This window comes from Macaca mulatta, chromosome 7, assembly GCF_049350105.2.
Source record: "Macaca mulatta isolate MMU2019108-1 chromosome 7, T2T-MMU8v2.0, whole genome shotgun sequence".
NCBI classification, from domain to species: domain Eukaryota; kingdom Metazoa; phylum Chordata; class Mammalia; order Primates; family Cercopithecidae; genus Macaca; species Macaca mulatta.
The window spans coordinates 129,682,741-129,826,919 of NC_133412.1; the positions used below are offsets into that span (position 1 = coordinate 129,682,741).

The window sequence follows — 144,179 nt, forward strand, 5'->3', positions numbered from 1 at the left end:
ATCATATCTAAAATGTAGACAATTAATGAGTTTGATATTATTCTCACCTTTGCAAGAACTAGGACAGAATACATGCTGAGAAAGGTAGTGTACTAAGGGAATGACAGAAAACTTAATATTCTTGTCACTTGTATAGATATATTGGTTGCAGTCTCTACTTTGCCTTCTGGAGAAATGTGCAAATAGGAATATTTCCATATAATTAGCTTCTGGCCCCATTTCATTTCAATATTCCCTGATCTGTGCAACAGTATACATTTCCAAATTTGTTAATGTTTTAAATTTCTACAGCCTGAATTTCACAGTGAATCTATCCATCATTTACTTACTTTTTGTTTGAGAAAGTCCAACCGTTTTGAAGGTGTGCTTTAGGGTCTTCATAAAATTTGATTATTTGTCAATCATCATTTATTGGAAACAGATTTCCATGCTTCTTCTATTACCCATTCCCTAGCACTGGGAAATGCTTTATGTTTTTATGGCAACTTTTCTGCCTTTATCTAGATCAGCAGTGTTCACTCTTGATGTTGCTTTAGAATCATCTATGGAATTTTAAAAAATTGCCAGTGCCTAGGCCTCACTCCAGAATTTAGAAGGGTGAGACCCAGGCATGGGTATGTTTTTAAGACTCTTCAGGTGATTCTAGTATACATCGCCAGCTGATAACCACTGATTGAGAAATTTCATCTGTCTCATCCCATTAACCCTTAGAGGAAGATAGTATTATCACAGATTTCCAGATGGAGAGCTCTCCGTGGTCAGGACAGAGTCTGAGGCTTGAGAGCTGGACCTAATCCTCAGACAATCTTCCACTGCCTCTCTCTCTTAAGAGCCAATTTATCTAAATATTTCGCCACTATGCTCCAGAATAAATCAAGTTGGTAAGTCCTAGTTTATAAACTAGAGAAGCAAAGAAGCAAAAGAAATAAACATGGTTTATTTAGCAGTCTTAGGCATCGTCCTATTAAGCTTCCGATAAGAAAAAGATGTGTTTCTCTCTGTCCCAGGATCGTGATATGTGTGCAGTTGCTTCATTAAGTGTCAATGGGTAGTAATGATTGAGTAGAATCGATGGGGGGAAGTAGCATTTGCCAGTTCTGCCAGATATGTGTAATAAGTGAGCTTCTCAAGGTTGTACATTGTCAAAGGCAGGAGGAATTAGGTCTTCTCTGATTTCCATGTCCATACGCATTGAGCCTCTATGCTATAGGCTCCAGCTCAGAGTTAACACGAGACAATGGAAACTTGATCCAATTCTATGAGTAGATTCTTGGATGTATTCACATGTGAGTTAAAACGTGAATTGGGTTTTGAAAAATAAAATTTTTCTATGCAGAAAAAGGAAGAAAATGTCCTACAAACCAAAGGTACTTCTGCAGGTCCAAAACATGTATGTCTGGAAAACTTACATGGTCTTGGCATGACTAGAGCATGCACTGTGGAGGGAAGACATTTTATTAAAGCCAATAGACCAAAACTGCCAATCATCCACTTCTAGGCTGAAAAGGTAAAAGTATTTAGCTTGTTGTAGCAAGAGAGAATGAATGGCAGAAAGTTTGTGGAGCAGCCCAGTAATACGGAGTTGGGAAGGGCTTATTATAGGGCTTGTGCTTTTGCTGAGTGGTTCTAAGGTTTAAAAAAGTGCAGGCCCATTCTGGATTGAGTGCCATGAAGAACAGAGGCAATTCAGTAATTGGGTATTGAATAATTTGATTGAGGAGATAGAATAATTAAAGTGGGGCTAGCATCATCAATAGTAAAGTCTTTTGTGTTAGCTGGGAGACGGGGAGGGTTGTAGTCACTTCCGTGGTTGCAGAGTATCCTTGTCTGTGTTTGCTTCAGACACGGTCATGGAGGGAACTTGTCTGATCCTTGCGCTGTGAGCCTAGTTTATGTTCAGCTGGGGCATCCGTGCAGTTGCTTCTCACTTTATTAAGGGACCAAGCCCTTGATTGCCATTTTAAGGAGCTAGGACTTAAATGTTGAAAAGTTTTGAGAAGTGAAAAACAAAATTTCTGTTTTGGAAAGACCCCTCAGGTGGCTACATGCAGGGTGGCTTTTAATACAAGACGAGATACAGATGGCCCCATAGGAACAGAAGAAAGAAAATGCTCCGGGCAGTGAGGCTGGAGAGCAAAGGACTGAGAAAAGATGCTTTCCGGGCAGAAAAGAGAAAACTTGTGCTGCTTAACAATTCAAAGAGAAGCAACAATACCACGTTCCTTGGACAAATCATAGGAAGCCTCTTTATCTTCATGATTTAATGGGGGAAAATAGCATTTTTAAAAGTTTCCTTTTTCGTCGGGCGCAGTGGCTCACGCCTGTAATCCCAGCACTTTGGGAGGCCAAGGCGGGCGGATCACTAGGTCAGCAGGTGGAGACCATCTTGGCTAACACGGTGAAACCCCGTCTCTACTAAAATTACAAAAAATTAGCCGGGCATGGTGGCGGCGCCTGTAGTCCCAGTTACTCCGGAGGCTGAGGCAGGAGAACGGCGTGAACCCGGGAGGCGGAGCTTGCAGTGAGCCGAGATCGCGCCACTGCACTCCAGCCTGGGCGACAGAGGAGACCGCGTCTCGAGGAAGGAGAGGGGGAGTTTCCTTTTTCTTGAAAAGTAAAACCCAGTGTTTACTAAGTTCCTGCTTGGATAAATAGTTTCTGGGGTCACCTAAAACTTGTGGCCTTTTGGCTTCAGCTCTGGTAATGCCCCTACAGTAGCCTTTTCCCAGTTAGGATGGAAAGAGTTTGCAATATGTTCATCCTGGCACAGTTCAGAGGAAATACACCAAAGCAAAGAGACAGCTGGTTCCGGATTTTCTTTGGGAGATAAACTCTGTCTGTTTGTCCAGGACTGTGAGTCATGAATCACCTGCCAAGAGTCTGAGCAGCAGAGAGAGGGACAGGTGAGGAAATGGGTGAGGTCACTCTGCTCAGGCCTGGTTCTCCAGCTCTCGCTTCATCTGATTTTGCCCCAAAGGAAGAGTAAATGGGCCATTCTGGAGAAACAAGAAATTAGTAGAATACAACAAAATACTGGAAATGAGGAGAAAAAAAGGGAGAAAACTTTGGTGTCAGGCAGGAGGTTGGCAGGATCTGGGCAGAGAGGAGAGGGAACGGTCTTACTTTTAAAAACGGGGTCCTAATTATATTGTTTTCCTGATTTTTTTTAATCCACAAGATTGTCATTTACTGATGTAAAAACAGACAGAGAAGACTCACATGATAGAAGGAAAAATTAACTGAACGATGAAATCAGTAACAACAAATCACATAGTATTATAACTACTAATGACCACAAGGAATTGTAGTTATTGGCGGGGGAGGAAGGATATGAAGAGATCCAAAAGTCTTTTCTTTTAGTCTTTTTGGGTGGGGGGGAAATTGCCTCAAGTTGCTTAACTATAATCTGTGACAGCACATTTATGTAAATAGCTTTGAGCAGAGTGCTTCTCAACATTTACTTCTATCCCATTTAACATGAATGTTTTGAGGAGCAGATATTGGTTTGAGAGCAACATTTTATAAAATTCAGATGACTTATTTACCCAGTACTTTTACAAGCCTATTCTGCAGATTAATTTTTCTAAAACTGTTTTTTTTTAAAGCCAAATGAAACCCTCAGAAAGTGAGGATTCCATTAGTTAATGACCTTATGTTTTAGTGGCAAAAAAGTGGCTTTGCAACCCATAAAATGTGTTAATGTAGGGATAGAAATCTTTATCCTTCCACTTATACTAGGTCCAATCAACAGAATGGATTGGGCCTAAATAATCTGACATTAGTATTAAAACAAATATTTAAAAACACATGTATCCATTACTGGTACATTATGTATGGAGTTTAGTTCTTGGTATTAAGATACATCTTGACCCCAAAAACGTTCAGTAGAAACCATCACTATATGTGAAGTTAGGTAGGGAATACAGATTATGATTTATATCAGTTTTTCAATTAGTAGCTGAGAAAAGATTTGATGGCCATTTACAAATTGATTAGCAAGACAGCAGATTAAAAAGACGGTAAAAAAGACGGTACCTTGTGGCATTCTTTGCTTTATTGTCTTTGCCTATGACCGGCTGCAGTGCTGAAGGACATTTGCCATGAGCAAACCGTGCACCGATTTTCAGATTTCACAAGTAAGCAATGCTGGCACTAGCACAAAAGGCATGCCAAAGCCTCCAAAAACCATAAGCCGGTTCAGTGATCAACAAGGTGGAAGTGGCATTACCTATGGCTATATGGTTAATTTTAATTGTTTTCCAAAAATACAGTTTTACTTATTTCAAAATATATCTCACTTTCCATTCAATTGCCCAGGTTTTCCAGCACCTAATATATTAATTACCCAATAACTCAGCAGTCTCCAGCCTTTTCGGCACCAGGGACCAGTTTAGTGGAAGACAATATTTTCATAGGCTGAGGGGTCGGGGTGATGGTTTTGGGATGAAACTGGTCAGCATCAGATCATAGGCATTAGTTAGATTCTCCTAAGGATCACATAGCCTAGATCCCTCGCATGAGCAGTTCACAACAGGATTCATGCTCTTATGAGAATCTAATGCCACTGTTGATCTGACCCCAAGGTGGAGCTCAGGCAGTAATGCTCCCTCACCCGCTGCTCACGTCCCTCTGTGCGGCCCAGTTCCTAACAGGCCAAGGACCAGTACAGGTCCATGGTCAGGGAGTTGAGGACCCCTGCAATAACTCATTTCTTTAGCACATATCATTTTGAGCACCTGCCATTTGTTTTCATTCTGTCAAACCCCATGGGAGTCTATACATAGATGCATAATACATGGCCCCTGCCCTCATGGAGCTTACACTTTACATGAAGAATCATTAAACATGAAATGGTGGTCTGTTAAGAAGATAACACTAAGTCATTAACCAAAGCCACAGTAAATTGCTTAAGTGTCAAATAAGTGGAATAGCTGGCATAAGTGCTCTCAGCTCATGTCAAGCAGGAAATCACTGTTGGGTTGGAGTTGTCAGTTGAAGCTTTATGAGAAAATAGGTAGCAAGCTGATTCATGAAAGATGAATTGGGGAAGAGGTATGCTGGTAAAAATCAGCTCCTGGGATGGGGAGCCTGATTTGTAGCATTTGTCAATGTCCACAAATACTCCCACCATGGCTGACTTAGAACTGCCAATCAAATATTAATGAATTAGAAGTGGGATGCCCACACTTGGCACACACGAGCCACACTGGTGCAAGCCAACTCCCGCACCACTGAATGGAAGATTGACAAGCGATCAAGATTCATTCAGCTCAACAAGTATTTTGAAAAAGGAAAGAATGGTATGGTTTTAAGTTCTCTCAGTAAGTACAATAGCATTTTACCTTACTTCCTTCTCCTCCCCAATTCCCTCTGCACAGTCCTAATTATAAACTGAATACCTTCGAAAACTGCATGAAGCACCTTTCCTATTAAAGGTGACAATGCTGACATAGCACCATCACTGCCTTTAAGGTGCTTTTCTCTGGAGTACTGGCCTCACCCTAATCCATTTACTTCATCTTTCTCAGCATCTCTTATGAACAGGACACACATTTCCAAGACAATGGGTCCAGAGCAGAAGTGCAGGCTGGGCCCCCAGAACACATCAAAGTTGCATACAAGCACAGCATTAGACCACATTTAACACTTGGTAGAACTTGGCTGATTTCCTCCCTCTTAGCTATCCATTTGAAGTGTGCAGTGAGGACCCCAAGTCCTGATCTCATCATTCAAGAGATGTTAAAATGCCTGTGGTGAATCTGACTTTAATTTGCCACAACTGCTAACACAGAGGCTTTGGAAACTAAAGCAGTAGCAAGTCTCCTGTGTGAGGCCAGAGCTCTTGAGGGGGCATTTAGCAGCAGCAGATTTTACATGTATGAATCCAAAAAAATTAGTGTGCCTTAAATATTTCTAGCAACCTTCTAGGTTCCCAGTTCATGGCTCAACAGGGGAAAGGCAAGGGGCTCATTCATTCATTCATTCACTGTAAAAGGATTAAAATAGATCTCGTTTTTTCTGGCTTCAACCCTTGTCTCCTTTTTCCTTTTTCTTTTCTCACCCCTGCCCCACCCCCTACTTTTTTTTTGCTACCTCCCCTTCCGTGAACCCTGACTAACAGACAACCCACATGCTTATAAAAACAGCTCTTGAAAGAACAGTTCTGACAGTTACTGGGATGAGACTGCCCCAGTGCTCCCAAGCAGGAGGCATAAAAAACCCAGAGCAATCTCCAGCTGTTCCAAAGGCAGATTGGACAGCAGTTAGAGATACAGAAAATTGCAACCTCCACCAGACCACAAGGACAGGCCCCCACTCTTCTCAATCTTTGAAACTCCCAATACTGCTTCATCTTGGGGAGTTTCTGGGTCTTCAGATCTAGATTCCCATCAGTTGAATAAAGCCTTTAACCTGTATTTGAATCACTTGAACTATTGATTTTTTCCCTGACACAACAAATGTATATTGACCATCTCCTCTTGCCAAGTACATTCAGGTGCTTTGGGTATGTTGAGGCTCAGAAAACAATATGCCAAAGTAAAAAACTTAGAAGCAGCCTCAGAAGCAAACATTTTTCTCTGACCTTCTCCTGCTCTCTTATTCCGTAGTTCCATTCTCCCTCAAGGCAGGTCATAGAAACCAGAACCACCTTTCCTCAACGCCAGGTATAAAACCTAAAAAAGCCTTACTCTAACTTTCTCTCTGCCTTTCTATGTAAAAACTGGCCATAAAGAAATGATCTGACTTACCTTGTTTAGGTCATTAGACCGCCATTCCAGAGAAGGAGGAAATGCATGCTCAGAGAGGCCAAGAAGAATCTAAATAGGCTTTGCTGGGCTTCCCAGCTCAGTCTATAGCTAGCATTAGATGTTACCCTTTCTACCCAATCATATTTCTACACAATTGTCTAGACTTTGTTGAACCTAAGCATAAAAATGGACAGTTCCTCTATTATCCTTGATTGTTCATTCTGAAGGCTCCTGTGTATACACATTAAAGAAATTTGCATGGGTTTTCTCTAATTAATCTGCCTTTTGTGAGTTGATTTTTCCACAAACTTTCAGAGGGCCAAAGGGAAAGCTCTCTCTTGGCCCCCACAGCTGTATCAGCTAACAGAGTAAAGAAAAGACTTCCTGCTCTCATGAGAGTCTACAGCCTGGCCATCCACAAAACCATGGGCTGCCTGCTTTTGGTTGGGACAGCGGTTTCATATAGGGGGGCCATAAAAATAATGACTGAAGTAGAATTCTAAGATTCCAGACCCACTGCCCATTCCCCAAATATTGTTTATGACCATAATCCTCTCTCTGACTTCCTGTTTTCATTTTAAATTGGAATAAATGACCTGGTCTTTACCAAACACTGTATGTTTCAGAAAGGACTTCCAAAAGGGCTTTCCAGAAAGTACCAGATTCTTAGCAATGGCTTGAGGTAGGAAATTAAAAATACATTCTTAATTTATTTGATAGGAGCAATGGGGAGGTCAAATAGCTTACTGATTTCTCTAATTGTATATCTAAATCACCCAACTCATTGTGTTTGCTAAGAATTACTAAAACAATAAATGATTACTACCAGAATGGTCTTTTATTGTCTAGAATTTCTGGTGTATGGTGATAATAAAAAGTGAACTGACTTTTAGTTGGTTTTGTTTTTAAATTCTCTCCAGACAATGTACTCTATTTTGCCTGCACCCTGATCTGACATTCCCACCCTTTCCCCTCCCTTGGGACACCACAGCTCTTATTTCAAATGTTTTCTTAGATCTGTCTCATCTGGAAAGTTTCTTCTGACCGATCCGTGCCAAGCTGACTCCCAATATCTGTTTCTTCTGCGATTTCTGTAGCTGTTATACTCTATCTCTTTATAGCCTTTATGTAAATGCAATGCTAAATGTGTTTAATTATTTCTTCCTGTAAATCATGTTTCTCCTCAAACAGAATTTAATGAGGGCATAACTGGATCTGGCACCCATCACCTTCCAAATGACAGAAATTGCTCATCAATTGGTAGTGGATGAAGGTGTGGGTGGCAAGTGCAAACCAGTACCTCTCAAAGGCCCTGCTCCTTCGCTGTAGGAAAGTGTATCAATGCCCCAGCCTGGGCCCAAGTTGTGCTCCTTGCAGAGACTCAGCTACATCCAGCAATGTCTAATGACCTAGTGCAGCAGCCCACCAAGTATCTCCTAGGAGGGAGTGGGGAGTCAGGCCAGTGAGCATAATCTGGCAGCAACATTTCAGGAATAATGGGCAGAATGATTCCGAGTACAGGGTGGGCACTCAGCCTAGGGTGAGACGGTAAAAAGGAAGAATGTAAAAGCTCCTTGAAACTTCAGGGCCCCAGTCGTACTGCTGGGGGCCTCTGTAACAAGTCTTAGAAAAGGTTGGGACTCTGCCCGCCTTTGCCACAAATTCTTGTGCAGATTCCACAGCATGGTCTCCGGACAATGACAGGAGCCCTGTGCAGAAGCAATATGATGAGAAGAAATAGCATCAGGAAGGGGTCGTAGTGTCTGACAAAGGCAGTGCCTGTCAGCAATGGTCAAGCCCAGCAGGTGCCACCTATTAATTGTAAAACCCTAATATTTATTAAAAACATAACCTTGCTCCCAGCACTAAGCTAGTGTACTTTATGCATGTTATTTTATTAATTGTTCACCATCTTATGAGGTAGTTTGATCTCATGGATACAGTGTTATAGAATCAGCATGGCAGCTGGCTGGATTTGTTCAAGAACACACAAGGCACACCCCAGGAAACAGACACACTTGTGGGGTGAGCTCTCCAGGAGCTGAATATCGGATGAATGTTTCCAGTGGCTGTTTTATTCATGTGACCCCATTCTATTTCACAGGTTGGTGAACCCCTGGAAAATGTGGGTGGTAATAATAAAGAAATCATTCTGGGTTAATGAGAAGGTAGATAAACACAAATCATGAATAACGCAAAATAATCTATGCTCAAATATCCGGAGGGATGGCACTGTCCTGACAACCCCAGGATAGCTCTGTAACTAGGAGCAAACTGATTAGCACTGATTGCTAGCAGATTGCTGTCCCCTGCAGGGCGAGAAGAGTGAAGACACGCCTTGGGAGTGTGCATGAGGGTGGGAAGCTTCTCACCATCCTCCCTCTCCCCCTGCCACCCCTAGGGGAGGCTAATTAGCTGGTGCCTGTTCCTAGGCCCCAAAGAAGTGACTGCTCCTTAACTACACTTAGGTCAGTGGTCTCAACTTCAGCTACTGGCTGTTAGAACCACCTGGGGGCTTTAAGAGTGTCCCCATTCACCCTCTGAGAGATTTATAATGTAATTGGTGTAGGGTATGGCCTGGGGGCATCAGGAATTTTTAAGGGTCCCCCAGCTGTTTCTGATGTGCAGTTGCCAAGGTTGAAAACACCTGGGTTACAGCAAGCCCTGACAAAGGAGAATTGATTGCACCTACATTTATTGAGCAACTATTATCCCCAGCCGTTGTGTTGGGTGCTTTATACAGATCCTTTATAATCCTTAAAATCAACTTACAAGTGGCTATGATCATCTTAAGACTGAGTCAAGGTCACAGACAGTCCATTCCATTTGCCAGTCCCCAAACCCAATCTTTTTCTGCTAATCTGTTTCCTCTTCTGGAAGGACAACACCATCATTCCAAACACTGAAAGAGAGATAAAAAGAGACCACAGACTATCTTCTCAAACGCTCTTTGTTAAAGATATCTGTGAAGAATTGTAAAGAGAGGCTCTATGACACCTTTTCCACCAAGATTGCATAATTGCTGTTGAACCTGCCTCCTTCCTCACAGTTTTGCTGCCCAAACCTCCAGAAAGGGTCTGTCTCTGTTACTTGGTACTTCCTTTTTCTCATCCTTATAATGGTGCTATGCTAGGTGCTAAGGGATATAGCAGAGATAGAGTACACAGTGCTGGTCTTCAGGAAAATCCTGACTTCAGTGATTGACTGAAGTGACAAGTATTAAATGAAACTACTTTGGAATAGTAAGTAATATAGGGCAGGGGGCTAATTACACGAAAGGCAGTGAATTGCTCTAACCCCTTATTTAAAATGTGACCCTTAGACCAGCTGCACCAACATCACGTTAGAACTTATTAGAAATGCGGACGCTCAGGCCCCGCCCAGACCTGCTGATTCAGAATCTGCATCTTCAGCCATCTCCGCGTGATGCATTTGTACATTAGCGTTTGAGAAGTCATGGTCATGAGCCGTAGCAGCATTACTTTGGTCCCATTTCGTTGCCGTAGGAACATCTGTTTTATCCCTTTTTTTTTTGAGAACTAGAACTCACCGCCCCTCCCCCAACACACACAGTTTTTTTAAGGGCATAGTTACAATTCTCCCTGCCCTTCTTAAAGTACAGAAAACCAAGATGAGCAGAGAACTGGGATCTTGTTCATAACTAAGTCTTTTGTAAGGCTTCCTTATATGGCCCCAGGTGCCCTGGCACAGCTGCTGATATTTAGTTACGTTCTGCACCAGCAATTCTAGCATTTGGGAATGAAATTCATTTTTCTCTCTCTGGATTATGAAGGCCTGGGGCAAAGGAGGTGAAGAAAGCGGCACTCGGAGGAAATCTGTATTGGAAGTATCAGGTGTGGCAGCGAGGTCAGAAGCATTTTCATTTTAGGTTCTGGCGTTTTATTTAGGCCTTGGCAATCTATCCCTTTAAATGGAGATGGGAGAATTTCTTTAATAAGGCCACAAAGAAAGATTTGTAGTTCTAAAGGGCTCAACATTTGACTCACAAGCCCTCATATTGAGTTACACCCTAAATAGGGTTTGTGTTGTCTCTGTTTGCAATAATTACTCTCGGAAACGTTCAGTGAAGTCTTCTCGATCATGATCTTCAAACACTTGTAATATTAATTGTTCCGTTTAATAAGGAAATCGCAGCCCCATTTAACCTTACGTCAGTATATGATTTTCATTTAGTCAAGTAATGGAGGGAATAGGTTCTTCAGATCCTGGATCTCTTTAACGAAACTGTTCTGCAACTTGTTTTATCATTAAGAATAAAGACCCACCTTTGCTATTGAACATAACCAGAAACAAAACCTGCTCAAAGGGAGGAAAGAATGTGCACAGACTGGGAAACTCTGGAGTTCAAAGGATGTGGGTGACTTTAAAACAAACTGTGTTGATTCTTGCGAAGTTGCAGAATTATGCAATATAATGTTTGCATTTAGGAAAATTAATTACGATCCTGAGTCATGGGTTAGAAATATAATTAAACTGATTAGTGTCATAGGATAAAAATAAAACACGAGGCTGTGACAGCTTCCCGCGTCCCCTTACCCTCCCCCAGAAAGACTCTTAAAGGAACTTTTAAAACATAAGCCTTTGTTCCCTCAATCTATGGTGCCCAGGTCAGGTGGACCCTGCGGCGTGGCTGAAATATTTCAAACAGTCACTCACAAATGCGTCATTTGACCTGCTGTTCTTCCAAAGAGGTGTGAAAAATATGTTTCTTGCTGAGATAACTTGAAATCAAATAAACATAATCTTTTTAATTCTTTCTAAATAGTTCCATATTTTAAGTCTAAACACAATAGAACACAAAGCTTCTGGCTTTAAAAAAAGTTTTTTAAAATTTTTTATGTGTGTGGTGGTGGTGGATTTTTCTTCCTTTTAGTTCATATTAGTTTGAATGTAAGAGTATAATTTACATTTAAAACCGTGGGAATATATTTCCCTTGGTTTGGAGACACACACAGCATATGGCAATGAGGTTACTTGGTTAAATGTGTAAGTTTGCTTTTATGAGTGCTATCTTTAACAAGGACAGATGTTCTTATTTATATTAACCATCACTTGATAGACCAGGGGAGCCTTCACCATGGCTTGCAACAAATTGAACAATATTTTCTTATGTAAAATTGGTTCTGGTCCATTGTTTTTATTTATCTGAAATAATGACATTCACTCAAGTTTGTAATAACACTGTCATGGCTGAAGGGAGTTTGCTTTAGGTATTATATCTATTATCTGCTCCCTCTCCTTTCTTTAAACAGAATCTCTAAGGGGAAAGTCTAAATGTGGCTCGGATTTAAGAAGAAGAAGGGGAAAAAAAACAACCCCAAAAGCTTCCCTAAAACCTCACGGTGTAGGATGTTATTTTAGATTGTTTTAAGATTTTTAATAATTCTTGTTTGCTTGCCCTTGGCTTTGAGCATTGGATAAAATAGAACTTGCCTTATTCTTAAGGGAGAATTATATGGCGTGGAGCTGTCACACAATGCTCCATCCATTTTCTTTGCTGTTTTATGAGGCAAGCCTACCTAACCTTTTGCCCAAACAAGAAGTGTTTACCTAGGACTCCCCAGCAGTGGATACAGTTAGCAGTTTGGAAGTGTTTGCTTTTCTTCACCACCACTAGAGTATGCTCTAGTGCCATGAGATTTGCATGTTTTTTTCTTTAGATCGTTGGCAAGGTGGATGATGAAATGCCTAGAAAAAAACGAAACAACCCCCCCCCCAAAAAAAGACACCTCTCTATCTAATTACAGAAGTGTCCCTTTAATTATCTTAGTAAGACTGGATTATGTTCGCCAGTTTGATTAAGGTGGAACTGAAGACAACTTCAACATTCACACATGGCAATATTTTGAGTGAGTTTATATTTTGTATTTGAAGTTGTTCTACTCAGTTCCAGTGCAGTGGTGAGAAATACTATGTCCCTTCCACCCATGAGCTACATTTTCAGGCAATAACTCTTTCACTTTACTTATAAGCATCACTGTGGGCCCAGCACATGAATGTGTGGTGAGGTTACTTGGGCAGAATTAACTCCTTCGAAGACAGAAAGGTGTCTGCAAGCCAGGATGGATGTGTCTCCCATTTTTGTTCATCCCCACCATCTTTAAAAAACAAAAACAAACAAACAAACCTAATCACTATCTGAGTGGCAGACCTTCATCAATATCAATACGTTCTCTAGAATTAGAAGGCTTAGCTTGAGGATCTGCTGCCCTCGTCTCAAACCCCTGGCAGAAGCACCCGCACTTGATCTTGAGTGCCCGGGGTGGTGGTAAGAGCACAGTGCAGGATCCCCGTGGTGGCTGCCTATGCTGGAGAACTGCTCTGTGTTCATCACTGTGATTCTAGCACATTTGAGCAGCACCTCCTCCTTCATCCCTCTATTAGAACATCTTCATTCCTATCTTCCATCTTCCTTCTTCCCTAGGAGCGGGCAGGTCATGGAGATTTTCTCTTGGCACTGTGGGCCTTCAGTTCCTTTTATGCCTCTGGTGACCTAACGTCCTTTTGCTCCTCGACCTTTAAACAGCTTCAAATCCCAAACAACTTCCTCCTCCAGTACATTAATCAGAATTTCTCCGAAAAGGCTACAACAAGGTCCTTAGAGCTGGGACTGTCTGTCTCCCTGGATGTCTAAGACTCCTGCTCAGGGTTCAGTGACTACCACCTCTGGGTCTCACATTCTCCTTCTGACCAGGGAAGGTTGCCCAAGACTGCTTTCCCAAAAGTATGCGACTGGGTCTGCCTGGACAGACAGAGGCCCAGCTCAGGGGGAAGCTTTGTGGGCCAACTTGAACAGATTGGCTCTGGAGGGACCACAGCCCAGAGAGCCACCTGAGATGGCCCAGGATGCCAAGCTTCCTTTGCCTCTAGATGGGTTATAGGGACCCCCATAGATGTCAAGTACCACCTGTGTGGTATTTGATGATCCTCTATTCCTGTGAACATCAAGTTAGATTCAGAGTTGACAGTGTTCCAGCTTCCTTTTCAGGTGGTGAGCAATGCTCTTCAGTTGAAGTTGTCTCTTGCACAACTGGGACACAAAGAGGTATCTTGGGAGATACCACTGCACTCCAGCCTGAAAGATAGAACGAGACTCTATCTCAAAAAAAAAAAAAAAGAAAGAAAAGAAAAGAAAGAAAGAAAAGAAATACTACGTTAGAAAACTGGCTACAGTTGGTCTTTCATTGGCATGGCTCTCTTCTCACTCTATTTAAAGAAATACCTAAAGAAGAATCTCTCAAATTCAACTCATCTCTACCATCACCCTCCTTGCTCCATCCTGACTGATTTCAGGACACGCTGCTTTGCACCTGCAGCCTTGACCACACACCTCTGCTCCTCCTGTGTCCTTGGGCCCTCCTCCACTGGGAGTCCTGTGCTGTCTGACTGCTTGGGTTCTGCCCAGGTAGCTCACTAATTCCTATATCTGAAGCCAGTTATGGGGATAAATCCAGTTCCTCCTACCCCAATCCCACCCCCACCACCCCTCTTATGCACACACTCAGGCTCTGGAGCCAATCCTAGCCCGAGACAAGGACACTTAAAAAACTAACTCCAGGACTCATATCAAATCAAGTGGTATAGATGAGATAGCATCCTATCATAATTGGTACGTGGGCCCTGAGATGAAATTGCTGGGTTTGGATTCCTGCTTTGCTGCTCATTGGCTATGTGACTTGGCTATGTCAGCTAACCTGTCTATGGTTCCCTTTTCTCATCTGTAAATGGGAATACAGTTTTTTTTTTTTTTTTTTTTTTTTTTGAGACGAAGTTTTCTCTTGTTGCCCAGGCTGGAGTGCAGTAGCGTGATCTCGGCTCACCACAACCTCTGCCTCCCAGGTTCAAGTGATTCTCCTGCCTCAGTCTCTCAAGTAGCTGGGATTACAGGTACTCGCCACCACACCTGGATAGTTTTGTATTTTTAGTAGAGATGGAGTTTCATGGTGTTGGCCAGGCTGGTCTCAAACTCCTGACCTCAGGTGATCCACCTGCCTCGGCCTCCCAAAGTGCTGGGATTACAGGCGTGAGCCACTGTACCCAGTCAATATTTTTCTATCTTACAGGGTTACTGGGAATATAAAATGAGATCATGTGTAACAGCTAAGATTTTTGAGTGCTAACTTTGCGGCAGGCATTTTTCTAAGCATTGTGGGTCTATTAACTCATTTCACTGGTGGAGATAGGTCTCAGAGCCAGGCAGGCTCAGAATTCATGGTCTCATCCACTATACTATAATTTATATAATGTGTTTGATAAAGTACTTAGCATTAGTAGGAGTGCAATAAATATTAATCTACAGAAAGTCTGCCATGCGTTCATCCTGATTCTGATCCATTTTTTATTTAGGACCGAACCTGGATTATTGCTTTATATGCTGTGACTATTCTTTTATCCTACGGTCCAATTATTGGTGGATTCTCCAGTGTTCTCTGAGACGTACTACGTTCTCCAGTCACCCATTTCCCTCAGGACTTGGGTTCTTTCTGTTTCAGCCATCTTCTAAGAGATCCTAGGGGATGGGCTCACTAGCTCATGCCTGTAATCCCAGCACTTTGGGAGACTGAGGCGGGCAGATCACAAGTTCAGGAGTTTCAGACCAGCCTGGCCAATATGGTGAAACCCTGTCTCTACTAAAAATGCAAATCCGGAGGCTGAGGCAGGAGAATGGCGTGAACCCGGGAGGCGGAGCTTGCAGTGAGCTGAGAACCGGCCACTGCACTCCAGCCTGGGTGACAGAGCGAGACTCCGTCTCAAAAAAAAAAAAAAAAAAAAAATGCAAAAACTAGGCGGGCATGGTGGCACGTGCCTGTAGTCCCAGCTACTTGGGAGGCGGAGGCAGGAATAACGCTTGAAAATCGCTTGAACCGGGGAGGCGGAGGTTGCAGTGAGCCAAGATGGCACCACTGGACTCCAGCCTGGGTGACAGAGCAAGACTCTGTCTCAAAGAAAAAAAAAAAAAAGAAACAGCAAAAAAAAAAAAAAACACACAAAAAAACCAGAGATCCCTCATGTCCCTCATGTGAGGCCTTGCTGACCCCTGTGTCTTTAACCCTAGCAATCTTTGTGTTCTGGCTTCTGTCATCACCATGAGAAGGACATGGTTGTGCTAATTTAATGGAAGATGAGAGATACATAGAAGAGAATTCAGTCACCCCAGTCCTCCCAGCCAAGGTCATCCTATCCCAGCTGGGAGCTAGCCAACTGACCCTCAGACAGGCAAGCAAGTTTAGCCAAGATCAGCAAAGTCACCTTGCCAATTTCCCCAGATGCATGAGCAGCAATAAACCCTTATTGTTGTATGTCGTTGAGGTTTTGTGGTGTTTTCTTACAGAACATTATTGAAGCAATAGATCCATAAATGTTAAGTGATAGCACATGGACGCAATCAACGAAAACCAGAATGTGGGAAATTATCCAGGATAAACAATGTAGTTTCTTCTCTTGTCCTGTATATTCTCTCATCCTTGTATTCTGGAGGAAGAAATGTTATAGATTAAAGAAGACTTACGAGACATATGAGCCAAAGGCAATGTCTGCATCTTTTTTTTTTTCCCAACAGGATCTCGCTCTGTCACGAAGGCTGGAATACAGTGGTGTGATCATGACTCACTGCAGCCTCAACCTACCAGACTCAAGCAATCCTCCCATCTCAGCTTCCCAAGTAGCTGGGACCATGGGTTTGTGCCACCATGCCTGGCTAATTTTTAAAATTTTTTTTGTAGAGACAGGGTCTCCTTATGGTGCCCAGGTTGGTCTTGAACTCCTGGACTCAAGTGATCCTCCTACCTTGACCTCTCGAAGTTCTGGGATTACAGGTGTGAGGCACCACACCCTGCCAATGGCAGCTTATGTGAACTTTAATGCAAGCAAAACTGCTACAAAAATATTTATGAAATAATCAGGGACATTTAACACCAACAGCTTAGTAATATTAAAAAATTACTAATTTGGCTAGGCGTGGTGGCTCATGCCTGTAATCCCAGCACTTTGGGAGGTGGGCAGATCACGAGGTCAGGAGTTCAAGACCAGCCTGCCCAACATAGTAAAACCCCGTCTCCACTAAAAATACAAAAAATTAACGGGGCATTGTGGTGGGCACCTGTAATCCCAGCTACTCAGGAGGCTGAGGCAGGGGAATTGCTTGAACCTGGGAGGCAGAGGTTGCAGTGAGCCGAGATCACACCACTGCACTCCAGCCTGGGTGACAAGAGTGAAACTCCGTCTCAAAAAAAAAAAAAAAATTACTAATTTTTGCATGTCATAATAGCATTATGGTTATGTGTTTTTAAAGAAGACAATACTTCTGAGACATAGATACTGAAACATTCATGGATAAAATGATACGATGTCTGGGATTTTCTTTAAAATAATCCAGCGAGGTAGAAAGTAGGAGAGAGGTATAAATGAAACAAGATTAGGCATATACTGATAAGTGTTAAAGCTGGGTAATAGGCACCAGAGGCTTATTATACTATTCACACTAGTTCTATGTATGTTTGAACATTTTTATAATAAAAAGTAAGAAAGGACAAAAAGGAAGGAGAGAAGGAAGGGAAGGATGGAGGGAGGAAATGAAACTTCCAGGGACAGAGGATGAGTCACAAAATGAGGTCAGGACTTGGGACCTGCCATGCAATATTACTTATGATGAGAACCCCAGGCTGAGCTGTTAAGACCTACTTGTGCATCCTTTAGTGTTGAAGTAGGAGCAACCATTATATAGCCTCAGAGTAAATGTGGGAAAAAATACAGTAGAAAATATGCACGCAAGCAATAATCTTAAGGCCAAAGAAGGTCTAATGGCATAAAATAGAATCAACAGATCTAACTAATGGGAAAATTCACACCTGAGGAAGTAAATACAATAGAGCAATCCTTAAGACATTAAGAAGAAAATAGCAATAATACAACAAAAATTGGAAGTTATAAGAAAGAATGTTCAATTTCATATGCACAACGTATAATTCAATTATGAAGTAAGAATTAGAAAAGTGAAGAATAAGAAGAAACTGGAAATCATGAAAGTGAAAAATACAGTTGATTATTATACCACTAAAGATTCATTAGATAGGCTAGCTGGTTTATAACTGAAGAGAATATAAGCATACTGAAAGAAAGAGCTAAGTCTCTCAAAACGTAGCTCAGAGAGATAAGAAATAGGGAATACACAACAGATGTAGAAACAAGGAAATGCCCAGAGTTCCAGAAGAGAAGGAAAGATGGTATGATAGAGAAACAATCTTTGAAAAGCTAATGGCTGACAATTTTCTAAAACTAAAAGAAGATTCGAATCTTCAAGTTGAAAAGAACAAATGAGTACCAAACAGAATAAATTAAAAAAGATCTATGCTCAGATACATTACAGAAAAATTTTAAAACAATAAAGACAAAGTGAAAAAAAATCCTAAAAGCTGACACAGTGACACGGCAAAATAGCTAAGGGAATGACAATTTGATTGATAACAGATTTCTCATCAATAGATTCCATGGGGAAAAGAAAATGGAATGAAGAAAAAGCACTAAGGGGCTGGGCACGGTGGCTTACGCCTGTAATCCCAACACTTTGGGAGGCTGAGGCGGGTGGATCACCTGAGGTCAGGAGTTCGAGACCACCCTGGCCAACATGGTGAAACCCTGCCCCTACTAAAAACACAAAAATTAGCTGGGTGTGGTAGTGGGCACCTGTAATCTCAGCTACTCGGGAGGCTAAGGCAGGAGAATCACTTGAACCCAGAAGGCAGAAGTTGCAGTGAGCCAAGATGGTACCACTATACTCCAGTCTGGGTGACAGAACAAGACTCTGTCTAAAAAAAAGAAGAAGAAAAGAGAAAAGTACTGAGGGGAAAAATAATGAATCTAAAATTCTATACCCAGCTAAATCATTCAAAATCAAAATCAATATAAAGAAGAAACAAGTTCAGATATACAGAGATTCAGAAACTACTAAAAGATATATTTCAGAAAAAAAGAAAAATGAGCCCAGAAGGAAGTGGCAGATTAAAAAATGTTAGTAAATCAGAAAATTGCCTGGAAAAGCAAGGATCTGTATTTAAATATGAATATTATACTGTTTTTAATTTTGTTTTTCTTCATTTCCATTAACGTTACCCTGGATAGGACCAAAGTCAACTCTTACCTAGATTGCTGGGATGGTTATTTCTAATCACTTTCCCTGCCTCTACTGTTACCCACCTCTTCCTCTCCACTCTGTAGCCACTGTGAACTTTCTGAAATGCAAATCATAGACCCTTTAAATGTTCCCTAATGTGTTTCTGGATAAAGGTTCTAGAATAACATGTGACAAGATGAGTTTTGTTTTGAGTGTCATTTTTGCTGCTCTAGATATTTTTCCTCCCCCCATCTCAAGAAAGTAGTCAGATTTTTGTGTTTTCTTGGAGTCTGTGTTAGAGAACTGAAAGGAGAGGTTACCAGGAAGAAGATAACGCCTGTCCCAGATTTTATTTGTGACCTTTGGGCTCATGGATGTTAGCTTGTCCCAGAGAAGGAGAGGAAGGGGTCAAGAGCTGGGTGTTTAAGAGTGACAGAAGTAGACAAACTAGAGGGCTGAGAGAGATTTCCAGAGTTAAGAGATGAGTTTCTGAAAGGTTTTCAATCAGATAGAGGCCCTGAGTCACTTGTTAGTAACACTTCAGACTAAGGACCGATGGAAGATGGTGAAGTGGATTAACGGGAACTAGGACGGTGCTATTCACAGAGAGCCATGTCTTTGGTATCCAGAGGGGGAAAACCTCTGCAGGCTCAAACGTGGCACTGGTGTTGCTTGCACCTGCTTTCAAGAGACCATGTGGATGTGGACAATGAGCACATCAGCATAGGCCACTGTGCAGATTAAGCCCGGAGTGCTGTGGCTGTGTAAGCTCCCAAGACTCACATATGAACCTGGTGGGGTGGGGCTGGAGAAGAAAGGAGCCCCAGTAATGACTGAGTGAATATTCTGACAACAAAGTGGGACATGGATTCAAAACAGATTAAATTTGGCTTATTAAAGTAAAGCCAATGTGCCCTTGTGGTGTGAATTAAAATTCCTTGTCTCCTCCACCTGAGTTACCATCTCTGCATAACGTGTCCTCTCACAACCCATGCCCTCAGCATCACCCTTGACTGCCTACCCTATCCTCGGCACATAAGGCCCACAGACCTACTGGCTTCAGTGCACCATTCCTCTTTAACTCTAGGTCTTCATGTGCGCTACCCTTTCTTTCTTCCCCCAGCAGCCCTCACCTGGTGAACTCCTGTTCTACTTCAAGTCTCAGCTTCTTTGAAGCCACCGTGATCCCATAACACCCTGCATTTTCCCAATCATACCCCTTTTTAATACAATGTTGTCATTGCCAGATTGCGTATTGTATCTCCCGCTGGTCTGTGAGCTCTGGGAGGAGAGAAATAATGCATGCCATACTTGTAACTGTTTACCAGTGCCCAGAGCCTGGAACATAGTACACTCAATAGATAACTTCTAAAGTAAATAATAACAATAACCCACATTTGTTCAGTGCTTACTCTGTGCCAGGCTGGGTGCTAAACTCTGACTCTAGATTATTTTTATTTAATTCTCATGATATCTCCACTTAATAGATGGGGGAAAATAAGGTAAGTGAAGTAACTTGCCCAACCAGTGAGTGATGGAGATGGGATTTGAACTCGAAGTCTTAACTCTAAAGACCATAAACATAACTATCACCCTACAGTCGTGAAAGGAGCATAGCTCCTGGTAGGGCAGGCACTCCATGCTGGTGGGCTCTAGCAAGAGTGGCTTTCTGATGAGAGAACCATCTTCTTGCTCATGACAGTTTCCTGCAGCCCACGCGTGCTGCCTGTTCCTTCCCTGTTGCCACTCCTGCTGCTCTTGCGACCTTCCCCCACTTCTATAAACACGTGTGCTCTATGTACTTCTCTTGTGTCTAAGGCATTGCTTTTCAAGATAAAGTCTCTAAAACCTATTAAACCTGTCTTTATTCAAGTACACAGGGAAGAAAATTCTCATGTGTCCCTTGGGTAGCATATTTGAATCTTAGTAACATTTGCAAAATGGTCCCCTGGACTACCTCCACTGATTTATAATCTGCTTATTCCAGATGTGCTGAGCCCAACCACATGGTTCAACAGAATAACATACTCAACAGGAGGCAATACCACAGAGAAACAAAGCCCTTTTATTGGGTTTGTGGAAAAATAAAACACTAGGAATGGCATTACCTGCCCAGTTTGCCATTCCCCTTCCAATGCCTGATAGAAGCCTTGCATGTTCAGACAGTCTTCATTTCAGCATATGGTTTACTGTGGACTTGCCCATGATATCCTCCCAAGATGAGGACTCAACTGTCGGCATCTCACTTTTCCCACGTGGGGAGATGCAAACAGTAGGGATGGATCTATGGCATCATCTAATATACATGGTGCCAGTCCCAGAAGTCTTGGTGTATGTGGGTCCCGGACCTACTGAAGTATTTTCCTCTCCCTACTCCATTTGCATTCCCATTCTTATTGGCACTCCCACTTTTCAGAGAAAAGGCAGTTTCCCACTGGGGTCTGTTATGTGAGAAGTAAAGGGCTTCTCCCTCACTTATTCACTCCTAAGACCCAGGCAAATGAAAAATGATCTGTCTTACCTTAGGAAGATAAATTTAACTTTGACACTCTTCCAATTGGTTGTGAAAACACTAACTTGTCTTTTGACTCCTGAAACATTTTTGAGCCAATATTTGCCTTCTTCTAAATCCCAACACTTAGTGTGGCTCTTTTCTAAAGGGGTAGGAAAGTATTAGTCTCAGAAAATCCTTAAAATACAGTCTGACACCTATTATGCTTTTTTTTTTTTCCAACTTCCAAGATTAGATAATCACAAGCAAACTGACACTGCTGGAGACATTTCCAACTTTAGTGTTTAGTGTGGCTGAATGACTCGAATCATAAGAATTTCACGTCAGGGAGAAGGAGAGAGCATTAGCATACAGCAACATTGGCCATTGGGGTCTTGGATTATTGATGTTCAAAGTGCACCATCCAGGAACTCCATTGCTATATGCACAGAGACCATTCACTGCTAGCCCATAGCAGGCAAACTTTAATTATATGTGGAATTGCCATTTGTGTGCATATGCATGAAACTATTCATTTTATCAACTACTTTAAACTCATCAAGATGTTATACACCTGTCTATCCCTTGGTTATTTTTCTTCAAATCTTGACAACATCAATGCAGGAAACATGAGATAGAAGAACATGTACTAGAGCAGGAGCCATGTACTGGATCATTAACTACGTCTGTGATCCCGAGCACATAAATCCTGTTACATGGAAGGTCCTTTAGTCTACTAATTAAATACCTTGATGATGTTAGGTCATCAAAGGTAGTTTAGAGATAGCTTACCCTAAGGTAAGCTAACATGATGTGCAGAAGAGAGGAGAAGAAAGAGTTTGCAAGGGCAAGTTTGGGAGAAGGAGAAATCAGGGGGAGAGTGAGCAGGAACCTGGGGAGATGGTTGTTGGTTGAACACTCTTCTCTCCATTCTCTTAGAAATCAGCTTGTTTGGAACCAGTGGGGTTTTTTTTTTTTTTTTTTTTTTTTTTTTTTTTTTTTTGAGATAGAGTCTCCCTGTTTCACCCAGGCTGGAGTGCAGTGGCGCGGTCTCAGCTCACTGCAAGCTCCGCCTCCCAGGTTCACGCCATTCTCCTGCCTCAGCCTCCCGAGTAGCTGGGACTACAGGCGCCCGCCACCGCGCCCGGCTAATTTTTTGTATTTTTAGTAGAGACAGGGTTTCACCGTGTTAGCCAGGATGGTCTCGATCTCCTAACCTGGTGATCCACCCGCCTTGGCCTCCCAAAGTGCTGGGGTTACAGGCGTAAGCCACTACGCCCGGCCGGAACCAGTGGGTTTCTCTGGAGACTGAAGAAAGGACTAAGTTTGAGCTGATGCAGAATAGTTGAAGAGCTAGAGATGAGTAGAACAAGGCAGCAAGATTTCCTGGAAATATTGGGATGGGGTTTGGACTTGCACAAACCACGGAATTGAAGTTTTTAATCCAAGGCTAAGTCTCTAGGGAGCACAAAGCTTCCCAGATCACGTCCTGGTTGCGAATGGATAGTTTGTCTGTCTCATATATTTTCAGTTCTAGCTAATTACCTTTGAAATGGAAGTAGAAAAGTATCAGTTTTACTTGCCCTATTTTCAAATAATATCCTATAGAATTTCTTCTAAATGTTAGATAACGGTTAATATTTATTGTGACTCCCAATGGGCCAAGTTCTGTTTTTTTTTTTGTTGTTGTTATTTTACTTAATCTTCACATAAAACTTAAGAGGATGGCACTGTCATCATTCTCATTTTTCAGATGAGTCATATGGGGGCCAGGTAATTTAAGAACTTTCAAGATCACAATGATAATTAGTAGAGCCAGGATTTGAATACAGGCTGCTCCCTGAATGATTATGAAAATGCTTAATATTTTATAAGTTCCATAATTACCTTCTAAATTACCGTTTATAATTATATACCTCTTACATTTCCTTTGTCATTTGGTTTGTATCTTAGGTCTGGGTTAGGAGAGACTTCCCTTAGGGTTGGGGGTTTAGATGTAATCTTTTCTGAAAGCAGTTAGCAAGGTGAGAGATCCTCTCTGTCCCTTCTACAGTCAATCTTCAAATCATTCCCGGTACTTACTATGTTCTAGGTACTGTGCTAGGTACTTGAATACATTCACAGTCCTAGTATTCATAATTTGTTTTCCATCTGATAGATTTGACTATCATTTTCCTACTAAATGTAAAAACTTAATTCTTTGAACTTGAAATAGAACAAAAAGATTTTGAAAATAACACAAACCTTTTAAAACTCTAATTAAATAATTCAAATATTAGCTGCATCAGATTTTGAAAAAGTATTAACTTAATATTTGTTAGAAGACTCTTTAGTGTTGAGGCCAAACAATATTTATTTTCCAAACTGCATATTGAGTTAACTATTTGAATTTTCCCACAATCCTGATTCACATATGGTTTTTTCCCCCTTCAGGCAGAAAAAAAAATATTTGCCCCATATATATTTTTTTATTTTTGTATCACACGTCTTGTTGGGGGATGTATAGATTAAAGATAGCTGCAAATTCTTTACGTTTGAGAGGTAAAGTCGAATTCCCCTCCCCTTGAATCTGGGCTGGCTATACTGACTTGCCTGATCTAGAGAATACAGCAGAAGCAATATTCTGTGTCTTCTAAGCCTAAGACATAAAAACCTTGCAGCTTCTGCCTAGGCTTCTTATAACTCTGGAAACTTAGTTCAACTACTCTGAGACTGCAATGTTGGAGAAGCCACATGGGACCATTCAGATCAAAAGTCTCAGCTGAGCCCAGCATTCCAGCCATCCCAACCAAGGCATCAGGCATGTAATAAAGGCATTTTGGACTTCCCAGACTGGCCTATCTGCCAGCTGAATACCATCCAGTGACCCCAGTCAATGCTACACAAAACAGAAGACTCTCCTAGCTGAGCCCTGTATACATTTTGGACCCATAAAATTATCAGATATATTAAATGGTTGTTATATGCCACCAGGGGGATAGTTTTAACATAATAACAGGTAACGGCAACAAATATTTTTGAAATACTTTATGAACATTTAATTTCTCTAATGTAGAAAAAATTATATTTAGAACATAAAATACAATGATTAAGGGGATTTTTAAATGTAATTTAAACATATGGAGATACATATAGAGAGATATATGATATAGTATACACTTTTTCAATGTATACCTATTGTTTAGATATACATTGTGCATATATCGCATATATAATATTATATATACACAATGTATATCTAAATAATATAGTTTAGTTTCACTATGGCTCACGCCTGTAATCCCAGCACTTTGGGAGGCCGAGGCACGTGGATCACCTGAGGTCAGGAGTTTGAGACCAACCTGGCCAACATGGTGAAACCCTATCTCTACTAAAAATACAAAATTAGCCACGTGTTGTGGCATACATCTGTAATCCCAGCTACTTGGGAGGCTGAGGCAGAAGAATCATTTAAACCCAGGAGATGGAGGTTGCAGTGAGCCGAGACCATGCCATTGCACTCCAGCCTGGGGAACAAGAGTGAAACTCCATGTCATAAATAAGTAAGTAAATAAATAAATAAATAAATAAATATCATTCCCCACGTGTTCTATCATAACTTGTTCCTTTTGCCCAATATTTTGTTTGTGAGAACCACCCAGATTGTTCCATGGTAGCTAGCTATAGTTTGTTCATTCTCTTTGTTGTATACTATTTTATTGTATGAATATGAGAGAATTTATTGCTCTAGTCTGCCGTCGATAGATGTTTGAGGCTGTTCCTGTATGGGGGCTATTATGAACAACACTGCTATGGACATGTTGTATGTGTCTCCTGGCTTCTCTAGGTATAAACCTGGAGTGGAATTACTGAGTGGTAGACTCCAAACACCTTTGACTCCACTAGACATGTCTGTTTTCCAAGTGGTTGGAAGTGGTTTCTAACTCCTGGTAACATTTCTGTTTTTCCACACACTTGCCAACATCATATATAGCTAGACTTTAACTTCTGCAAACCTAGTAGGTGTGTAGTATCTCATTGTGGTTTTCATTTGTATTTCTCTGATTACTAGTAAAGTTAAAGATGTATACAAATATTTACTTACAATTAATTCTAGGTCAAATTATATTAATATCTTTACAAATTTTTGATACACATAGATAACTTGACCTCTAAAATACTATACCAAATTCCTTTATCACCAATCCCCCATATTTATTAAATACCTTTGACAGTTGGAAAGGTAGAAATGGCGTTCCTTTATTTTTATTTCAAATTCCTTTGGTTACTAATACATTTATATGTTTAAAATTACTTTTCTGAGGCATTTGACAGGGGTATTTGTATCTCTTGTATTTTCCTATTGTAGGTGGATTACTGGATAGCATTCTAGGTATCTAATTTCTAGTCTAAAATTTCTAACCTTAAATTTCACTGATATTAGAAATATTAAGACATTGATTGTATCAAGTGGGGTGTGGGGGAATTAGACATCTAAGTTGTAATTTTTAGGTGAATTTCAGCGCATTAATGTCTGTGAAGCTACTCTGAATGCTCAGAAAGGATAAAACAAAGAGGAGTGACTTTTGCTTTCAGAAAGATGAAATAGGTATTTTTTTGCAAGACAGATGCATTTAGAAAACAATCACTCTACTGTAGCCAAAACCAAAGAATAAACCATGAGGAAGGCTGAGTGGGCAGCCGAGACTTCTACCCTCTCCAGGTGCCTCCACATACCACCAGGGTCTTGTCAAAGAAGGCAAAGGGAGAAGCCAGAACTTTCATTCTGGTTGGGTGGTAATGAGATCCCTCTTCTCCATGGCAGCAGTGGAGACCACATGGGAATCTTAGACTCCCACCCCTGCCCAGAAATAATGAGGTCCCCCTCTCCCTCCCTTCTGGGGTAGTATCAGACGGAGCCTAGTGAGAGTCAGGACTTTCACCACTGTCCAAGGAAAAGGAGGCCATCTCCCTACCCCCGTAACTATGTGGGTAGGGAGATGTGGTGCTAGTGGAAACCATAAGTGGAACAGTGATGAGGCATTCCTTCACCTCGCAGCAGGGAGGCAGCAGTAGAGGCCCGGTGGGTAGGGGGAATGTCCCCCTCTGCTCAGCAATAAGGAGGAGCCACCTCCTTGGTTTCGATAGAAGCTAGATGCTGGCCATAAATCCCAGGAAGACTCCCAGAGCCAAATTTAGGGTACCATAGGGCCACGGATCTATGCATTTACTTTCCATCAATCTGATGTACTATATCTAATTCAGTGTTCCCTGGCCTCTGTGATGTTCTTTGAATGTGTCAGCTTGGCTTGGCTACATTCCTGTTTTTCAATCAAACACAAATCTTGGTGTTGCTGTGATGGTATTTTGTAGATATGACTAAAGTTCATAATCAGTTGACTTTTTTTTTTTTTTCTGCAAGCAGAGTCTTGCTTTGTCACCCAGGCTGGAGTGATCTCTGTCTGGGTGACATCCTTTCTTTTTCTTCCTCAAGAACAGATGTAATGTCTGGAGCATTAGCAGCCACCTTGGATCAGTAGATGACCTTGAGAATGTAAGCTGAGTGGGATGGTGCAGAAAGATATGAGGACTTCAGCTTTGTCCCTAGTGGAAGCAGGGAGTTGCCAAGCCAGTGTTAGACTGACTTCCTCCAGACTTCTGACTTCTTTTACATAAGAGAATGATTGTTTTAATGTTTAAGACACTGTAGCAGGATCTGTCACTAGTAGCTAAATGCAATCCCTAATGGATACACCAATGATCTCTGATTGTTCATGTATTCATTTATTACATAAATATTTGTTTAGCACCCATTTTGTGCCAGGTATCATTTTAAATATGATGGAAATTAGACAAAGTCTATCAGGTTTGACAGGCTATTTAGATATAGAAATGGAGAGGTCGGGGGCAGTCGGGGGCAGTCGGGTGTTTTAAAATAATCAGTCACTTAAAAAAGAGAAGCAGAGGAGGTATACTTTTGAGATATATTGCCCCATAGTTGCCCTTTAAAGCTTTAATATGATCATCTCAGGAAAGAAGACAGAAAGAGAGAAAAGCCTAGAACAGCCCAGGAATACTCTAGCATTTAGAGGACTGATAGAAGCAGAGCCAGGGCAGGGAGGCCATTGATAAGAGGAAAACCAAAGAGTGTGCTATCAATGAAGGCCAGAAAAGAAAATACTTCTGGAGAGGAAGGAATAGTCAGATGCTTACTAAGAGGTAGAGTCAGACACAAACAGAGAACTGGAAGTTCTTAATCTTCAAAGGAAAACAACTGTGAAGCGAATGAAGCTTGGGCTTCACAGTTCCTCTCTAATCCAGGTGTCTTCCAATATCTGGTGCTTAATTCTGTATCTGAAGTTTTATTTACATCAGTTTGCTTACAGATAATTCTCCAAGTTTTATACACTTGCGCTTCACAAAATCTAGACACGCCCTTTCTTCATTGTCCTTTACTTCTCTGTAACATCCTGACCACATGTACTTCATTGACTTTCCTTCTTTAACCTCTGATGATGCCTCATTCCCTTCCACTGTTCTCTTCCCTTCTCCAACCATTCCCTAAATGAGAATATGGGCTGACATTAGACCTCAGCCTTGTTCTTTCTACACTATCTCCTTATCGAGTTAGTCATTTATATCATCCTTACACGAGAAACTCCTAAATTTGTACTTCCAGCTCTGATCTCTACCTCCCAGACATGGACAAAGAATTATTCCCCTTCAAAATAAAAAATTGTAAAATAAAACTCATAAGCAAAAGTGAAATCCACAAAAAGGGAAAGAAGTATATGCTTGACTCAGTCAATGTTACTCATTGGTATGTTCTTTCAGCAAAGAAATAGAAGACAGCCTATCTTAGTTATCTATTGCTGATAACTGACGTTACCCTGTATTTATCGACTTAAAACAACATTTATTATCTCGCAGTTTCTGTAGGACAGCAGTCTGGATGAGGCTTAGTTAGGTCCTCTGCTTCAGGGTCATCCACAGGCTGCAATCCAGTCTTGACAGGATTTATAGTTATCTCAAGGCTTATGTGGGGGAAGGACCCACCTTCTAGCTCCCTCACATGGTGTTTCCTAGATTCAGTTCCTCTAAAGTTGTTGGACTGAGGGTCTCAGTTTCTTGCCAGCTGTTGACTAGAGGCGACTCTCAGTTTCTTCCCATGTGGAACTTTCCACAGGGCAGCTTACACCATATGGGGTAGGTGGTTTCATCAGAGAGAACAAATGAGAGGACAAGAGGGAGGACCAGCAAGATGAAAGTTAGTCTCTTATAACCTAATCTTGAAACTGACATCCATCACTTTGCCTTATTGTATTGATAGAAACCAATCCTTAGGTTAAGCTCACACATAAAGGGAGCAGATTATACAGAAAGTGAGTGAGGAGGCAGGGCTATCTGGGAAGCCATTTTAGAAGCACTCTACCACACAGCCCCTCTCCTCCAGGAACTCACAGTACAGCTGAGAAAGTACCTGGAAAAGGTTGGAAATTGTATAAGTGCCTGGAAAAGACTAAGGTGTGCTGGTCCCATGACCGTCAAGGTATATGTTACTCTATAGTTTAGTCACTGTGTCCCTATCAAACTGCATGTAACACATTTGAGATTGTCACTGGTTTTCAGTGTGTCTGCAAGATACATTCTATGGGGGTTGCCCTCCTCCCCTCCCACTCCAGGATAATTGCTTTAATAACATAAAATATAAGCTTAAAAAGCTTAATTGCACTGTTATGTGGTTGTCCTATTAACAAACCCGATTCTTTTTTTTGCGTTACAGCTCATTGTAAAATACTGTGATTCAATTTCATTTCCCACTTTGTTGTGTCGAAAGCTCCAGCAAAACACTCCTCTTCCTTAAACTAGGAGACACCTTTATCATGGTATGAGTTATTTGCACGAATACAGGAACTCAAATTTCCCGACTCATCTACAGAGTTTTCATCATGCTATGGAATGGAAAAAAAAAAAGACTAGCATATTCTAATCTCTCAAAAAATTACTCAGTGATTTAATAAGTAGCACAAAGACTTATTGTAATTAATCATAGCAACGTAATAAATCGTAATAAATACATAATTGCGATTAATGTATTTATTGACTTACTTCGCACATACAGTAAATACACCACCCTTTGTTTTAGCACAGGTAGGGGATCCTGGCTGATCATGGCCCTTTTGTGCAGTTCCACTCCGCACCGTAGGGGGCAGGAGCAGCCCTTCCTCGCTCGCGGTTTTCGATGCTGCTTTGGTCTCTGTCAGACCCAACCAAGTCAGTATAAAAGGGGGCAACAGCATGGAGACGGTAGGGCCGTGGCCAGGCTTGCTTTTTAAAGGGAAGGCTCTGCCGGTGATTAGGAACCTTAAATCACATTATAAGTAGGTGAACGCCAATGCGTGGTGCACTGCGGAAAAACTCCCAGGGCCTGGCTCAAGCGAGGCCTGGCATTTTCTCCTCCCTGCGCTCAGACGGAGAAAGGTGCGGTCCAATCCGCGGAGGCTCGACCCGGAAGTCGCTGTGGCCGCCGCACAGGCTCCGCTCGCCTCTCGACTGGGGAACTCTGTGTCGCACCAAGTCCTTGGGCCAGCCGTGTCCTCCTCCCTCGGTCGCCACTGGCCCATGAGTCCCCATGGCGACGGCAGGGGCCAGGCCCGGGGGCGGGCAGTCCGAGTGGGGACGCGGCGCTCCGGGGGCATCCGCGGCGGCATCGCGGTGTTCGCCGCCGTGGCCGCAGTGTTCACCCTCACGCTGCCCCCCTCGGTGCCTGGGGGAGACTCGGGTAAAGTACTCGCAGGGTTGCCCCTCCTGTCCCTCTCCCCTGATCCTAGAACGGGCGGGGGCTGCGTCTGGCCCCCGCTCTTGGCATTGGGTTTGGTCAGCTCTGGGCCTCCATCCACCCACCTGTGCACAGGACTCTATTGTGTGTTTCAGAGCCCACTTCTGTTTCCATCCCTGTCGTTCTCGTTTCTTTAGTTCTCAGGCTTTCGAGATGGGGCTTATTGTTGGTTTCGCCTGGTGGGGCTTAATGACCTCTCCACTTCCCCAGATCTTTTTTCCTGGTCCTAAGTATTTGCATCCTTTTTTAATCCACAGATATTACTCACCGAGTCCTTATTATGTTTCAGACAAAAGAACAGTAGTGGCGAACAGATAATTGCGAGTGTTCCAGTGCGGTTAGACAATACCCAAGTTAATGAATAAACAGCATATTAAACTGTTTAAGTTATGGAGACGGTAGGAGGGAAATGTGATTGAGAGTGGGGGTAAGTAGTGGGGCCTTCCGAATGGCTATTCAGGAAAGACCTCTGAAGAAGTGGTATTTTAGTCGAAACCTGAATATTGAGAAGGAACTAGCCATGCAGAATATTTGCAGAACTCTTAAAAAGGTGGAAGCCAGGTGCGGCTGTTTCTATGAAAAAGAAAAGCATGACTCATCGGCCAGTTAAATCACATTGTTTTATATTTGAGGCAAGAAACAAGATCTATGTTTTGTTTTTGGATTCAATAATGCCATTGTTTTTGGATTCAATAATGCCATATCGTGGCCAGGAATTTTGTCAGAATGGTGCTGTAATTTCAGGTGGTGAACCTGTGGACTGAAGCAGCAGTTTTTGCTGCATGACCAGTTATCCTTAAATTGAGCAGCTTAAACAGCAAACGTTTATCGTCTCCCGTTTTTGTTAATCAGGAATCTGGGTCCAGTTTAAGCTAGTTGCTCGTACTCAGAACAAGTTTGCTGTCATCGTGTCGGTTGGGGGCTGCGGTCTTTTCAAGGCTCAATTTGGGGAGAAACGCCATCTAGTTCTTTGCTGTGTGGGTCTCCATAAGTTAACTGACTTCTGTCAAGAAAAAGATGAAGGATACCTCTCTGTCTGACACCTCTGTGTCATTTTGTAGCCGAATACTGTAAGTGATATACCACTTCTCCATTTTATTCCTGGAAGTTCATCAGTAAACCCAACCCATATTCAAGGGGGAGAGGATTACACAGGTGAGAATACCAGGAGTTGGGGATTAGTGGGGATCATATTTAGGGCTGCCTACCACATTGAAGATCCTTGATGTTCCATCTTCAGATTGTTACCTTCTTTCGGGTCCTATTGCACAAATACGGATAGTGTTTCATTCGTGTAGTAGGGAGTTTCTGTACCATGTTTCTAAGATTTGTATTTCATAATGGAAGTTACTTTATAGTTGTGAGAGTTTTGATGCTGGAGGGCATTTTTCAGAGGTTAGGTAGTTCTGTTACCTGTAAAAAAATACAAAGATTGACAGCTACTTATGATTGGTTGAGTGTGAAAGATGGGAATGAGATTTATAATAACTGAAGTTTCTTGAGCACTTACTATGCGCCAGACACTGTTCCAAGTGCTTTATATAGGTGGTTGTTTTAACCCCCTCAGCTACCCTTAAAAGTAGGTGCGATCATTATTTTCCTTTTATAAATGAGAAAACTAAGGCTAAGCTATGCCCAAAGTCACACAGAGTAGTCAGGAAAAGAACCCAAGTATATTGACTTTAGAATATGCCCCCTTAACCTCTACTTTTTGTCAAAACATTTCAAGAAATTCTTTTCTAAATCCATCATCACATATGTAGTGATATTTAAAATCTACTTAAAATGTTTATTGCCTTGCCTTTATTAATACTGTATTTTATTTTTTCCCAGAAGAATAAAGTTGTGTATTCACCTTGAGTTACCAAACTTTAGGTGCTTCTAATTTGTTTGGTTTCATGTTAAATAGTGGTTGCTTCTAATATTTTTATGTTCATTTTTGGGAATGACAAATAAACTGTTTTCCAAGTATATGCCAATATGGAAAATTTGCTTAATCGTATATTTGATAATTGTGTTTACATGTTGAATGTACTATTCTTGAATATTTGTTTATGAATTATATTTTCATCAATAAACAGAACACATCTCAAAACCAATACAAAGCATGTATTCTTCTTCCTGATAAGTCTTACATTTTACTCCATAGATTCATCACATTGTGTGGTCTTGCCAAAATTATTCTTTGTACCACTTGACACACATAGTTCATTTATGGGCAGGGTTGCTCGTGGTGCTTTTCGGGGAGGGGGTAGGAAGCTGGCCTTCACTAAATTAGTTTGTACATGAGACTGTCTTTAACAGATGTGATGTGTGACAATCTAGTCTAATTAATATTGAGAGGTATGATATAAAGCTGGTTTTTGTAAAGGTTAAGCATCTGCTGACAACTCTGGGCTTGCCATTAATTTGTATTGCAGACAACAAAGCTGTGGTTCTCAAACTGGAACATATTTCAGAATTACCTGGGACACTTGAGCCCCCAGTGCCAGTGGGTCTTAGTAGATTAGGGAGTTTAGCGGTATGGGCAGGGAATCTTCATTTTTAAAAAGCAGATTAATTCTGATGCAGGTAGACATAACTCTGAGGAACCCTTCGTGTACAGGATTGAGAGAAAGCCAAGACTCTGGAAGCTCTGAGGGTTTTTTTTTTTTTTGCTATTCACTTCCTCTTTATCATAATGAATTTAAGAGTAGTATTTCCCCTTAGATCTTTATCAAAGATACATTTAGAATGGGGGCATCTTTTCTATTTCTATTTTAGTTTAACATTTGATAAGAATTGATGGAAGTTTGTCACTTTCCAGATTTATCTTTATAGCAGCAGAACTCCGGGAAATAATAACAACACACTGACTTTTCCATGGTAAAAAGAAGTTAGAGAAAAATAGGCTGTTTTTCTTAATGTTAAATATAATTCTGAATACATTTTAAATGGAGGAGAATGAATAGTGACCTTGAAATTTTGAACTTACGGTGGCTTCGTCACAAAAACATACAAGAACAAAAAAAATCGATGAAAATAGTTTGGCGCTAAGGACTTCAGAGCTAATCCGTTATGGAGTAAACTGTAAAATCATATCCTTTACAGTAGTTAACAAAGGGAACAGTTCTTTGAGACATTGTGAGACCATAAACTAATTAAAAAGAAGCATTTAGGGTATAAAATGTGCTGGTTTCTGAGGTGCTCTTGAACTAACAAATGTCTGTAAGTAATTGACTTAATCTGTCTTCAGGTGCCCTTATAACACTTCCATGATGCAGTCACTCACCTAAGACAGGGGTGTCTTAGTAGCAAGGATGACAATGTGATGTGTCTTTTTGTTGACCTCTATGTGCATGGCTTGAATTGATTGTGTGTGGCCAGAGGGGAGAAGTGTTGGTATCTTGGCAGGATCGTGAAATGGATAGGTTAATGTTTTTAAACTTAGTGGGAGAGAGAAATGAAAACCAACCAGAATATAAGGCAATCTAAAGTGCTAAATAGACTCAAGCAGGTTCTATGGAGGAGGAAGAAGTGATTAATTCTGATGGGGAGACTGGGGAAGCAGGTGTCTAAGGAAAGGTGTTACCGAGAAGGTGGCAATTGAACTAGGCTTTGAAGGATTTAGGGAGAGAATGCTAGGGAAAATACTCCAGGGTGAGAAAATGAGTGAGAAGAGGTGCAAAAGAGGACCACTCCAGAGAAACAGTGGGTAATCAGATTTGACTGGAGAGAACGTAGGTTTCATGGATATAAGCCTAGAAAAGGGACCTTGAAACCATGGAAAGCTTGAACATCATGCTGAGGAATGTGAACTTCATTCAGTAAGCAGAGAGCAGCCATTGAGAAATGTTAGACTAGGGATGCAATGCAGCCGCGTGTGTGTGTGTGTGTGTGTGTGTGTGTGTGTGTGTGTGTGTGTGTGTGTGTAGGCAGGGGGAAAGGCAGGTGTTGATTATAAGTGATTTCAGTATGAACATGAATTGAAGTAGAAGATTGGTCAAGTCTGTTGCCATAGTCCAGGCCAGAGAGAGTAAAGGTCTAAATTGTAGCTGGGACAGAAATTAGAAGCAGAGTATTGCTAGCTATGAAAGGATAGGAAATGGACATTAGTATATTTCCTAATAGGTACTAGTAACTTTCATGAGTCATTCATCAACATTGATTCATTCAGGGTTGAGTCAGAAATAGTCCTTGTGCTCTGAATATGTAAAAGATTAACAAATAAGCATTACATTACTGCATTTTAATTTTAGAAATAGTCACTAATGGTGAGGAACTATAAAGGACTATGTAAAGAATATTATTTAATGGTTTGAAAAAATGTCTTACAGTAGACCTTACCGAAATAACCTGCAGTTAATAAACACTTGGAAATCGTTTAAAGATATCCAATGCAATTAATGTGGAGAAGATATCCAAATGCCAGTTTTAGGGTAGTGTGGGACATTTTAGGGAGTGTCCAAACCTCAGATGTCTGCACATTTTATGTTATCATAAGATTACATCTTTATAGACTTTCGTGCTAATTTATTGAGGGATAACAAAGCATGTTACACTAGTGCTTTTGTATATTTGCAAGTGGATACAACTTTCAAGAGAGAAAAAAAGCATTTTTAAAAAACCGGAATTTACCTATATTTCCACTGACCACTTCTTAAAGACTACCAAAGATAGTTTGTTCAATAAGACCTAAGGGAGAAAATGTTCTCAGACTATTTCATGCTGTTAAATCTCTACAGATTTACAGTTTTATCCAGTCAAATTAATGCAAAACCCCAATGCAAGCATTTGGATTTTGAAAACTTTGGAGGAGTGTCATTCTCTAATAGTAATTATTGGTTTTACATTATTTTTTCACAGGGGAACTGATCACAGCCGCACATGAGCTTGGAGTAAGTATTAGTTTTATTGTTTAATCAATGCTCTCATTAACAGTTTTAGGAATTAAGAAAGTTTAATTAAGCATGGAGTAAAGTAGATTAATTTATTTTCAAACCCCAGTTTTTAGTAACTTATAAGTACAGTATGTGACAATTTACTTTAAGTTTTAAATCCAATTAAACTAAATTATAAAGCAAAGCCTTTACTATATATACAGTAGCTGCCTTATTATCACCCCAAATTTTGTATAAGCTGTGGAGAATAAAATAAATCGGGTTAACAGTTTTAATAAGTTTATTATTTAATAAACTTTATTATGGTGCATGATCCCTTTAGGCAAGACCTTACGACTGTCAGCATGGTGGTAATCCGATAGCAGTGTGGTCTTTCAACTTTCTAACCAATACGATATTTCAGAACCTGCTTTTTTTCAATAGCCTTTTAAATGACCCTAATGTACTGTGAACCCAGAGAACAAACTGCTTAAGAACTGACAATGAAATATGTCACCCTTTCTCTGGGTGACGCTCCATGTGTTAGACGCTGCCAAATCCACTAAAGAAAATATTTATTTGTATTGCCACAAGAGGATTACAATAGAAAACCACTATTCAAACATTTAATCATTGGTGCCTAATCTTTATAGTTGCCTGAGAAAAGGGCTGCTTTTCAATTAAGGCCTGTGTGACTCTTCCTTTCCTAGATGAAACCCTTCTTCTAACTGTTGCTAATTTTTCTGTAGGTTGCCCATCCTCCTGGCTATCCTTTGTTCACGCTGGTGGCTAAACTGGCAATTACACTGTTTCCTTTTGGTTCAATTGCCTACCGCGTCAATCTTCTCTGTGGCTTATTTGGAGCAGTAGCTGCATCGTTACTTTTTTTCACCGTTTTCAGGTAAAGTAGTTGATTAGTTAAAATTAATTTTGAGCAGTTGGAGATATAGATTTCTTATGGCTCAAGTACATGCATTAAAAACATCTTTTGTTGCTTGGTTTCCCTAACACATGTGATTTCACTTTCTTAATTTATAATAATTTCATATGCATTTGACCCCTCAAATGCAGTTGGTTTTGTTTCATACAATGGAGTGAAGGTGTCAACAGTTCATTATCACAATTCTCTGATTAGGCAGAACTAATGAGGTTTGTCATTTTATGAAGATGCAGATGGGCCGGTTTAATTCAACAATATGAGGTTCATCTTTTGGTAAGTGGTAAATATCATTTAATTACAGTATTGCTGATGGGCAGCTGCCTGTCAGGTCCAGGGCTAATTGTATTATATTCTAAATATGAACATGTATACTTTTTGAAATAAGGTTATTAACTAAGGAAATAAATTTGGGATGTGGTTTTAGTAAGGTTTCACTCTGCTCCATTATGGCTGTAGGAAAGGTAGGCAAATTAGATCCCAAGTACTTCACTGATAGAAGACTTTTTTAGTTGGGAAGGCTACCCTGCTTTTAAAACATTGGTCCTTAGTTTAGAATGCTGGTGACTCAGTTGTCTTTGATGTTTCTGTCTCCTTCATTCTTAACTCCGTGTATCCTATACCTAAGAGGATTATAGTGAAAAATACAAATTACACTTTCTGCAAAAGGAAAAACCAAATTAAGACACTTCTTCTAAAAACTTTTGCTTGTCTTACTATAAAACAAATGATTTCTGTATGTAAATATAATTTGAATAGGTATAATTTCAAATGTCATTTTTGGAGACCAATATTTTTATTGGTGTTAAAGTCATTAATACTACCCTTTAGCTAAATTCTAAATCTCTTAATTATTTATAGAAAGATAAGAGTTAGTATAACTATAACTCAGAAGTTTACTTTTAATCTGCATGTGAAAAAACTTTCAGATTCAAGTATTATAACTTGATCTTTTCCAAAATTTTTGTATTACATTTGTTGTTATTTTAGTCTTTATGAAATATTTAAAATAATGTCTCTGCTTAGATTCATTCGTACTATTAATATTTTTCTTTTTCTCAATGGTTAGGATAATTTTTATTAGAATTGTTCCTTCTGAGTCTTTTGTGGCTAAGAATCTGTCAGTATTTCCACTGAGAGAAAAAGTGGTTTTTGTTTTTAAATATCTAGGTTGAACAGGAACTTCCTTGTTCTGTATTGAATAAGTACATTGTTAATTTTCACAAGATACTTTAGAACAAAAACATTTAAAGAAAACTAATATGTTCATTTTGATAGTCTGTATTTTAGATCATTTATGTAACATATACATCTATTTAAATGTTATGTAGCTATAAATAGCTCTGTGCAAGTAAAGGGATTCATTTTCTAAAACTTCCATGTTTTTCAACATTATTAGTTGGTGATGCCATTCCACATGAGAATCACTGTAAAAATCATAAATAAAAATCTTAAAAACAAATTTGCAGAATCCGGATAGCTCTGGACAGTACTTTTCTTTAAAAATAGCTTTTATTAATTATTATGATTGATTATAATGGGTTTAGATAAGCACACTAGCCTATAACGCTTTTCTTTTAATATACATGGCTAATGATATATTTTATACTTGCTGACATGTGCTTTAAATTCAATCTCTTATATGACTAAATTAGGTATTTGAGTGGTTTTAATAATATGGTATGTACCCTGGAAAAGTTGCTTTCCTTCAGAAAAGGGATCTAACAATATTATCTCTTACATAATTTTAATATGAAAATACTTCATTATTTTGAATACAAATAATTGACAAGGTACACGTCCTTTGGGAATAACCTAGTTCAAGTGGCAAATCTGTTTTGTCAAACAATAGACACCCTTCAAAAAGGAGAAGCCATCTCTATGGTAATAGGACTAACAGTAGCCTATTGATTGAGTGGAAGAAGACATTATACAATGTCAGCTGGCTTGTTACAATTTCATTTGTTGTATGACCTGAACTTAACCTTTAAAACCTTTCTTCTGTGAATATAAACCCAACAGCAGGACACAGTTTTTGTACAACCATTACAGTGATGGCTTTTTTCCTGTCCCAGCGTACAGTAAATGTGCTTCTTTGCAGGTTGACTCCCTTATCAGAATTTGTTTAGGAGACATTTCACTACTTTATTCATTTACAAACCAAATCATCATTCCATTTTGTTGTTGAATATTGAAGGGTTTTGATCCAGGAAACAGTTTTATTCTTTCTTTCCCCCATCACTTAAGAGACCATTACTGTACATGTAGGATTAGTGCTGACTGGTGTGCAGTAAATTAATTCTTTTAACAGGTTTAGGTTTTTTTCAGGTAATTGTTCACATAGCATTCACTATATTTAGCTCTTGGGGTGGACATAAAGACTTTCTGTACCTTTTAAACAAAGATTTTATTTCAAAAGCAAATTTCTGTTTAAATGTGTTGATGTAAAAAGCTCCATTTTTTTCAGTAAACATGACTTAGATTGAAAGACCAATTTATTCGTTGTTTCCAATTACTATGTAATTTTTGCTTTTCTTGCATCTTTCTCTTGCTTTTAAAAGCTGTAAGATGTCATTAACACTGCATTTTTTGTCAATCTTTCCTAATGGTTGGCAAGAACTCATTTATATTTGCTTTGCTTTAATGTAGAAAGCATGTGAGTAAAACAGCACATTGAAAGCCCTATGTGTCACTGTAGTTTATTGAATTAAAAATAGTGAGCTTGTGGCAGTTGTTTCCGTATGTATTTATTTATGTATTGTCCCCTTAAAGAGTATTTTTAAGCATGTATTATGTTAGGGGAGTTTAATCTAGTACATTTCAAAAATAGTATTCATTTTATTAATGTGTACATCTGTGTTTCTGAGACTGTAATATAGTTAGTGATTTCTGGGAACTGGGGTTTTCTTTTTTAAGGCTATTAAAGTAAATGATTTTTAAATTTAATAGCATAATATTTAAAATGCCCTATTCTATTTGAAATTCACAAATCCTATTAATATAAAATGTTAAAGTTATACATAATATAAATCATTAACATGAACACCATTTAACATTATTTAATGCTTGAATTTCAAAATTATCTGCTAGGAAATATCAAACTAGGTCTTATTTACTGAATAAAGAAGGAGTACTGAAGTCACTATCATTAAACATCTATATTCTAACCCTTCATATGTTCCGGTATCACTAAAAGAGAAGGGAGCATGTTGATAGCATTGTATAAAAATTCTTTACCTCAGGGAAGATTTAAATTGCTTATGATATCAGAGGAGGGTATATGTTGTGTCATTTATTTTGGTAGTTACAGTGCAGGGGATATATTCTCAACAGGCCTGAGAGTCAGCCTGTCCTTTTCAAACTATTACCAGCCAAATGGAACTATAGAAGAATTCATTCCACGATATTTGTTGAACACTCCTGTGAATTAAAAGTAAAGCTCTTAGTTTTTATAATCAAAATTCAGTGCTTATTTTAAAGAAAGTAATATAAAGTCACCATTAAATAGGCAGTTTTTCAAATATTTTTTCTAAAAGGTGTAGTTTCAGGAAACTTACATAAAAATACTTTCTAACATCATTAATATTGCACAGTAAGACATCATATCTCTTAATGTCAAGTAGATTACCTAGAATATAGGAATATTAATAATATTAAAGGTATATTGAAACTTTGCTTACTACAAAGAATGTACAATCATTTTCAGTAATCCTTAAATATCTTCTGGCAGATTGTTTTGTGCCAGTATTTAACTCATGGATTTTGTAATTGTATACCTTATATATTTTTAACCATTATGTTGCTTCTAAAAATTCGATTAAATTTTAGAAGGCAAAGACTTGATTCTGAGCACTGGGTCTGCTATTCTTTTAGCTTCAGCTAAGATTCCATTCAATAAAGAATAGAAAATTAAAATGCCATACCTTAGAGAATGCAGAATCTCCTGCTTAAGGGACATTTGGATTTTCCAGCTCAAAGAGTATTTTAGATTATTGCCATAGAGAATAATGTGAAGCTCTTCCTAATTTCACAAGTAACTATGCATAAGTAACAAATAGTCACCAAGTTTTTGTAGTTGAAGAAGAATGGAAAGTACTGGAGAGTTAATTTCCATTCAGGAGAATATCTATCTTGATCCCTGGTTAATTGATCATATATTTCTCTCGTACTTGTATTAAAATTGCATTGACTTAGACTGCTTAAGAATATTAAGAGCTTGGTTCATTTGCATTTTCTTATAAGTAGAGGGACATATTAGGCTCAAATAGCAGCGCTTCATTTTGAAGGGAAAAAAAGCAGGGCAAAAACTCTTTTTTAAGACTGTAGAGTCTTTTCTGACAGCTAGTCAGAGTTAGAATTAGTTCAAGGAAATGTTAATAATGCACTGCCTGGCCTAATCCCTTTGATATCACCAGGTATCCTCCTGTTCATGGGTTAATTGCTTTAAAAGCGAAGGCAATATTCTGAGCGGTGGGCCGCTTCACCTTTTCACAGCTGTTACCATTGAGTGACAACTAAATCCCATGTGTAAGATGAGGAAGAGCTCAATCTCCAATTGGGAGAAAATTTATGTAAACCACAATCCCTTCAGAATGTGCGGAAGTCATAGACTTTCTTGATTTACTCTGCTTTTCCCAGAAAGCTCTATTGTTCACTTTCCTAAGTCCCATCAACCCTTTGTAGCAGAATATCACAGCGGCAGCAGATAGCTTGAAATATATAAATGCTATCATAGCTCTGATTAATAGCAGTGCTTATGAGTCAAGTCTGATAACAGTGCAGCTCTCCACTCAATTTCAGATACTGCTAATGGAATCTGTCTTCTCCAATTGTAATATGAGAAGGCCTAATTTGCCATGGAGCTTGGAGCTGTCACCAGTAGGGGATTGTGGGGTCAGATGGGAGCTGCCAGGTTTTTGCCCTGCAGCTTGTATCTCTCACTTTGAATAGAGCAGCCCCCTGCCTGCCAGTTAGCTGATAGGCCGCCGTGGGGTTTATGCCACTATATACAATAGGAAAGGGCTACATAGGCTGACTTTATAATTGTGAAGCTAGCTCATATTTCCACAGCTACTGTGCTGCATAATTTCTAATAAGTGGTTTTAACAAATGTCAGATTATGAAAAGTTTCCTCAATTACAAAAACTTATAAAACATTTAAATTGCTAAATCTGTTTCCTGCCGAGATTTTGCCACTGGAACTAGTCATCAGTTATTATGGTTGTAATAATAAACGCACATATTTCTTTAAATTACAAATAACATTATAGCTCATAACTTATATAGATTTGGTGCTTTTCAAAGCCATAAAAATAGAAAATAGTCAATGAATTGAGATATTAAGATATACTTCATAACTTTGCATAAGACTACTTAATATTAAATCTCTATTGTTTATTAAGTTGGTTAGTATTGCTGATGAAAGTAGTTTAATACCCTCATTCTGTTGACTTTAGTTATTTGGACGTTTTACATTGACTTCCTATACTTTTTGTATCTTAACATTGTAAGAATTACACAGCATCTTCTAAGTTTTCAGTTAAAAAGGACTTAGCGTGATGACATGCCTTGGCCGGTGCCTTTGAGAATACTCTGATGCAATATCCTTTTAACCAATTTCAGTCTTGTTACTGAATGCAAAATACATTTTGAAGATTGAGTAACAAACTAATCTTGAGGTTTTATCATGTTTTTATACATTTTAAACAAAATGGACTAAAGTCTGTAATTGGGGAGTTATTTTAAACCAGGCAAGTTACCTGGCATACTGGGAAAACCTAGTAAAACGTGAAGTAAATTGCGGTTCTTCCTATAAAGCCTAGTTCAGTGTTTTCTTCCACATATTCAGGAATACGTTGATGGAGTATAATAAAATGAGTTGTTTTAAACTTTGAATAGCTTTATCATTTAATAGCTAATGCACAACTCTTAATTCTAATGGAAATTGTGTGATTACATTTGATTTATGGGAGCTATTCCTAACCTTACTCCCTGCATTTTAGTTGTGCTTTTTGAAGACTTTAAATTTTTTACTCTAATTTTATGTAGTGGTTTTGAATCAGGAATAATACTTTATACTTTTCCTTTGAGAGTACTGGTAGTGAATATTTATATAGCTGAAAATTCTGAGTAAAACAGTTCTCCTTTTGATCAAACCTCATGAAGTAGAACTAACCTTAGTAAGATTTTATCTGGAATGACAGTAAATTTTTCTAAAATGTGGAAGAAAGGACTTATTTGCAAATTCATTAAAGATGGAAATATTTTAAATTTTTTTAGATTCAGTGGTGATGACTTCTCAGATGTACCTTTTATATCATGTCCTAAATTATTGATTTATGTTCTTAGGTGTAAACTTGACAATGAGAAGATTTATATTCTGCTCTCTCAGTGGCCTCATTGTAATTTTCCCACAGAGCACCTGGCACATATTAGATACCCAGAACATATTTGTTGAAAGACTGTTGAGTGAGCTGCCACCAAAAGAAGGAGGCTTAGCAGGACTTAGATTTTCAGTAACTTAGCTCCCTAGTTTGACCATTCTCCAGGTAGACTGGAGAGAGAAATACATGGTGTTGATTATGTGAGTGAGCCTAAAGGGAACTTCTATATCATTTTCGTGAACTGGACCCAGAAAGATAAGAACGTGGAAGGATAAGGGTGGTAGATTTGCTGTTCATTTTTATCCTCCTTTACCATACTTCTTCCCTGTAGTCAGCTGCACTATTTTAGTTGTCACTGTGAATTGATACTAATAGTATTTTATTAAACAATAACGTTCAGATGCTGCACTGTGGCCTGCCCAGTCAAATTCCATTTCAAGTAGGAATTCTCAGTACACTCAGTATAGACGTAGTGCAGTGTACCTTCCGTGTTGGGTTCTTTGCATACAAGTAACACTGAAGACAAATACATTCATGAATTTTATGAGGCATGTCAAATGTGTGTTCGGAAAGAATTTCAGGTTTCTGTTATTTGCCTTTTGATTAAGGGTTATACAAACATGTGACTACACATGAAAATCAAATACTGTGTAGCGGAAAGAAAAATATACCTTATCAATAGCAAACCTGTGTCAATGGTGTAAATTGTAACCTCGTGATTTATCCATTGTGTCAACAGATGAATAGTATTCCATCAGTGAGAAAACTGCTACACAATCAGTACATTTCTTAGGAATTTTATCTAGGTCTCATGAATTTTGTGGACCAAAAAAAGAAGACAGTTGTGTTTTAAGCAGAGAATTCTGATGCTTACATTTGATGCTTAATAGCATCACATCATCCTTACTCTAGTGGAGAATTTCTGTCATTTGCATGATCTGGGTGAGATTTTAAACACTTGACTGCCCTACCCATACTATCTATCATACTCTTGGTGTGTCTTTTTTTGTTGACTAAACACTGTGCTCTCCTGGAATGTAAACTATGTGGTTTTATTGTTAACCTAAGTAAAAAGCAATCAGGAAGATTTATCTACTTCAAATATACTGTAAAGCATATTTTTTATATGAAGTATACAATTATTTATATAAAACAAAATGTACTTCAGTGACTTTTGGATTTGATATTTTGAATAATCTATATCAGTGCTTTCCCCCATTATTATGAGATCTTAGAATTAAGTTTACTTCTCTAACAGTGTAAAAACTTGATTTTGATTATTGATATTGACAGGTGAGTATCTGTTATAGTACAAGGGTTGTGTTATTAAAATGGTCATAGTGGTAGTGTTTGAAGATTGTGATCTTTTCCTCATATGACCTAATATGATTTTTATCTTTCTATAAGTCAGGTTAGATGATAAAAATATGTATTTCATTTGAAGGCATCCCTCATTTGACCTTGCTCTATTGGGGCTCTGTGAGAATTAGATTGAGAATGGAAAACATTTTTTCTCATATCTAATTCATCATAAAGTGTTCTTAAGTTAAAATAGAAAATAGTTTAAACTATTAGCCTTGTATCTGTGAGTTCTGGTGAAAAGAGTTCTCATTTATTCACAACCTCATTTGAATTTCTCTTTTGCTTTTACTTTGGTTGAATTAATAATCAATTTCAGTGGAAAAAAATATCTTTTCACTTTAATGGGCTAATTTTAAGATTCTACTTTAGCATGTTATTAACTCCTTAGTTACTCTTTAAAAATAATAAGCATATTTGTTCCAAAGAATAAAATGGAAATTGAAAATAGGTATCCTGGATTGCCAAGTTAAAACACAATCATGTTTTTGATTATGTCATTTTTATTTGAAAAAAATCATCAGACTTACTCTATGGGTAGATGACAATTGTCTGTCTTATTTTGGGTGTAGTTTTATTTATAGTTCATCTACACTTTAGACTTTATGGATTACACAAGATAGCTTATTTTGTGAGCTCAGATTAATAATTTCATTTAAATCTCCTATTTAAATAATGTCAGATTGGACATTCCTTCCATTTATTTTTAATAGATTACTTAAGTCAGAAATTTGGACTACCAATTCATTTAATAGTATTGTATGCAAAAGATTTATGAATAATGTTTTACTCTACTTATATAATTTACCTCTGCCAAAAAAATTTTAAATATATGTTGTGGCCTTTCCAGGGGAAAATTTTTTTTATAGAGTATGTCTCCTGATTAGAGTTATTCCCAAAAAGAGATTGCAACTAACTTGTCTGATCACTCCCTCACAGGTTCCCTTCATTGACAGGGATGATGATTGGCCACGATCATAAGATAATAAAGGCCCCAGCGATCCAAAAGGATAGTGGATTAATTGGAAGCTCTAGGAATTCTGTAAATTCATAGGAAAATGGGTTTCTTTTAAACTCATAATAAACAGATGATAAAGTGCTTCTCGGTAATCTCTCTTAGCAAGTGTGAGACTAGATATGCCTTCAGATATATTTGTTATGATTTTTGTAGCATCACAACCTCATTTGAATTTCTGCACAGGTAAGAAAGCCTTCTGCACATTTAACTTTTTTTTTCTAGCTCCAATATGTAGTGCCTTATTGATTTGGATGGTTCGTTGTTGTTTGGCTCAATAAAATATAAAATGGGAAATTTGATGTGTTTTGTTTGAAATTTCACAAAAGTTTGAGAAAATTGAGGAACTGTCTCTACAAATCAGTGTGTGAAAGGCAATATGAGTAACTGTGAACCTATATTTTATCTTATTTTATTTTTTGGAGTCAGGCCTGTCACCCAGGCCAGAGTACAGTGGTGCTATGATAGCTCACTGCAGCTTCAACCTCCTGGGCTCAAGCCATCCTCCCGCTTCAGCCTCCCACATAGCTGGGACTGCAGGCATGTGCCACCATGCCCAGCTAATTTTTATTTTTTAAAATTTTTTAGTAGAGATGAAATCTCAGTATGTTGCCCAGGCTGGTTATGAACCCCCAAGCACAAGCGATTCTCTGCCTTGGCCTTGCAAAGTGCTGGGATTACAGGGATGAGCCACCACGCCCAGTCTATATTTTATTATTCTCTTTGAAATATTTATTTTATAGACAAGGAAGAAAGTAATATGAAAATAGAAAGTTTTTAAAAATAAATTATTACTTCTATATCCTTGCCGAATGAATATTTAAACACTTGAATTAAAGTACAGCATGATAAAATAGTATTCCTTAGTTTCTGGAAAATCTGTCCATACAAACATCATTTTATTTAAGAAAACAAGAATCAATGTAACAAGTTTAAAATGAATTCTTTAACTTTTCCCTTAATAGCATTTGTTACCAAGACATCGTTTATATAATAATAAAGGACATGACTCTTAAAATTTACCCCAAGACCGAAACATCTTTTGTCTTAAAATATTTCTTTCCAAATAATGGCGTAAGTAATTTTATCCAACATTATTTGAAAATGTTTGGAGTTACACTGAGTTCATTAGAAACCATTGCTACTTGGAGAGCATTAAAAACTACAAATAAAGTATGTCTAAAATAATATATATATGGGAAACAGTTTTTCAAAAAATCAAATAGTTTTTCTAGGGACATACATATATGTGAGTGTGTGTGTGTATATATATATACACATACATATATATTGAGATATATTTTTAATTAAAAAGTATATCAATATGCTGACAGATTATCCAATATTATCAATAGTCCAAAAATAATTTTTTGACTTTGTAATATATTATATAGAGGATTTTAAGTTATTCAAATCTGATTTCTTTATAGTGTTTTGATTAGGTTACAGTTAAAAATTTGTATTCCTCAGAGTCATTTTTTTAATACAGAAAAATCTATTTCATACCTATTTATTGCGTTTAATTGGATGAGAACCTAGAGAAGGGGCAGGTATCCTAGTCTTAGAGAAAATGTTTCAGGGAATACTTGCCAAAGACGATGCTTATACTGAGTTGTAAATAGTTACATGGGAGTTAGCGAAGTGAAGGCAAAACAGTGTTCCACATACAAGTTAAGCATCCCTAATCAAAAAATCCGAAATCCAGGATGTTCCAAAATCTGAAACTTTTTGAATATTGACATGATGCCCAAAGGAAGTGCTTATTGGAGCATATTGGATTTCAGATTTTCTGATTAGAAATGTTTCACTGATACGTGTTCTTCAGATACTCCAAAATCTGAAAAAATCCAAAATTTGAAAGACTTCTGGTCCCAGGCATTTCAGATAGGGATCCTCAACCTGTATAGAGAACCTCATTTGCAAAGTAACCCCGAAGTGGAGAAACAGCTTTTGAGTATAGGGACTTGCAAGTCATTTAGTGTTGCTGAAACATAAAGGTTGATGTGTTACGTTAAAAGACCAGATCATGAAAGGTTTTTTTATGTCATGATGAGGGGCTTATATTATGTTTTCTCATTAAAGGAGAGGTCATTAAAGGGTTGGAGTCAGAAAGGTGTGAGGTCAGATATGTTTTGAATCTCTTACTCTGTTGGCAGTGGCGGGCATAGGCCTGGAGGTGGCTTACCACGTTGTTGGATTGGTTTGAGTCTGAGGTGATGATAATAGCTAACATGGGATGGTGGTGGTATGGATGGAGGTTAGATGAGCTTTAAAAATTATTATGAAATGGGCCGGGCGCGGTGGCTCAAGCCTGTAATCCCACTACTTTGGGAGGCCGAGGCGGGTGGATCACAAAGTCAGGAGATCGAGACCATCCTGGCTAACATGGTGAAACCCCGTCTCTACTAAAAATACAAAAAACTAGCCGGGCGTGGTGGCGGGCGCCTGTAGTCCCAGCTACTCGGAGGCTGAGGCAGGAGAATGGCGGGAACCCGGGAGGCGGAGCTTGCAGTGAGCCGAGATCGGGCCACTGCACTCCAGCCTGGGTGACACAGCAAGACTCCGTCTCAAAAAAAAAAAAAAAAAAATATATTATGAAATGAAATTGGCAGGATGTGTTATTTTTGACAGAGAGAGAGAGGGGGAAAAGAAGCTTTGATGATCACTACCAGGTATCTTAACTTAAATAACTAGGTAGATAATGAAAGTCACTAAGACAGAGAATACAGGAGTAGGAAATCGTTTTTAGAAAAGAGAATGAGAAATTAGTTTTGTACATGTTGACACTGAGGTTCTATGGGGCATCCAGAGTTGGACTGGCATTGGGGTGTGCCATAGTTGGTTGGAGATATTTAAGTCCAACAGTACAGGAGAGTGCAGTGCTGGGAACAGATCTGTTTTTTTTTTCAGCTTGTGGTTAGCAGTTGAAATCAAGATAGTGGATAAAGTTACTCTAGCTACCCAGAGTGTGTAGAGTGAGAAAAGCAGTTGTCTGAGAATGAAATCTGGGGAAATAACCAGCTTTAAAGAAATTAATGGAAAAAGAGGAGAGATTCAGAAAACACACACACACACACACACACACACACACACACACACACACACACACAGAAGGAAGATCCAGAACCATAAAAGGAAAACCAGGAGGATATGCAGTCCCAGACATCAACTCAGTAAGGTGTGTCGAGAGGAGTGGTCATCAACAGGGATCAACACAGCAGAGAGGTCCAGAAAGCCTGTTGTCACTGGGGACCTCAGCAAGAGCAATTTCAATAGAGGGCTACAGTGAGAAGAGAGGTAGAGGCTGCAGATGTGGACATGTAAGGCTGATACTGAGCCTAGCCCTTACCCTGAATTGTGTCTTCATGAAATCATCCCTGATGCCAACCTGCTTTGTAGTCATTTATCTTTGTCTCACTAAGGTTAAATGAAGCATGCTCAGATAATGCATAGGAAATATGACTTGAGCAATATAATGAGACTATCTTCTTACAGAATCAGTGAATTAACTGAAGACTTGCAAAGTCTTCAGAAAATCATCATCCTTATCACTACTGGCATCATCCTTTGATGTGTGAGCACAAATCACAGACATGACTTGCTATGTCCTGACGTGGGGGTCACAGCTCCTTAGTAGCATGCCTGTGAAGCCATGGCAGTGGGCCACAGACCTTATTTCTACGTTGCTCTCAGCCTGCAGACTTACTAGTGCACATGTACCAACCACTGGCAGACTTTCAGGACAAATACTTAGTTTATTGAAAATCTTAGTATTTTGAGAATAGCTTTCTAAAACTCTGTTCCATCATTGGCTGCTTTCAACAGTAGAGTCTAATCTTGTATAACTGGCCTGTTCCATCCACTAACAATTTGATGGTCCCTTCTCCAACCCACTTTTTACTCCCTGGTATGACGTTAGCTTTCATTTCACTCATTTCATTGATGGCTCACACTGTCTCTTTACTTCCTTTTCTATTCAGTCTAGGCCCCATGATTCATTACTTTAACTCTCCTTCTTGTCCTGTCCTTTTGCCCTTCTGTCCCTCTGACCTAGTAAAGCCCCAAAGGATGGCTCCATCCAGCTTCTCTAGGATAAAATAATATTTTATTTTATTATCATAATAAAGCCTGGCTCAGACTCCTGCAGACCTATCCATAGCCATGTGTACTGACGCTGCTGCTCCATCTCCACAGTCGCTGTAGTCTTCAAACTCAGCTGAGCATTAATTGCTACCTACAAAGCCTTATTGTATCCCTCTTGAGCTGTGGAATTTTTCCATAACAGATGTTTCAAGTTATTTCAACCTCTTAATCTACTAGTTTGTATATGTTACATGGCAAGTAACAGTTGATTGATTCTGAGTCTTAGCATAAACTTAAAAATTTTTTTTGTATTAACAGAGGAATCTTATTATATATATAGCTCTGATAAACTGGCTCATGATCTTCAGTCTGTTTTCGTTGCTGCATAACTGGATAAGGTGTGAAGGAAAAACAAAAACAAACAAAAAACCTCCTGATTTGGAAGACTTAGCTGAACCTATCTTTGGAAACAGAATCAATTAAACGTGTATGTGTTACTTGGACTAAATACAACGTAAACCCATACAAAATGGTAGTTCAAGCATCTCAAGTTTTTTAGAGAATGTTAGAATCTATTGTCTAAATTGTCTATCGTCCTCTTTGGAAAAATCCAAAGTCATTGGGTCTTACAAATTATTTGGATAATTTTTCTTCCAAAATGAAAAGAGATGATGATTAGTCAGATGCAGTAGATAATTTGGTCAACATTTAAATAAGCAGTAAATAGCCTACATATTAACTGTCATAAAGTAAACGTTTAAAGGCAGTGTGTTGAAATATGTGCATTTTAAGGAGCATTCAGAGTTTAACTTATAAAATCCTATTGAAATCAAAGAAATTCATACAGGCTTACCCCATATAGATTATTGTACGAAAACATGAATACTGGGTCCTCCAAAACATTTCACTTTCTATATATCCTATATATGGATGTACACATGACTTTCTGCTCTTAGAGGCATGCTTCCTCTCTTCTGTTTTGCACAAGACTAGGAGAACAGGAGCATTTTATTTTCAGAATTTCTTCACACTTTTCCTTGAAAAAATAATGGGAAGTATACTAAAGAGAGAAGATAGTGTGTTTCAGTCAGGGTTCTTGGTTGCAAGCAGGTGACTCTGGCTGTGGTTAGCTGAAAAGAAACATAGTAAAAGGAAGTTGGGAAGGACTCTACAATTCAATAATAAAAAGACAATCCAATTTAAGCAATGAGCAAAGGATCTGAATAGACATTTCTTTAAGGGAGATACACAAATGGCCAATAACACAGAAAAAGATGCTCAGCAGCATTAGCCATTAGGAAGATGCAAATCCAAACTTCAGTGAGATGCCACTTCACACCAACTAGGGTGGCTAGATTTAAACTAGATAGTAAGTGCCCACTAGGATGTGGAAACATCAGACCCTCATATGCTGCTGTTGGGAAACAAACAAATTGAAAGATCCACTACGCTTTTGTGTGCCATACATTAGGACTACAAGGCAAATTCCTGTAGACTTAGTTTGATTTCTGAGCAAGTTTATGCGATGCTAAAAAGGTTGAGATTTTAGATTTGATTCCCATTACTGATTTCATAATCAGTTACCTTGTCTTCTACTATTCGACTCAGCGGTCTCACAAATTATTTCTCTAATGCCAAGGAAAATCAGGTGAAAGAGTACATGGATTATTTATTGCAAAACCATCTTGACCTTAGTGGAGAGACGGAGAGAGAGAATTCAGATTATAGACCTTGCTGATATGGGATTAGTCTTCAGTAAAATACTCATGTACCTAACTTTGTGTAACAATCTAAGGTAACTAGATAAACGTCATCATTAAAGTCAAAATTTTTACCTTATATTCTTCAGTTTTTAAAACCTTATGAAATATTTGAAAAGACAGTTAATGTAGTTCATAATTCTAATCCCACCTCAGCCTCCCAAGTAGGTGGGACTACAGGTGCCCGCCACCACGCCCGGCTAATTTTTTTGTATTTTTAGTAGAGACGGGGTTTCACCATGTTAGCCAGGATGGTCTCGATGTCTTGATCTCCTGACCTCGTGATCCGCCTGCCTCAGCCTCCCAGAGTGCTGGGATTACAGGCGTGAGCCACTGCACCCAGCCTAGGATGCCTTTCTGAGTGTAAGAATATGTGTTAAAAGTCATTGTAGATTAGTGAATGTTGAGTTTTCTTCCTGAGGATTCATTTATATCAGGATTTTATTCCGCTTCGCTTCAGGTAACACATTTCTGCAGGAATGCTGTAGAAATGATGCTGTATTCTTTTCACTGGAATAGATTGGGAAGCATATGATGTTTGTCCTATTACTAATGCTGTTAATTTTGGTCACGTGGTTAAGATTGTGTCTGACAGTTTTCACCACTGTAAAGTTACCATTTTTCCCTCGGTAATTCATCTATTTATAGGGCGGTACCTTGAGACTGTACATATTCTGCTACTCCCAAATTTTTACCCACTAGTTTTGGTATTTATTGATTATTATTAAGATGGCTGCCAAATGGTGGTTTCTAATTCCATCATTTGTTCTACAATTATTAGTTGGCTTTCTACAGAAAGGCCAATGATGTCCTTCTCACTTTGTTATTTACATCACTAAATTCATAGATTCTTAGGTATTAAGTGATTTATAAGCAATTACTATAATTATTTTTGATGCTTACATTATCCCAGATTTGGCCAGTGGGAGCCTCTTTAAGCTGGCTCCTGTGTCCTTCTGTCATGCCCCCATCATTCTTTGAGCACTTCTTGACTTTCCGGCACAAGATGTTTCAGACTAATTTTGTGCTAGAGCTACTCCAGCTCTAGTATCAGCCATTTCTCCAAGGATGCTAATTTCGGTTTTAAGTTGAGGAAGGAATCTTGTATCTTATGCTGACTTTCCCAAATAATATTGACATATGAAACATAGAAGTTCCTTTAAAAATGTTAGAAATACTTTAACTTGTTCTCTTGTTCACTAAGTTTCCTTTGTGTGTTTGGGGCTAGATAATTCCAATATAAATGAAATTTAACTCCAATTCACATTTCAAAACCAGTGTTAAAGTAATTGTTACAGACAAATACTGTAGATGTACAGAATGGGCTGAAACCTAGGAATTGAAGAAACATTTGAGAAAGAAGTAGGATTTAAATAAATAGAAAGGAGCAGGGAGGACATTAGATTCAGGGGTACAGAATGAGCAAAAGTATAGTACTAGGCATAGGCATGTCTTATTAGGAAGTTTTGATGAGCCTGACTAATGGGTGGAGAGAATAATGTTGATCATTAGTGAGTGAGTGGGAGCTAGTTTATTGGAAGCCTGGATTCCAGGCAGTCTGATTTAGAACTTATCCCTCAAGCAGTGGAGAGTCCTTAAGTTTTTGGGCTGGGTAGTCATAAAGAATATGTTTTAGGAAACTTGATATGATGTTATTATTGCAGAATAGATTGAAAACCAGAAGACAAATTAGGGAATTCTTAATTAAGTGTAAGGCAGTAAAAATACAAATAGAAAGGAATGAGTACACAGGAAAGTAATTTGGAAGGAAGAAATAATATGTTGAATCAGGATCACTGGAAGACTGGGAAACTGAAAGAAATGGGAAACTGCTGATTTTTATAAGAGAAAGAAAACAAAAATAAATTGCAAACAGAAACTCAAAGAAAAAAGAGGTTTACTGATATTGGGATTTTTATGTAATCATTTAAAAATAATGATTGACTAAAAGCCATAGAACTACTCTGTAACTTTTTATACAAAAGAATATAGTTGAAAATTGATGATTTGGAGCTATAGAATATGGTAATTGTTAGACGCAGTAATGCTTGCTGAATTTTCTAACACTATTAGAAATAGGCATTTCATAATCACTTTCATTTTCATAGTTTTAGATTTATAAGGAAATAGAAACTTGTTTTGGTTTGATATGCATTAGTAAATTCAACCACACTACCAGTCTCAAATCAAATCTCTGAACTGAGATCCAGATTCCTGATTGTTTTGAATGGTATGGGTTTTGTTGGCATTTGTGGGTGAGAAATTTGTTTTTAAGTGTAGCATCTGATTCTTCTGGTGTTATTGAAATTTACATTCCCATCTTTAGAGAAAAAAATTAGTTTTAACTTCAACTTTGTCTAAAGAAAAAACCCTCACAAACTAAGAACTGCACTATATAAGATATTGAAATCATCAAATATTGTGATCAAGACATTCTTTGGCATATGCTGAGAGATGAAAATAAAAGGTACCTGGGTCCAATCATTGTACCTGAAGTGAGAATGCATTTTCCTGAATAAATATTTTTTCATTTCATTAATTTTTACAATCAAACATTTAGGTCTTAACTAGACCATCCTTCTTCATGGATAGAGCAAGAAAATGACACAGGTTTGTTCTCTCTCTAGCTACTGTGTCTTCAGGTTTTCTGAACTGGCGTGAATTCTAGCAGTTACATCTGAAGACTGAACCTCATTCTAGCCATAGGTTTGTTTATTTGTTCATTAATAAGTTAACATATGAACTTCCTAATTAAAATTTGTTGAAAGAAATTATTATATGAGGTAATGTATTAACCATATAATGTGTTGGAGTAGTGCTGGGTGACTGTCATAATTTCTGCTGGTACAGTTTACAAAAAGGAAAATAAAGTTAGTTCTTTTTGTTGGGAAAGAAGATTTCATGTTATCTGTGTTTGCAGGCTTTCTGGCTCATCTGCTGGAGGAATCCTTGCTGCGGGGGTGTTTTCATTTTCTCGTCTAACATGGCAGTGGTCCATTGCAGCAGAGGTTTTTAGCTTAAACAATCTGTTTGTGGGGCTGCTTATGGCTCTTACTGTACATTTTGAGGAAGCAGCAACTGCTAAGGAGAGATCAAAGGTAACCTATTTTGATCAAAGTGAAATCAGTTTTTGTTTTAATTTTTAGACAGATGTATTTCTTTTTAATGTTGGCTTAAATACCATTTATCTATTCTGATTACTGTCAGGATAATCTGGCATGTTGAGAGAGAAAATGATCTCAGTCTTTTTTATTATGGATGGAACCACAATAGCCCTTATAAAACATGGCGCTTTTCTTCCCTCAGAGTTTAAAAGTTTTTTGGAGAGTGAGAGGATTATGAAATCCCCTGTGTGTCCCGTGGGAAAGATAGGCTTGTTGGTTAATTCACCATCATTTATTTGTGTATGTTATCAGAAAGTGCCAAGTTCTAGACTGGCCCCCTTAAATTAGGATACATTGACTCGCTCTTTAATTGCCAAAAAATGTTGAATTTGTAATTTACTTAACTAAGAGAAAAGTATCAAATGTAAACCATGAAGTAGTTCAGAAGAAATTACAATGAATTTTAAGGTAAACACTATCATCAGAATCACTTGACATGTAAAAGAACCCTATCTTCTAAGAACCTACAGTCTATACACTGGGAAATGCCAAATCATCTTAGTATAGGCAGCTTTGTGTTGTTAAAGAGTGTAGAAACAAAAGAACATCATGGTTTATATGTGGTTTTCTGTGATGCTATTAGAGGGGTTTTTTTGGCTTAAAAAATGTCTGATTATGTTAAAATATTCAATAGACTTTTTATGAGAAGGCACACTGTTCAGGTTCAGGTATAGGGACAACTGCAATGGGGTTTTGTAGTAGGGGAAAGAAATCAGGCTCAACTCCAAATAGGAAAAGTGGGAATTTATAGCCAAGGAGCAGGGTGGGAGTCAGTGGATGGAAAATTACTGAGAGGAGACATCAGGGTAAAGTGACTGAATTCTTGCTGAAAGCAAGCCAGGGTGATCAGACATCACCTAAGGAATGGTAGTGGATGAAGAACTTGATCAGATATTGAGGATGAGGGTTCTGGCTAAACTGACTAGACAGGATTGATGCTAAAACTGGACAATGCAGAGATGAACATGGAAACTCAAAAGTCAGGACCTAATTGGGAAGAGTTTAGAGGAGCCTGACTTGAGTTTGGTCAAAGGAGAGAATCTTTGCCAATTATGAAACTAACACATGTTGAAAAAACTGAAAAACACCACCCAGAGATAACCAGGTTTCTAAACAAAACAGACTATATTTCATTTGCTTAATAGGAGAAAAAACAATTGTTGAATTTCAATTATAGATTTAATTGAATAAGCATTACACAATACCCTATTACTATTACAACTTACCTGTTTATCATACAGGATTTTCTAAAAGTTGGTTTGAAAACAGTTATTTAAGATCAAACTGCAATTATTTGATGAACATGGAAAATATTAACAAAAATAATAGTAACAAATATTAGTGATTATTTAAAAAAAGTATAACTGCTTGCATCTTAGAGGTTGATTTTAACCTAACTTAGGATACAAATGCTTGGTTTTAATATAAAAATGGCTTTTTGTTATTGTTCTTAGAGTGTTAGGTGAATTTTTTTCTTAATTTTTTAAAATTTATTTTCAGATAGCTAAAATTGGTGCTTTCTGCTGTGGCCTTAGCTTATGTAACCAGCACACAATAATACTCTATGTATTGTGCATAATACCTTGGATTCTCTTTCAACTTTTAAAAAAGAAGGTAGGTTTTTGAGTTTTGTGAAAATAAAAATGTACAATATTTTACTTAGGTTTTATATAACATTTTTATCATGAGAAAATTTCAGACTTTAATTTTTCTTGGGTTTCATGTAAAGCATAAATAACCCTAGGGCCTAACAATATTGACTGAAAAAAATAGGATTTACAAAAATTATGCGGTATTGATTGCAGTGGCATCTGGCCTGTTCCATAATTTTGTGACTGATTCTGAATAGCATCTCGATGAAAGTAGGCTGAAAGGACTTAAAGCAACAATATAAAATTTTCTTAATTATCATTTTATACATTCTAAGACACAGAGTGGTGTGCCATCATACTTCATTTATTTAACTGTGTGCCGAGTCCTTGCCCTGTGCCATATGCTTGCTCCAGGTGCTGAAGAGTCAGCTCTCAACAGACATCACTGCTATTGTGAACTAAATAATAAAATCTCGGGTAACAGTGTTGTTTTCTCAAAATAGATTCCCTAGAATTAAAAAGGATTTATTGTTATTTCTTCTCTGAAAGAAAAAAAAATGATTGTTAATTAAAATGGCAATATAAAGCAACATAGGAAAATTACTTCATTAGGCAATGAGAGATTTAGGTACCCAGAGGTTAAAGTAGTCTATATACAAAGCCAGCACTAGAGTCTTTTTACCTTATTGTTTGTTTGTGTACAAACTCAGCTTTACTTATCCTTTTATTATTTGTTCATTATACCCAGCTATAATCAGAATTACAATAGAAAACATATAAAACAAATAAAATTATTATCTAGAGATAGGGAAATAATTATACCAAAGCTTTAGATAGCTTTATTTACTGTGCTTGAACACATTAGCTTCTTAACAGTAAAGCAAAAAGGGTAACATGGAGGTTATAAAATTTTTATGATGTGATTAAAAAGTAAGTAAAAGGGGCTGGGTGCGGTGGTTCACGCCTGTAATCTTAGCACTTTGGGAGGCCAAGGCAGGTGGATTGCCTGAGCTCAGGAGTTTGAGACCAGTCTGGGCAACACAGTGAAACTCTGTCTCTACTAAAAATACAAAAAAAAGTAGCCAGGCGTAGCAGTGTGCGCCTGTAGTCCCAGTTACTTGGGAGGCTGAGGCAGGAGAATCGCTTGAACCCAAGAGGCGGAGGTTGCAGTGAGCCGATATCGTGCCACCGCACTCCAGCCTGGGTGACAGAGCAAGACTCTGTCTCCAAAAAATAAAAATAAAAATAAAAAATAAAATAAAATGAGTAAAAGGGAAACATAGCAGTTGACAGGAAAGAACTTTTCGTTGGCACTGAATTTTGTGAAGTCAATCATGTAGGTCCTTATGTAAAGCTTATTAAACGGCATAACAAGCAGTGTCTTTAACAGTGGTTTTATAGTGTATATAGTAAGTTCTTTATATGGCCTTTTATTATATAAACGCTTGATTAAAAATGGAGGTATGAAATATAACTCAGTGAATCTTTTCTGTGGAATACAAGAAAGAGGCCCAAATATTTCTCTTGTGAATCAGTGGGGGCGGATGGATTCATCTCCCTCTAATATCAGTCATCTTAGCCAGGCTTCTAACCTGAACGGACATCAGAGGGGTGCATTCTCAGCACATATTTCACGTTAATTGATTGAAAGGAGAGACATGTAGTTTCTGTAAAACATGGAGGATTCAGAGTTGATAATTTTGGAGCCTGGACTAAGGGCCTGTTTTCCCTGTACTGAGGTAAGCTACAGAGAGTGATGAAATTGTGAGAACTGTGACTCTTTATTTCCCATTAGTTAAAAAGCAGAGGCTAGAAAATAAGGCCTACCAATGAAGTAACAGGGTAGTTGGATCTCACTGTGAGGTGATTTGAGACAGAGCAGAAAGTCCTGAGTCAGTTGGTTTCAACCCTGGCTGCTTACTTATCTGAGAAACTTTTTAAAAGTTCGTGTTTGTTTGTGTGTATATATACACAGATGTACCTATGTATATAGTAATGTAGGTACATATGTGTATGTGTATCTATATGTACATATATACATGGGGTGTGTGTGTGTGTATATATATATTTATTTATTTATGCTAAAACTTGATTCTACCCCAAAATAATTCTGATATAAATGATCTGGGGTGAGGCCCAGACATCAGTATTTTTAAGAAGTTCCCCAGGTGATTTTAATGTGCAGTTAGGATTAGGAACCACTTATTCCCCAACTCTGCAATAGCTCTTATGCAATTGTCTCCCTGTTTATTTTTCACACAAAAGGAAAATTCTGCAGCAACTCATCTTACCAATCTAAATTCAACTTTATAATATGCAGAAACTGTGCAAAAATAAGCATTTACTTTCTTTAAAACTAATTTTAAGAATAGCAAAGGCATGTTGTTAGATTAGTTATTTCTTACACTCCTTTCATGCCATCATTTTTTTGCATCTCATTACTGCTATAGAAATCTCAAATGAAATCAGTACTGTAATAAAACACTTCATTTTCAATTACGAATGTTTATTTGAAAATGCTAATGTAAATCAACTGCTTGTTCTACCTCTGGTGAATGTGAACCTTGATTCTTATATTCATTCTCACTTATGAATTTCTCTTTTTTGTAAAGGAAAAAATTGGCAATTTCCAAATACGATATTTGTGAGAGAACACCTCTCCCAGTTACTAAAGTAAGCAGTATTTGAATCTTGGTTCAGATATACAGGAATTGATTGAATATACCAGAATTCATATTCTTTTGGATTTAATATTTGTAAAACTTTGCCAATATTGTCCTTTAAGAAAAGTATTTTACAAATGAGAAATATGTTTTCCCAAATAAGGTATATGAAGCAGCATTTTTATAACAACTAATTTTCTTTAATTAGGGGAAATTAATTGTAAATTGAGGGGGGAAAAAGCATTTGAATGAGCTTGGAGTTTATATAAAAGCTAGTTGCATTTATGCCAACATTGAAATGTTCAAAACCCTTGTTGAAAGAATTGTCAACGTATAATCATAATAATATATATAGTTGAAGTCTACTCCTAATGATGATGACGAAGTGAATTGGTCTTAGAATTGTATTTTGGGCATATTCAAAATCAGCCAAACAACACATAATCACTTCCAAGCAGGTTATCTTAGCCGTGCAATGCTGCTTGTCATGACATGGTTTTAAATGTAAGTGATGCAGTAAACATGATACTCATGAGCCTTTGCTAATATTATTTGCTTCACTCAGCTTTCACCTGCCATGCAAAGGAGTTCAGGCTGATGCAATTTTCTAGTAATCCATAGTAATCAGAAGGTTTAACATAGTATTCTGTGGTGACTTAATATAAATTGGGAGATCAGCTCTGAGTAAACATATTTGGTGTTTTCCTTGATATGTTCTTGAAGTTCCAGGATGAATCTACTAAAATAAACATTGTTTTACCACCCGATGTGCTCTGATGCAGGAACTCTCCCTGGGCTCTTTGTTGAAGTTGAGCCTGTACTTCTCTGCTGGTTTGCTGCCCTATATCCACCTTCCCATCTCATCTTACCTTAATCACGCCCGGTGGACCTGGGGAGACCAGACAACGCTGCAAGGATTTTTGACACATTTTCTCAGGGAAGAATATGGAACCTTCAGCCTGGTAAATTCAGATTTAAAGCCCTTCTAAGGAAACAAGTGGCAAAACTTCAGTGTTCTACCTGGGCCTTGATTAAAAAAAACAATATTTATCAGTGACAGTGGATCAGATTTTTATTTTGGTTATTTATGTAACAAACTTGCCCCTTGGAATAGGGCCTTTGATATATGTTAGAGAAAAGTTGGAATCGCTTAATTTAACATCATGTAGTTGTATATCCTGAATATACTTTTTAGGATAGCAATCATTAAAACGTCTTCCACCTACAGTTGAAGAATTTCAGTCTTGTTAGCAGTGAGTCACTATGGGCAATTGATCTGTGAATAAAACTATTTGGAAAAGATCGAAGGAAAAAAAAAATCCTCCATTTAAAAAATTTTCTTTGACCAAACCACTTCTTATTATTTATTTTTTTACATATTTCATGAACAGTGTTTATGTTAGTATCTAGTTTTTAAAACTCAAGACATATCTGTAAATGCCTCATAAGATATGAGTTCACTAAATGGAAACAGTGTGCTCCAAAGAAGTTGAAAAGGCCTTGCTTTTCCTAAGACATATTAAGGGAACACACTAAATATAGTCACAGTAAAGATAATCTGAAAAATGAAAGGATAAGCAGAAGATTTTTTTATTTTCATATAGACAGTTATATCAGGTTTTTCTTTCTTGGTTTGTCCTTTTGTGTCCTACTTAAGAAGGCAAGTCTCAGAAGAGTATGTAGTATATAATACCACTTATACAGAACTCTAAACCATGCAAAAACTAAACAATCTATTGTTCAAGGGTACATACAAAAGTAGTAGAACTATGTATTTATAAAAAATAGGGAAATAATTAACACCAAATTCAAGGTAGTAGTTACTGCTGTGGGATAAGGGAGAAAAAGCCTTTGAGGGCTTTGTGAGATACCTTATGATCTTGATTGGGTTTTGTTTCTTGAATGATGGATCTGTAGATTTTTAAAAAGCTCTTTGACCCTTAAAGATGTATTATATATGTTTTTTGGATGTAGGAGATGTTTCATAATAAAATAGAATAATAAAAAGGAAAAATATTAATTATTTTGACTTAGAGAGTTTGATACTTTACATTTATATTCTGCTTTACTTATTTTGGTTATTCCATAAAAATATTGTCTGAAGACCGTTCTAGATTTGAAATTTATATAATTCATACATAATTGTGAAATTATAGATGAACAGGTTGTAATGAATTTTAATCAAAGTGCTCATAAAGAGCTTAAGGAAAGTCTATCATGGAAGTATAAAAAGGTTATTAATTTATTAACATGTAAATCATTTTTGCTGGAATAGTTCAACTGATTTCTAACAATTATTGTTTTTTGTTTTTTTGTTTTTTTTGAGACGGAGTCTCCCTCTGTCGCCCAGGCTGGAGTGCAGTGGCGCGATCTCTGCTCACTGCAAGCTCCGCCTCCCGGGTTTACGCCATTCTCCTGCCTCAGCCTCCGGAGTAGCTGGGACTACAGGCGCCCGCCACCACGCCCGGCTAGTTTTTCGTAGTTTTTAGTAGAGACGGAGTTTCACCGTATTAGCCAGGATGATTTCGATCTCCTGACCTCGTGATCCGCCCGTCTCGGTGTCCCAAAGTGCCGGGATTACAGGCTTGAGCCACTGCGCCCACCGCTTTTTTTTTGTTTGTTTTTTGAGACAGAGTCTCACTCTGTCGCTCAGGCTGGAGTGCAGTGGAGTGATCTCGGCTCGCTGCAACCTCCATCTCCTGGGTTCAAGTGATTCTCCTGCCTCAGCTTCCTGAGTAGCTGGGATTATAGATGTGCACCACCATGCCCGGCTAAGTTTTTGTATTTTTAGTAGAGACGGAGTTTCACCATGTTGACCAGGCTGGTCTCGAGCTCCTGACCTCGTAATCCACCCACCTCAGCCTCCCAAAGTGCTGGGATTACAGGTGTGAGCCACCGTGCCCAGCCTGCCAATTATTACTTCTAAAATTCTTCCTAAACGATGTCCAAATTAGTTTTCACTGACTTCTCTTTAAAAATTCAATAAGACTCTGAACTAAAGACTTTGAGTGAAGAGAAATGATACATTGTACATTTAAAACCTGTATCTTTTAGACATACACACAGCCAAAAAGCATATGAAAAAGTGCGCAATATCACTAATCATTAGAGAAATGAAAGTTGGAACCACAATGAAATACCATCTTACACAAGTCAGAATGGTTATTATATGAAAAAGTCAAAAAACATACTGGTGAGGTTTTGGAGAAAAGAGAATGCTTATACACTGCTAGTGGGAGTGTAAATTAGTTCAGCCATTGTGGAAAGCAATGTGGCGATTTCTGAAAGAACTTGAAACAATTACCATTCAACCCAGCAATCCCATTATTGGCCATATATCCAAAGGAATATAAATTGTTCTGCTATAAAGATACATACACACATATGTTCATCACAACACTATTCACAATAGAAAAGGCATAGAATCAACCTAAATGCCCATCAACAGTAGACTGGATTTTTAAAAATGTGGTACATATACACCATGGAATACTACACAGCCATAAAAAAGGAATGAGTTAATGTCCTAAGTGAACTAATGCAGGAACAGGACACCAAATACCACATGTTCTCATTTATAAGTGGGAGCTAAACATTGAGTACACATGAACACATGTGTACTTGAGGGCAGAGGGTAGGAGGAGGGAATGGATAAAAATAAACTACCTATTGGGTACTATGCTTATTACCTGGGTGATGAAATCATCTGTACACCAAACCCCCTTGACATGCAACTTACCTATGTTACAAACCTGCTCATGTACCCCGGAACCTAAAATAAAAAAATTCTTTTTAAGAAAACCCATGTCTTTTAAGTCAAGATTGTTAAAATACAATAGCCTAATAAAGCTTCAGTTTAATGCTTATGCAAATAAACGTTGGTCTTTTGTGTTTAGGCCAAATCTGAAATAGGATCCAGTATGTCTGAAATATTGCTGTGAGTATGAAATATTTGAAACTATTTTAAAATGAATTCTCTATTAGTTCCTTTAAGTGATTTTAGGGATTTCTGAGTTCATCTCTTTGTAACAAAGTATGTCTGAGAAGTAGTTTTTACCTCTACAGTTGACAGTTGTTTGTATTTATAGTTGTCCCTCGGTATCCATGGGGTATTGGTTACAGGAACTCCTGAGGATGTAAAACTCCATGGGTGCTCAAGTCCTGATATAAAATGGCATAATATTTGTATATAACCTGTGTACATCCTCTTGTATACTGTAAATCATCTCTAGATTACTTATCATACTTAGTACAATGTCAATGCTGTGTAAATAGTTGTTATGCTGTATTGTCTAGGGAATTATGACAAGAAAAAACATCTGTATATGTTTGTGCAGACAGTTTTTTCCCCAAAGTTTTTTGATTTAAGGTTAGTTGAATCCATGGAGGCAGAACCCATGGAGGCAGAGGGCCAACTGTACTCTCAAATGTTTTTAGCACCTCCTTCAATAAGATAGAGCTTAAAATGAGCAATAAACACAACGGTGAATATTAGAATACTATATAGAGTATTTATAGAACGAAAATGTTTCAACCTTCAATTGAACCACTGTTTTCTTGTTATTTTGGTTTTTAGTATTTTAGAGCTTAATTTATATAATGTCTCCTATGACTTCCTTAGGCTATCCTTGCCATAAGCTCTATCTTTGGCTTCTGTATTTTTAACATCCAACCTTATTAGAGCTGGCTTAAGCAAATATATTTTCATCTATATTATTTAATAGTGTTCTTTGAAAACTGGGTTAATATTTGCTTTAAAACCTACAGATTAAGACAAGTGGAAAGATATCCATACCAACCTGATACAAAATTTTGGAAGAAAATAGGTTTCTACAACACTGAAGTGATGTCCTAACTAATTACTAATTTGGAACTCTTGGGGCTGTTTGGAAAAAACTGTGAGGAGAATATTTCAACTTTATACGTGAGGCAGTTTATGAGTTCTCACAATTTCGGTGTAATTTACTTACTAGCTTGCTTTCTTCCAGCCATCCTTCCTTCCTTTCTGTTTAAATGACTTCTTTTTTCTACTTCAAAAAAGGTACATAATCTTTATAGAAAACTTAGAAAATACAGGTAAGCAAAAATAAGAAAATTAAAACTACCTATAAATCCAACATGCAGAGATAACCACTATTATTAATCTGTTAATATTTTGGACTACATTTTTCTAATATTTTTAGGATTTTTGTTTCTTTTTAAAAGTAGGATCATAGTAAACATACTGTTTCATTAGCCTGCTGTTTTCTACTTTACATTATATCTTGGAAATATCTCCCTGCCATCAGTTACTTTCACATAACCTTTTGATGGTTCTCACCATTGATTTTAAATATTTCTTTTTATGTGTGAGACTTTTGTGGCTTTCTCATTTTCTCTGGGAGAATGTAACAGGAAGCTCAGTTTTCTTTTCAAAGATAAAGATGGCACTTGGTGCAGTGGCTCATGCCTGTAATCCCAGCACTTTGGGAAGCCAAAGTGGGAGGATCGCTTGAGCACAGGAGTTTGAGACCAGCCTGGGCAACATAGTGAGACCTTGTCTCTGCAAAAAAAAAAAAATGTTTTTTGAGATGGAGTCTTGCCCTGTCACCCAGGCTGGAGTGCAGTGGTGAGATCTCTGCTCACTGCAACCTCCGCCTCCCGGGTTCAAGCGATCCTCCCACCTCAGCCTCCTGAGTAGCTGGGATTACAGGTACGTGCTACCACACCCAGCTAATTTTTGTATTTTTAGTAGAGACAGGGTCTTGCCATGTTGGCCAGGCTGTCTCAAACTCCTGGCCTCAAGTGATCCACCTGCCTTGGCCTCCCAAAGTGCTGGGATTACAGGAGTGAGCTAACACAACCAGCCTACAAAACATTAAAAAAAAAAAAAAAAAAAAATTAGACAGGCATAGTGGTATGCACCTGTAGTCACAGCTACTCAGGAGGCTGAGGTGAGAGGATCACTTGAGCCCAGGAGGTCGAGGCTGCAGTGAGTCCTCATCGTACATGCCACTGTACTCCAGCCTGGGCAACAGAGTGAGACCCTGTCTCGATAAATAAATAAAATAAAGAAAAGACAGTCATATGTCATATCAATGTCTCTGAGCTTTCATTTTATTCTGCTTTGCTCCATGCAGGACTCACTGCCTGCTCTTTTCTATCTACCTTCCAGAGATTGTTATAGTATTAAGGATAGCTGTTATATTTTGCCTTAGCAAACCCTACATGAACTCCAAAGAACGCTAGAGAGTAATCCTAGACCATATGTCTAACTATTATTAGTTGCACGTAAAAGTCATCTATTGAGACCCTTAACGGCCTCCTTCACATTAAAATAGTAGCAGGCTGTATACCCAGAAAAAAAGACTTGACAAAAGTGATGACCACTCACACCCACACTTTTGTGTGGACCAAGTCGTCATGTAGAATGAAGGCATAATCTTAGCACTCCCTGAATGAGAATTTCTAGTCTTTAATTGTTTCAGGTAGGCAGGAATGTTGAAAAAGGCAACTGATAATTAACTTATGAGAAAATCCTTCAAAATGATAGAAGCTAATCATCTACCCTTTTCCAGTCAAGCAAATTAAATTTTTTCCCCATGCATATCTCTAAATTGCAATCCTGTACAAGGAAATTATTGAATCTAACCTTAGGCAGTGACCATCTTTTAGCGCTTACACTTAAGCAATAGATCTCCAAGAATTAATTTTGAGACTGACTTCATTCCTTTTGAAGAATGGTTTGAACTGGGCCTCATGCTGGAATCAATTTTTCAAGTGTATTTGAAAATGAGTAAGGACGTCTTCTCATAGTAGATGAGTCTTCATTAGTAAAATACACATTGTATGGTTTCCATAATTATGGTATCACATTTTCTCCAGTAAAATTGCCGGTAGGGAGAAGAAAGTTACTTGAGATGATGTATAGAGTCATTTCTTTTTTAAAAATTGGAGACAGCTAGAGCAGAAGCTATTTTAGAACTCACATAATAACTTAAAATGCATATGAGTTAATGGAAAAATTTAGTTTATTTGTAGGAAAAAGAATAATACATTTCTCTGAGATTGCTTAAATGTTTTTTGAACCAAAACAAATGATATAGAAAACAAGGAAACCATTTAAGGAAGAAGATAACCCACAAAAGAATGGCTGGGAATTCTCTCTCATGGCCTTTATTTTCTTCATATTAGATCTCCAGAAAGCTACTTGAATTAATTTTGTTATTAGTTGCGAAATCACTAGAGGCCACGTCTACACTGCCAACAGAAAAAAGTTCAGAAATTCATTTCAAACAGCTTCCTATCAAACCAGTCGCGGATATTCTATGCAGTATACCAATATCAAAAATACAGAAAAATTATTTGTCCTGATTCTATTCCAAATTATGTAAGTTGGTAACCAAATGTTACCATTGGAAAACATCTTGGAACTATTTAACTCTTTCTATTGCACTTTTTCTTCCAACTTTAAAAGGCACAATTTGAAAATCTGACCCAAGCCCAGTGTATAATCAAATGTATCCTACAAGGAATGTTTTACATGGAATTAATGAAATTTGTTTCCTGCCAACAATAAGTTAGGTTGTTTTTTGCAGTTCTCAAGTAACAAATATGAGGACCGAACTCTCATTCAACATCCAGGCCCTTGCAGTTTGTGCAAATATATGTTTAGCAAGAAAGTAAGTAATACAATTCCTTTTCCTGTTATTTTTCTATGTTCATGAATTGAATTAATGTTTTCAGTATGTCACTGTAGGACATTGCCAGTATTATTTTATACTCCAAATAAATGACTCTCCTAGCTATCTATTAAAATAAATATGTATTGTTTTCTTACTTTTATTCTGATTCTAAATCAATGATTTCAAGAAATTGAGCATTATATTACTGTCTAAGTAGGCAGTCATTTGATGTCCTAAACTTCAGGTTTGATTCCTTACTCTGCCATAACCGATTATTATTGCTGATTTTAAAAAGAAGCTATTATTTAAATTCCTCTGATGATAAAAGTAATCCCTGATGACAAAAGAAACCCTGGAAAATGCAGCACTGTAAATCTCCATTAATTTATTCATTTATGATCTAGTCTGTTGAATGTATGTATTTGTATGTAAATATATATTTGTACATGTATCTATAGTTTTGTTTACTTGACACTTAAACATTTTATTGTGAACATTTTTTCATACTATAAAAATACTTAAAATCATTTAAATGTCTATGTAATAGAACATCCTATGACCATAGGAGAATTAATTTAACTGTTCTTCTATTGAGAACTCTTTAGATTGCTTCCACTTTTTCCACTATTATAAGTAATACCAAAACATTTTTATGGATTAATCTTTATTTACATTTCTGGTTATTGCTTAAAGATTTATGCCTGCATGACAAATAACTGAGTCAATGATTATTAATATCTTAAGGCTTCTAATAAAAATATTATCAAATTAACTTTTCTGAAGGATTATACTAACATTTATTGTCATACCACTGCATTCACACCAACATTGAGATTTATTGTTCTTAAATCTTTATTATTTCAAGCATGAAAATATTTGTATTTTGCCTATATTTGATCACTTCTGAAATTTAACAAAATTAGTAGTTTGCATTTCTTCTGTGAATGTTAGCTTTATATCCTTTACTGTGTAGTCCCAAGTTGTAGTTCGAGTTTATTACTATATTTTGGTTGTTTCAACTCAGATTTTAAAAACCGAGATCTCTCTTTGCTTCTAGTTAAAAATGGAAAGTTTTTATAGATCTAATAGTTTAAAGTCCTGTGATATTATATTTGACATTCGTGTATATAAATATTTTAGACATTTTTATTATTTTTTGTAGGGACCGACAGAATCCGTCACTAGTATGGCTTTTTACTGGGATGTTTTGCATTTATTCATTGTTCTTTGCTTGGAGAGCAAATTTAGATATTTCAAAACCACTTTTCATGGGTGTGGTAAGTTTTACTTAGATATATCCTTTGACCAGAAAGTTTGTGAAGAATGTACAAATTTGCATTTCATAAATCTTGTAGAAGAGCAAATTACTTAAGGAATAGTTAAAATTTTATATACATTTTTATAAATCAAAGTTAAATTATTGAGCCAATACAGCTAAGGCCTCTTTTTAGGATAAAAAGAATGCATTGTTTCATTAACACAGTTGTTAAATAGAAAAATGAATGTAAAGTAGATTTAAGTCAGTCATTGTATGTGTGTGTGCTTGCAAATATAGGTACAACTGCATTTCTCCTGGAATTTTTTTAATAGCAAAAGAAATATGAATTATAATTGAGGGCACTTAACAACATATATCCTTATTTCTTACCTACCCAGTCCGAGGCCTAGGCAAAAGAGCAACCGTGTTTCTGTTTTCTGTGGCAGCAGTCTCTGAGATTAGAGTATTTCTTCTACTTATAATAGAATCTCTGTAAATGTCAATAGCTCTTTTTTGACAGCTGAAACTGAGTGGTCTGTGTGTGTGTGTGTTTAGGAAGCCTAATAAATAATACCCTACTTGATCACCTGAGTTCTGAATCAATTGAGAAACAACGTAACACAGTACAACGGGTGGGAGAATCACTTTTAATCTGGTAATACTGAGATTGGAAAATGTGGCTTATATCTGTAGCCAAGGGGGCTTCCTCTTCCAGCATCCCAGAGTAGGCAGATTTACCCACTAGTCATAGGCAGTACTGTGGAGGTCTAGCCTCTTCCCATGTCTCCCCCACCCAACTCGTGCCATAGAGATAGACTCTGGACCTGGACAGGTGCTTGCTATGGGTAGCTCACTTCCAGGAGAAAGTGAGAGGAAAAGAAAGGGTGCTGCAGGTCCAGTCCCAGCTCCCAAACTCCCCAGTTGGATAAGTCCTTACATCCTATAGGAGGAAATACGTGAGGGGTCAGAGAGAGGCCAGGACAGTGGAGCTTCTCCCTGTGGAAGGAAATATCAGGAGGAAAGCAAAAGCATTCTCTAACTCCTTCAGCCTGTGTATTACTGGAGTTCAAGACGAAGGCCACAGTATTGAAGTGAATGTGTGGATCTAAAAAGGGAGATGCACTTGTCAAACTGGGAAGGAAGAATGTTTGAAAATAGAAAAATGAAATGACCTGGGCTTGGATTGGGGAAATCAGTTAACAAAACCTGAATGACAATACGTACACACAACTAAATGCAGGCAGTATATTTTAAAAATATATAAGTAGCTGACTGATAGCATAAACTAGTCAACTGGACCTACTGATTGCTTGTCTCTTTCACAGGTGGAACGATTCTGGATGCAGAGCAATGTGGTAGTGGCCGTCCTCGCTGGCATTGGTTTGGCTGCAGTTGTGTCTGAGACTAACAGAGTGCTGAATAGCAATGGGCTTCAGTGTCTGGAATGGCTTTCTGCAACTCTTTTTGTAGTTTACCAAATATATTCTAATTACAGGTAACACATGGTTATTTTTATGAAAAGTAGCTGTCAAGCCAGAGATACCTGAATATTTAGATTCTAACACTTTATTTCATTTTTAACTTCTACTGGTTTTCAGGACTCAAAGTGAGACAGCTTGGTTGAATGCAGCAGTTCTTTAGCTTTTAGGGTTGTTAAACCTCCTGAACCAGAATCTTAGTATGGGCGACGTATGGTTTCAGGCCATTGCAAGCAAGGGTTTAGGTGGTGCATGTAGACTATTTGTATCTTTTTCTCTAAAGAACTCAAGAGATACTTTTAGAATCCCTAGTATAGGTAAAATTCCATGACCTAAAATACCACTTAGATGGAGAGTAAAATGATTTAGGGTTTTTTGTATACCCTAAAATAATTCACTTTATGCTTCCCTTTATGTCCAGTTTACTCTGTAGTAGTAAATATTAACTTTTTTTTTTTTTGAGACAAGGTCTTATTCTGTCCCCTAGGCTGGAGTACAGTGGCATGATTGTAGCTTACTACAGCCTTGAACTCCTGGGCTCAAGCAGTCCTCTGCCTCAGCCTCCTCAGTAGCTGGGACTATGAACACATGCCACCATTGGCATGCCTTTTTTCTTTCTTCTTTTTTTTTTTTTTTTTTTTGTAGAGACAAGGTCTCACTATGTTGCCTAGGCTGGTCTCAAGCAAGCCTCCCTCTTCAGCCTCCCAAAGTGCTGGAATTACAGGTGTGAGCCACTACACCAGCCTTAATTATTTTAAAATTAAGTTCCAAAGTTTCTTAACTCATATATTATTACTATTACATATATTTTCCCAAATCTGTTTAATAACCATTATAATAAGAATCTCAGTCTAACATAAAGATGTCTAAGTCTTAGATTATAGTTCGTTTATTTCTAGCAATATCAAGTACACATTATGGAACTGGAAGAGAGAGTCCCTTAGAATTTTGCTATAGTGAGATTTAACTGGTATTATTTTAAAGGATTAAATTTTCTCTTTTAACTTAACTTTAAAAACCAATGTTCTTACCATTCAACCCTGCAATCTTATTACTGGGTATATACCCAAAGGAATAGAAATCATTCTACCATAAAGACACATGCATGCAAATGTTTATTGCAGTGCTATTCACAGTAACAAAGACATGGAATCAACCTAAATGCCCATCAGTGGCAGATTGGAAAAAGAAAAAGTGGTCCATGTATACCATGGAATACTATGCAGCAATAAAAAGAATGAGATCATGTCCTTTTTAGGAACATGGATGGAGCTGGAGGCCATTATCCTTGGCAAATTAACACAGGAACAGAAAACCTAATACTGCATCTTCTCACTTACAAGTGGGAGCTAAACGATGAGAACTCATGGATACAAAGATGGGGAACAACAGACACTGGGGCCTACTTCTGGGGCCTACTTGAGAGTGGAGGCTTGGAGGAGGAAGAGGATCAGAAAAAAGTAACTATTGTGTACCAGGCTTAGTAACCTGGGTGACGAAATAATCTGTACAACAAACCCTGTGACACGAATTTACCTGTATAACAAATAACACCCACACATGTACCCCTGAACCTAAAATAAAAGTTAAAGAAAAACACACAACATTGTTCTTTATAATACTGGGGTAGAGCTGGTGTTAGGAAGGCCAGCAGGAGGCCTTGAGAGAAGGGGCTGCATGTCCTGGACACAGCATCATCGCTAGCTCAAGCAGGTGCACCAAACTCACAGTGTGTTTCCCAGCCTTTTCTTATCCCAGTCATCTCCTGGCTCAGGCCATTCGGGCAGTCCAGGTTCGACCCCAGATGTGTTTGCACAGGCTAGGTGTTTTTATCTTGTTTTGATTTTTTTCATTTGCCCCAGGGGAATGGAATACGTAGCACCTTTGCTAGATGGCAAAATGTGCCTCATCACTCTGCAACATAGGGAAGCAGGTAGGAAACAGTAATTTTTACATCGATTACAAAGGCAGGGATAGTATTCTGTTCCTAGAGGTGTTCCTTTGCTTTGTGATACTAACCCAGGTATTCAACTTTAGGCTGTGTTTCTCAGCTCCGTCAAATGTAATGGACCTGATAACAACAGAAAGGACATTGCTTGTCTCATTTTTTAATACTAATTACTGTTTTGTCATCTTTTTCTTTTTTCATAGAACGCTCTTAGAACTCATGGCAGTTTTTCTTTGAAGTTAGAAAGTTCACTTCATTCTTGAAAAGGATGAAGTTATTGGCAATAGCAAATAATGCCTGGAGAGAAGTAAACAACTCAGGAAACTCTTCCTCCCCTTGCTTCTCATTGGTCTCATCCCCTAGCGATTTCTTGATCTCCAAAGGCAGAGAGGAACACAGGAGGGGAGAAGTGGAAAGGATCAACCTCTGCATGCAAGAAAATCATACAAATGTCATACAAATTCAAGTCAGAAATGGGCAGATTTCCTTTTGCATTTCTGAAAGTTCCTTTGAGTAAATGGAGTTAACATAAAATTGCCTTAAATTCCAAGTGGAATCAGAAATCTTAATTTCTAAAAATAAAATTGGATTGCACTTAGGGGGAAAAAGGGCCTGTTCTTGTGTACTGATTCCCTCTTTGTGGGGGTGATTATAAACTCCAGAAGTAAGCAGTAGACTGATTTTTTTTTCAGTTGCACAATTAGCTGCTGCTTATCAGACGATAATATTCTTTCTTCAGATATATGTATTATTTTAGAATATATTGAAACACTGAATGTTTATTGTATGATGGGAAAAGAATGGCATTGAAAATAAGCCTAGTCTTGTTAAAACTGTAGCAAAGTGTTGCTATTTTAATTTTTTTGGACCCTTTTATTTAGCATTTGTGACCAAAGGACCAACTATGTGATCGATAAATTCGCAAAGAACCTTCTCACCTCTATGCCTCATGATGCAATTATCTTACTGAGAGGAGATTTGCCAGGAAATTCTCTCCGTTACATGCATTACTGTGAGGGGTTGAGGCCTGACATTTCATTAGTGGATCAGGAAGTAAGTATATGAAACATATACTTAGAATATAGCAATGATTTAAAAACATGTTTTGGAAAAAACATCTTTTTTAAAATGGTGGGTACCATTTTCATGATCACTGTTAGGTAGAATATATATGACATTTTACATGTTAGGTAGAATATATATGAGCATACTTGTTTTTTTATTTTAACTAATAGCGTAAGTCACACTAGTTGCTTCTCATTTAAAAACATTTAAACTGAATGTTTTAAGAATTAATGTGTTTCATGTTAGATTCATAATATTTTAGGTCTCTCGTTCATGTGACAAACCATAAAAGTGTTTGTTGTATTGTAAATCTATTTTTAAATTGTTATTTTACATTCAGGCCGGGCGCAGTGGCTCACGCCTGTAATCCCAGCACTTTGGGAGGCCGAGGCAGACAGATCATGAGGTCAGGAGAGACCATGCTGGCTAACACGGTGAAACCCCATCTCTACTAAAAATACAAAAAATTAGCCGGGCGTGGTGGCACACGCCTGTAGTCCCAGCTACTCCGGAGGCTGAGGCAGGAGAATGGTGTGAACCTGGGAGGCGAAGCTTGCAGTGAGCCAAGATCGCACCACTGTACTCCAGCCTAGGTGACAGAGCGAGACTCAGTCTCAAAAAAAAAAAATTGTTATTTTATGTTCAGCTAACTCAACCATTCGAATTTACCTTGCCCATTGGTCCAGGGATTAAAATAAATTATATTGAATATGAAATAAATCATACTGTAGGTAAGTAAACATTTTACTCAAAATAGAAATTTTTAACTATAATTACGCTATAGAATTGTTATATAAACTTTGTTAATGCTATGACAAAAATACATTAAAAGAGGACTTGTGAAAATTTTGAGGGCTATGAAAACTTTTTTTTTTTCATTGAAGAACTATTTAAACTGTAAGATTTATTATTTGAGCCATAGATTCGTAAAAGGGAAGAAGCCTGTCTCTGGTGTTTTTAGAGCAGTCATTAGGAAAAGAGAAATTCTTAATCTTAAAAGAATAATATGATGAATTCAATTGAACAAATTATTAGGCATAGTACTGAATGCATTTTATTGAATTAATGAATAATTATAATTTTTGGAGAAAACTTTGAACAGGTTCGTAAATATACAGTTTTACATTTTAAGAAGCAGTTGCATTTATATCATGGATGCCGATTGATCAATTTGATCTTCAGTCTAGTTTCTGACAAAAGCTAGGTTATTTGTTAATAACGTGGTTCCACACTATGATTTTAAACACTGTTTAGGATGTCAGCTACTGTAGTTGAGAAGCATGGATTAGGAAGTGAATTAGACCTAAACTCAAGTCCTCATTCTGTCACTTCCTGGATGTGTGACTTGGGGCTAATGATTTTTCCTCTCAGAGCTTCTGTTTCCTTATTTATGAAATGTAAGTCATCATTATATAAGTTAGGATGCATTTGAATGCAAGAAACAGAATATCTGACTGAAATTACTGAGTTTTTAGCCTCACATGACGAGCAGTCTGGAGATAGGTGATATTAGGATCACCTATCTAACATAATATGAGCAGTTCAGGGACGTCAGTTTCTGAGGCAGCTTTTCTGCCATTCTCTTGACTTTTCCCTCCCAGTCACAGGATGGATGCCCAGTTCCAAACATCACTACCTAAAACAAAGCACGGTGCTTCTTCTGGGTGTCTCCCTCTCTCTTTCTATTTACTGGGAATAACATGTGCCCCAGAAGTCCCTCAGCAGACCTCCACTCAGGCCCCACTGACCCATACTGAGTCATATACTCACACCTAAACTGCTCATTAGCAAAGGAGAACGACTAGACTGAAAACATTGCAGCCTGAGCTACCTGATCAAAATCAAGATTGCATTAGTGAAAAAGAAGAAGGTATTCACTGTGGAGTAGGCAATCAACAGTGTCTGATACAGTTATTCTCACATAGCAAGGTTATTATGAGAATTAAATGAGGAACAATAAAGTCCATAGCACACAGTGGGTATGTAATTAATGTTAATATCCTCCAGAACTGGAACTATTGGGCAATAAAGCCTAATTCAGTAAGTATTTTTCTGAGTATTTACAGTTTAGACTTAGATTAAAATTACTTTGTCATTTGCTAGTTAAATATATAAGACAAGTAAAACATAAGCACAATTTCTCAAATGATGATATCCAAACATAACAAAGCTTTGGTGGTATAAATGGGAGTCTCTTCTTTAAAAAGAGGGAATGGATACATATCAAAGTATAGAGTTAAGTATGTATTAAGTATAGAATTAAGTAAAATGATTTTTTTCTAATATAAGTAAATTATTTAAATCAAAAGAATGTGTAAACGTGTAAGGATATGTAATTAATATAGGGCTGCTAATAAATTCAGATAATTTGAAATGCCAAAAGAGTTTTTAACTTTGAGGCCTAGATTATTACATGATTGAGCTTCTTCAGGGCAGGGGTTATATCTTATTCATTATAGATGAGCATACTTGTTTTTTTGAATGAATAAAATAATGGCTATTTTGTCTAGGTTGTCTAGTCTGGCCATCAAAGGCATTTCAACTTCAGCAAACACAATTTGAGAACTGGCCAGGCGTGGTGGCTCATGCCTGTAATCCCAGAACTTTGGGAGGCCAATGCGGGTGTATCACTTGAGGCCAGGAGTTCGATACCAGCCTGGCCAACATGGTGAAACCCCGTGTCTACCAAAAACACAAAAATTAGTTGGGCATAGTGGCACGTGCCTGTAATCTCAGCTACACGGGAGACTGAGGTAGGAGAATCGCTTGAACCCAGGAGGCGGAGCTTACAGTGAGCCGAGGTCGTATCACTGTACTCCAGCCTTGGTGACAGAGTAAGACTGTCTCAAAATAATAATAAATGTGAGAACTATTCTATGCCAGCCAATGTGCTAGGTGCAGAGACACAGAGATGAAAAAATACAGTGCCTTTTCTCTAGGAGCTCACAGTCTGGTGAGGAGCAGGCTCTAATAGAGGTGAGTACAAAGTACTAGAGGAGCATGCCATTCTGGCTGTGGAGACAGAGGAGGGCATCAAAGGAAGTGATATTTACACTGGTTCTTAAAGTTGAATGCACGTTCTCTAGGTCAGTGGTCCCCAACCTTTTTTACACCAGGGACCGGTTTCATGAAGGACAGTATTTCCACAGACTGGGGGTTGGGGGTGGGGGTGGGGAATGGTCTTGGGATGAAACTGTTCCACCTCAGATCATCAGGCATTAGATTCTCATAAGGAGCGTGTAGCTTAGATCCCTCACATGTGCAGTTCACAATAGGTTGACGCTCCTGTGAAAAATCTAATGCTGCCACTGATCTGACAGGAGGCAGAGCACAGCAGTAATGCTGGCCCCTGCTGTGCAGCCCAGTTTGGGGTTCCTGCTCTAGGTATTAGAATGGGGGAAGATCCTTCTGGGGAATCAAATGTGGGAGGTAAATTGGAAGAAGGTACTGATGTGACTGATGATAGTCATAATAAAATCCAAGGTTTACATCACTAAAAAAGTAATCATTACCACATTCTCAGTTGTGCTTATATTTTTCAATTATATATGTATTAGATTGGTGCAAAAGTAATTTAGGTTTTTGCCATTACTTGATAAACTTGATTCTTTTTAAGAAATATATTAAAAGTCTGACATCATGTGTGACTTTTCTGGCAGATGATGACTTATGAGTGGTATTTACCCAAGATGGCAAAGCACTTGCCAGGTGTCAACTTTCCTGGGAACCGGTGGAATCCTGTGGAAGGAATATTACCTAGTGGAATGGTCACATTTAATCTTTATCATTTTCTTGAAGTAAATAAACAGTAAGCATTCTTTTTATGTAATAGCTTTTCTAAAATCTTAAGCTTTTCTGAAATTGTTTCTGTAGCAGCTGTGCCTCATCCAAAAGACCAATTTTCTATACCTATTTCCCTGTCACTGGTGAGATTATCTTTGTAATTAAATTGAATATCTGTGCATAAATAAGGCCAGGCAGAAATAAATGTTATTGTTTTGGGTAAAGGAAAAATAAAGACAGATTAGCAAGAACAGCAAATAAGATCTGAGTACAATTCACAGAAATTGGAGATGTGCCTGCCTACTTGAAATCATTGCAGGTGGATGGCAAGCAATTATAGTTCCCCCGATCAACACTATGGTCCCCCTTTTAAGTGTAAAGCAAATGTTTTCAGGAATAATCACTGTATAAAAATAGCTCAAAGATTTTTATAAAGGATAAGACATTTTTATAAATAAGAAAAACACGTAGTTTATGCTAGCTGAGATAAAATATGAGAATTGTGAATTCTGTACTTGAGAACATAAAATTATTTGTAGTTAGGTCAAGAATAAATAATTCCCCCAATGGTATAGTGTTGAACATTTCTTCTGCCATGAAGCGCTTAAGATTGTCCAGAGCTTGAAGAAGAAACACTTATTTCATGATTTCTTTTTTCTTATAAAGAAGACTTCATGAAGAATGTCTTTGTAAATCCCAAAGTTAAATTATCCCTTGCTAAGAACATAATAATGTGGTATTTTGGGTGTTTAGAGCCTGAAGTTTATGTGGCTCATGGAGTAAACAAAAGTAATGGGTATAAATGTGCTGTGAGGGTAACATTTAATTATTCTATTCTAGATAAAATATTAGGAACCATTAACATCCCCAAATTGGCATTTTTGTGAATTTTCAAGAATTCAATCCCACAAGCATTTACTGAATGTCTGCTGCGTTACAACTTGTATTAGGCTCCGGCAGTAGAAAGATGAATGAGGTTCAGTTACAAATCCAAGTAGAACACAATCTAGTTGTGTACATACATAGATGTGAATGCGACTAGCCATAATTTGGTGGGATAAGTTCTATACTATCAATGCCTTGTAAAGTGTCAGACATAGTAAATGCTCAGTAGGTGTTTACTGAACAGATAGATAATTTAACTGACAACATATGCGAAGTATTCTGGCAGCATGGATAAGGAAGCCATTAATTCTGTTTGGGGACATTCATTCAGCATTTTTAAAATAAAAACTGCATGTCCAAAATGTTCCAAGAACAATATGATGGAAATGTCGTATGTTCTTTGAGGAAACTTAAACAACACAGAAAAGTGTAAAGATGATCAGTATCATCTGTCTCCCAAGGACAGATGCTGTTAGTATTTTGATAAATATTGTTGGATTCCACTCATCTTTAACATGAATGACTTATTTTTAAAATACACATACTCATACATACTGTATTATAGATAGCTGAGATATCATTATCTGTCCAATTTTTTTTAACCTACCATTATATCATGAGCATTTCCCCATGTATATTATTGTCATTTTTGGCTAATATTCTCATAAGATGCATAATAATGTAACAAATATTCGATTTTTTTGTGATATTCTCTCTGTTTCTAGACTTTTGCTATTATAATATACAATGATGATGAACATTCTGCCCCATAAAGTTTTATTGTTAATATTTTTGACTAACAAAGATCACTGCATAAATATGACTTATTAATATCAGTTCTTTAAATAGTTTTTAATTGTAAAAGTTGCATGTGTTTGTTACAGAATGAGAATTTTTTTTTAAAACTAGAAGAAAACATTGTCCTAGTCACTCAGAAACAACACACATATAAAAAATGTCTTACAAAGGTAAAAGCATAAGTGTCCTGTTTTTTATACTTACTATCATAAAACAATTTCCTTATGTTTTTACAAACTATTTGTAAATACATGTACTGTAATTTAAAAATAAGTGAATAAAACTATTAGCAGATATTTAACATGGTATCTAATTTTAACTATAATAAATTTATACCTACAACAACTGCTTTGTATATGTAGGTTTTTTTTGTGGAGGGGCAGAATTTTAAATTATTAGCATCGATTATCAGAAGTAAAATTACTAAGTCAAAGGACATGCATTATTTAAAGGCATGTGATAGAGATTTTTTTTCCCCTCAAAGGGATGGACCATCATCACATGAAAGTTATCTAAATGTGTACCTCTGAAAGGAAGCTAGCTAATGTTTAGTGAGCACCTATTATTTTATTTTTAACAAGCAGTAGTATTTACTTTTTAGGGGGTGTGGTATACAGTTCTATGAATTTTAACACATGTGTACATTTGTGTAACCACCACAGCAGTCAGGACACAGAGCAGTCCGTGATTCCATGAACTTTCTTGTGCTGCTCCCGTATAGTCATACTGTCCCCTCAGGCCTAACCTTGGCAACCACTGATCTGTTCTTCATCATTATAGCTTTACCTTTTCCTGAATGTCATATAAATAGAATCAAAGTATGTATGTAACCTATTGATATTGGTATATTTCACTTAGTGTAATGCCTTTGAGAACCATCCTAGTTGCTGTGTGTATCGATAGTTCATTCTTTTTGTTTCTAAGTAATGTTTCATTGTATGGATGTACTGTGGTTTGTTTATCCTTTTACTCATTGAAGGACAGTTGGGTTGTTTCCAGTTTGGGGCGTTTATACGTAGAGCTGCTATAAACGTTCATCTACATTTGTGTGTGAGTATGTTTTTCTGCATAGGGTTGGGATTGAGTTGTTTGTTTTCTTATTGTTGAGTTTTGAAAGATCTGTATATGTTCTAGGTACACAACCTCTGTCAAATATGCAGTTTGTAAATATTGTCTCGCAGTTAGTTGCTTGTCTTTTACAAGTGTCTTTTGCAGAGCAAAACTTTTTTATTTCTTTGAAATTCAAATCCAATTTTTTTCTTCTATGAATTATATTTTTGGTATCATATCTAAGAACTCTTTGCCTAATGCCAGGTCACAAAGATTTTCTCATGTTTTGTTCTATGAGTTCTGTAGTTTTGTTTTTGTGTTTGGATATGAAATTGTCCTCATACTCTTTGCTACAAAGATTATCCTTTCTTCATTGCATTATATTTGCACTTTTCTCTGTCTATACCAAAGGAAAAAAATCTTCTGGGGTTTTTTATTGGTTTTAACTTAATTCATGTTTTTGTGGTTTTGTGGTTTTTCATCCTTTTGTTTCTAACCAACCTATATCATATTTAAAATGGGTGTTTTATAGACAGTATATATTTGAGTCGTTTTACTATCTCAGATATCTCTATCTTTAATTGCTGTGTTTAGACCATTTGCATTTAATATAAATATTGATATGCTTACATGTATGTCTACTATTTTATTGTATTTTTTTAGATTAATTGACTTTTTGTATTTCTTTTTTTTTTTCTTTTGAGACGAAGTCTCACTCTGTCACCCAGGCAGGAGTACAGTGGCACAATCTTGGCTCACTGCAACCTCTGCCTCCCAGGTTCTAGCGATTCTCCTGCCTCAGCCTCTTAAGTAGCTGGGATTACAGGCATGTGCCTGTAATTTTTGTATTTTTGGTAGAGACGGAGGTTTCACCATTTTGGCCAGGCTGGTCTCAAACTCCTGACCTCAAGTGATCCACCTGCCCTGGCCTCCCAAAGTGCTAGGATTACAGGCGTGAGCCACTGTGCCTGGCTGACTTTTTGTATTTCTTTTTAAAATGTGTATTGAGATTTTTTACTGTATCGCTTGGTAAAGTTTTTGTTGTTTAGTTTTTTTTGAAGTTGGTTGCTGTTGAGATTGCAGCATCCACACTTAACTTTTCATGGTCTACGTAGGAGTAATAATTTACCACTTCAAGCAGAATGTGGAAACCTTACTGCCATATAAGTCTTTTACTTTTTGTGTTATATGTTATGTCAGATAGGGTCATTTTTATTTCAGTAGTCATACAGATATTAAAGAACTTAAGAGAAAAAAATAGTCTACAATATTTATTCAGATACTTACCAGATCTGTTGTTCTTTCTTCAATCCTGATATTCCACATTTTCCTCTTGTATGATTTCCCTTCATTCTGAGGATATTCCTTAAGCATTTCTTTTAAACCAAGACTATTAACAGTGAATTCTCTTAGTTTTCCTTTATCTAAAAATGTCTTTATTTCACCTTCTTTTTTGAAGAATATTTGTGGAAATAGAATTCTGGGTTGATAATACTATTTTCTTCAGCATTTTAAAAATAATACTTTAGGCTGGGCACAATGGCTCATGCCTGTAATTCCAGCACTTTGGGAGGCTGAGGCAGGAGGATTGCTTGAGCCCAGGAGTTCAAGACCAACCTTTACTACATAGGGAAACCCTGTTGCTACAAAAAAAAAAAAAAAAAAAAAATTAGCTGGCCGTGGTGGTGCACACCTGTGATCCCAACTACTTGGGCAGCTGAGGTGGGAAGATTGTTTGAATCCAGGAGTTTGAGGCTGCAGTGAGCTATGATTGTGCCACTGTACTCCAGCCTAGGCAACAGAACAAAACCCTATCTCAAAAAAAAAAAAAAAAAAAAAAAAATGTAAGTTACATTTCTTTGGCCTGTGTAGTAGCTTCTAAGTAGAAATCTATGGTAATTCAAATAATTGTTCCCCTAGGTGAAATGTATTTTCTCTGGCCATTTTCAAGACTTTTTATTTGTCTTTAGTTTCTGAAAACTAAATCCAGAAAACTGGATTTCTTTGAGTTAACTTGTTTGGAGTTCACCAAGTTTCTTCAACCTGTAAGATTGTATCTTTCAAAACATTTGGGAACTTTCCATATATTATGTCTTTAAATAATTTTTCCTGTTTCACAGTCTTTCTTTTCTCCTTCTGAGACTCCGATGAAATGAATTTAGACCTTTTGGTACTGTCCCACAGATGCCTGAACTCTGTACATTTTTTCAATGTTTTTCTTTTTTTGTTTAAATTGTATCTCTCTCTCTCTCTCTCTCTCTCTCTCTCTCTCTCTCTCTTCAAATTCCCTGACATACTGTCTCACCAAACTTATATTAAGCTATTTGGTTCCTTTTTATATATTTTACTTTTTTATTGAGCTTCTCCATCTTTCCTTTTGTTTCTAGAGTATTTGCCTTTCTTTGCATGGTTATAATCATTGTTTTAAAGTCTTTGACTGACAATTCTAGCATTTGTGTCATCTTAGAATTGACATCTATTGATTGTCTTTTCCTTTATCAGTTGAGGTTTTTCTGGTTCTTCATATGCTGAGTAATTTTGAATTGTAAAAAAATTTTTTCGTATTTGGGTCTTATTTAAATCCCAAGGAGAATGATGACTTTTTGGTTTGTTTGTTTAGCAAGCCCTTGGCCAGGTTAATCTCAGCTTTCAAATTCTGGCCTGCCTTCTGTGAACTGTGGTTCCAATACCAGTTCTGTTTCCAAAGCATTTGCAGTGCTATTTGGATCAATCCCATGGGTCTGCTACTGTTACTGGTGGCGAGTGTCTGAGTTACTGGCAGCAAACCCATAGAGGTCTGCAGCAACTTCAATTCTTGCCTCCTCAGAAGAAATAATTCAACTGAGGGGCATAAGACAGAAGGAGAGATCAGGGCAAGTTTAAGAGCAGGAGTAAAATTTATTAAAAGCTCTAAAGCAGAAGTGAAAGGAAGGAAACTACACTTGGAAGAAGGCCAAGCAGGCGACTTGAAAGACAAGTTGCCCCATTTGACCTTTGACTCAGGGTTACTATGTTGGCATACTTCTAAGGTCTTGTGTCCCTTCTGCCCTGATTCTTCCCTGGGGTTGAACTGCCTGGTTGTGCAGTAGCCTGCTAGCACTTGGGAGGTGAGAATGTGCACTGTGGACCAGGCACAGTGACTCACGCCCACAATCCCAGCACTTTGGGAAGCTGAGGCCAGTGGATCACCTGAGGTCAGGAGTTCAAGACTAGCCTGGCCAACATGGAAAAACCTTGGCTTTACTAAAAATACAAAAATTAGCCAGGCATGGTGGTGCATGCCTGTAATCCCAGCTACTCTGGAGGCTGAGGCAGGATGATTGCTTGAGCCTGGGAGGTGGAAGCTGCAGTGAGCCAAGATCGTGCCACTGCACTCCATCCTGGGCTACAAAGCAAGACTCTGTCTCAAAAAAAAAAAAAAAAAAAAAAAAAAGAGAGAGAGAGAGAGAGAGACACTGCAGTGTGTTTACTGGAGTTGTATGCATGCTCACTTGTGTTCTTCCCTCACTGGTGGAATGGCCCTAGGAGATCATATACCCATTAAACTCTGCTATTTTGCCTCTTAGTGCACATGCTTGAGCCCACTTGTTCAGTTCCTGAGATCTTTTCAGGAAGTTGCTGATCACCAGTTTCAGGTGTTTCTATCTATTGGGAAACTGCCTTTTCCTGGTGCTGTCTGTGACCAGTTACTATTTTAGAGAAGCAGTGTGACAACTGTCTGACCATCACCTGATGGTTTTCTGAAATTCCTGGTGGGGTTGGGGTGGGACGGAGGGGAGCCATCTCCTGCCCTGCTCATCCTGACTAGCTACCTATGGTAACACTACCGGGTACCCAGTCTGGAACCTGGGTGGTGGTCTGCCCTGTGGTTAATTTTACAAACTCTGTTTAGGGTCAGACCTGTGCATGCTCAGCTCAGAGATAAGCAAGGAGCTTATATACAACTTTATGGGATTACTCTCTTCATCTCTCTCCTTTCTGTGGTCACCCCATTACTTTCCAACTTGCTGGGGCCTTCCTTTTTGGTTCTCTGGCCAGAAAGCTGGGGCTTTAATTTCTTTCTTCTGCTATGCCCTTCCCGTGACTGTGTCTGCATCTGGAGCCAGGCTGAAGGACAGAGAGAGACAAAAAGCAATGGAGATTTGCCCCACACTCTTGGAACCACAATGTCTCTGCTTAGAGAGAAGTTTTGGGTGCCTGCCAACCCACCGCTACTCTCACTATGCTGCTGCCTCCACTAATGCCACAGTGTTGCCTGGCACCTGGGAAAGGAGAGAAGGAAAAAGACCTGGGGGATTTCCTCCACTGTCTCCAAACCTTAGTCCCCTTTTCTACTTCTTGGGCTACAAAAAAATGTGGGGACTTTTCTTGGAGCTTTTTTGGTCCTTATTTGAAACATACTTCTGAGTTTTGAGCTTCCTTTTTTCCCCCAGGGGGGTGGGAGAAAAATGGTAAACTTATCACTAATGTGGTAGAACGTCTAATTCTGGTCTTTTTTCTCAATCTTCTTTCTACCATTTACTTTTCAGAGTCCTCAGATAGCTGCTCCACATATTCTGTGTCCAGGAATTAAAGTTGTGTACAGTGGGAGAGACAAGGTAGACTATAGTTATTCCTTCTTCTCCAGAACTAGAACTTTATTATTATTTTTTTAAATAAATAGAGATGGGGATCTCACTGTGTTGCCCAGGCTGGTCTCAAACCCCTGGCCTCACCTCAGCCCCAAAGTGTTGGGATTACAAGTGTGAACCACCATGTCCAGCCTCTATTATGTTTTGACACTTAATTATATCAGATATCTCATTAATCTTAAACAGCTCTGAAAGATAGTTGTTGTACCTGTTTCACAAATGAGAAGGCTAGACCCAGATAGTTCAGTAATTTTTCCAAAATCATATAGGTAATAAATATTGGGAAAAAAATCTAAAAATGATCTTTCATGAATTATATTTACTTAACATTTAGAACTTTAAATTTTAAGTACATCATGTATTTTTCTGTTTCCAACAGAAAAGAAACATTTGTTTGCATAGGAATTCATGAAGGCGACCCAACCTGGAAAAAGAACTACTCACTTTGGCCATGGGGGTCTTGTGACAAATTAGTTCCTTTGGAGATTGTATTCAACCCTGAGGAATGGATTAAACTTACAAAAAATATCTACAACTGGACTGAAGAATATGGAAGGTATGAACAGCAGTTGCATTTTGATGCATATAAACATAGCAGTTTTGAGTACCCAAAAAAACTACTACATTTTGAGATGCCTTTTAATTTTTTTTGTTTTACTTTTTATTAATTGTTAATATTGTTACTTGCTACCCACAAAATACCATAATACAACAGAAAGAGAACGTGTCTTTCTCGTTCTCCTATTTACAAAACAGTGGGGAGAGTGGAGGGAAGAGGGTGCTGGTTGTGTGGATACCATGATGGAGGATAGATGATGGCACCTTCTACTTCCAAGTCTCTGAATGCTACATCGTCCACCATCCTATAGCGCATTGCCCTAAAAGCGGAAGAGGTTCATTAACTGCAGTTGAACTTTAAAAGGCATTCTGTTGCTTATGATAGTTTCCATTTGCGCAAACTTGTCACTTTTTTTTTCTTTAGGAATGGCAGATAACTTCTCTGTGAGGGAAGACTCAGCTTTAAGTAACTTTGTTTTCAGAGTTTCTTGGCATCAACCTGGTTATGTTTTAGAGGCATTACTAGCCTTCCTTTAAGCATTTCTACATAGAGTTTACTCTTTCCTATACAGAAAATGAGTCACTATCTAGGCTGCTCTACCTATGGAGTAGCGATTCTTTTACTTGCTTTCACACATACACAGAGTCACTATCTAAAGAAATGTGCCTCCAATACTTACTTTTGAAATTATGAATTATTTAAAGATTATATAACCTATTGCTTATAGGTTAAGAGCAACAGACAAGATTATATTTTAAAATACTGTAAAGGTTTTTTGAAAAGTCAGTATGCACAAATACAGACCACATTGTTGTATAACAGCCAGAGATGGATGATCAAAGCACTCTACGGCCATCATAAGAAAAAGAACAGCTGAACAACTAGTACCGGTACATAACATTGCTCACTATCCCCATTCTATCAAATATATACATAGTAAGAAAATTTTTAATTAAGAGAAAGAAAAATCAAATGGCTTGGCCATTGTTCTTTGAGCAGCATCAAATCTCCAGCAGTGATTTCCCAAGCCAGGAGTCCCTTCTCTTCAGGCTGATCCCCTTGTCTCACAGCTCTTTGGCTCTTACTTCTGTCCATAGAGTGACCTACACTTCACCTCTGCCCTGTTGCCATCTAACATACAGTTCTTATGAACGGCTGGCTCCCCAGATACTTCCAATGTCTTCCCATTGATCTTCTGTTTGCTCTCTTGAGGCATGGGAGCTCATTATGCAGATTAAGAAGATAGAACTAGAACTACCATTTGACCCAGCCATCCCATTACTGGGTATACACCCAAAGGATTCTAAATCATGCTGCTATAAAGACATGCACACGTATGTTTATTGCAGCACTATTCACAATAGCAGAGACTTGGAACCAACCCAAATGTCCATCAGTGATAGACTGGATTAAGAAAATGTGGCACATATACACCATGGAATACTATGCAGCCATAAAAAAGGATAAGTTCATGTCCTTTGTAGGGACATGGATGAAGCTGGAAACCATCATTCTTAGCAAGCTATCACAAGGACAGAAAACCAAACACCACGTTTTCACTCATAGATGGGAATTGAACAATGAGAACACTTGGACACAGGAAGGGGAACATCACACACTGGGTCCTGTGGTGGGGTGATGGGAGGGGGGAGGGATACCATTAGGAGATATACTTAATGTAAATGATGAGTTAATGGGTGCAGCACACCAACATGGCACATGTACCCTAGAACTTAAAGTATAATTTTTAAAAATTTTAAAAAAGATATTTACCAAAACCCAAACTTCCTTATAATTCAACTTTTTTAGGAGAACAAGTTTATTAATTTGATCACTATCAGTATTTCAAGATTCGTCTTATTTTATTGGCCTTGTCAGATGATAAAACAGTCATGATGTATCCTTTGCAAAGATGTGGATGATGGCTGGGCATAGTGGCTCACGCCTGTAATCCCAGTACTTTGGGAGGCCAAAGCAGGTGATCACTTAAGGTCAGGAGTTCGAAACCAGCCTAGGCAACATGGTGAAACTCCATTTCTACTAAAAATACAAAAATTAGCTGGATGTGGTGGCGGGTGCCTGTAATCCCAGCTACTTGGGAGGCCAGGGCTGGAGAATCACTTGAACCCAGGAGGCGGAGGTTGCAGTGAGCTGAGATCACACCATTGCATTCTAGCCTGGGCAACAAGAGCAAAATTCTTTCTCAAAAAAAAAAAAAAATGTGGATGACAGAAAAATATTACTGTTTTCTTGTAACTACAGGTTTGATCCATCTTCTTGGGAATCTGTGGCCAATGAAGAAATGTGGCAAGCGAGGTGACTAATCTACATTTTTGTGTGTGCAGTCTATTTTTAATATGACAGGGAAGTAGCCTATGGCAGTTTTAGTTTCAAGAGTAGGGGTGAGTAGTGATAATGAAAATAACATTTATGAGCAATTATGTTTTTGAGGCACTGTGCTAATCATACGTGAATATTTCAGTTCATCCCCACAATAACCTCTGAGGTTATTGTTTTATAAAAGAACAAACTGGATGTGGAAAGGCTACTTGTCCAAGGGCACACTGCTGCTATTGATGGAGTCCAAAGTTCACATCTGTCTGCCTCTGGAACACTCATCTCTCCTATGCTTTCTTGCCTTAATTAAAGTGAGTGTAATTGATTGAGTAGAAATTAATCATTACAACCTTGCCTCCATTTGTAATGTGCCTGTTAATTAGTTAAGCACTTATTTAATACTTACTGGAGGCCAGGCACCGTGCTAGGCATTGAAGCTACACATATGAATACGACACACTTCCTACCCTCATGAAATGCATAGTCTAATGAGCAGACAGACATGTTAAAGGAGATTAGAATATTAATCTGATGGAGCCTATACTTTCCTGTAGTTCAGAGAAGAGAGAGGTCATCCTGTCCTATATGGAACATTTCATAGTGATGCAACTTCTTTTGGTTCCTGTCATTTTTTTTTTTAAATCATAATAACACTAACAAACTTTGGCCTAAGTATTAATGTAAAAGTCCTAAGTAATGCAGACGGAGTATCTTGTACATAGGGAGTGCTTCCTTCAGCAAAAATGTATTGATGTCCAGTCTGAGCCAGGGACTGTACACGGAGAACAGTTATGATACAAACAGCTTACATAAGTTCGAAGAGGTTTTTAAATAGTGGTCAAGAAATACAGCTGCAAAATAATGATTGTAAATATAGATCAAGGATATACCGTATGTTTGCACAATTTACTGTGATTGAATGTGGGAAAGCTGGGAAGAAATCACATAAAAGAAGAAAGCAGGTCATTATTTACACAGGTATTGATTTAATTGGTGTTCTGAATACAACCTGGATGAGTTCATGGGGTCTAAGGGTCTAGTCACCTTGGAAGAACTGGGCACACATGGCATGAGCTTCATGATGGGTACCTTAAGGGATGTGTTGGCTAACTCAGCAGGTTTCCCTTTTCCTGGCTTCTCTTGCATAACAATAATGTACATTTGGAGGATGAACAGTGTACAATAGTGATGACGAGTGTAGGCTTTTTTCCTAAAAGATTTAGTCATTAGTGTGAATGCAGCATCTTGGCGGGTTGGTGGAGGGATTGTTGTTGGTTCAGAGCAAATGTCCATGAATATGAGAGAACTGAAAATAATACAATAAAGAATTTTGTACATCCCTTATCAGTGGGGAAACCTGGAAGATTTAGCCCTGAATGTGCAATTGACTGTATGATTTTAATGAAGGTTCCTATCCCCACCCCCAGGATGAAAACACCATTCTTCATCTTTAACCTGGCAGAAACTGCTCACATGCCTTCAAAAGTGAAAGCTCAACTCTACGCTCATGCATATGACGTATGTTATACTTTTATATATAGATATAGATATATTTGGTGGGAAGGTGATGGTGATTGTTTGGGATGGATAGAGGGTATATCACATTATAATTTTTATTCTTTTATTTCCCTCTTGATTTGGGCGTTATAAAGCAGCACATATGAACAAATCCTCAATTGTATCACAATATCCAAAGTAAATGGCTCTGGTAAGCAGAATAATACCTCCCACCCAAAAAAAGATGTCTATGTCCTAATCTCCACAACCTATGAATATGTTACCTATGTAACAAAGCAGGGGTGGGGGGATTAAGTTAGGGGTCTTGAGACAGGGGTTATCCCAGATTATCCAGGTGGGCCCAACATAATCATAAAGGTCCTCATGAAAGGGAAGCAGGCAGGTCAGAGTCAGAGTAGTAGACCTGATGCAGACGCAGAGGGCAGAGAGAGAGACTTGAAGATTCTACATGCTGACTTTGCAGATGGAGGAAGGGGCCAGGAGTAAAAGAGTTCAGGCCACCTCTGGAGGAAGTAGGAAAGGGTAAGGAAACAGATTCTCCTCTAGAGCCTCCTGAAGGAGCACAGTCATGCTGGTTTTATGACTTCTCACCTCCAGAAGTGCGAGGTGATAATTGTATGTTGTTTTAAGCCACTATGTTTGTGGTAATTGGTTATAGTGGCCATAGGAAACTAATATAACAGCTTAATATAAAACAAGTTCTAGCTGGTTACTCTCTCTGCAAAAGTCATGACCCTGGCTCCACTTGAAATGATAGGGCCGTGGCTTGTTGAGATTTCATGAGAAGAGAGAGAGTCATGGAGGGTGGCTCTGTCTTCTGACTGGCCCCAGGAAGCCAAATGAACCTTCGGAAGACACAGCCACACTGAAGATCTTGCACACATCGGTCCTCTCTGATGGGAAGTGGGAGCAGATACAGGAGGCTTGCTGTGGCACTATTGTAACCCAGTCTCTGCTTTGCTGTGACTTATGGCACTGGGCACTTCAGACACTTGCAGAGTCTGCTCTATAGGAAACTAATATCCTGACAAGGGCCAATGAATATAGAGGGTAGGACCTGTATATATGAGCAGCTGAGATATTTCTGCCATCTCTAGACTGCTGTGGTTCTACTCAGCCAGGACAAGTGTTTGGTGCTAAGACAAAATAGTATGGTGTCCAATCAGTATGACTACTTTTACTCCTCAATTGTGATCTCTGGTTCCTTGTTTATTCACTTATATTCACTCACAAGGCATTTCTTGAGCACCCACTCCATAGCAAATAGTGTGCTGCAGACAGTTAAGTCTTATCCCTGCTATCAAAAAGGTGGCAGGCTAGAGAGAGAGACAGAAGATCAAGTCCTCAGTCACAGTTCAGACTTGAGAGTGCTGTGAGAGGCACGCAGAGGTGCTACGGAAACCCAGAGCACTGGACCGGAGCAAGCTGGGGAGTAGGCTGGTGAGGGAGGAAGGAAGGGAAGGCTTCCAGAGGGGATGTCATTGGAGTGTCATCTTGAAAGATCAGAAGGAGCTAACCAGACAGATGGTAGGGCAAGGAGGCGAGAGAGGGAGGGGAGAGCAGTCCATAAGGAGTGAGCCATGGGGGCAAAGGCGGAACCCTCTGAGGCACCCCACTTGAGGACAGCAAGATACCCGATTATAGAAGGCAGCATGCTGGAGTTCTGTCTGGCAGTAGGGAGGCCCAGCTTCTAGGCCCACTCTGCCGTTAATTGTCAACTGTGAGTCAATGAACCTTTCCAGGCCTTTATTTTTTTTTTTTTTTCTAAAAAAGAAAATGGGCTTTAAACTTGAAAAGATCGTCTTTCATATCCTGTTCATATAATAATCCTGTTTATCTCTAATACCTTGTAATTCTTTGAAAAACAAGTAATATTTAGTTGGGAGAAAGCTGAGACTTACTGATACTTTATATTCTCATCAGTGACCGCTTCCATGGTGCGTTGTTAGGCTACTACTAAAGCTCGCTTGTGGATTTGTTGTCCCTTTGGGTCAGCAAGCTCTATTTTTTTTCAGTGAATAGAGATTATTGGTATCTCCTTTGCATAGTCTCCAGATGTGTGACAATGTTTACAAGACAAATGAGGCCAATTACTTCATGGTAATTACTTAATTACCACCCCTAGTGCTAGTTTTTCAAGAATGTTCTTGTTAGGTGTAAAGAATATATTTTTGTTGCTGTTTACATTATCCTACTCAATAGCTCATACAGAATATTAAGTTCAGGTGACTTAATAACTTAGGCATGGTGGGGGAGCAGGGCAGGGAGTAGCCAATTTATTCCTATAGGAATAAATTGCATCATTTGAAGGTGTCCTGCTGCCTGAAGACTAGTAGGTGGGTCATGAATGAGCCTCCATTCTCTGGAGCAGTTGGGGAAATGCTCCTGGAAGTATTGGCATCTATTTTGGACTTCAGCACCTTAGTGTGGGTTGGTGGGGTGGGGATGGTTAATGGGTACAAAAATATAGTTAGACAGAATGAATACAATCTAGTATTTGATAGCACAACAGGGTAACTACAGCCAACAACATTATGATACATTTAAAAATAACTAGAAGAGTATAATTGGATTGTAACACAAAGAAGGGATAAATGCTTGAGGTGATGGATACCCCATTTACTCTGATGTGATTATTATGCATGGCAGGCCTGTATCAAAATATCTCATGTACCTTATAAATATATACACCAATTGTGTACCTGCAAAAATTAAAAATAAAAAAGTAGCAAACATGAATCTAACAGGTTTATATTTCTATAGAAATATGTATTATACTTAATTTACAAAATAAAATTGGTATGTATAAAGCAACAACAACAACAACAAAAACTTAGTAGGATTTTGAAAACTGGACAGCTCCTGAATGCCTACTTTGTGTAGGGCAGCATGCTACAGCCTTTATATCCGTGTCTTATCAGAGGAGGCCTCAGGAAGAGAAACCACTGGACAAAAAATGATGAGGAAAAGGGTAAAGCAACTTTGGATATTTTACCAAGAGGATAAAAGGGTAGGAGGCTCACAGTAATCTTGATGTATATGAAAGCGCATGGTGATTCTTTCCCATTTTTTCTTTCTTTTCTATTTATTTTTTATAATTAGAGATGGGGGTCTTGCTTTGTGGGCCAGGCTGGTCTCCCACTCCTGGTCTCCAGCAATCCTCTGGCCTCGGCCTCCCAAAGTGCAGGGATTGCAGGCATGGGCCACCATGCCCAGCCTCTTCCCTATTGTATAAAATCAAGGGAACTAAGGGGAAATTTGCTTTAAAAGGCAGCTGGATGACTGAGGGTTATTGACTATTGAAACAATATATCAAACATGGATTATGGAATTTTTCGTGAGGGTGGTATTTTAAAATAGGTATGCATTTGTCTGCCCTGGAGTAGGAATTGGAAAAATAGATAATATGATTGGGTTTCTTTTAACTAAACGATGTCATGTCTAATTCAAAAAGCACTTGTCTCTTGGAGAAAGCACTATTGCTTTCCTGTGGTCTCAGAAAGTCTACAGGTTAAACGCCTGTGAATACAGCTCTAACTTGACAATCTCCAAGAAAGCTGTGAGATTCCCAAATAAGCAACTGTAATATTCCATTTTGCAGATTTATGTGTTTTATTTGTTAAATTTTTGATGTGTTTCCTCTAGAAAACTCAATATCAAAAAATCTAACTCTATACAATTAATACTCTCTCTGATGTTGAAAAGCAAAATTCTAAATTCCTATGGGCAAAGTTTTAACTATCAAAATTGTAAATTACAGGATACTGTGAAGCTTTTCAGTATCTCACTTTAAGGATATCTCTTAAATTCTGTCACACTCAGCCTCTGTGATGATGAATTTGTCTGGATTGTTTTATCGTTGCTATTGTTATTAGTGTTATTTTTAATGTAGAGAGAAATTTCTGTCAAAAATGTGGGACAAAAATTTAAATTCCTTCAAGTTCTTTTTCCAGGCAGTCTTCTAAAGAAAGCTGTTTCTTTTTCCTCCAACAGCTAAATTTAGAGTTTCAACTCTTCTGCCTGTGGAGTAAATAGCTTTCCATGAATTAAAACTAAATCCCTTCCCCAGAACATCTTTCTGGAGGAAGAGTATTTTGTCCTAACACAGTGTGTCTCAGGTTTCCCCTGCAACATCCGAAAACCTCAGAAGCAGTTTTAGATGCAGCATATTTGCCTCCTGCTACTGTAATAATTACAGTAACATTCTTGCATTTTCTGCATGGCCTAGCAATGATTAGATTTTTACTGGAGACTGCTTGAATTTTTTGTTTCTTGTTATTAATTCCTCTGTGGTTTTTTTGTTTGTTTTTGAAAAAAAAGTCAAAGAATAACAATGGAATACCAACATTTCTGCTGTTTTCTAGCTTTATAAGGAGATTGTCTATTTGCAAAAGGAGCACCCAGTGAATTGGCACAAAAACTATGCCATTGCCTGTGAGCGGATGCTGCGTCTTCAGGCAAGAGATGCAGACCCTGAAGTGCTGTTATCTGAAACCATCAGACATTTCCATCTGTACTCTCAGAAAGCACGGAATGATCCACAGCAAGCTGATATTTTAGGTGCTCTAAAGCACCTAAGAAAAGAACTGCAAAGTCTGAGAAACAGGAAAAATGTCTGACACAGCAAAATATGAAAAACCTGCTCATCATTCAGCTTCCAAAATTCTGAAGTCCGGAAGCTTTTTCTTCAAGAAAAGAAGCTGCATAAAAAATTTAAAACTAAGTCATCTCCCAGATATAAGTAACATGGTCCAGCAGTACTGTTTAATGGGGTGTTCAGTGACTAAGATCTACTATTTATGCAAAATTCTGTTTATCCCATGTTACCAAATTACCATTTCAGTGAGAAGCTTTATGAAAAGTCTTCTGACTTGCAGTCTTTTACCAGATGACTGCGCTGGATTAGATTCTAGAAGAGAATGAACCATTTTCATATAACTAAATATTGACCATGAACTGTTTAAGGGCCATGCTTATTGGAATCAGTTTTAAAGTTAAATTCTTTTGATATTAATACCAGACCAAAGACATTTTCTGTTTCCTGAACAAAAAGAATGAATCATGTTAGGCTTTAGGTGAGAGTACATTTTTTACAAAGTAGCTATAGTTGTTACATAGTCTTATACTTCAAGCTAAGCACCAAGTGGGTGATATTTTGAAAAAAGTTTGCGTTTTACTGTCTTAGATCGTTCTCGGAAATCACTGAAAAAAAAAAAAGCTAATTTGATGTTTGCTTATTTCAGCTGCAGAAACTGGTGAGTAAAAAGGATTTTGCATTTTCTTAATTAATTTTATATTTATGTTTTATTTCTATTTGGACTCAGAGATCTAGGCCCAATAATTAGTAGGCTCTTGCTGCCAAAATGCAAAGGGGAAAAAAAAGGCAGGGATTGGGGGGGATGGGGGAAGTGGCTCAATAAATTCATTTCTGTTACAAGCATCTTTTATACATATTACTAAAGAGAACATAGTAAGAAATGCAAATAATAGTTCTTTATTTTATTATGACAGTTAATTAATAGCAACCTGTTTTAATGAATAAAGTCACTCAGAGTCCTTCAGCACTTCCTAAGTAGAGGCCAGAATCTGTAGGGCTTCTTTTCCCCCCAATTGTATAGCTCCTAGACTCCAAGCACTATATAGGCCCCTGTATAGAAATGCTCACTAATGAAGAGGGAGGGCTAGAAGCTTGTCTGCATTCAAAGATCACTGGTGAGTCATTCAGCAAGAAAAGGCCCCTTACCAGGAATAGTCACAGTTCCGTGGCATTGTACTAGCAAAAGGGTCTGATCAAAGGTCTCCTGTGGAGCTTGCATGGTTCCCTTTCATACGACGACCATAATTAAAACCACTAATTCTCTTTTAAAATGCTGCAGGATGCCATGTAGGCATCTGTCTGGAGTGTCCTTTGTGATGTCATAAGCTGTTAAGGACCAGTGCCGAGGGCTTTTGAGTGAAATGCCAGTCATGAAGGTGCTTCAAGACAAGGGTGCCTCTAAAAGCTTGACAGGGCCTTGACTGCACAATTCGAGCTGAATTTGCCCCTTGTCAGCTGCCAGTAAATAAATCTCAAAGGGGGAAAAGCTGAAGTTTCATTACCTGATCCATGGGGCTTTGTTGGTTTTGGCATCACACAGGGGAAGCTCTTGCCCCTCCATTCTCTGGATTTGAAGATGTCCATTGGAGCCTGCAGTGCCTGGACAGGGTTCAGAGCGGAACCTTTTGAAGAGTGTCAATAGTTGTAACAGTTCAGCTGTTAGGAAGACAAATAAATGGAGGAGCTCATTAATCCGCTTTTGGCTCTCAGTGCCTTTTGCCCTTTTATCACAGCCTTATTAGGCTCCTACTCATCTTGAACCAGAAAAAAATGAATTGAAGTTGTTGAGTACTAATTGGCAAAGACTTTTAATCATGGGCCAAGAACTTTCACTGACTTGAAAGTAACTTCTCCACAGGGAAGGACCAAAAACCTGGTTTACCTTAAAACAAAAACCTGTTGGAGTTCAGTGTGGTGTAAAAATGTAAGGAAGCGTTGATAAATTGTCTAAGTTTATCCATTCGAAAGAAATTGTGTAAGATTATGATATTCTCTTTTCTTTTAAAAAAGAAAGTACAATAAAATTCAAACATTTCTTAGGAAAGCATTGTCTTTATTGGTTCGGAAAAGAGATTGCACACATGTGTGATGGTCGTGTTTGTTTCTGAACATCTATACACAGGTATGTGAATATCCATCTCTGCATCTGCATACACATGTGGTGTTTGAGGAACCTCATTGAAAGTGATATTTCCTATTAGTCGCCTTAAGAATGGCAAATGAAGACCTCTTTTTGAGAATCTCTGCTTTTAAATATTTTTAAAATATGTGTCTGTACTATGGAGATATGTGTATGGCTGAATGTGCTTTATGTATAGATTGTTGTCAAACGGTACATAGATTATTTTGTGTGTGTGCAACAACGGCTTTGGGCCACTCTGTCTTTGAGAAACCAATGATATAATAGCCCAGAGTAGATAGGATCATAATAAGTTTCTAAAAACCACTGGTAAATGAAAAACTAGTAAACTGAGCTGAGATTTAGGGATGTTGGGCTTCATTCCCAGATCAACTACTTTGGAGAATCCTTTCCTTTCTGTTAGACGAGGTTAAACAAGTTGCTTTCTTTTTCTTTCTCTTACTTTCCTTGGCTAGTGTACAGACACCACAAAATCTGATAAAAGCGGTTTCCTGTAGTCTGACCCCCAACACTGAGGGGACTGTGATGGAGGTGACTTCTCATGCAGGATTTGGCCAGCGTTCTCCTAGCAGTGTCCTGGGAGTGCCATGGGTTGGCAAGACGACAGGAACTCCACAAGGCCAAATTCTGCCTGGACTTCGGCCTGAGGTGCCAATGAAACTGTCTGCCTCTCCACATGCATCAGGGCCCTGCCGCCCTGGCACCAAGGCTGGCACGCACCAGAGGGCAAGTGGAGAAGTGGATGGTGGCTCTCAAGTTATCTAACCACTGGGTGGGCTGCACTCCCTGTGCCCCCCTGTTCCTTCTGATGGGAGTATGCTTGGTTCTTGGTATTGACTTGCCTTTTTTTGTTTTTTTAAAAGAACCCATTTTGTTAAATGCTTCTGTTCTATTACTCAAAATGTAGCCAAAATAGAAGGGAATCAATTACTAGTGTATTATTTTGAAAGCTTAAAACAGAAATTGTGAAATGTTATTTCTGCTCATATTCTTAGTGTTTTCTCTTGGTAGAACCATAATGTTTAGCCTTTATGATATTTAAAACCCATTTTGAGTGTTAGGGTTGTTTTTATGATACCCTGCTGGTAATTTTAAGTCATCAGGCTAGGATATGAAGAGTAGTTTTTTAAGTTTGTTTTAAAAGTGAAATATTGTGAATCTTTAATCATAGTTCTCATCAATATCCCTCAGAATGTTTAAATGTTAATGCTTTAATATTTAGGGAAAAATTTTATACCAAAGGTTGAAAAAAAAGAAAAAAGGATCCTGTTACTCTGACTTCTGGTATGTTTTATAAATGCATCAACACAGGATATTACTTAAAATTCTGTTCTGACTGGCTTCAAGTCTTATGGTTAGGTAAAGAAAACAACTTCAGCCCAGTAAGAGATTCACATTTTGTTGTGAATGCAAACCATTCTAATGCTGATACTCACAAACAAATAACTAATGTTTCCAGGGATTCTGGGAACATCTAAAGGCTAGGATCTTGGCACAGCATTACAGAGCAAACAAGGAGCTAAAGCTTTAGCAGTGATCATATTCAATGAAGACATCATTGTCAGTACCCTCTAAAGGTCTGTTTGATTTGGATCAGCACAGACAGTATTTTTTAAATAGCCCCAGGAATAGTACAGTATGCTTACTCAGCTATAGAAAATTAAACAGGAAGATATCCTGAAAAGGGGGTTTTTCAGGAAAAAAAATTCTGATTGCTCTTCAACAATGTAACATACATTTGATGGATATTATATGTACTAGAAAGATTAGCTCATGCCATATTGGGAAAAAAAAAGGGGGTGGTGATGCCACATGGGAAGGACAAGTAGCAGTTCCAACACTGTACATGTGAAGCCAACAATTATTAGCCTGAAAGTGGAGTTCTCTGGCTCTTTGCTGCAGATCCAAAGTTAGGGGTGAGGGTTAATTTTCAATACAGACATTGCTATGATATTAAAAAGTTGAGTTGACAAGGTTGAGAAAGTTACAAGATAAAGGTCAAGACACAAAGACACAATTATTAGACCCTACTCCTATCCCAGTGATCCAGCCTCACAGAGCAGCTGCAGAGTTGCCATTAGATGAGGATAAGTATAATAAAAGATAAATAGAAATAAGCCAAATCTAAGGTTTAACCATTTCAAAACTTTAACTTTAGGATTTGTTGTAATTCTCATATAAGAAGTATGGGGTGAAGAACAACATATGGAAATGGCATAAAATCTTTTTATCATTAAGTTCATTGTATAATAAACACTGCAAGCTAACAAATGGAGATTATGTCCTTTTTTAAAAAAATTTTTTTTTGAGTTAGAGTCTCACTGTGTTGCCCAGGCTGGAGAGCAGTGGCGCAATCTTGGCTCACTGTAAGCTCCGCCTCCAAGGTTCACGCCATTCTCCTGCCTCAGCCTCCCGAGTAGCTGGGACTGCAGGCGCCTGCCACCACACCCGGCTAATTTTTTGTATTTTTAGTAGAGACGGAGTTTCACCATGTTAGCCAGGATGGTCTCGATCTCCTGACCTCGTGATCCACCTGCCTCGGCCTCCCAGAGTGCTGGGATTACAGGAGTGAGCCCCCGCGCCCGACCATGTCCTGTTTTCAAAATAACAAACGATGATCGTCTTCTATTTAGAAGTGTTATCTGAAAGGGCATTTTTTGAAATGTAACCTTTTGAAGAAGGTACTTGATATTTCTCTCAGCTAAATGAAATATTCCCTTAGATAGTTGAACTGTTGAAGGTATCTTTAATACCAGTGGTGGTTGTTCACATATAAAAGCGTGTGTGATTAAAACTGAAAGGGGAAAACTGAAAGGGAAACACTGCTTGGAAAATCATACCCAGTTTTCTCATCCTTGGATTATGGACCTAAATGAATCACCCATTACCCTGGATCCTTGAGTATCAGCTAAGAATTCAGGGCCAGGAATGGTGGCTTATGCCTGTAATCCCAGAACTCTCGGAGGCTGAGGCAGGTGGATCGCTTGAGTCCAAGAGTTTGAGACCATCCTGGGCAACGTGGTGAAACCTTGTCTCTACAAAAGAAATACAAAAATTAGCAGGGCAAGGTGGCATGCACCTGTAGTTCCAGCTACACGAGAGGCTGAGGGCAGGAGGGTCCCTTAAGCCTGGGAGGTGGAGGTTGAAGTGGGCTGTGATTGCACCACTGCCCTCCAGCCTTGGTGACACTGTCTCAAAAAAAAAAAAAAAAGTTATTATAAAAATTCAAGAGCTTTTAAAAATTACTCTTGCAAAAGCTACAAAAACTTTAAAGAGGATTGTTTATATATGGAAAATGATCTATTTATCAAAAAAACTAGGGTTCCTTAGTGTAACAGGTGAAAGGAAGTTTTCAAAAAAGTTCATTCTTAGAAGCATAAAAAACTAGAGTTCAGTCATGCAGAGCTTAAAACAAGCAACTTCACCGATAGAGAATACTCGTACTTAGTGTTTGTTTTTACTTAGAGAGTCATAATTTTCCACTAAAATTATAGCATATTCACTCAATATGTGGATTGTGTCTACACAGTTAAGTTTCTCTTTCAGTGATTAGAATTTTAGCCCTTAACCTATGCAGTCACCTGTATCCACCTGGAGGCAGTTCCTCCAGTTGCAGGATTGTGCTTATTTAAACTGATTGTCAAACTGTGGGTCATGAAGTCAATTGAATGGGAACTAACCATCTTTTTCTTAATGAAGTAGAATTTAAAATACCACAATGGGCTGGGTGCAGTGGCTCACACCTGTAATCCTAGCACTTTGGGAGGCCGAGGCAGGTGGATCACCTGAGATCAGGAGTTCAAGACCAGCCTGGCCAACATGGCAAAACCCCCATCTCTACTAAAAATACAAAATTTAGCCGGGCATGGTGGCGGAAGCCTGTAATCCCAGCTACTCAGGAGGCTGAGGCAGGGAGAATTGCTTGAACCCAGAGGCGGAGGTTGCAGTGAGCCAAGATTGTGCCACTGCACTCCAGCCTGGGCAACAGAGCAAGACTCTATCTCAAAAAAATAAATAAAAATGCCACACTGCATTTGAGGTAACAAAGGTAAGTATTGTTTCATGGAACCTTCAGTTTCATTTCATATGTGTATGCACATATGCATGTGAATATAACATATATGTCATACTTATGTATGTGTGTATGTAAAGAAATCGATAAATGTGCGTACTGAGTCAATATAAAATATACTCATTGTAGGTCATAGTAAAAAATAAATTTGAAAGTCACTGGCTTAGAAGAACTTAACACCAGACTAGGCGCCGTGGCTCACACCTATAATCCCAGCACTTTGAGAGGCTGCGGCAGGTGGATCACTTGAGGTCAAGAGTTTGAGACCAGTGTGGGCAACATGGCAAAACTCCATCTCTACTAAAACCAAAAATTAGCTGGGCGTAGTGGTGCACACCTTTAATCTGAACCTGAGGCACACTCAGGAGGCTGAGGCTGAAGTTTTGCTTGAACCTGGGAAGCAGAGGTTGCAAGTGAGCCAAGATCGCACCCACTGCACTCCAGCCTGGGCAGAGCAAGACTCTGTCTCCAAAAAAAAAAAAAAAAAAAACAGAGAACATCAAAAGGGTTAGTAAAGGATCATCCAGTGTTAACTATCACAACTAATCTAGTTTAGTAAATGAAGAAACTGACATCTATACTAAACAAATGACTTGATTAATGTCACACGGCTAGGTAGTAACAGCAGTGAGACTAGGACACAGCTTCTTGGCTCAACCTGGTACAATTTCCCTATTCCAGTTCCAATTACATGAAACCAGCTATATTCCACCATCAACTCTCTGGCACATTAAAGTCCTCAATGCAGCCATCTTAAAATTAGCATAAACTTGTCTAGGGGTAAATGGTGTATGAAATCAACTATGTTGCAGGAAATGAAAAGCTATACATTGAACTTTCCCTCTCTCCTTCAACTCTCCAGAATGTAAATTTTTTCCCCTTTCCTTTTAGACAGGGATAGTTATATCCCTGGCTTTTGACTGAAAATTTCCCTGCCCTTTCTGGGCTTAGGAATATATACCCAAATTAAAAGGTTTTAGTGTGACAAGAAAAAAGTCACTTTGAAATCCAGGAACTTATTAGCATAAATTATATTCCAGCTGAATCAGCAGCTAGAAGCTCAATTTGAAAAATGTTGCACTAGTTTATATATTTGTTAACCCTCTTAAGTAGACATCAAAACACAATCATATTTCTATATTTTGGAGAAAGAAATATGTCCCAGCTCCACTGAAATTAGACTTTACCTCCCAGAAGCGGACCCCACCTACCACTGGTATTCATGATTCTTCTATTTGGTTCAGCCACTTTTTAAAAAATGTTAAATGTCAGGCCGGGTGTGGTGGCTCACACCTGTAATCCCAGCACTTTGGTAGGCCGAGGCAGGCGGATCACCTGAGGTCAGGAGTTCAAGACCAGCCTGGCTAATGTGGTGAAACCCCATCTCTACTAAAAATACAAAATTAGCCAGGTGTTGTGGCACACACCTGTAATCTCAGCTACTTGGGAGACTGAGGCAGGAGAATCGCTTGAACCCGGGAGGCAGAGGTTGCAGTGAGCCGAGATCGCACCATTGCACTCCAGCCTGGGCAACAAGAGCAAAACTCCATCTCAAAAAAAAAAAAAAAAAAAAAAAGTTAAATGTCCACAACGCAGAAACCTCTTTGAAGACCTAAGTGTCTGATATCCTATATATGAACCTTACCGTATTCAATGTGTAAGTGACAATGATTTCTCCCAAATTTGACTCTTGGTTTATATGTATGATTTGTGAAAATATATACCGTAGTAAAAATAGTAATAATAGCTGTTATTATAACGATCTTGGTGAGATTTGTTATCCACTGAATTGCTTCACCTAAATTTCCTTCATTTACTCTCAGAATTAGAAGTAATTTGGCCCTGCTGGGCATGGTAGCTCACTCCTGTAATCCCAGCACTTTGGGAGGCTGAGGCGGGTGGATGACGAGATCAGGAGTTAGAGACCAGCCTGGCCAAGATGAAACCTCGTCTCAACTAAAAATACAAAAATTAGCCAGGCAAGATGGTGGATGCCTGTAATCCCAGCTACTAGGAAGGCTGAGGCAGAAGAATTGCTTAAACCCGGGAGGCGGAGGCTGCAGTGAGCTGAGATCGCGCCACTGCACTCTAGCCTGGGCGACAGAGCAGGACTCTGTCTCACAACAATATAAAAAAAAAGAAGTAATTTGGCCCTTCATGTTTGGAGGCAAAGAAGTTTGGTACCCCTCAAGAAACCAAAATCCCCTTCTGATGTGACTACATAAACCATGCTGCATGCGCTTTGTGCATTTGATAAAGATATATAGATTACCTATTTCACAGGGTTCGCTTTTACTAGGACAAAACTTTTCCTCTTTCACTTGTCCCTTGCAGAACAAATAAATAGTTGATTTAAAGAGCCTAAACCTGGTAAGTACATGAGCTCATTTGTACCAAGAAAATGTGTGAACCTGTACAAGACTAGAACTTTATTTTATGGTATCCCATGAAATCCCTTAATAATTGTGCTTATATTGTCATGTGAAACATGTGACCTGCTTATAATTTGGATACAATAGAGATTCTATTTTCCTTCTTTATTATAATGCACCTGGATGAAGTCAACACCTTAACACCTTCATCTCATCTCTTAAAGCTCCCATAGCCATGTGTATCTCCTGTGGGAAGTCACTGTGACTTCCCTCCCAGAAAGAGGGGACAACTCTAGTTCATATTGCTTGCTCGAAGAAGCACTTGGAAGGATGTGGGTCTGGAGTGTTCATTTTGCCCCTAAAAGAGCAAAGAGCAGAAACCAAGTTCTTTCCGGAACAGAGGCTTTTTCTGGATTGCACCAGAAGCACTATAGTATAGAGTGATCACACTCCCAGCTCTGCCACTTCCTAGCTCTGTGACTTGGAGTAACTTTTTAAAGTTCTATGTAAGACAAGCACAGTGATTGATGCCTGTAATCCCACCACTTTGGGAGGCCGAGATGGGAGGATCACTTGAGACCAGGAGTTTGAGACCAGCCTGGGCAACATAGTTGAGACTTCATCTCTACAAAAAATTTTTAAAAATTGCCAAGCATGGTGGTGTGTGCCTGTGGTCCCAGCTACTCAGAAGGCTGAGGTGAGAGGATCGCTTGAGCCTGGGAGGTTGAGGCTGCAGTGAACTGTGTTTGTGCCACTGCACTCTAGCCTGGGCAATATAGTGAGACCTTATCTCAAAACAATAAAAAATAGTGATAAAGCTCTGGCTGCCTTAATTTCCTTTTCTGTAGAATAGAAATATAATAGACTTCGTCATGATGCAGCTATAAGAATGAAAAAGGTTAATATTTATAAAGTGCATTGAACAGTGCCTGGTATGGACCAACTGCAAGTAATGTTGGCTATTTTCATCAGTATGTCAGTAAAAACAGTTCTTCTCTACTTTCTACTCCGTAAAATAAATGTTCGAAGCCTCCTGGTACTTTGCTTGTCTCTCTATTATGTTTAAAAACGTCTTTACTAAATATGCATCTGGAAAATTTAAATAATTCAATTTAAATTACAGTGATAATTATAAATATAAATACATTATTTACATTATATGAGTATCTGGGAATCAGAAGAGAGTAACCAAAAAGCACTATGCAGTTGAAGAAACGAAATCAGTCCCATTAATAAGGAAAACACATCTCAATCTGTGCACACGCATGCACACACACAAGTAAAAATCATGTGTTCACAATTCATTTTCATAAGGCCCCATTACCATGACCGTTCTTCCCTCTTTCTACTGGTTTCCCCAAACCATGGCCAATCTGGAAGCAGGCATCTACATTATCTCCTCTTCTTCCCAAACTTAGATTTTACCATCTATATATTTGATCTTAGTCTATCTTCCCCTGCATTCTACCCCCAGGGACTTCTCAAACAACAGTCTCCTACCAGCACAGCTTCTGCAGGCGCTTCGAGGACTGGCACGGGGCAGAAAGCTTGCAGTCCGGAGCGCGGGGGCCCTGCTGGACCTCCAAAACCATCCTGGGGGATAGGGTCATAGATCGCTGAGCTTGGATGAGTGGAGCGTCCAAGAGTATGTCTTGTAAATGAGCACCCGATTTATTCACTTCTTTTTTTATTACTTTTTTAAAAATAGAGGTGAGGTATTGCTATGTTGCCCAGGCTGGTCATGAACTCCTGGACTCAAGCAATCCTGTCACCTCAGCCTCCTAAAAGTGCTGGGATTACAAGCATGAGCCACCATGCCCAGCCCATTCACTTATGTTTAATACATTTAATCAGGCCGGGCGCAGTGGCTCATGCCTATAATCCCAGCACTTTGGGAGGCCGAGGCGGGCGGATCACGAGGTCAGGAGATCGAGACCATCCTAGCTAACACGGTGAAACCCCATCTCTACTAAAAAATACAAAAAACTAGCCAGGCGTGGTGGCAGGCGCCTGTAGTCCCAGCTACTTGGGAGGCTGAGGCAGGAGAATGGCGTAAACCCGGGAGGCGGAGCTTGCAGTGAGCTGAGATCGGGCCACTGCACTCCACCCTGGGTGACAGAGCGAGACTTCATCTCCAAAAAAAAAAAAAAAAAAAAATACATTTAATCAATAAACATTTTTTGAGCTGCTACAATGTACCAGGTCTGAATACGAGGTTTCCAGAGGGGAACCAGCCAAGGGCCCTGTCCCCGACAGAGCTTCCATTCCAGAAGGGGAGAAAGTCAAAATGCAAGTCTAAAAATCTATCCAAGGATCTTTGTTCACCACTACTACATTCTACCCAACTAAGGAATCAAACTTGCTTTCTCACTGTTAGAAGTGTTGCTTACGAATGTTTACCACTACCCCCTCAACCCAGGTTAACAAGTTTCCCACCTGTTGAGAAGTCTGCATCTCATTCTTGGGCTATCTGGAGCCCTGCTGAATCCACAAAGGGCTTCACCGGGCCCCAAAATGGTCGTTAGACCACACTTTTATTTTGGCACATCTCTCCCCACCTTCTTTCTCACACCAACATGAGTAATTCTCGGCTTTCGTTGGCTACCTTTATCCTTCTGCTGGTCACAGCAACATTGGACTAAAAAAAATTCATGCTGTCTATCTGTGGCGAGGAAATATTCCCACCTCTCCCACTGCCACTCATAGTAACAGAGAAAGGAGGCGAGAGGTAATAAAAGTGTGTCACCTGCTCTTAAGCTTGGTGCCTAACTCTCCTTAAAGCCACCACTCAAATTTCTAGAGGGATGTTGATCTCATTCAGGCTCTTATCCCATGCCCCTGCTTAGCTTCACTGCTAAGAAAGCAGGCCCTGCTTCCACAAAACAATGAAGGGAATCATTGCTTCTGTAGTGTTCTTGCCAAAAATATATAATCTCAATTTAGTTTTTTTGTTGTTTGTTTTTGAGACGGAGTCTTACTCTGTCCCCCATACCGGAGTGCAATGGGGCAATCTCGTCTCACTGCAAACTCCGCCTCCCAGGTTCAAGTGATTCTTGTACCTCAGCCTCCAGAGTAACTGGGAGTACAGGTGCCCACAACCATGCCCAGCTATTTTTGTATTTTTTATAGAGATGGGGTTCACCATGTTAGCCAGGCTGGTCTCGAACTCCTGACCACTCGCCTCAGCCTCCTAAAGTGCTAGGATTACAGGCATGAGCCACCACACCCGGCCTTAATTTAATCATGAGAAAACATCTCACAAATTCAAATTGACAGACCATCTACACAATACCTGACCAGTACTCTTCAAATATGTTAAGGTTAAGGTTATGAAAAACAAGGAAAGACAAGAGAGTGTCCTGAATTTAAGGAAACTAAAGAAACATGACAGCTATGTGCAATATGGGATCCTGGATTCAATCCTACGACAGAAAAATACTATTATTATTATCATTATTATTATTATTTTTAAACAAAGTCTCACTCTGTTGCCCAGGCTGGAGTGTAATGGTGTGATCTCAGCTCACCACAACCTCCGCCTCCCGAGTTCAAGCGATTCTCCTGCCTCAGCCTCCTGAGTAGCTGGGATTACAGGCATGTGCCAACACACCCAGCTGATTTTGTATTTTTAGTAGAGACAGGGTTTCTCCATGTTGGCCAGGCTGGTCTTGAACTCTCGACCTCAGTTGATCTGCCTGCCTCAGCCTCCCAAAGTGCTGGGATTACAGGCATGAGCCACCACACCCAACAAAAAATACTATTAGAAATAGTGGTGAAATCTGAATTTAAATCTATAGTGTGGTTAATAGTATTGCACTAATGTGCCAGTTTCTTGGTTTTGATCATTATGTAAGATGTTAAGGTGAGTGAATTTGGATGAAGGGTAGATAAGAACTTTCTGAACTATTTGCAACTTTTCTGTAATTATAAAACTAGGAATAAAAGAGGGTTTTTGTTTTTCGTTTTTGGGTTTTTTTCTTTTTTTTAGTTTTTAAAGCAAGGCACTCCTTTTCCCCCTTACTCCTTGTCATTCTTTGTTAACTACTGCTTTAGGCCTCAAGACAAACAATAGATAGGACAGTGGTCTTTCTGACTTGGGTGCACCAATGATCAAAGACACAAGCCCTAAGGCCAAAGGCCACAGGCCTGCCACCAGCCCAGTCGTTAGGGTAGGTAGCTCTCCGCCCTGGGTCTGAGCCTTCTCCTAGTGGCTGTCTAGGTGGACCTGGGTGAGAACTGGGCAGCCCCAGGGAGCCTGAAGCTGTTTTCAGTACCTTGGGAGGCTCCTGAGAGGCCGGTGGGATTAAATTCCCCTCAAAGTCACTGGGCTCACACCCAGCTTGAAGACAGCAGGATCTAGTTGGGGATTATTTCTCCAGTCCGGGTTTCTCTCTTCAGGCAGCCACTACGGAGAAGAGGGAGTAGAGGCGAAGCACCCTTAATACCCTTATTCTTTCAAAAGATGAGTCAGGTTTTTGTAGCTTCATTAGCATTTGCAGATAAAAATACATTTTAAGTGGTATTATGCTAAGTAATTATTCTTACAAGATGTGAAATTAAACACATTTTACTCAGCATGAAATTATTCCTGCCACGTATTTAGTTTTGTGACAGCTTGAGAGTTTGGACAGTGGGTTGCAAGAAGAGGAGAAGCAATCTATGTACTTAAAAAAAAAAAAAACCAAAATATTTTACCAAAGGTAAGTCCTTGTAGCGAAATGATTTTGGCTGGATGGAATATTAAACCTGCTACTATAAATTTCACGCCTTGCATTCCTAAAGCAGATGCAGAGTGATGATGCCAAAAATTAATTGGAAATAATGTGACTTGCCTTGTGTACTCTATCCAGTAGAGGGCATAGCAGATAAGCATTGTATGCGTTGGTGACTTAGCAGCAACTGATAAGACTTGTTTGTAATTGCTTCTGTAAAGATATGTAGCAGCATGCTTGGATGCTTATTTACATTTAGGAATGTGGTTCGGAATAGGAGGTTTAGATTTATAACTTTGGTTTTTTCTGTCAATACGTGGGAGACTTTTGGTTGTTGCAAGCATTATATTTACCAATGCGCAATGTTAAATTGCTGGATTTAATTGTTACAGTACAGTGAATTATTCTATTATTTCTTACTTTTTTATCCCAAGGAAAATTCAAACTTTCCAGGCTTAAGGGCAGGATAAAATGGCTCTGAGCATGTCAACGTCTCAAGAGCACATTATTTTCTTATTGGATTGTATTAACTTTACAGATGGAAATTTGAAGGAGAATTAGAAGGCTTAGAGATGGGAAATTTGGAGAAGAAAAGAATAATGTCCTAAGATTTCTGGAGGGGCTAACTGGTAAGTCATTTTGAAAGCTGCTGATACTAATTCTCATAGCAAAAGACATAGCAGACCCTAAAATTATCAGGAATGAGGCATGAGGCACAGAATTGCTAAGAAGGAAGTGAATCTTATGTCACACTAAGAATTGCCAAAGGATTATTCAGGTTTTCTCTCTCTCTCTCTCTCTCTCTCTCTCTCTTTCTCTACCTGTTACAATTGGCACAGATTTTTCTTATGTAAACTCCTAATAGTGCACCTGTCCACAAGCTGGGTGGAGGGCGTTTGGCAGTTCCACTTAGTTTAAAAACCAAACAGTCTCCTGCCTCAAATACACACATTTGTTCTGAAGGGACAGCAGCATGACATATGTAAACAAACATTCATCCATAGGCACTCTGATTTGCAGCTGAAGGAAAAGTTGGAGGCGGGAGTGGGGACACAACATAATAAAACCAAACAGACAACCGTGCTAAAGAAAAAGGCACCAGCCTCCCTCCCACTACTGCCCAGTTGTCAGGTGGCTGCAGGGAGCAACCACAGACTGTCCTGTCCACGCTGGAGGATCCAACCGTGGGCTGGCACTAGCCTAGTGGATCTGGAATCTTGGTGGTCACCACTCCTCCTCCTCCTAGACTCCACCTCTCATCTGGAATTCTTTCCCACAATTTTGGATGCTTCCATAGGATCTGAGGTGAGAGGAGCCCCAGTGGGAAAATGAACAAGGGGAGAAACAACAGAGCCTGCTTCTGGGTAGGGAAATAGGAATGCCCTCGGGGCGGAGCAGGAGACTTGCTTTCACTCTGTGCCCTTTTTAGCTTTGAATTTTGTACCATGAGCAAGTGTTACCCAATCTTAAAATGGATAGACAGACAGGTAGTTGGTGAAAGAAAGAAAAAGAAAGCAGGAAGGAAGGGAGGGAAGGGAAGGGAAGGGAAGGGAAGGGAAGGGAAGGGAAGGGAAGGGAAGAGAAGGGAGGGGAGGGGAGGGGAGGGGAGGGGAGGGGAGGGGAGGGGAGGGGAGGGGAGGGGAGGGGAGGGGAGGGGAGGGGAGAGGGAAGGAAGGAATTTAAAAAGGGAACATTGTAGAGAAACAGGACCTGGCCTAAAGGAGTGACTAGCTAAATCCTAGACTTGTTCTCATGGTCAGCCTTTCCCTGCCATGTGAGTGACTTTCCCTCTTGCGCTTGTCATAGAGGAGTAATTGTCCTTTCCCCCAGCATATGTTCTATTGCAGATTTTGTTATCTTTTCTCCTTTGAAACTTGAGTTTGTTGTTTACATGACACTGTTTCTTTACAAATGGCCTTCTCCTGCCCACACGTGTGTATGTGGGGGTGGAGTGGGAGTCCTTACTCCTATGGGAAGGGGGAAAAAAGAGGTGGAGAATGGAGAGAGGCTATTCGTCATTAGAAAGGTTTGGCAGAAGAATTAGACCCTCGGGATTATAAATTTAGGTCTCAGTGTGAGTTCAAGTTGAATGTGAATGTTAGGGCCCCTAGAGTTCTGCCTTTCATTCACCTCTCAAAATCCGATTGCTGTTACTGTCACAGAAAGTTGTACATGCACCCCAAGTGGCAAGAGCCATGATTTGGCTTCTACATAGCTGCAGCTATCAAGAAAAAGTCTAAATCTTGTCTTCTCAGACAGCTACTTTTCTTGTCTAAACATCTTTCCAACCAGAAGCTATATTTAATATTGCAAACAACTACTCCCATGGTATATAGGTCATGGATTTATTGCCAAGAACAGCATCCATTCCACCTAGTTTAAGCATGAAATGGCTGACAGAATTACGAGGAGGGTGAAGAGACAGACTCTAGGTTTAACCTTCCCAAAGATGACTCTCAAAACTTCTCTGCAGAGCCTGGCCACCAATAGAACTGCGGCCTTCCTCAACCAGGAAGCTCCCTAACAAGATGGGAAGCTACTGCTTTTGTCCCCAGCTCCAGAACCATGACACCCCTGCCACTCTCAGAAGCCACCATGGTCAGGAAGTTACTGCAACTGCTACAACCAGAACCATGCCTGTGCCTACTAGAATCCACACAAATTAAATGGCCTCCCCAACACTGCCTTTCAACACACACAACGCTAGTGATTACACACAGGGAAACTAAGTATCTCCGACCAGGCTTGCCCGCAAAAGCAATAGAAGACGTAGGCTGTGTCTCAGTGCCACCTTCTGAATCCCACATGAGTATATATGAATGGCCGAACTGTGCTCACGTCCAGAACTCTCACTGCAAGGGCATTTGGGAAGCCCAGTTTTAATTGTCCCGCCTCTGCAGTACACAAGACATTCTAGAAGGCAGTTGCATTGGCCAGGCACGGTGGCTATGCCTGTAATCCTAGCACTTTGGGAGGCCAAGGCGGGTGGATCAGCTGAAGTTGGGAGTTCGAGACCAGCCTGACCAACATGGAGAAACCCCATCTCTACTAAAAATACAAAATTAGCCAGGTGTGGTGGCGCATACCTGTAATCCCAGCTACTGAGGCAGGAGAATCATTTGAACCCTGGAGGCGGAGGTTGGGGTGAGCCGAGATCGCGCTATTGCACTCCAGCCTGGGCAACAAGAGCAAAACTCCGTCTCAAAAAGAAGGAGGGGGAAAAAAAAAAAAGGCAGTTGCATTAAATGTTGAGCATCGATACACTGTATCCTCTACTCTTCAACAATTACAGAAATGAAAACATGGTTTTTTTTTATTGTGAAAAAGCATATTTATAAACTACACAAGAGCAATTTTTTTTAAAAACCAAAAACCAAATGCACCTTCAGAAGTGGGTAAATTAGTAATGCAGGATTTTTCAACAAGGGTTTATGGGTACTGAGATCAATCCAAAATAATGGGGGTTAAGAATTCTATGTTTCTGGCCAGGCACGGTGGCTTAAGCCTATCATCCCAGCACTTTGGGAGGCTGAGGCAGCGAGAAGATCATCTGAGATCAGGAGTTCGAGACCAGCCCAGCCAACATGTATCTATTTATGTGACATCCAAAGCACACTAATCAGTACATTGATTAGAACATGAGGAAGAGCAAAAGATAGCCAGTTTTACCCACTGATGACATGAAAGCTAGGTGAGGACTTCTCTGAAGACAAAAAACTTTGTTTTTAGTTTAAAAAAAAAAAGCTTTGAGTTACTTATGACTTTCAGCATAGACATTAACTGTTCTAATATTTTCATTTATTTACTTATTTCACGTTTTTAAACTGAGAAGGGAAACTATTATTTCGTCAATGGAATGGGTTAAAGATGCAGAGTGATCTTGCCAGTCTGCAGGAATTGGATCTGCATGCATGAGCAGTTGAATCAGCATGCTTCCAAAAAGATCAGAAGGCCTCCATGTAGGAAAGTAATGCAAAACAGAAACCAGAGCATCTTCTGCTGCTTTTTTGTCATTTGAGAAGTCATTCTAGGACTACTTGGGTGTGAGTGGAAGCACATCCTTGGGACACTGCCTGAAGGCAGAGTAGGAAGTATGAGAACTGGGACAGTTATTTATGCTCCAAGAAAAGAGCAGCTTACAATAACAATTTCTGGGAATTCAAAATCAAATGACCCGGGAGACTCCAAGACACACTCTTCCAAGGCTCTCAGAAGCTGAGTGAGCACTTACAAAGAAAAGCATTCCCTATGACCAAATAACAGAGACCACTAATTACAGAAGAGACAGGAGGTGCAAAGAAGCAGAAAGACACAGCAGAAATTATCCTGCAGAGAGCCCTCCCAAAGCCTCATGCGGTTCACGATGGAAGCCAGAAGTCCAACTGAGAAGCAGAGCATGAAACAGGGGTCTGAGTCCTGATGGCCGTGCAGAGTGCGGTTCCCTGACGTCCCCTGCATCAAGGCCAATCCCATTGTGCCTTGAGGGGAAGCAGAATCAATTGTTTGAAAGCTTTGAGTTACTTATGACTTTTAGCATAGACATTAACTGTTTTAATATTTTCATTTATTCACTTATTTCACATTTTAAAAAGTATCTGGCATGTGTCAAGGAATATGAAAAACAGGACACTTTAAGGGGTTTATACTTTTATGAGGACCTAAGATAGGCAAAGGAGCAATTGCATTATAAGGTGTACTTGCTCTAATAAGGGAAACATAGAGGGTTGTATGGGAAACCTATCTAGACTCAGAGTGGAGGATGTCAAAGAAAGCTGGCTGGCAGAGGGGACTAACTGAGCTGGAAGGAGGAGGAGAGTTAGGAGGAGAGGGCGGATGACTAGGGAGTGCTAGAGAAGAGGGGAAAGAGGGTTCAGAAACAGGGATGAGCAAGTGCAAAGCCTTGAAGGGGCGAGGACAGCACGTTAAAGGAATTTATAAAGTAATTCTGAGTGATTGAAATGCAGAATTTAGGCCAGGTGTGGTGGCTCACGCCTGTAATCCCAGCTCTTGGGGAAGATGAGGTGGGAGGAACGCTTGAGGACAGGAGTTTGAGACCAGCCTGAGCAACATGGTGAAACCCCCATCACTACCCCACCCCAGCCGCCACTCCCTGTCTCTGAAAAAAGAAAAAGAAAAAAACTAACTGGGTGTGGTGGTGCAAGCCTGTAGTCCCAGCTACTCCAGAGGCTGAGGTGGGCTTAAGCCCAGGAGTTTCAGGCCACAGTGAGCTATGATCGCACTACTGCACTCCAGCTTGGGTGACAGAGCAAAACCCGTCTCAAAAAGAAGTGCAGAATTTGAGTGGAAGTGGCAAGAAATGAGGCTAGTGAAGCATAAGCCAGCTGATAACAATCTTGAGAGCCACAATAAAGAGTTGGGTTTTATCTGGAGGGCAGTGGGAAACTAGGGGAAGGACTTTAAGGTGGAGAGTGATGCCACATAAACTTCGAATGACCGTGGTGACAGCAATGTGGGGAAGGGAATAGACTGGGTTGGGGTGGGGGTGGGGCACGGTGGGAAGAAAAGAACCCTATCAGAGGTGGTTGCAGTTATACAGGGTAATTGTGTGGTCTGAACTAGGTCGATAACAGTGGGGAGAAAGAAAAATGAACATATTCTAGAAACCAAACCCTGAACAGACTCTTAACACTGCCCAGCCATCCTGGCAAGCATGACTTCTCACTCTCCAAGACAAACATCCCAAGCTTTCTTCTCCACACTTCACCTCCCATTCCTCCACCTCTTAGCTATCCAATGTCATCGAGAAAATAGAAGCCTTTAGACATGATTTCCCTTTTCCCTTACCGTCTACTTCTGTGTCTATCTTCCCCTCCTCCACTCCTGAACCACCGCCTTCTCAAGGACTCTGTTCCTTTATTTCTGTCCTCTTCTGTACCCTTTCATTGCGCTCTCGCGCGCTCTCTCTCTCTCTTTCTTTCTTTGTATCACACACTCTGATGTTCTTCATCTGGAGAGATGCTTTTCCTTACACTTCAGCCCTTTCCTGTTACAATCCTTCATACCCTGGGTCTGCCTCTTTCCCAGCTCACCTGGGTTCGTTCTACTCCTTGCGCCTACACTTCAGCCACCCTGGCTCCAAACACTCTAAGCCCTTTCACCTGAGGGCCTCTGTAAAAACTGCCCCGTATGCCTGTAAAAGAGTGTTCCTTTGTACTAGGTTGAATAGTGTCTCCATGAAATTCTGGCCTTATTTGAAAATAGGATCTCTGTAGATCCCAATTTATTAAGGTGAAGCCACACTTCACTTTAGGGTGAACCCAAAATCTAATGATTAGTAACCTCATAGGAGGAGAGGACACACAGAGATAGAGACATGGAGGGAATGTGACCATGTGGAGGTGGAAACTGGAGTGATGTGTCCATAAGCCAAGGAATGACAAGAAGTGTCAGTTTTGATTGAGGAGAAAGGAAAAAAAAAATGATTAGGCAGACAGGGTGGCTCTTTGGTTGAATCCTTTCAAACAAAAAAACAGCCTGCAGGGACAGATAAGGGAACTTGCACAGGAGGGCTTGCCTGAGACATGCTACAGCCATAGAGATAAGAAAAGCTACATAGGTGACTTGCCCAGACATGCCCGCAATGGAAAATTCCATCCCTGACGCATGTGCAGTAAGGGGAACCAAGCAATATGGAGTAACTCAAGCTACGGGCCCACATGCCCACTAGGAAGACGGGGTGGAGCTACCAGAAATGTGTGCCTTAGGCAAATGAGACACCCAGCCCTCATCAATTTCCTGTAAAAGCCTTTGCATGCAACTGTAAAACGACAGCCCTCTTCCAGGTCCCCTCTCTGCAGCAAAGAACTTCTTCTTTGGCTTATTAAACTTTCGCTCCAACCTCACCCATTATGTCCAGGGTCCTGAGACAAAGAACTCTGGGTGATACCTTATAATGAGAAACCGCTACATTGTGGTATATTGGTTAGACTGTAACAGTTTGAGGGAATTTGTTACTGCAGCCCTAGGAAATTAATACATCATTCTTCACCGGTGACTCATCCCTTCTCAGGCATCTCTTCCTAAGGAGGTCCTTCCCTGGCCACCTTACCTAAGAGTATTGCTATTTTTCTCCTTTGTTGAAACTAGTTTCTTTATAGCCCTTAGCATGAGAGGAAGTCAGATATGTAATGTTTCATTTTGGGTTTTGTTATCTGTTTCACACACTAAATTGTAAGCTCCCAGAGGGCAGAGACCATTATCTACCTTTCTAGTACTGGCCTGAAACATGGTCAGTATCCAGTAAATGTTTGACAAACTAGTGAAATAGTGAGTGAGTGAATGAATGAATGAATAAATGAATGAATGGGATATTCAGAAGCTAGAGTGGACAGCACTTGTGACTGGTTTGATGTGAGGAAAAGGGGCTGCAGTGGGCAGAAATTCCAGGTTCTGGCTTGAGTCCTTGGTGGATTTGGGTGTCCTGAGCACAAGGAAGAGCAAGTTTAGAAGAAGGATAGTGAGCTCAGTGTTAGAGTTTTGAGTCTCAGGTGCCCATGGGGCATTTAAAAATAGATGTCCAGTAGCTGGTATCCCTGTTCCCACCTTTCTCTGCTCTCACTCCTATCCCCCTTCCCAGTCTATTTGCAACACAATAGCCAGAAGGAGCCTTTAGAAATACAAGCAGGTGACATCGCCCTCTGCTCACCATCCTCTGATAGTGCTAACATCTTATTTATTTACTGTCCGACCTCCCCAATTCTAGTGAACTCTATGCTTCATGAGGATGGGATTTTTGTCTGTTTTGTTCACTACTTGTACATCCAGCACCTACAACAAGTGTTTGGAAGACAGGAGTAGTCGGCAAAATATTTGCGAAATAGAGAGATGATACTCCAGTAGGAATCCGGATTATGGGTCTGGCACTCAGTAGTGAGTTCTGGTCTAGAGATGAGGACTGGAGGCCACCAACATATAGACGGTACATGAAACCCTTGCAGTGGATGTGACCTCCCATAGGAAGGACACAGAGTAGGAATAAATGAGGGGCAAGGAAAGGGCCCTGAGAAACATCCATCTTTAAGAGAAGGGCAGAGATGAGGCCAGGTGCTGTGGCTCATGCCTGTAATCCCAGTACTTTTGGAGGCCAAGGGGGGCAGATCACTTGAGGTCAGGAGTTCGAGACTAGCTTGGCCAACATGGTGAAACCCCATCTCTACTAAAATACAAAAATTAGCTGGGCATAGTGGCACACGCCGATAATCCCAGATACTCAGGAGGCTGATGCAGGAGGATCACTTGAACCCGGGAGGCAGAGTTTGCAGTGAGCCAAGATCATGCCACTGCACTCCAGCCTAGGTGACAGAGCGAGACTCCATCTCAAAAAAAAAAAAAAAAAAAAAAGAGAAGGTCAGAGAAAGTGATGTCCCCAAATGAAAAAAGGAAGAAGCTTGTGTGATACCAAAAGACCAAGAGGAAAGGGCATTTTGGAGAGGGGGTGATCCAAGGTCAAAGCCACTGAGAAGAAGTAGTCTGAGAACAGAGATGTAAGGGTGGTTTCCTAGGATGACAGTGGAGAGTCCGATTTCAGTCTGGAGGAATGAGTGGGAAATTAGGATATGAAGACAGGAGCTGAGCAACTGACATGGACAACTCACCAAGAATTCAGACTGAGAAGGAGAGTGAGGGTGATTACTGAAGGAGAACTTGGGGATCAATATGGATGTTTTAGTTTAATGATTGGAGCCAGCGGAGCCAGCTTAAATGCGGATGAGGAACAAGTGAAGAAAAAGCTTTCAGACACAAGTGAGGGACGGAGATGCCTGGCAGAGTGCGGAGAACAGGCTATAAAACCAATAAAGACTGGGGGGAGCCCTTCTGTGAAGGAGAGATACAGAAAGATGGGGCAGTAGCGTATGACAACGAGCACTTATTTCTTGCTTACACACCTAGTGATGTGTAAGCACAACTCTAGTGATAAGACTAGAGTTTGGCTGATCCAGGTTAGGCACAGCTGGACTTGGCTTCAGGCTATTTAGAATGTCTCATTTCCTGGGACTGGCAGAGCAGGGTGTCTTTCTCATTGCCATGACAGGAGCCAAGAGGGAAAACCCAGCTATGCAAGCACATCTCTATGCAGCGTGTTTGAGAAGTAGCAAGTAGGTCTGAGTGCCTCATAAATAGGAGTGAAGGCTACAGTGATGGGAAAAGAGTATGGAATGGCTGGTGGGGTCATCTACAGAAGGGTGTTGTACGCCACGCTCAGGGCTTTGAACTTTAGAAGAGAGTTGAAGCAACATGACGCCAGAGGAACAGATGGGTTTGGGGTATTCAGGGTTACCCAAGGTATATTTAGCCCTTCAAATAGCAGCCAGATGCCAAACAAATAATGAGAACCTGTTCCATCGACAGCCTGCTTCCTGTTTCAGGCTACCTCGCCCAAACCTGAAAGAGCGATCTTTGAGATGACTTTGCAGTTGCCCTTTCCCCAATGATCGCTGGCTTTTCTCTCCTAACCAGCTCCCAGGGTATTGAACGGTGACCTCTCTATGCTGAGATAGGGCTACATTAACATCTGCAAGGCCCTCTTCACTCCTGCCTGTGGCAGCCAAGGAGTGGAATGTCCCTGTAGGCCCCCCTGCTAACTTAGGCTTGGTCTTGAACATGACCTTCAATTTATCCCTGAATTGAAGTAGAGAGGATTTTTGCATTTCTCCATATTTCCAAAGTGTTGGCAGATACCATCCATAGGAGCCTGAGTTAGTCTGGCAGAGAAAGACACATGATCTCTTTGGAATGTTTGATGCCCTTGGAGGCTGGTGATAATGGCAGTCCCCAGCCCAGGGTCAACTCTCAACATCACTGTGTCTTCTGGATGGTATTTGATAAGCACCAAGAAAGAGAAGGAGCCCTCAGCATCATGAAGCAGTTTCTTCCTGGATTGTTTCTTGCCTTTCCTTCCATAACTCAGAGCAGGGGTGGGTGCCTGTGGTTCAGACATTGCCTATGTTCCCAGATCCTTCGTGCCCTCGCACTATGCTTGCAAGATGCAACATTGCTTTCCCCCATCTCATATGCTGGCCAGAAGCAGGACACCCCAGCATCCCAAAGTTCCATAGGTCCACATGAGGAACACTCCATTTACTACTACTTTTCGGCTACAATCTTATTTCTTTGCCTTTGGAGAGTGGCATAAAGCTTCCCACGTAGTTCTCTACCTACATATTCAGAATGAAGTGCGTAATTTTTTGGTAAATTGTGATGTTTCTAGGGCAAGTCAGTGATCCACACTGAGCTTTCAGACATTACTCACTAAGTCTGTTGTCCAAAATGCCTTTGCATTGCACTGACATAACCTATTTGCTTTCTTGAGATGACTGTGTGTTTCCCAGGTTATTAAGGTGGAGCTTGGCCAGCACACTCCAGCCTTCTGAATGTGCAGAGCACCTGCTTTCTGTGTCTTAAGGCATTCTCTTCCAGGAGCAGTAGCCTTGGGTGAGGAGCTAGGGTGTTGCATGTGTTTAGGAGTTCGTGATCCCACCTTTCCTTCTCATTTGGGAGACCTCTGCAGGGCCTTGGACCTGACCTCTCTGAGCATCAGCTTCATCTAGAAAATGTAGGCAATGATATTTCCTCTATAGGATGCTGAGGGGATTCGATGATATAATAAATGCAAACTGGCCCATGCTAAGTGCTCATTCAGAATCTATTGCTGTTATTATACCACAAGCCAGGACTAGGCAGTGGATTTCCCCCGACTGTTACTCCCTTCTGTCTTATTCCATTTGGGATGCTAGAACAGAATAACATTGAATGACATATAAACAATAGACATGAATTTCTCAGGAGTCTGGGAAGTCCAAGATCAAGGTGCTGGCAGACTCAGTGTCTAGTGAGGGCCTGTTTCCTGGTTCCTTGAGGGGCGTCATCTTGCTGTGTCTTCACATGGCATAAGAGATCTTGGGGGTCCTTTTTTTTTTTTTTTTGAGATGGAGTCTGGCTCTGTTGCCCAGGTTGGAGTACAGAGGTGCAATCTCAGCTCACTGCAAGCTCTGCCTCCCAGGTTTATGCCATTCTCCTGCCTCAGCTTCCCGAGTAGCTGGACTACAGGAGCCCGTCAACATGCCTGGCTAACTTTTTTGTATTTTTAGTAGAGACAGGGTTTCACTGTGTTAGTCAGGATGGTCTCGATCTCCTAACCTCGTGATCCAACCACCCCGGCCTCCCAAAGTGCGGGGATTACAGGCATGAGCCACTGTGCCCGGCCAGGGGTCCTTTTTATAAGGGCACTAATCCCATTCATAAGGGCTTCCCCATCATAACCTAATTACCTCCCAGAGGCCCAATCTCCAAATACCATCAGCTTGGGGATTAGGATTTCAACATAGGAATTTGGGGGAAACAGAAGCATTCAGTCATAGCACCTTCCTTCCCTCATTCCTGGACAATTTATTTCCCTTCTGGCTCAAACTCTGTTAGACTCAGCCTGTGGGCCACTGTGTGCTGCCCTCCATTTCCAGCCAGAGTGGCTCCAGTGACAGCTTGACCACTCCCCGGGTCATGGATCAAGGTCACTGCTGCTGCTGCTGTCACCCCAGCAGACAGGGGAGTCCACTGGCTGGATTGTTCTCTCAGGCAGGGGTACTGGCCTCCCCAATGGCTGCACAGAGACAGGTAATGCAATCCACAGTGCAAAAAGGTAAACTACCTATGGGCCAGACTCTAGCCAATGGGAGACAGGGATGGAAGGCAACTCTTGGGATCACTTATCTCCCTTTCTCCTCCTGGACAGACTGTGGTGCACTTCACATGGTCTTTCTAATGAACCCCACAGGATTGAGCAATCAGTGGCACCTGTTTCGAAGCTGAGACCAGCTCAGTAACATCCTCCCATATTTATCTCACTGCTTCTCTGCCTCAATTGACTTTCCCCTCACTTCTGCTTCCCTAGGATTGTAACTTGCACCCCAATAAAGGGTAACCATGTAAACTATTGCCTTGGGCACTGCCTTTTAGAGGACTTGGGCCAAGATGCACAGATATTTTTTTCCTAGCATACGTGTCAGGTGGTCATAAATGTGAGACAAAGACATGGGAGGACAATGATGAGCAGAGCATAAGGAGCTCACCATGTCATGGCCAGTCTTTCCACCATGGCTTCGAGCACTCTTTTCTCTGTGAGTTGGTTTGCATTCATGTATGTTGGTTTTAGTCTTTCTTCCTGGAACACATGGTGTGAGTCCACTACTCCTCTACTAATAGTACTTTTCATTTTTTATCCACAACAATGGCCTTCCTCAGTTTTCTCCAAGTTAGACACAGCTAATCTCTTTATTCATTAAAAAAATGGTTTCTAGGCTCACACCTCCCATTGTTGTCACCTTCCAGGGCCGTGGTGTCCAAAATCAATGTTCCTCTTGAAAGGCAGCTTCCAAAACGAGATCCAATGTTGCAGGTGTAAACTGAGCAGGACAGAGGCTGCATGTGCCATGCTTTGGCCCCTCCCTTTGCTGACAACTGCATTAGATTAACCATCAACTCTCACCTGATCCACTGCATCTGAAGCATGGTCATCACCTCATTCTTATTAAATAGCAGAGGGAAGCCAGTTTTCAAAAAAAATAATAACAACATTTATTACGTAACTCCTTTTCAAAGTTTCCCAATTCAGAAAACTGGGCAGTACATTGACATCATAGAAAGAAAATTCATGAGTTTTGGGGTCCAGTGAAATTGGATTTGAATCTAGGCTCTCACTGGGAAAATTGGATAGCCAAATGCAGAAGAATGCAACTGAGCCCCATTTCTCCCCATATACAAAACCAATTCAAAGTGGATTAAAGACTTAAACATAAGACCCAAAACTATAGAAATACTAGAAGAAAACCTAAAAGAAAACTCTCCCAGACATTGGTCTGGGCAAATAATTTGTGACTAAGTCCTCAATAACACAGGCAACAGAAACAAAAAATAGATAAATTAGACTAAACTAAAAAGCTTCTATACAGCAAAGGAAGCAATCAACAGAGTGAAGAGAAAACCTGTTGAATGGGAGGAAATATTTGCAAACTATTCATCTGAAAGAAACTAATTCCAGAATATATGAGGAACTCAACAGGACAAAAAGGTCCTACTAAAAAGTGAGCAAAGGAAATGAATAGATAGCTCTCAATAGAAGACATACAAATGGCCAACAGGCATGTGAAGTATATTTTTTGAATGCTCAGTATGACTAATCCTCAAAGAAATGCAAATCAAAACCACAATGAGATATCATCTTAGCCCCATCAGAATAGCTATTACTAAAAAGACAAAAATTAACAGATATTGGTGAAGATGCAGAGAAAAGGGAACTCTTACACATGGTTGGTGGGAATGTAAACTACTAAAGCCACTATGGAAGATTGTATGGAGATTTCTCACAAAACGAAAAATAGAATGACCATTTGATTCAGCAATCCCACTACTGGGCATCTACCCAAAGAAAATGAAATTAATATATCAAAGGGATACCTGCACTCACATATTTATTGCAGCACTATTCACAATAGCAAAGCAATAGCAATAGCAAAGATATGGAATCAGCAGATGAATGAGTAAAGAAAATGTGGTATATATATACACAATGGAATACTATTCTGCCATAAAAAGAATGAAATCCTGTCATTTGAAGCAACTTGGATGGAGCTGGAGGTCGTTATGTTAAGTGAAATAAGCCAAGCACAAAAAGACAAATATCGCATGTTCTCACTTATATAAGGGAACTAGAAAATTTGATCATATGAAGGAAGGAAGTGGAATAACAGCTAACAGAGACTAGGAAGGATGAGTGGGGTGACGGAGGAGGAAGAAGAGAACTGGGTCAAAGGGTACAAACATACAGTAGTAAAACAGAATAAATTCAATGTTTGATAGCAGAGTAGGGTGACTATACTTAACAAAAATGCATTGTACTTAGATGCCCTGAAAACCCTGACTTGATCATTATGCATTATATGCATGGAACAAAATTTCTCATGTGCCTCATACGTTTGCATCAATAACTAAAAAATAAAACTTTGTGACCTTAGGCAAGTGACAATTTCAATGAGCCTGTTTTCTCTTCTTTAAATTAGAAATATTGAAATCTACCCCACAAGACTACTGTTAGCATTAAATTAGACAATATAACAGTGAGTGCTCAATAAGTGTTGGCCTTGACCATCCTACTCATTGAGCCTCTGCTTCCTTAAGGGTGGCTTTGAGACACAGAGAAAGTGCTCTGGACTGGTCATGAAGAAACTTGGATGCTGGTCCCAATTTTCTTTCTTCACATAGCATGAGGACTATGATTTTTGTTCTACATGGAGGCAGAGGTTGCAGTAAGCTGAGATCATTCCACTGCACTCCAGCCCGGGCGACAGTGCGAGACTGTCTCAAAAAAACAAAAAAAAATGATGGTTGTTTGGGTGGTTTTCTTTCCAATAGACTGCGGGCTTCTCTAGGGTAGGGACTTTGACAGGCTTGGCACATAGTAGGCATGCAAGCAGTCCTTACCTTGATGCATAGAAGTTTGTCATGTCAGTCAGTCAGTGAATAAAGAAAGCAATGTTCTAAGCAAAGTGCAATGTTCTGGACTCCAAAAAAATAGCACTGCGTGGTTAGGAAAAATGAGAAGTTCAAAAATGAAAAGGATATAGGCAAGAATTTGTGGGGCTAAGTTTAGGGCAAATGATACCATCTTGACAGTGAAGAGTCTTTTATGTCATAGTAAATATTTTTTTAAATTAGTAGACTTTTTTTTGAACAATTTTAGATTTATAGAAAAATTGGTTGGAAAATACAGTTTCCACCCTCTCTTATCCCCTCTTCTCTTCCCCATCAGTTTCCCTCATTAACATCTTGCATTAGTGTGATACATTAGTTACAGTTGATGAGCCAATATTGATACACTATTATTAACTAATATCTATAGTTTACATTAGGATTCACTCTTTGTGTTGTTCAGTTTTACGGGTTTCAACAAATGCACACCGTCATATACCCACAAGTGTGAGTCACACAAAAACAACCTCATTGCCCTAAAAGTCTCTTATTTTCTACCCATTAATCCTCCTCCATCTTCCCTGAAGCCCTTGGCAACCATGGATCTTTCTACTGTCTGTATTTTTGCTTTTTACAGAATGTCATATAGTTGGAATCATATAGTATGTAGCCGTTTCAGAATTACTTTTTCTTTTTTAAAAAAAGGAATTTTTAGAGGCAGAATCTCACTTTGTCACCCAGGCTGGGGTACAATGGGATGATCATAGCTCACTGCAGCCTTGAACTCCTGGGATCAAGGGATCCCCCTACCTCTGCCTCCTGAGTAGTTTGGACTATAGATGCTAGTTACCTGGCTAATATAGGCCTGGCTAATATTTTTATTTTGTAGAAACAGGACCTTGCTACATTGCCCAGGATGGTCTCAAATTCCTGGCCTCAAGTCATCTTCCCATCTCATCCTCCCAAAGTACTGGGATCACAGGTGTGAGTCATACTGTGCTTGGTCCAGACTGGCTTATTTTACTTAGCAATGAGCATGTAAGGCCCCTCTGAGTCTTTTTGTGGCTTGATAGCTCACTTCTTATTACAGACTAATATTCCATTATATGGATATACTTGAGTTTGTTTATCCATTTGCTAATTGAAGGATATCTTGGTTGTTTTCAAATTTTCGACAATTGTAAATGTCAGGTTTTTGTGTGGGCATACATTTTCAACTCATTTTTGTAAAACACCAAAGAGTGTGATTGCTGGGTCATAGGGTAAGACTATGTTTAGCTTTGTAGGAAACTGCCAAACTGTCTTCAATAGTGGCTATACCATTTTGTATTCCCACCAGCAATAAACGAGAGTTCCTGTTGCTCTATATCCTCACCAGGATTTGATGTTGTCAGTGTTTTGGTTTTTACCCATTCTAATAGATATGTAATGGTACCTCACTGTTGTTTTAATTTGCAATTCCCTAATGTTGAGCATCTTTTCATGTGCTTAATTGCCATCTCTATATCTTTTTTGTTGAGATATCAATTGAGATCTTTCACCCAGTTTTAAATGGGGTTGTCTGTTTCCTTACTGTTAAATTTGAAGAGTTCTTTGTGTATTTTGAATACAAGTACTTTATCAGGTAGGTGTTTTGCAAATATTATCTCCCAGTCTGTAGCTTGTCTCTTCATTCTCTTAATAGTGTCTTTTGCAGAGCAGAAGTTTTTAATTCTAATAAAGTTCTTTTTGATTTTTTTCTTTCTTTCATGAATCATTTTTGTGTGTGTGTTATATCTAAAAAGTCATCACCCAATCCAATGTTATCTAGATTTTCTCATATACTATCTCAAAAAGTTTAATAGTTTTGCATTTTACTTTAGGCTGATGATCCATTTTGAATTAATTTTGCAAAAGGTGTAAGATTTACATCTAGATTCTTTTTCTTTTTCCTTTCTTTGCATGGTCCAGTTGTTTCAGCATCATTTGTTGCAAAGAATATCCTTTCTCCATTGAATTGCCATTACTCCTTTGTCAAAAATCAGTTGGCTATACTTGTCTGTTTCTGTGAGTCTATTCTGTTTCATTGATCTATTTGTCTATTCTTTCACCAATACCATACTGCCTCGATTACTGTAGTTTTATCATAAGTCTTGAAGTTGGCTAGCTTCAGACCTCTGACTTTTTCTTCAATATTGTGTTTACTCTTCTTGGTTTTATTTGCCTTTCAATATAAACTTTCTTTTTTTTAACTCAAGATTTTATTGTCTTCCTAATCAAACAAAAGATGACACTTAGAACTGGATGACTTGGCCCTCTCTCTTCTTAACTCCTCCCCATTCAAAACGCTTGCATCTCTTCATAACCAGCATTCTTTCAGATCTGCAGTTGGGCTCAATGCACTCAAGCCTTAGCACAATCTTCTTTGTAATTTTAACCTTTTTCCAGAAAATTGGCTTAGTCTTCCCACCACAGCCGCTCTTCTTCCTGTCATAATACCACTTTCCCTGGGCATACAGAGAATCCTTGCCCTTCTTGTGCTGTATCACTTTGTGGGGTTGGTGCTTGCCTCACTTCTTACAGAAAGTGCGGTGGGTTTTAGGAACATTCACCATGTTTGCGGGAGTGCTATCGGTAAGGAAAAAAATAAACATATAAACTTTCCAATCAATTTGTTGATACTCACAAAATAACTTGCTGGAATTCTGATTAGCATTGCATTAAATCTATGGATCATGTTGGGAAGAACTGACATATTAATAATATTTAGCCTTCCTATCCATGAGCATGGAATATCTTTTGATTTATTTAGCTCTACTTTGATTTCTTTCATAGGTTTTTTAGTTTTTCTAACATAAATGTTGTACAAATTTTGTTAGATGTACACCTAAATATTTTATTTTTTTGGTATGTTAATGCAAAGATGTTTAACTTTATATTACAGGTGATAGCAAGTCAAAGAGGTTGCTATACAAGAGAATAATATTATACATTTATCTTTGAGATGTTTCTACTAACAATGTGGAAGTTGGACTAGATTTGGGTAAGATTGGAGGTAGGAAGACCAGTTAAAAGAATTTTTTTTTTAATGTGTACAAACAAAAGTAAAGTCTTTAACCGAGGAATTGGCAGATAGGGAGAACAGGAAGTCTCAGTCAAGAAATCAGGCAAATAGTAAGGATTTGCTATTTAGTAAGGTTCTTTTCCTGAGATGCCTAGGTAGACAGACATTCCAACAGCCTTGATGACTCTACACTAATCTTCACATTCCCCAAAGGGTTGGCATTTAAAGGCCAAAATGATAGTGTTAGCTGTCTGCCCAGCATCCATTTCTCCCCTGCCTCTTCTTCCTTCCCAACACAACCACAATTTTGCTCGAGTGTCTTCCTTTCACACCTGGCCAAGAATTAGAGGGGAAGCCAACTCCAGGAGTGGCTTGGTTGGTCTAAGAGTGACCCCAGCCTCCATGACAGGATGGGATCAGAAATGGACATGTGGGCCATCTGGCCAGTGAGACAAAATAGTCTGACATGGGCTAGACCATTTTTCCTCCATCCTAAGAGAAAGCAACAGGAAGAAACAGTCTTCTGTGTTGCTCTGCAGCTTGTTCCTTTTGTGACTCCCAAAACTGTTGCAGTCGTATTGCTATGAGTCCAAGGATGGGGCCAACAGTGAAGATGGAATAACCCAGAGAAGGCGTTGCTGAGGCACTGAATTTAAAAAAAAAAAAATCACATTTCTTTATTATTTAAGGCAGTTTGAGGTGAGATTTCTGAAATCTGTATCTGAAAGCACTCTATTTGTTACACTCGCTCTTACTTAGCAACTGAACTCCAGGAATCTTGCCTGCTATCCACCCACTCCTCTGGGGATGGTAAGTTCTTTCTTAGCATCAAATTAGATCATACCCTGAGAGCAGGACTTTGCCCATTGCTTCACTGCTCTATTTCCCTTACTAGAGCCTGACACTTAGTAGGCACTTGATAAATATCAAATGCACCAGTGAATGAATGAAGTACCCCAAAACTAAATTTTATTTTTATTTTTTAGAGATGAGTTTTGCTATGTTCTGAAATACAGTGGCTATTCACCAGCATGATCATAGTGCACTGTCGCCTCAAACTCCTAGGCTCAACTGATTCTCGTGATTCTCCCAACTCAGCCTCCCTGGTGGGCCTACAGGCACATACCACCATGGTGGACAAGAACTAAAATTTGATTCACATTTGTGTAGCCACCCTTCACCCCACACTTTGTTTTATCCCATTAAGATTTACCATTATTGAGTTGCGACTGATATATGCCCTTTGCAAATGCCAAAGATTATAGCAAGAAAGAGCAATATCAGAATAGCTTCTGCATTTACTATATAACAAGATTGATAGACACACTGTATAATGTTCTCAAAGTTTCCTACACAAAGTCTCCTAAAAGAAAGTTAATGCGCTGGGCGTGGTGGCTCACCCCTGTAATCCCAGCACTTTGGGAGGTTGAGGCGGGCAGATTACCTGAGGTCAGGAGTTTGAGACCAGCCTGGCCAACATGGTGAAACCCTGTCTCTACTAAAATTACAAAAATCAGCTGGGCATGATGGTGGGCGCCTGTAATCCCAGCTACTTGGGAGGCTGAGGCTGGAGAATCGCTTTAACCTGGGAGGCAGAGGTTGCAGTGAGCTGAGATCACACCACCGCACTCCAGCCTGGGCAACAAGAGTGGAACTCTGTCTCAGAAAACACACACACACACAGAAAGAAAAGAAAGAAAGTTAATGCCGGAAGAAAAAACAAAACACCTCTCTTAGAGAATTGTCCCGCTTCCTTCTAAAAGGTTGTATGGACTGTCTCCTTGGGTATCCTTTCTTGCTCTGGCTGCCAGGAAGCTCAAGGCCTAATCTGATGCTAAATCACAGTAATTCTATTATACTTCCTAGTCAATGCTTGGTTCTTCCTTGTGTCCATGGCTTTGCTTCTCTAATTTTAGTTGAATGACTTTATTGTGTTTGCCTTTTTGTAAGTTGCTTCAAATCCTTTTCAGAAAGAGGTGCATATAAAAAAAAATTTAACAGCTCAATTCTAAAAAGCCATGGTTGGCACCACTTGCTCTTTGTAATAGCCTGGGAGGGCCCCCAAAGTAGCCTGGTGCTTTATCTTTATAAACACATGTCAGCCAGAGCAGCGGTGCTCACCGGAGATCTCAGGAGACAAGGGCAAAAATCACCCGTCATTTTCTACTGAATGGGTGTCTGGAGGACCATTCAGGCTCCTAGTGGCTGGATTTGGTGGGGAGGATTAATGTGGAGAGCCCTTGGAAAATCAGCATTGCTCCTGCCTGCACCAGCTATTGTTCCAGAGGTGAGTGTGCTGTCTATTTTGAAGATAGAATCTCTCTCCTGCCTGGCTCCCAGCCCTGCAAGCTTTGAATGCAGGGTGCTGCGCCCTTTCCCCTGACTCTGGGCCACAGGCCTCTCCAGCCAGCCCCCTGTGCCAACTGGCAGAGGGTGCTCTTGTATAGCAGATCTGACTCCCTCCCCATGCCTGAGCTCCTGATTGATGCCTTTCTGCTCCCGCCTGCTGCCTCGACCTGCTGGGGGCCCAGGAACCCGGCAAGCACAGAGAGAAGGAAAATTCCTGTTTTCCCCAAAACCTGGCCCCACCTCTCCCTAAAATCACCGCTGAGCTGGCCTCATTTACCTTGAGGCTCGTGTGCCCCTCTCTGTACCCCAATTTCCCCCAGATGTCACAGAGGCTATATACATGTTGGGGGACTTGGGAGTTCGGCTTGCTTATAGCATATCATACATCTGTGTTCACAAGTGGATAGGAGGAGGCAGAGAGAGACAGAGAAAAGAATGGGAAAGATACTGCCTTCTTAGAGCTCTGCAATAATAGATTTCATGATTTAATTGGAAATTTAGTAAATCTGCTAAAACATTTAGTGGTTTAAATTTTTCCTGTTCTGCAAAGAAACAAAGGCTTCTGGTTTACTCTGTGTCTTTCAACAACTTTAATTTCATTTGTAGATTATGGATGGAAGTAGCATTTCCACTCGATTGCATACTGGGCATTAAGAAGACAAAAACCTTCATTGTTTGCAGCCCTCAGAATTTTTTTTCCAGACATTAAGCTGTAGGTGGCATTCTTTATACCTGACATCAGAGCACTTTTGTCAGGCGTTTAGTTGACAGGATTTACTGCAAGCCCGTCCTAGGTGTGTGAAGCAGGGAAAACAAGAAAATATTTCATTCAGGTGGACAGAGAGAGGAGCGCAGAGCCCAATCAGGCCGATCGGGTAACCGCTGCTTTTCAAACTGTGTAATTAAAGATCTTTAGAGTTCTTCGAAGGGAATTAATTAGTAGAGAAAGGCTGTTTTGTTTACAGTCTTTATCATCAACATAATCAAAAGCAAGCCTTGACATTGGTGGCAAATTGGACTGAATTCTCCCGAAGCCAAGGAGGCCTCCTGCAGCGCTTTTCTTGTGGTTTAAGGTTAGTTCCATCTGCAGTTAACTTGCCGTTGGGTGTCGGGGACAGAGTGGGATGCAGTGCCTCGCAGATGGAATAGGACAGAGTGGGATGCAGTGCCTCGCGCATGGAATAGGGGAGGGGCACACTCAGTATTGTCAGAACACCCTCAGCCTTGTTCCCATCACTGATCACCCACCTGTGCGTGGTGCAGCAGTGGGTTGGGATTAATGTTTACATTCACCTGTCTGGATGGCTTGTTCATGAGTGACTATGTTTTCAGGTCTGAACCATGCACCTGGGAATCCCTAAACATCCGGTAACATGTCACAGTGGATGTCACTGTCCCAGCCTAGTGGCATCAGAAATTCAGAAATGCCTGCACTGCTTCACAATAAATGCAATTTTTGGGTCCCACCTAGTCTAGGACCTCCTGGGATAGGGCTCAGGAATCTGTTATTAACTCACTACCCAGGTGCTTCTGATATGCAGCCAGGTTTGGGAACTACTGATGTAAATTATTTGGTAACATGAACGTGAAGAGGGGAGAAAGGCAAGGGCGCCCAGGAGATGATCTCAGGCCAGAAAAGGCCGGTCACAACGCATTAGACCCATGGCCTCCGAATAGAGACTGAAGCTGCTGGGTGGCAGGGCAAAAGACTCGAAGGACTATCCCGTGCATCTTGACTGAGCAACAAGGGCCAGTCCCCAAGCTGAGAGAGCCTGCAGGACAGCTCCAGCTCCATTGCCCATGTTCCCCTCAGGATCCCATTTCATGGTACCAGGAAATGTTCCAAAGGAACCACAGATTTAGAGGAAGGAGCTCTAGTTGATCGTATGATTATCCAATGTGTGAGAAGTCAGTCTCAGTGGAATCTGGGTTTAACAGGCCCAATGTGATCTGATGATCTATGTGAGAATATTCTGGATCCTATCTTGTCTTAGTCATGATAAGTGCTCATTTTCCTCAGTTGTTCCCAGTTGATCCTTACTTGGCCACCTATGCAATCCTTACCCACCATTTTCTCTGGATTTTATAGGAGATCTGGCTCTAGCCCCTGAGCTTCCATTTCAATGAAAAGTTTGTATTGTACAAGTAATACAATGTGGTGTTTTAAAAAATGTTTTTAAACAAGTAGAGGTGTTTAAAGTGAGGAGTGAAAGTTCTTCCTATAATCTCATCCTTCAGAGATAATCCCTGGTAAAGGAGTCAACTACCTCATTTAAAGATGTGGATACTAGGCTTCAGAGAGGTGAAGTCAAGCAGTCATTCTGTGGCAGAGCAAGGGCAGGGATCCCCGACCCCATCGCCCAGTGCTCTTTCCACCCCCTCCTCTGTGTAAGAGGCCTCTCCCAAGCACCTCAGGCCATTAGGAGCTTTTTGATGCCATCAACAGGGAGGTGACTAACCCATTCCTCATGTTCCCAAAACCTGAAGCCACACCTCAACCCCTGATTCTTCCAGATCACAGGGAACATGTCCTATGGCTGATTCCTCCTCCGCCTCCCTGGTCTTTATAGCCATCCATTCATCACCACAAGGTTTCACTTTTCTGCATCGGTTCTCAATGAGGAAAGCAGAATTGTGCAGCCTTCGTAACTGTTGACCGGTTGCAGTCGGTGGGCGGAGCAACTGCAGCCATCTTGGAAAATGCCTTGGGAAGAGTCAAGAGGGTGAAGCAGGTTGGGTTATGGCCCTAGGAGAGCGCACTGGGCTATTCTGAGAGTTCTTCTAAGGGCCTTTTCACTTTTCCATAATATTCCTGGAGACTCAAGCCTTCCCGTGGTTGTCCTATCTTTCTAATGATGGGATGAGGAGTGGGTAGAGTTGTAGAGTTAAATATCCTCAATTTCCAAGTAACGGGGGAGAATCCCACAGCAGTTTGGTTATAGAGGCAACACTAACAACAGCACCCACAGCAAACTTAGAGGTTTAACAAGAAAGATGGAGGCTGTGTAGAGTCTCACTTAGCCCATTCACAGTACGTGCAGAGATACAACAATAAGCATCAGTATGTTATCTGCATTAAGCATCCAACATGTGCCAGGCACCAGGATTGGTGCTCCACATAAATGACCGTATCCAGTCTACGCTAGCAGAAGGTGTTATTATCATTTCTGTTTTAGGTGAAGAGATGGAGGCCAGTCATGGTGGCTCAAACCTGTAATCCCAACATTTTGAGACTTTGTAAGCCCAGACACTTTTGGGGTGGGAGGACTGCTTGAGCCCAGGAGGTCGAGGCTGCAGTGAGCCGTGTTTGCACCACTACTGCACTCCAGCCTGGGTGACAGAGCAAAACCTGTCTCAAAAGAAGAAAAAAAAAAAACAGAAAAGAAATTGAGACTCAGAGAAGTTATCCAAGGCCACACAGCCAGTTGCCAATAGAGGCAGATTTCCAATCCAGGTTGACATGATTGCAAAGTTTGAGAGTTTATACATATAAATGCAGGCCTGGTGTCAAATCTTGGCCTATATTCACTGCATTCTGAGACGCAGCTTGTCGAGGAAGGTAAAGACAGCTAAGGTGAGGACTGGTTTTCCACTCTGCACCCCAGCAAGTGGAGGCTGAACAGGGCTGTCCACGGCTGCTATGTTGGGTAGACCTTGTGGGGATACCATAGTCCCTGAAAACATGACAAGTGCAGATTCAGCCGGGTTTAGGAGCTCGTTATTCAGCCTGGCTGATTTATTTATTTTATGTTTAATCCCCTTTTCCCCTAGAAAAATGATCTCCACCTCTTTTGAAACCCTTTGCCAAGAGTTCCGTTGACTGTAGTAATGTATACTGACCACAGCAATTGATAAAGAAATAAAGGTTTCCGTCAGATCTCAGGGTGGAAGGAAGCTGAGGGGCTACTAATCACTGAGAGGGACCTAGCCAGCTGGGAAGTAATTCCAGAGTAGCCAAGAGGCCAGCGGAGTGTTTTGTTTTGTTTTTTTTTTCTTTTGCCATTTTAAAACTCACGTCAGTAAAGCTAGGTTCTCCATGTGCCTCTCTGAGAAACCTCTTGCTTTTTTAAGCTTGGTCTGAATCTCTGTATTTGCCATGCTATTGTTGGAAGAGACCTTAATTTTAATTCTTTTCTTTTCTGTGGGCCCCTCCCTCTTCCCCAAATGTTTCAGCATCTGTTAATCCCAGCTGGAAACCTCCGCAGATAAAAGTCGTGTTCTGTGTAGATTGCTTCCAGAACAAATACAGGGTGGTAGATAATTCAGCATTCAGTTTCAGGAGGGTTTAGGGTGGGGGCTGCAGAGGACGGCACCTCTTCCTCAGAAGACATCCAGTGAAAGCCAAAGGAAAGTAATTCCCAAGCTCAGATGGAATGCATGTAGATCAGGTTCATTTCCAGAACTGCTGCTGCCTGCATTGAGGTGATATTAGAAGCCACCATGACAGCAAAGTAGTTTTATGCATAGCGGCTTAGTGAACACTTTGAGAACTAGTTTAGTGAAGCTATCAGGTTGAAAAATACCAAGTCACAAAGTTTTAATGAAACTAAGTGTGGATCAACGTATCATAAAGAACATCCAGGACGACTTAAAAGATCCTTGGGTGGAAATTAGAATGGATCTTCAGGATTTATTTGGCAAAGCTGTTTATTTTGACCTTTTCCCATTTCATATTAAGGCTACCGAAAGTGTGTTTTGTTTGGCTGAGGCTGGAGGAGGACAGCAGCCATTGGTACCGTTACACTGATGCTGCCACTGAAGTTTACCTGCATTAATTGACTGATAAGGGCCCGGGCATCAAATAGAAGAGAGAAAGGCCATCAGAGATTTTCTTGCTTTATTTCTCTCTGCACTTCATTTACATCTTAAGCCATATTGGTGATCCAGATTTGAATAAAGCCACAGCTTAAGCAGTGATTAGATCTCAATAGCTTGGATTTCTATGAAATTGCTGCATTTTTACTAGATGTATTTAGAAATACTGGTGAAAACTGGCACCTTGGGTAACTTTATCATTTAAAACGGAGCTCCAAGTGGATAAAAACCCCCAGCTAAAATGGGGGTATTAGTTGCCAGGCCTTTGACTCAAGCAGTGTCAGGGGTTAGAATTAGACAAAAGACAAGCTCAGCGTGACTTGAACAAGAAAGAACGCAGCTAAGTCAACCTACCACCTTCTTATAAGCCTCCTCTCCCCAAAAATGTTAATTGAAGCAGTGATCCCATCACCTGAAGAAAAATAAGGAAGCCACAACGAATATATAATGCAACAAGGAGCTTTTTTTATTTTGAGATTTTTTTTTTAATCATAAAGCAATATTTTTAACTCTAAGGTTAACCTGCTAATCCTTAAGCTGGTGATATGACAGTGTCAAATGTGATGGGATTTTGTGATTCTCATTATTGTTATGTATTGTTCTTTCCCTGGTATTCCATATTAATATTTATAAATGCCCTTTTTATAGAAACAAGAGGACCAAAACCCATTATTAAATTTTTAAAATGGACAAACCTCGCATCCAATATAGTTGATTACAGTTTAGAACAAAAAGGATTTCGTTCCGTAGTAATCCACTTCTTGTTTCTCATTGTTGTTGATTTGTGTAGACAGCAGAGCTCCTGATGTTTTTTTTTAAAACTACTGTTTGCACAGAGTAACATCCAAATGACAGCGAATAACAGAATATCGATTGCACTGCACAAGGAGGAGGTGGAAAAGCGCCCTGTGCAGGTAAGAGAGCATAATGGAGAAAAGGTGAGTGTTTCACGTGCGAAAGTCACCCACCAAGAGCAACGGCAAGATGAAACAATCGATTAAAATTTTTAAAAGAGGAGGTTGTTCATTCAGTTGTTTTCAAGTGCCTCATTTTACTTGACAAGTGGCCTCAGAAGGGTTCAGTGGGCATCCATGTGTGTGAAGGAGGAAGTCTCCATAATAAAGAGAGGCGAATCAATCATTCCATGCCCTACCTATAGAGGAGAGTCAAAATTAATGCCTAATCTACCCAGTCCATTTTCTTTTAGCACGATGGGATGCAATCCAGAGTCAAAAAGGAGGGAAAAAAGTCTTTTTGCTTAGAGATATTACTATGTTGCAAGATCTGGGTAGCCAAAGCCTTTAGCCCAGTGAGGAATATTTGTGGAAGGAGGATGTTTTATGGCTAACTGGCCTCATCACTCCCTCTGTCTCCGAAAGGACCTGCATAACTCATAGTAATTAGCAGGAGTGTGTAAGAATAATTGGTTGTGGTTTTGGGGATGGGGTGATTGGGTGGCCTGGTTTTGCAAAAGAGAAGTCAATGAGAAGAAAAGGTAATATTTCTGCTCCTAAAGCCAAGAACCAAAGCAGTGATAACAGATGGTTAGAAATATCTCAACTCATCCTTTTGGGGAGAAGATGTTTTCATAGGGGATATTTTTATTCTTGTTTATAATTTTTCCCCCTACTCAATACCTAAAGCCAGGCCTTCAGAATCAGAACTGCTTTGAGTTCCGGCTCTTGCCCTTTAAACTGTGTGATCACGGGCATGTTTTTTTTTTGTTTCTTTTTGTTTGTTTTTTTGAGACGAAGTTTCGCTCTTGTTGCCCAGGCTGGAGTGCAGTGGTGCAATCTTGGTTCACTGCAACCTCTGCCTCCTGGGTTCAAGCGATTCTCCTGCCTCACCCTCCCAAGTTGCTGGGATTATAGGCATGCACCACCATGCTTGGCTAATTTTGTATTTTTAGTAGAGATAGGGTTTCACCATGTTGGTCAGGCTGGTCTGGAACTCCTGACCTCATGATTCTTCCGCTTCAGCCTCCCAAAGTGCTGGGATTATAGGCCTGAGCCACTGCGTCCAGCCATGGGCATGTTATTTGATCAAGTTTCCTCGCTTATAAAATGGGGAAACTAGCACCTACTTCACACTGTTGTGAGGATCAAATGAGATTACTCTATCTTGGGCAGGACCTGGCACAGTAAGCACTCAAGAAATGGTAGCTCTAATTAATAAATTTCTGACTTAGAGATTTGAAACCCTGTTTCTTTCTGGATAATTTTCTCTGTTTTTTCCTCTCCTTATTTGGGAATTACAGCCCATGCATATGGGTCTTTGGAACTCTAGGTTTGCACATGCAAAAAATAAACCAAGTGGGATATGTGGTGGCCTGGGTCACTTGAGGAATTCCAGGCTGTGTTTGGCCTTCTGGAATAAAGCACTTGGGCATTTAGTTTTAAACATATCGAAGGTGTTTTCCAATACCAATAAGGAAAGAGGAGCCAGAATTGATGGCTAGTGGTTCTGACAGTTATTCTATTAGAGTGCAGAGTTACCGCCACAGAGGTAGTGTCTCAGCTCCCAGCTGAGTAGGATTGTATGTTCAAAGCAGCAACAGCGTAATCCAATTCCAGTGAAACCCAAGTTTGGTGGAGCAATGAGAAGGCTATTCATTGTGACCAATCTTTATAGAAACTGGCCTCGCCTTCTGGGAAAATGTGTCTTATGTTTCAAGCATGTGTAATGGCCTGGGTTTGCAATGTGGCCTTAGTTCAGAAAATATGCTAAGGATGAAGGCTTTTCAGACTTCTCAAAAACTTGTCAGTCTCCCTCTCTGTGAAGCCTTGAGTGCCCTGCTGTCTTTAAGCATCTTCATTTGAGTTTCTCCTAGAGGGACTCCTCCTGAGTATGGCTGGAGAACTTTGCCACAGGCGCTTCTCTCCTCCTTTCCACAGAGGACCTCTCAAGCTTCCTTCACACTCTCCTCGAGCAGTTGGCGATCTGAGTCAGTCTCACGGGCTTGCCCTGTTTTCCCCCTTCCACCAACTCTCACTGCCCCCAAAGGGTTCTTCTCCCACTGACTTATCGGGAATTTGCCTGTCCTCTGGTCCCTTTCCTCGGGAGGACCCTGAGGGAGCAAACCTGGCCCTGGAGTGGAAAGCCCAATAAATGCTTGATCAGAATTGAATACACATACTCAGTAGCTGGCACTAGCCTAGTGGAATGGTAACTTCTCCTCCGATAACATTTCCTTTAAGCCAGGTACCTTTGATGCCCTTTCTTCCCTTGACTCAGGCCACCGTGAGCTCCTGCTGTTGCTGCAGCAGCGTCCTGTGCAGTTGGAGCTTGACAGCCCTTCCTCGGCTGTCCTTCCTTTCTCCTGCTCCCACGCCCAGGCTTCTGTCTCTCCACAGCTCTGGTGCATGCGCACAAAACCCCGGAAACGGGGCGCCAACACTCCAGAGCAAACTTTGACCAAAGGATGGAAGAGCCAATGGAGAAAATCTCCCCTCTCCCATGCCTTTCAGTGGTTCCCCAGAAAGCCTCCCTGGGACACTTGTCCCACTTGTCCATGGGAGTAACCAGCTCTGTAGCTCTGTAATGCACCCCTAAGTTGGCTTTCCCTTCCTTTTTTTTTTTTTTTTTTTTTTTTTTTTTTTTTTTGAGATGGACTCTTGCTCTGTTGCCCAGGCTGGAGTGCAGTGGAGCAGTCTCAGCTCACTGCAACCCCTGCCTCCCGAGTTCAAGTGATTCTCATGCCTCAGCTCCCCAAGTAGCTGGGATTACAGGTGGGCACCACCATGCCCTGATAGTTTTTATATTTTTATTAATAGTAGAGATGGAGTTTCACCATGTTGGCCAGGCTGGTCTTGAACTCCTGACCTCAGGTAATCCGCCCACCTCAGCCTCCCAAAGTGCTGGGATTACAGGCGTGAGTCACCAAGCCCAGCCCTTGTTTGATTCTTCTTGATTCCCTCACACCAGACCCCTAGGATGGCTTATTAAAATAAACCACTGACACACAGGCCCTGGTCTCAGACTGCCGTTTTTGGGAGAAGCCGAGGTAAGACCTTCTTTTAAACAAAGGACTTCTTAAGAAAGCTTCCCTTCTCCATGGGTGGAATTTCCAGGCTGCAGGATACATGCTGGGGTAATGCACTTCTCCCAAGCCCCTGAAGCTACCAAGGCACAATCTCACATGGCTTTTGTTCTGCTAGATTGTCAGGGCCCGCTTATGTGTTTATCTCCCACTTTATACTGAATTCAAGAACAGTGTCTTTGTTTTTTATTTTTCTGAGATGGAGTCTTGCTCTGTCTGCCCAGGCTGGAGTGCAATGGTGTGATCTCGGCTCACTGCAATCTCTGCCTCCCGGGTTCAAGCAATTCTCCTGCCTCAGCCTCCCAAGTAGCTGGGACTACAGGCGCCCACCACCAAGTCCAGCTAATTTTTGTATTTTTAGTAAAGACGGGTTTCACCATGTTAGCCAGGCTGGTCTCAAACTCCTGACCTCTTGACAGTGTCTCTTCTTTCTATATCTCTGTGCCTAGTACAGTGTCTGGCAAACAGTAGATCCTTAAAAGTATTTTTGATGGATGAATGGATGAATGAATGAGGTGAATGCAAGTGAATCACGACTGTCCTCATATTGGATATCATAGTTAACTATTTACTCCACTTAAACCCCACCTACATCCCCAGATAATTTAAACATAATACAACGGAAAAATAATATAACAGAATTACACTTGATCTTAGCCAAAAGGCCGAGAAGTGATTATAACAGAATTCAGTTAAATTTTAAGGGAAGAAGGAAGAGACACATAGTCTCCTGGATATTTCCGCCAACACACACAAAGAACTCTTACTTTTGTCACTGCATACCCGCTTCATTGGCACCCCTCCATTATCATCATGGTTGAGCCCCTTACGGTGGCTACTGAGTAGTTGCACTCGCCTCGGTCCCTTTCTCTTACTTTCCCAGTGACCCGTTAGAGATCTGCATAGATTTTCCCTCAGAGGTTCCTCTAGAGGAAGTGTAAGGGTGTCTTTTTTTTTTTTTTTTGTGGAGACAGAGTTTTGCTCTTGTCACCCAGGCTGGAGTGCAGTAGCATTATCTTGGCTCACTGCAACCTCTACCTCCTGGGTTCAAGCGATTTTCCCGCCTCAGCCTCCCAAGTAGCTGGGAGTATAGGCACGCGCCACCACACCCGGCTTGTTTTCTATTTTTTGGTAGAGACAGAAGTTTCACCATGTTGGCCAGGCTGGTCTGGAACTCCTGACCTCAAGTAATCCACCTGCCTCAGCCTCCCAGAGTGCTGGGATTACAGACGTGAGCCACTATGCTCAGCTGGAAGTCTTATATCAAGGATATGAAGATAGAAAGGATATAACTTTTCTATGAGGTTTTAGGACCATTCAGATGCAGAGTGAGTAGGCACACAGTGCCCATATTTCACCTGAGCTTCCCCTAATAGGAGACCAAATCATCTTGGGAAGCTGGCACCAGGAGAGACTTATCTTAAAAGGTGTCCTGGGATGCCAAGAAGCTCTGTCAGGTTCCCTTACCCTCTGAAGCATCACGTGCAACTGCAGTGTCACATGGTAATTTTTTTTCCACAACCAGATGCTGAGACAAGCGGGCAGGAGGCAGAGCCTGTGGGAGAATGCAGGTCCAGGGACCGAACTCCCTCCAGAGCCAAGAAAGTGCCACACCTCAGTGTTGTCCCCAGAGTTGGGAGCCAGATTCTCTCGCTGGCTTCTGTGGAGTCTTAAGGAGATAAATACTATAAAGCATTTAGAACAACTGGAAGTTTGTTTTTTATTTTTTATTTTTATTTTTGAGACAGAGCCTTGCTCTGTTGCCCTGGCTGGAGTGCAATGGTGTGATCTCTGCTCGCTGTAACCTCTGCATCCCACCGGGTTCAAGCAATTCTCCTGCCTCAGCCTCCGGAGTAGCTGGGATTACAGGTGCCCACCACCACACCTGGCTAATTTTTGTATTTTTAATAAAGATGGGGTTTTGCCATGTTGGCTAGGCTGGTCTCAAATTCCTGACCTCAAGTGATCCTCCCGCTTCGGCCTCCCAAAGTGCTGGGATTACAGGCCTGAGCCACCGTGCCTGTCCTGGAAGTTTATTTTAAATTTAGTTTCCTATTTAATTCAATTAGATTTTTTTTTTTTTCAAGACAGAGTCTTGCTCTGTCACCCAGGCTCTTGCAGTGGTGCAATCATCGCTTACTGCAGCTTCGACATTTGGGGCTCAAGCAATCCTCCCACCTTAGCCTCCCAAGTTCCTGGAACTACAGGCATGCGACACCATGCCTGGCTAATTTTTAAGAAATCTTTTGTAGAGATGAAGTCTCACTATATTGCCCAGGCTGGTCTCAAACTCCTGGACTCAAGCTGTCCTCCCACCTTTGCCTCCCAAAATGTTGGGATTGCAGTTAGACATTGTGCCTGGCCCTAGATGAGAAATTGAGATTTTAGCAACCTTCCTGCTACAAGAGTAGTAGTTGCAGAGGACTGAAGTTAAGTTTAATCTTGTATTGCTAAAAGCCATGATTTATCAGTTAAGATGCTTTTGATTGGAAGTAACTGTATTAGTCAGAGTTCTCTAAAGGGACAGAACTAATAGGATATATGTATATATGAAGGGGAGTTTATTAAAGAGAATTGACTTACATAATCAGAAGTCCCACAACAAGTAGTCTGCAAGTTGAGGAGCAAGGAAGCCAGTGGTGGATCAGTCCAAGTCCCAAAACCTCACAAGTAGGGAAGCTGACAGTGAAGCCTTCAGTCTGTGGCCAAAGGCCTGAGAGCTCCTGGCAAACCACTAGTGTAAGTCCAAGAGTCCAAAAGCTGAAGAACTTGGAGTCTGATATTCGAGGGCAGGAAGCATCCAGCTTGGGAGAAAGATGAAGTCCGGAAGACTCAGCAAGTCAAGTCCTTCTAAGTTCTTCTGCCTGTTTCATTCTAGCCATGCTGGCTGCTGATTAGATGGTGCCCACTCAAGTTGAGGGTGGGTCTGTCTCTCCCAGTCCACTAACTTACATATTAATCTCTGTTGGCAACACCCTCACAGATACAACCCAGGAACAGTACTTTGCATCCTTCAATCCTATCAAGTTGACACTCATTATTAACCATCACAGTAACAAATTCCAAATCAAACCAATTTGAACAATAAGGAAATTTATTATCTCACATAGCAGAAAGAAAAGAGGTACAGTAAGTTCCAGAGTTGTTGTTTCAGCAGCTCAAGGATGTCACCAATGATCCAAGACCTCTCTGCTCTCCCATCTTAAGTAGCCTCACCCTGGGGCTGGGAGTGAGATGGCTGTAGTGGTCCCAGCCTCACACCCAGACCTAAAATCTGGAGGGAAATGAGAAACTACCTCTTCCTGTGGTTTCTTTTAGGAGAGGAAACTTTCCCCAAAAGCTCCCTCATCAGATTTTTTTTTTTTTTTTTTTGAGACACGGTCTCTCTCTGTCTCCCAGGCCGGAGAGCAGTGGTGCAATCTTAGCTCACTGCAACCTCCACCTCCTGGATTCGGGTGATTCTCCTGCCTCAGCCTCCTGAGTAGCTGGGATTACAGGTGTGTGCCGCCACGCCTGACTAATTTTTGTATTTTTAGTAGAGATGGGGTTTCACCGTGTTGGCCAGGCTGGTCTCGAACTTCTGACCTCAGGTGATCTGCCCACCTGCCTCGGCCTCCCAACATGCTAGGATTACAGGCATGAGCCACTGTGCCCGGCCCCTCATCAGATTTTATCTGACATGTCATTATCTAGAATAGGGTCATAGCTTAAGCTAAATTATGCTCTAGTAGGAAATCATCCTCAACTCTCAGTAGTTTCAGAATGCAAAGGTGTGTTTCTTGCTTCATGCGAAGTATGTTGTGGTTCCAGAGACTCTCTGGGTTAGCTCGCTCCATAAGCTGGCTCAGAAATCTTGTGGACACCTGCATCTCCATTCCTCCACATTCCTTATGGCAGAGGGAGAGTAGCAGAGGGTCTTGCACAACTGTTTAATGCTGAATCCCTAAGTGATACTTGTCACTTTCGTCCATGGCTCATTAGTCATATGGCCCCATTCGATTGCAAGTATATGGAGAAGTATTGTCTTCCTATGTCCTAAGGAAGGACAGTAGAATCAGATGTGGAAGACACTGGAAAGTCTCCACCACCATGCCTAATCCTGACCAGTCACCCGAGAAGGTGGTGGTAGCAGGGCAGTGGAATAAGATTAGGCTAATTTTCTAAGGTGGGATGAATATTGAGGAGTAAATCATAAATCCACTCCAGGTGGTCTAACAATTAAGAAAACAAACATAAACCTTTTAGATCTAAGAAGATGACACAAATTAAAGAGTAATTTACTCTGTATTGCTCAGGTAATGATTACCCAATCTTTGATTTGATTGTCAGAAAAAAGAAGAATGACAAATCCAATTACGTGTGTTAGACTCTTACCTAAACGCACTACCACTATCCAGCTGAAAAATCCCTTCTGCCTAAACAATTTGAATTTGGAGACACAGGTGTTTCATACAATTTCAGGGTTCATTTTATTTGCACATCACAGTTGAACGTTTAAGGGTTCATAAAATGGTTTTTGATCCTGCAGAACAATCTTTATTAAATTAAAACTCTATTCAATCTCTAGCAACCAAATTCAGTCTCAAATATGAGGAAGAAGTTTATGGGCAACTTTTGGAAACTCTTTTCCTACAAAACCAAACACAGCACACTGTTTTTTTTAAAAAAGGGTTTCTCCTGGCCTCTCAATTTCTCAAAATGAAACCCAGCTTCTTCTTCTCTGCCACATTTGAAAAAGCTTTTTTTTGGTCTTGGCCATCCAGTGACCAGCTGCATCAAAATTCCCCGGAGAATTATAAACTGTCCTTCCTCACCACCACCACCACCACCCACCCACGCCCACACCTACACACACACACACACACACACACACACACACACACACACACGGTAATAAATAAATATAAACAGAAAAAGCTGGAGCCTAGAGATTCTGCTTGAGTGGCTCTAGTATGTGGCTCAGGAAGCTGCACTTTTAAAAAGCCTCTCAAATAATCTGGATGTGCTGCTGGTTTTACATCACAGTTATCTGTCAACAGGTAAAGGGCCGCCTATTGACAGTTATTTTCTTCACCTGATGGTTAGTTTATCTAACAAGTCATGGCTCTCATTAGGTTGTTAGGGCAACAGAGTGATCTTTATTGAGCCTAATAGAATAATAAATCCAGCTGGCGTCACTTTATTATATGTAAGTCTAGGTGTTTGTTTCTTGACACTATTCTGATGGGTCAGATGAGGATGTTTCTGATGGAAAAATAGATCCTTCCTTCTGGTTTGACTTTGTATAGAATGAATTTTAATGTAACTGAGCCCACCTTTAGTATAGCTTTTTCTCATTATAAATAGAAGTGGTTGCCAATATTCTTGCTTGCCTTTTAAAGTAGCAAATATTTAGTGATAAAAACCTTGTTTTGTTCTCTGTATGTCAGTTTATTCATCTGTAAAGTAGAGGCAATAATAGCATCTATTTGTTACAAGCGATGGTTAAAAATTAAACAAGACAGGCCAGGCACCGTGGCTCATGCCTGCAATCCCAGCACTCTGGGAGGCCAAGGTGGGCGAATCACCTGCGGTCAGGAGTTTGAGACCAGCCTGGCCAACTTGCTGAAACTCCATCTCTACTACAAATAAAAAATAGCTGGGCATGGTGGCAGGTGCCTGTAATCCCAGCTACTCGAGAGGCTAAGCAGGAGAATCTTGAACCGGGGAGGCAGAGGTTGCAGTGAGCAGAAAATGCACCACTGCACACCAGCCTGGGCAACAGGAGTGAGACTCCATCTCAAAAAAAAAAAAAAAAAAAAAGACAGAACATAGTACCTGGAAATAGACCAACATACAAATATATCCAATCGAATTTTGATAAAGATGCAAAAGAAATTCAATAGAAGAAAGAGAGCCTTTTCAACAAATGGTGCTACAGCAATTAGACATCCATAGGCTGTTCCTTATACAAAAATTAATTCAAAATAGATCACAAACCTAATAAATGTAAATGGGAAAACTTCTAGAAAAATATAGGAGAAAATCTTTAGGATCTAAGACTAGGCAAAGAATTCTTATACTTGAAACCAAAAGCATGATCTCTTAAAAAAAAAGACAAATTGTACTTAATCAAAATTTAAATTTTTGTTCTACATAAGACCCAATTAAGAAGATGAAAAGACAAGCTACAGAGTTGGAGAAACTATTGCAAATCACTTATCCTGTAGAGGGTATGTAATATTCTAGTATCTAGAATAGAAAGAGAACTTTCAAAACTTCACAGTAAAAGCAAGCAGACAAACAAACAAAAAAAAACCTTCACCAAAAAGGAGAACATTACAATAGAAAATGGGCAAAAGACATGAAGAAATATTTCATCATAGTGGATACACAATCATCATACAGGACACACAAATGATAAACAAGCACATGAAAAGATATTTGACATCAACCATTAGGGAAGTGTAAAATAAAACCAGAGTGAAATATCAGTATATACCTATCAGAATGACTGAAATAAAAAGTAGTGACAACACCAAATGCTGGTGAGGATGTGGAGAAACTGGACGGATCAGACATTGCTACTGGGCATGTAAAACAGTTTGGCAATTGCTCAAGAATTTAAACATGTAACTACTATACAACCCAATAATTGTATTCTTGGGCATTTATCCCAGGGAAGCAAATAGTTACATTCACACACAAACCTGTACACAAATGTTTACAGAAGCTTTATTCATATAGTCAAAAACTGTAACAGGTGGATGGTTAAATTGTGGTACTTCTGGACCATGGAATGCTATCAGCAATAAAAAGGAATGAACTATTGATATATACAGCAATCTTGATGGATCTCCAGACAATTACGCTGAGTGGGGAAGGCGGGGAATCACGCATTACATGCTGCTTACTTCTACTCATACAACGTCACTGAAATAACAAATTCATAGACATGGAGAACAGACTAGTGGTTGCCAGGGGTTAAGGAGGGATGGGAGTGACAGGGAAGTAGGTGTGGCTATAATAGGACAATATAAGGCAGGGGTCCCCAACCTTTTTGGCACCAGGGACCCATTTAATGGAAGACAGTTTTTCCACGGAGTGCAGTGGAATGGTTTCAGGCTGATTCAAGCGCATTGCATTTATCAGATTCTCATAAGAAGCATGCAGCCCAGATCTTTCACATGTGCGATTCATAATAGGGTTTGCGCTCCTGTGAGAATCTAATGCCGCCCATGAACTGACAGGAGGCCGTAATTGGAGTGATGGGGAGCGGCTGTAAATACAGGTGAAGCTGTGCTCACTCACCCTCTGCTCACCTCCTGCAGTGTGGCCCTGTTGCTAACAGGCCATGGACCAGTACTGGGTTGGGGACTTCTTTTATAAGGGATCCCCATGGTGATGAAAATATTGCATATCTTGACTGTGTCAATGTCAACATCCTGGTTCTGACTTTGTTCTATGGTCCTGCAAGATATTACTATTGGGGGAAACTAGGCAAAGGATACACAGGATCTTTTTATTTCCTATAATTGCGTGTGAGTCTACAATGATCTCAAACTAAAAAGTTGAATTAAAAAATTAAATGAGGCTGGGCGCGGTGGCTCACGCCTATAATCCCAGCACTTTGGGAGGCTGAGGGGGTGGTGAATCACCTGAGGTCAGCAGTTCGAGACCAGCCTGACCAATATAGTGAAACTCCGTCTCTACTAAAAATACAAAAATTAGCCAGGCATGCTGGCGTGTGCCTGTAGTCCACGTTACTGGGGAGGCTGAGGCAGGAGAATCACTTGAACCTGGGAGGCGCAGGTTGCAGTGAGCCGAGATCACATTACTGCACTCACACCACTCCCCAGAGTGAAAGGGCTGACTCTATAGATATTTTAAGAGTGACAGAGCAAGACTCCATCCCCCCACCCCCCAAAAAATTAAATGAGATAATATCCATGGCAGACACATAGTAAGCCTTTAATAGGTTTTAGCTATTATTGATTACACTCTCCTGCACTCAGTTAATATAACTCCTGTTCTGTCCCTGTGTCCCTTCTGAAATACCATGAAGCAACATGATACAGATGAAAGGCAGTGCTAGCTGGGAGACCAACTCAAGTTCTAATCATGACTCTGACACCTATGAATCAGTTATATGACATTGGGCAAGATAAAATCTTTCTCTAGCCTTATTCTCATCAATAAATCGAGGATAATTCCTCTTTGTCCTCATTGCAGGCCTTTTGGGTTTGTTTGCTTGTTTAAAAATCAAATAAATGATATTTGGGGGAAAAAAAGGCTTTGAAATATCTTAAGTGCTATAGAAACACAAACATATTCAACATACATTTATTAAATCCCTCTTACTCATCTACCACTGCTATTACTAATAAATATGACCATTTACTCTCTTGAAACCCATGCTGGAATTTGGCATGCAAATATCCTGAGTGTTGCTCATTTGCATTGGAAAAAGGGAAAGAGGTGGGAGGCCTTTTGAAGCCTTTTAAAAATTGAGCTCGGGGGATGAATTCTTATCACTGGGCCCAAGGTGTAATTGATTTTCTACACAATGGCTCACAGGTGCTACGTTTAACACCCTGAGTAGTAGGAGGGTGGAAATGTATCCCAAGGTGCAGCTATTACTTAAAATATCTACAAAGTCAGCCCCTTCGCTCTGGGGAAGGCAGCGAAGTCTTGGGGGTGGGAGGACCTGGTGGGGGGATTCCACCCAATTGGTGGATGTGCTGACAGAGGCACCTGCTCCTTACTTATCCCACTTGGAGAACTGGGCCTTGGCTTCCATGGCCAGAAGCCAAAAGCACCTCTTTTTCAGACCTGGATCACAAGGGCCGGGACGAACACAGGGCAAACCCACCATGAAATACATATTAATATTATAACAACCCTTTCAGAATTCACTGTTGCTATGTCAACAAAGCAGCTGGGGAAATTGGGTCTTTGGGAAATTGGGAAATGAGGTCGGCTTTGGCAACCTGGCAAATGTTTCCTGCTCTCAGAACAATTGGTCTGTGACACCAGTCAGCCTTTTCCTACCTACCCTTTCTTCTGCTTATTTCTATGAAAATTGAGAAGCAAAACAACAGCCATTAAGGTTTGGGGTTAGGGAATTTCTGTGTCATGGAAGAAGAAAGAGAAACAAAACGATTCTTCTCTCCCCACCAACCTTAACCCTTTTCACCTGTTTATGCCTTTGTCTCAGTTCCAACCTGGACTCCACCAGACTGAAATGGATTCTGTAGCCATCTCTGTGATTTTAATTGAATTACTGACTTCATCTCAGTTTCAATTACCTCCTCTTCTAAAATGAAAGTATATTCGCAGGACTGACTACATAATCTGTGGGGCGAATACAAGATGGAAGTGTGGGGTCCCTTATTAAAAAATGGTTAAGGCTGGGTGCGGTGACTCATGCCTGTAATCCCAACACTTTGGGAGGCCAAGGCAGATTGATCACTTGAGCTCAGGAGTTCGAGACCAGCCTGGCCAACATGGTGAAACCCTGTCTCTACTAAAAATGTAAAAATTAGCCAGGCGTGGTGGCACACGCCTGTAGGAGAATTGCTTGAACCTAGGAGGTGGAGGTTGCAGTGAGCCGAGATTGTGCCACTGCACTCCAGCCTGGGAGACAGAGTGAGACTTTGTCTCAAAAAAAAAAGGTTAAGAATTTCAAGACAGTGATAGCAGACCATCAAACCAAGCACAGTGCCCTAAGCATGGGGCCACTTGTTGAGTACACAGGTTGCATGCCCCTGAAGGTGGGCCTCTGTATTAATTAAGATTCTGTGTTTACAGATGAGAGAAGCCAAGTCATGCTTGTTCTGCAAAAAGATACTTTATGGAACGGTTACTGTGGTGTGGAATCTGAGGGAGAGGTGATCAAGTGAGGGGTTTGGCCTGTGCCACATACTCAGCTGGGATGAGCCCCTAGACCCCTGTCCTCTCATCTCTGCTCTCCTCAGAGTAGCAGCTCTGTCCCTTGCCTTCGTATGTACCCTGAGGATTGAGCAGTTCAGGCAACTCCTGAGTTTTCCATTTTAAGGTTCAACCACCAGAGAGATTCACTGACATGCTCTTGGTCTCCTAAATACAAAAAACCTGGGAAGGGCCGCCCTTCAGATTAGCTCAGGTGCCCACCCTAGACCAATCAACTATGGATGGGGGCCCCCAGTGAGCTTCAGAATAATGGTGGGGAAGTTGGGGGCAGACTAGCAAATAATCCTTATAGGTGCCTACCTGTTATAGGAACATGGATGTCAGCCGGGTGCGGTGGCTCATGCCTATAATCCCAGCACTTTGGGAGGCCGAGGCGGGCGGATCACGAGGTCAGGAGATCGAGACCATCCTGGCTAACATGGTGAAACCCCGTCTCTACTAAAAATACAAAAAATTAGCTGGGCGTGGTGGTGGGTGCCTGTAGTCCCAGCTATGCGGGAGGCTGAGGCAGGAGAATGGCGTGAACCCGGGAGGCGAAGCTTGCAGTAAGCTGAGATTACGCCACTGCACTCCAGCCTGGGCAACAGAGCGAGACCATCTCAAAAAAAAAAAAAAAAAAAAAAGAGAGAGAACATGGATGTCTGATTTCATC

At 39.9% G+C, this 144,179-nt stretch overlaps 1 protein-coding gene and 2 pseudogenes across 3 annotated transcripts; 1 reads left to right on the top strand and 2 right to left on the bottom strand.

Annotated features, from left to right (window-relative positions):
- Positions 1-29,854: 29,854 nt before the first annotated feature.
- Positions 29,855-93,618, top strand: TMEM260 (transmembrane protein 260). Of its 3 annotated transcripts, XR_013395387.1 has the most exons (17): positions 29,855-30,131; positions 35,034-35,065; positions 35,797-35,948; positions 53,505-53,682; positions 55,249-55,362; positions 58,786-58,965; positions 61,900-61,940; positions 65,581-65,664; positions 66,830-66,944; positions 68,251-68,420; positions 71,233-71,404; positions 75,076-75,224; positions 82,943-83,119; positions 85,385-85,524; positions 85,605-85,770; positions 86,887-86,977; positions 91,342-93,618. XR_013395387.1 is itself a non-coding variant. In XM_015143770.3 (16 exons), the coding sequence occupies exons 1-16, from the start codon at positions 29,972-29,974 to the stop codon at positions 91,594-91,596; spliced, it is 2,124 nt and encodes a 707-aa protein (XP_014999256.2). In that variant the 5' UTR covers positions 29,855-29,971; the 3' UTR covers positions 91,597-93,618. The 3 variants fall into 3 exon arrangements, 2 of the variants coding, with proteins under 2 accessions (XP_014999256.2, XP_014999257.2); XM_015143770.3 differs by lacking the exon at positions 85,605-85,770 and having other exon boundaries at positions 85,385-85,438; XM_015143771.3 differs by lacking the exons at positions 55,249-55,362; positions 85,605-85,770 and having other exon boundaries at positions 85,385-85,438.
- A 28,006-nt stretch (positions 93,619-121,624) lies between these two features.
- On the bottom strand, positions 121,625-121,945 carry LOC100428278 (large ribosomal subunit protein eL42-like; annotated as a pseudogene).
- Positions 121,946-134,102: 12,157 nt separating this feature from the next.
- Positions 134,103-134,274, bottom strand: LOC114679985 (U2 spliceosomal RNA; annotated as a pseudogene).
- Positions 134,275-144,179: the final 9,905 nt, after the last annotated feature.

Coding starts and splice junctions, on each gene's coding strand:
- TMEM260 (XM_015143770.3), top strand. CDS start 29,972: ATGAGTCCCCATGGCGACGGCAGGGGCCAGGCCCGGGGGCGGGCAGTC. Junction 71,405..75,075: donor TTTCATTAGTGGATCAGGAA/GTAAGTATATGA, acceptor CTTTTCTGGCAG/ATGATGACTTATGAGTGGTA. Junction 85,439..86,886: donor GAAGAAATGTGGCAAGCGAG/GTGACTAATCTA, acceptor CCCCACCCCCAG/GATGAAAACACCATTCTTCA.